Below are 129,756 nucleotides of genomic sequence, written 5' to 3' on the forward strand. Positions count from 1 at the left end.
GTTGTGACACTGATGACTCATTGGGGCGGCCGACCCAACCAAGTGGCACATCCACCCCCCAACACCACCCCACAGCCCTGTTGGAGTCCTCGATGACTCCCAAATCAATGAGTCACATAACCCTGCCTGGTCACTTATTTACTCTCTAGCTTCTCAGGTTTTTGCTAACAAAGGGGTCGCACACAGCTCCAGATAAGGTAGGACATCTTTATGAACCCCTTAACGAGCCTGTCATGTATCTCACACTACTGTACATAACTGTATCTTACCATGCTATACATGACTGTAACTAGAGATGACCTGTAACCACAAGCTTACCTTACCACCAGGGGTGCACTTGCAGGAGACACTGGATACCTGTCCCAGACAGGTATATAAGGACAGGTCTCAGGCAAGTGTGGCATTTGAGAGCTGTGTAATAAAGGTGCAGGTCCTGAGTGACCTTGACTTCAGTATGTGCCTCGTGTGAATCTGTACTGCAGGGATAGGACTTTACAGAGCCATCTCCAGACCTGTGGTCTTGATGGCTTGTCTCCTATCATTGGTAAGGAATGAGTTGTTTGTCTAAGCCTTCATGGTTTAGTTAGCATTAACTCTTTCCTTTCCTATCATTCAGTCTGAATACTGACTACATTTTGAAGACACATTTAAGGTAATTCTTCGGGTATTTCTCCTACACAATGAGTGCCTGATTTTGACACTGTAACCATGGGGATAAGTCAAATAGCAGCTTAATGGTTTCTCATAGACGGGGTAGAAAAACAGTGTGGGCAGCCACGCTTGGCCTCCTTACCTCCTGGTGGACTGAAGTGCAGCTTAAATAGAGGCCTGAGAATAGGTCACTTCTCCCGTCAACCAAGCACTAGTTTGTGTATAGCTTGGAGCAGCTAGTGGTAAGTGGCAAACCAAACAAAAATTGAAAAAGCACAGCCAAAAGAGATCTCATTCTTCCAGTAATGCCAACTCTTGCAAATGAATCGTGAGGGACATGATTTTTGATTTAAAAAATTGCCCCAACTTGCGATCTCATGAGTCAGCTGTAAATAGTCAGGTTATTCCGTTAGAATTTCTCGTACCTGCACAGTTCCAGTTTAATGACGTTATGTCATATTCAACGACTTCAGCCTCTTCCAAACTGCGCATGCGTTCTGCTAATTTGAAAGTCGGGGGTGGGACGGGGCCTTGAAACTGCCGCCAGGGGATTTAATTTAGTAATAAAAGGGCCTGATTCAATTCTGGTCTGTTTTGGATTGTTAAAGGGGCTGCTCTTTCAGCCACGACACCCCTGTCGTCTGGTACTCCTTCCCCAAATCCAACCCATCCTCAATTACTTAGCTCCCTATTTACAGATGCTCTTTTGTTCAACTGGGGGCCATCTACCATAGCTTTTCCCACTTTTTCTTTTCCAGCATCTATTGCTTAGCACCACTGGGAAAATAATTGCAGGCATCTGGGGAGATTGAGGAGAATTAGAGAGATAATGAGCTAAGGTCACAGTCACACAGGATCTTTATGAATTTGATGTCATCGGATTAATCAGTCAGCATTGATTTGTTAAGGGAAGGTCATGTCTGACTAACTTGATTGAATTTTTTTTGAGGAGGTAACATTGAGGATCGATGAGGGTAGCGCATTTGATGTAGTCCACATGGAATTTAGCAAGGCTTTTGACACGGTCCCACATTGTAGAGTGGTCAGAAAAGTAAAAGCCCATGGAATCCAATGGAAAGTGGTAAGTTGGGTCCAAAATTGGCTCTGTGGCAGGAAGCAAAGGGTAATGGTCAACAGGTGTTTTTGTGACTGGAAAGCTATTGGAAGGGCCTATTTCCCTTAGTAGAGAGGTCAATAATCAGGGGTATAGATTTAAAGTAATTGGTAGGATTAGAGGATTATTTTTTTTCACCGAGAGTGGTGGGGGTTGGGAACTCACTGTCTGAAAAGGTGGTAGAGGCAGAAACCCTCATTGCATTTAAAAAGTACTTGTATAGGCATTTGAAGTACCAGCACCAACAAGGCTGCAGACCTGGAGCTGGAGAGTGGGATTAGACTGGACAGCTATTATTTGGCTGGTACAGACATGATAGGTCAAATGGCCTCCTTCTGTGCCATAAATTTCTGATTCACTAGAAGCACCACCACAATGTAATTTGCTGCTGCTGTTATGTGCATTTTCTGCTTGATCACTTTGTTGATCCCATTTGTAGATTTTTTGTACACCATTAGTGTATTCTCTGAAATTTCCCATGTTCACCTTCTGCTCTGGACTGTTTATTTAAAGACAGGAGATTATATTGGTTCAGGATCATTCTTAGCATCCTGGTGCGACATAATTTATCCATGTTCGTTACTGGTTAATGAGTTACTACTGTTAGCATAGCTGGTCAGTGGGGTGCTGCTATTGACATGACTGGTTGATTGAGAGCTTGGAGAAAATGCAGGGGCTCCAATTGCATTAAGGATACTGTAGATCCAGTTTTGATTCTTAAAGTTCCTGATGGCATCTGTACCTTATGGTTAACCCAGAATAAAATAAGCTGTTATTATACAGCATGCTTAGCAGTGGTTGCTTTGGCTAGTTATCCTTGATGGTGAATGTCTGGTTTATATTGTAACCTGATGCAGCCCCATTTTGATTGCATTTAATGTGTTTCTCCCAATGCATTAGACACTTTTCATTGGTGGTTTCAATTGATTAGCTTAGCTTCTATTAAGTCCAGCAACACACCATCCCTACAACTCTTAAAATTGTATCAATACTGCATAAAGTTCCACATTCATGTTGTCCACTATATTCTTCTCAGATTACATTTTGTTTGCTGGGATCTCAGATCAGAATCTACATGTCCTTATTCTTATATTAGCTTTAGTGAGATGAATAGTTAATGAGATATTGCTACCGTATGGCCTACTCCTATTTCTTCTGTTCAGAGTCACTGAGGTCTGTTGTATCATTTCTTGTAGATTTTCAGCATGCATCCATCTATTGTGTTTTAAATCATCACTTTTTTTGTTATAAATACCAATCTTATGAATTTAGTGTTTTGCTCACCAATTTACAATATAATCAAAACAGCATTAACAAGTCTTTGAAAATTTGGCCCAATTATCCTTAAGTTTCCAATATAGCCAAGCAGAATTATTTGCTCTCCAACCTGGCCTAATTCCAATTCACTGACTTGACAAATCAGTGGCAAGCGTACACAGCCTTCAAAAAAATTAATACAGATTAAAGAAACAGGTTATGAAGTAAGCTAGTTTTTTTGCAGTCAGTGGCAAAATTATGGCATTCACCACTGACCTCAAAAGAATGCAGTCAACAAAGTTTTAGTGGGCTTTGTGACATTAATTTCACCTTTTCCAACATGACTTTCCATCTGGCACCAGGAACAGTGATGCAAGCTGAGCAGCCAATCATATTGAAGAATTCTCACAGTAAGCAGACCAGGAAGTAAAAAGTAAGCTTTATTAGGACATACACATGGGATTAAGGTAGAAACTAAAATAACAACCTTTAAAAATATATAATTTTTATTTTAAAAATCAAATGTTGATCATGGCAGAGAGGAAATGAGACTCCACAAAAAGTTTTTCCAGGGCCCTAGAAGTTATTCAGCAGTAATTATGACTTCGTATGCCACTAAAAACTCAGTTACACTCAACAAGGCTTTACTTCAAGGGTTTTTACAGCAAGAAGAGAGCATAAAAAGTTGAAACTCACATCAAATCTAATGATTTCTTATGGTTTCCATCTGTGAGGACTGCAACAGCACACCTGGTGGAGAAGCAGTGTATCACTGACAGCAACTTCAAGATTTTTGCATTTAACTGCACATGTGAAAACCAGAAGTTGCTGTCAGTTTTACAGAATAATAATGCTGACAGTTTTGCTGTAATTACAAATGCCAGGCCATAATGTTGGTGAATAATTACAGTAGAATTCAACTTGTAAATACTCCAGCATCATTGTCCAAAAATTGCATCCTTCACAGATCCTTAAATTTGTATCAGCAAAATGAATACCCTCTTATTTGTTCCAGTCTACTCAATTTAATTTAGATTTCTAGAAAAGGCATCTTAAAATTGGTTTCAGTCAGAGTATCGCACTTCAGCTTGGAGCTGTTTTATAAAAAATGTATTTATTGCCGACAGCACCTGCTGCTTCAGGGCAGCATTTCCCATTACTAATGATATCAGCTGGACTGCATCAGTCCAGTCCAAATGCCGGACAATATTGTGCACATCATTAGACAGCATCAGCTGTTGACTTGGTGGCAGTTCCATGATAATCTGAGGTAATGGTTTGAACTGTCCACTCGTCATCCAGGCACCCAGCAACCCTCCAAACACACCACCTAGGGAGAATATGAAAAAATACATTTGAAGATGGTTTGTATTCTACTTTGAAAATGCATTTGACTACTTTTCCTAAAGATGCTGATGCATATTCAGCTCTCTTCCTCAGAGTTCCAGCAGCCCTCAAGTCCCTTCACCAAAGAGCTATTATTCACATGGAATGCAGAATGCAAGACTTGCATTTATAAAATATCTTTCAAGACCATCAGATTTCCAAGTGACAGCCAATTTGCACACAGCAAGATCCCACAAACCGCAATGTAATATTGACCAGATTTTCATTGTTGTTGATTGAGGAATAAATATTGGACACAAGGGATAGCTCCCAAAATAGCGTCAAGGGATCTTTTACGTCCACCCGAGGAGGCAGACAGGGCCTCAGTTTAACATCTCATCTGAAAGACAGCACTTCAACAGTGCAGCACTCCCTCAGCACTGCACTGTCAGCCTAGATTTGTGCTTACATCCCTGGAGTGGGACTTGAACTCACAACCTTCTGACTCAGGAGAGAGTGCTACCAACTGAGCCACAGCTGACAGCCAGGATAATGTGTGCCAGCAGGTGATTTAACCATGAAGGGCATCACAGCCAGGCCTGATCACATCCTCACCTTGCATCCACACATGAGCACTTACCAACATTTCATAGAATCATATTGCACATGTTTGGCAAACACCCTTATTCATTTGTCTACATACAATATTTGACAAAGATAATAGATGGCAAGTTACTGTTAGCGATATCATACAAATGCTCAATGTGCTCACATTAAATTCCTCTCCACACTATTTAAAAAGGAAGGCATTCGCATTTATTTCATGGGTTAATAATGTTTGTTCGAATAATTTAATACAAACATGTTACTGTTTGTCTTTATAAACTGATCACCGTTCATTGCCATTTTCAAACTACTTTCTCTTTAAAAAGGTCAATAGCAAACACTCACCAACTGCTATTCCTGGAGGACCACCGAACAAGCCTCCTGCAAATGCCATTGCACCAGCCACAAGTGCTCCCTTCCCAGAACATCTTACTGCAACTTGCATCTTTTCCACCTTTGAAATATGGCACACCAACCGCATCACGTCATCAATGTGCACAGGCATCCTGGTGAACTAAAGGATTTGCAAATCACACGTCACTGTTTGTCAGCTATGACAATGTGTCTCATTGGAAAGGCAATTATTTATAAATATTTCTTATTCCGACTTCCAATTTAAATTGCTACTGCTTTTATTAAATGCTGAGAAAAGTACAGTGTACTATTTTGTAGGCTATTCATTAGAATTAGGCCTTTCAGATTCAAAGCTGTTATGGTTAGCAGTTTGTGCAACTGTCCTCATACACCAATGTCAGAAGACATTTTATCTACTGTGGTTATCTTAGGTTATGGGATCATAGCATGGGAACCTAGCATGGGAACCGTGGGTTCACTGTTTCTGCCTATTTTGAAATGTGCAGGAGTTACTAGGATACTGCTTGGCTTGGGGAAGCATTGAAATCTATTAATATACTGGCACAAAAGCAAGCTCAAGTTCCCATGATATAATGAAGGATTAATGCAAATCCCTTTCTCCCACATCATTCTTCGAGCCACACATTCAATTCACTGATCTGTTTGACCCTATGCCAATTTGTGCATGGCTCAGGTAGTAATCCAGTGTATTACCTTTTGATGTTCTGTATTAATTTGGACCCTAGCTCCTCAAATTCTTAGTAGGACCTTGTTCTACTGATGTTGTTGGTTCCTACGTGGACCATGACAACTAGGTCCTCCCCCATCCAACTCTATTCTTCAACTAGAGAGAAGACCCTGGCACTGGGCAGAAACAAACTTAGGAATGCCCAATTACAGCTGCAGAGTCCAGTATCTAAGCCATGTGCATCAAATGCCAAAGAAATCTGCTACAAACTCCCATAGATAACAAATTACATCTATATAGCACCTTTATATAAAATGTTACCAACCAAAATGTGACTGAGCAACATGGGGACAGGTGACCAAAAGCTTGGTCAAAGAGCTAGGATTTAAGGAATGTCTTGAGAAGGAGGTAGAGGTGGAGAGGTTTAGGGAGGGAGATGCAGAGACTAGAGCCAACGGTGGAACAATGAAAATCAGAGATGTGCAAGTGCCCAGAATTAGAGGAGCACAGCGATCTTGGGGAATTGCAAGGCTGGAGGTGGTTACAGAGGTAAGGGGGGTGGGGGGGGGGGAAGAAAGGGCATTAAGAAACTCCAGATATTTCCACAAATCTAGAGTGAAAGCAGAATTCCAGCATATTTTCTGTGACATCACTGCACAAAAAGTCAGTAGTCTGAGAAAAGAAAAAAAATCCAGATTTGCTAAATCTTTAATTTTGGGGTGGTGATTGAGGCAGAAATGTTGTTTGGGACATAGAAACAGAAAATAGCAGTAGTAGGCCATTCAATATGATCGTGGCTGATCCTCTATCAACACCATATTCCTGCTTTTTCCCCCCCATAATGTCTTTGTTGAGAAAATCTATCTATCTATCTATCTCCCTCTTAAATATATTCAGTGACTTGGCCTCCACAGCCTTCTGTGGTAGAGAACTCCATAGGTTCACCACCCTCCAAGAGAAAAAAAATTTCTCCTCACCTTGCTCCTAAATTTCCTACCCCATTTTTTAAGACTGTGACCTTGTTCTAGACTTCCCCAGCCAGGGGAAACATCCTCCCCACATCCAGTCTAACCAACCCAGTCAGAATGTTTTACATTTCAATGAGATCCCCTCATGGTTCTAAACTCTAGTGAATACAGGCCTAGTTGACCCAGCGTGGAGGCCCCGACCTGCGAGGGTTGGGGCCATAAAACGAACGGCGTGCGGAGGCCCAGGAGCAGCGTGGAGGTGTACCACTGCAAGGTACAGCGAGAGTTGGTGCAGGAGGGCGACGGCTGTGAAGTGTGACGTCAGCACGATCCAGGTCAGTGATTGGAGCATGGTCAGATACAGCAGGAGCAGCGAGGTCGGGGCGAAGGAGTGGCGAGAGACTGTGGAGGGACACAATCGGGGCCCAGGGGCAGCACAGGCCAGCCCACACTGCGATACGTGCGCGCATTAGGTCCATGCAGCAGAGCTGGTCCAGTCGTATTGGGTAATCCTTGCCACTGGACCAAGACCTAGCTCTGTCAAGCTCGTGTGGTGGCTGGTGTGCAACAGCCACCCCACGTTAAAAAAATTCATGCACAGGCATCTTCCACCCTTCAGGATGTAGTTTGGGTTCTTCATTGAAACACCTGTGAACTCGTCTCTTTTTGACGTGGAAGCAAGTCATCCTCGTTTTGAGGGACCTCTTATGATTATGTCGACTCAATCTCGCCTCATGAGTCCTGCCATCCCAGGAATCAGTCTGGTGAACTTTCACTGCACTCTATGGCAAGTATATCCTTTCTTAGGCAAGGAGACCAAAACTGCACACAATACTCCAGGTATGGTCTCACCAAGACCCTATATAACTCCAGTAAGACATCTTTGCTCCTGTACTTAAATCATCTTGCAATGAAGGCAACATACTATTTGCCTTCCTAACTGTTTGCTGTACCTGCATGTTTGCTTTCAATGACTGGTGTACAAGGACACCCAGGTCCCTCTGTACAGCAACACTTCCCAAGCCATCACCATTTAAAAAAAATACTTTGTCCTTATGTTTTTCCTACCAACAGGAAAAGCACAAATTATTTGAATAGTGCCATAGGATCTTTAAGGATCCTGTCTAAACAGCAAGGTGAGTAAACAATATTATAGGGAGCCAGGCACAAAAAGACTTAATAGCCCAATTGTCTGGTCACCATAATCAGAGGAATGATACATAAATGTCAACTTGGTTCAAGCACTGCTGGCTCAGTGCCAGATTATGGGTTCAGAAATTGTCAACACCCCACAATTGCCCTGGAGTCTCCAGGAATTAAAGATTCATCTCCCAGACACTGCAGCGAGCAACCCAGGAGATAGATCATAGTGACATTAAAATAGTGGGTTTTGTTTCCATTTTCTTTTAACACTTTCATTTCTTATATATAAAAATATTGGGGGATGGGGAGAAGAGAATGTTGGACTGGATAGGGTAATTGGAGGCGGAAGATCCTGTGATGGAACCTCCAGGAATATGGCCAACCAGAGTCAGCAGTCTTAGCTAAAGACCTACAGGGGGAATCAATGCATAAATCTGTTACAAATCAGTGTAATGCTAAGGACAATACAGTGTGTTACTGTAAGCATTGTCCTTTGGATGAAATGTTAGCTTAAAGCCCTGTGTATCTGACATTTAGATGCTTAAAGATCCTGCGGCATTAATTCAAAGAATAGGAGTTTCCTGTATAACCATGCCACTATTCAGGGATAGTATTAAAGCCAAGGAAGTGGCATACAAATTGGCCAGAAATAGCAGCGAATCCAGGGACTGGGAGAAATTTAGAACTCAGCAGAGGAGGACAAAGGGTTTGATTAGGTCAGGGAAAATGGAGTACGAGAAGAAGCTTGCAGGGAACATTAAGACGGATTGCAAAAGTTTCTATAGATATGTAAAGAGAAAAAGGTTAGTAAAGACAAACGTAGGTCCCTTGCAGTCAGAATCAGGGGAAGTCATAACGGGGAACAAAGAAATGGCGGACCAATTGAACAAGTACTTTGGTTCGGTATTCACTGAGGAGGACACAAACAACCTTCCGGATATAAAAGGGGTCAGAGGGTCTAGTAAGGAGGAGGAACTGAGGGAAATCCTTATTAGTCGGGAAATTGTGTTGGGGAAATTGATGGGATTGAAGGCCGATAAATCCCCAGGGCCTGATGGACTGCATCCCAGAGTACTTAAGGAGGTGGCCTTGGAAATAGTGGATGCATTGACAGTCATTTTCCAACATTCCATTGACTCTGGATCAGTTCCTATGGAGTGGAGGGTAGCCAATGTAACCCCACTTTTTAAAAAAGGAGGGAGAGATATAACAGGGAATTATAGACCGGTCAGCCTGACATCGGTAGTGGGTAAAATGATGGAATCAATTATTAAGGATGTCATAGCAGTGCATTTGGAAAGAGGTGATACGATAGGTCCAAGTCAGCATGGATTTGTGAAAGGGAAATCATGCTTGACAAATCTTCTAGAATTTTTTGAGGATGTTTCCAGTAGAGTGGACAAGGGAGAACCAGTTGATGTGGTATATTTGGACTTTCAGAAGGCTTTTGACAAGGTCCCACACAAGAGATTAATGTGCAAAGTTAAAGCACATGGGATTGGGGGTAGTGTGCTGACATGGATTGAGAACTGGTTGTCAGACAGGAAGCAAAGAGTAGGAGTAAATGGGGACTTTTCAGAATGGCAGGCAGTGACTAGTGGGGTACCGCAAGGTTCTGTGCTGGGGCCCCAGCTGTTTACATTGTACATTAATGATGATTTAGACGAGGGGATTAAATGTAGTATCTCCAAATTTGCAGATGACACTAAGTTGGGTGGCCGTGTGAGCTGCGAGGAGGATGCTATGAGGCTGCAGAGCAACTTGGATAGGTTAGCTGAGTGGGCAAATGCATGGCAGATGAAGTATAATGTGGATAAATGTGAGGTTATCCACTTTGGTGGTAAAAAACAGAAAGACAGACTATTATCGGAATGGTGACAGATTAGGAAAAGGGGAGGTGCAACGAGACCTGGGTGTCATGGTACATCAGTCATTGAAGGTTGGCATGCAGGTACAGCAGGCGGTTAAGCAAGCAAATGACATGTTGGTCTTCATAGTGAGGGGATTTGAGTACAGGGGCAGGGAGGTGTTGCTACAGTTGTACAGGGCCTTGGTGAGGCCACACCTGGAGTATTGTGTACAGTTTAGGTCTCCTAAACTGAGGAAGGACATTCTTGCTATTGAGGGAGTGCAGCGAAGGTTCACCAGACTGATTCCCGGGATGGCGGGACTGACATATCAAGAAAGACTGGATCAACTGGGCTTGTATTCACTGGAGTTCAGATGAATGAGAGGGGACCTCATAGAAACATTTAAAATTCTGACAGGGTTAGACAGGTTAGATGCAGGAAGAATGTTCCCAATGTTGGGGAAGTCCAGAACCAGGGGACAGAGTCTAAGGATAAGGGGTAAGCCATTTAGGACCGAGATGAGGAGGAATTTCTTCACCAGAGAGTGGTGAACCTGTGGAATTCTCTACCACAGAAAGTTGTTGAGGCCAATTCACTAAATATATTCAAACAGGAGTTAGATGGAGTCCTTACTACTAGGGGAATCAAGGGGTATGGTGAGAAAGCAGGAATGGGGTACTGAAGTTGCATGTTCAGCCATGAACTCATTGAATGGCAGTGCAGGCTAGAAGGGCCGAATGGCCTACTCCTGCACCTATTTTCTATGTTTCTATGTTTCTATTCCCATCTTAAATCAGCATCCCAAAATAACTGATCATTCATCCAACTGCTGTTTGTGGGATCTTGTGGTGTGCAAGTTAGTTGTGACATCACTTCAATTCATAGTAATTCATAGTTTGCGAAGCTCAGATATAATATACAAATTTACACCACCCGCCTCCCCACCCCCCCAAATTACCCTTTATTCAACATCTACAAGTTTCCAATACGCTCTTCTACTTTTTAAAAAAAAAGTAAAATGTCCATCTTGAACTTTGCTTAACAGGACAAGTGCTTGAACAGGGAGAGAAATATGGGGAAGTCAGAAACAATCTTCTCTTTCCTTGTGACTCACCTACCTTTCTCATCATGAGCCTTCGATTTATTCCAGCACAGACAATATATTGGTGGCTCTTTGATAGTGCTGTAACTTTAGTGGAACCACCAAAATGACTTCAGCACCCAGTTTTTCAGCATGAACCAGGTGGTAGAGACAATTTTTTTTAAAAAAGCTACTCTCTTGCCTATGCAGTTTTTGAGCAGGCATTGGTTTAGACAGTTAGAAATCCTGCCCTAAACAAGCCCCAATTTCAATATGTTGAAATTGGGGCTGTAGATCAGGAGACCAATGGTCTTCCACTGGGCAGAGCACTTACTACTATTGCTCTGCCCAATGGAACCAAACATAGTGCAGCCTAACCAGTGGGCTTTAAGGAGACAGTTGTAAACATTTGAACAGCTAATTATAATTATACTCCCATTAAAATCAATGGTGAGATCAAGTTTGCTGAATTAAAGCCACTGAGATCATTTCTGCCACTTCGATGCAGAGTGATGCTGATGGTTAAGTTTACAGCCTTTTGCTGTCCCCCTCACCGGGGGAAGGCCCCAGAGTTAACCAGTTTGAGAACCACTAAAATACACACTTTCAGACAAAAAAAGTTAGTTTAATATTGCTTACTACATGCTATTCCAAGAGGGCCACCAATCACCTCTGTTACACTAGCCACAGTTGCTGCTTTGAAACAGTTTTTATTGCAATCTGAATCTTCAACACTAAAAGATGGCTCACTAAATTGATGCATCAGATTATCAATGTGATCTAAAGGTTTCTATAAGAAATTAGTGTCATCAATTTTTATACCTTTAGCTTTATAGGGTCATATCCCACCATTCCCTCACCATAATGGCAACTTGACACAAACCTCTGCCATTGCCAAAAGGTGGCATATACTGATGCCCTGAGTAATTCTCCATCCCTGTGGAATACTTCTTGACCATCATTCAACATCACCCTAAAAAGTGATGGCAGAGATCAAAACACCTGTCTTGTCATAGGAACAGGAGTAAGCCATTTAGCCCATCAACCCTGTTCTGATATTCAATGAGATCATGTCAGATCAGTGACCCAACTCTATATCCCTTAATAACTTGTTAACAAAAATCTAGCAATCTCAGATTTGAAATGAACAATTAACCTAGCATCAATTGCCATTTACAGGAGGGTTCCAAACTTCTACCATCCTTTGCAAGTAGTGTTTCCTAACTGCACACCAGAAAGGCTTGGCTCTAATTTTTAGACTATGCCCCCTAGTCTTAGAATTCCCAACCAGCAGAAATAAATAGTTTCTCTCTATCTACCCTATTTACTAGGGGGCCTAAACACAGCTCCACATATCATTGAAGTGATTTCATCCTTAATCATTAAGGCTACTCCTCCCCCTCTGCCATTTTCAATAGCTTTCCTATAGACCTGGTATATTTAGGTCCCAGCCCTGACTGGCTTGCATCCATGTCTCAGTAATGGCTACCATGTCATACCTCCAATTCATTCAATTTGTTCCTTATATGCCAAGCATTTATACAAGGAACCTTAATTTAGGCCAAACATCTTAACCTGTCCTTGTGCTCTAATGTCTTACTCACATTTCTAATTTCTCTCTCCCAGTTTAATAACTTTACATCTTTTAGGTTTACCTTTACCTGTAATGCCCCAAGCACTAGTTCTGATTATTCCTCTACTCTCTTCTATTTCATTTGTTTTAGAACTATTATTCATACTACCATTTTCACCTGAGCCCCCATAATTATTAGTTTAAAAGTCCTTGTGACCACCTATTTATCCTTTCCACTCAAACCCTGGACACAGACTGGTTCAGGTGGAGCCTGTCCCAACAGCTTCCTGCTCCAGTACTGATGCCAGTGTTCCATGAAATGGAACTCTTTTACCCACACCACCCCTTCAGCTATGTAGTCACCTTCATAATCTGCTTGTCCCTATAACAATTTGCACATGGCTCAGGTAATAATCCAGAGATAACCCTTGCATCATGTTCTTTAATTTAGCTCATAATGCTCTCCAAACAGGACCTCTTGCCTACTCTTATGTTGTTGGTCCCAACATGGATCTCTTCCCTCTCCAATATCCTTTCAACCCAGTTTGAAATGTCTCACCATGGCACCAGGATCATCCTCCTTCCCCCCCCCCCCAATCCCCCTCCTCATCTCCCAAAGTGTCATGATCAGCACACTGGCTGTCCTTCCAACAGTCTTTGTCCTTTTCCTCACAGGTAGCAAGTATATTGTACCTGTTGGATAGGATCAGGTTCTGTGGATCCACATTCTTTCTCACCTGGGCTCCCCTTCTCACCAACCCCATTCTGAAACTGCACCACTCGACAAGGTGTGACCAAGGTCTGAAGCAAACTGCTCAGATATTTCTCCCCCTCCCTTATGTGTCAGTGTCACCAACTCACACTCCAACAATGACTTAGCCAGAAATATTTGCAACTGAGACATCTGATTGAACAGTCTCACTGTTCACAAACCCACACATCCTGCTCAGCCATATTTTAGTCTATAATATTTATCTGTTTTTTAATCTGCTGTAAAAAAAAATACATACAAAGCACTAAAACAGTGGACAAAATGTTACATACTTACTGCCTCAAGCTCACACACACCACTACAAGGATTGCAGGCACCACATTTTGAACTTTACACTCTGCTTACAACACACTCCATTTATAACAATGCAGTGTGCTAGTAGATAACTTAACTTTTATACACCCTTTCGAGCCACACCCAAGTTTCAAGTGCTCAGCTTCCTGCTCATAGTAATTCAGGCAATCATTTATTGCTGATTGATTGACTGTTAACTGTTAACTGCCACTAACTTGCAATGTCTTTTGCAGTTTTTAAAGTTCTAGGTTAAATTCAAAATGTCAAACTAAATTTCAGTTTGAGACCTACTCACCACCACTTACAAGAGAGCTCCACTCTCACCAAATTCCCAACTTTACACTCTGTTTACGATGCAATCTGTTAAGACAACTATGTCACTCCGTGCTTACAACAAAAAGGCACTTTCCATAGGCAGGCCTGTACTTCCTATGAGTTATGACTTGCAATCTTATGCATGAAGTGAATAGGTTAACATGCTGCAGGATTGAGTTTCCCTTTCATTGCTGTGTTATACACCAGAAATCACAAAAGATGCCCACTGTACACTGGACACCTGCTTTAGACTCAGTGGCAAGTTAAAGTTGACCCCATAAGATGGCCAACATCACTGGGTCTGAAAATTATTTTCTGTAATGTTCCAGACCATGACCCTCAACACTCCTGTGGGACCCGCTTATGCTGATGGACTGTGCTGAATGCTAATATCCTGCTCATGTCCAGTAGATTCTGAGCCATAGCAGGCAGGAACATCAGGAATTCTGGCCAATGACACCATCCCGGTATTTCCTTCTGCCATGACACCCCTTCTTGCAACTGCAGACAATGAGCTCCTCACAATGGCAAACGTGACCGCATTATCTGCACAAATGGAGATATTGGAGAGACAACTTTGAACTGATGGGTTTTCTTAACATACAGAGAAACAACTTTCCCTCCTCACTCCCTGCCAGTCCAAGAAGCCATTCCCCAGGCAGTATTCTGCATTTGCTCTCACCTCAGACATTTATCAAAGATGATCCTTTCGGAGTGCAGTTAACCGAGTCTCATTTAAAACACATTGGCCTAGCCAAAAATCATAATGTAGAAATATTTTCATCATAGAGTCATCATCATAGGCAGTCCCTCAAAATCGAGGAAGACTTACTTCCACTCTAAATGTGAGTTCTTAGGTGACTGAACAGTCCAATAAGGGAATTACAGTCTCTGTCACAGGTGGGACAGACAGTATTTGAAGGAAAGGGTGGGTGGTGTTATATATGTAAACCTGTATATGCCTTGTATAGTCACCATAGGGCTCATCCCCTGGAGTCCCAAGGGATCCCACAATCCCTTGGGAGCACAGGTACTTAAGGAGGCCTCACAGGCTGGGGATGCACTCTGGAGACCTGCAGTAAAAGACTAAGGTCACACTTTACTTTGAGCTCACAGTATCCAGACAGGTTCTTCATTCATAAATAACAACTGGCGACAAGATACAGATGATGAACCCAACGATGCAGAGAACAGTGGGCATCCTAGAGAAATTTTCAGAGGGAGATGATTGGGAAACCTTCATGGAGTGATTTGACCAATACTTCGTGGCCAACGAGCTGGAAGGAGAAGCGAAGGGCGATTCTCCTCACCGTCTGCGGGGCACCAACGTATGGCCTCATGAAAAATCTGCTTGCTCCAGCGAACCCTACAGAGAAACCATACGATGATTTGTGCACACTGGTCTGGGAGCATCTGAACCCAAAGGAAAGCGTTCTGATGGCAAGGTACCGGTTCTACACCAACAAAAGGTCTGAAGGCCAGGAAGTAGCGAGTTATGTTGCCGAGCTAAGATGCCTTGCAGGACATTGCGAATTTGAAGGACATTTGGAGCACATGCTCAGAGACTTTTTCGTACTTGGCATTGGCCATGAAGTGATACTTCGCAAACTTTTGACTGTAGAGACCCCAACCTTGAGTAAAGCCATAGCGATAGCCCAGGCGTTCATTGCCACCAGTGACAATACGAAGCAAATCTCTCAGCACACGAGTGCTGCTAAAAGTACTGTGAACAAAGTGATGTTGTTTAAAATTGCAACGTACAGGGCAGGCCCCACATGCCTGCAGCTGCACGTCCACAGATGTCTCAGAGTCTGCCATCAAGGATGATGAATGCAAGGCCATTAACACCTTGTTGGCGCTGCGGGGGTGATCATCATTTCCATTCATGCCGCTTCAATGTGTACATTTGCAAGAACAATGGGACATCTCCAACGTATGTGCAGGCAAGCTGCAAACCCTGTTAATCCTGTAAGCCACCATGTTGCAGAGGAGGACAGATCCACGGCGGATCACGATGAACCAGAGCCGCAGAGCAAAGAGGCAGAGGTATATGAGGTACACACATTTACCACAAAGTGTTCCCCGATAATGTTGAAGATTGAATTAAATGGACTCCCGGTGTCAATGGAGCTGGACACGGGCACGAGTCAGTCCATTATGAGCAAAAAGACTTTAGATAAATTGTGGTGCAGCAAGACCTCAAGGCCAGTCTTGACTCCAGTTCGCACGACACTGAGAACTTACACAAAAGAACTGATTCCCGTAATTGGCAGTACTACTGTAAAGATCTCCTATGATGGAGCGGTGCACAAGCTACCACTCTGTGTGGTACCGGGCGATGGTCCGACACTACTCGGCAGGAGCTGGCTGAGAAAGATACGATGGAACTGACGATGTCCGAGCGCTCTCGTCCGCTGACGACACTTCGTGTGCCCAGGTCTTAAACAAGTCCTTTCGCTGTTCGAACCAGGCATTGGGAAGTTCCAAGGAGCAAAAGTGCAGATCCACCTAATTCCGGGGGCGCGACCCATCCATCACAAGCCGAGAGCAGTATCGTACATGATGAGAGAAAGGGTAGAGATCGAGCTAGACTGCCTGCAACGAGAGTGCATCATTTCGCTGATCGAATTCAACGAGTGGGCCAGTCCAATTGTTCCAGTCCTCAAGGGAGATGGCACTGTCAGAATCTGTGGTGATTACAAAGTAACTATCAATCGTTTCTCCCTACAGGATCAGTACCCACTACCAATGGCCGCCGACGACATTTTTGCTACGCTGGTGGGAGGAAAGACTTTCACGAAGCTGGACTTGACCTCGGCCTACATGATGCAGGAGCTGGAGGAATCATCGAAAGGCCTCACCTGCATCAACACGCACAAAGGTCTCTTCATTTATAAGATGCCCGTTTGGAATTTGATCAGCCGCGGCGATATTCCAGAAAAATATGGAAAGCTTACTGAAGTACGTCCTGCGCATGGTGGTCTTCCAGGATGACATCTTGGTTACAGGTCGGGACACAGTCGAGCATCTGCAGAACCTGGAGGAGGTTCTTATTCAACTCAACCGTGTGGGGCTCAGGTTAAAATGCTCGAAGTGCATTCTCCTAGCACCTAAAGTGGAGTTCCTGGGGAGAAGAATCACGGCAGACGGTATTAGGCCCACTGCTTTGAAGATGGAGGCAATCGAGAATGCACCGAGGCCACAGAACGTAATGGAGCTGCAGTCGTTTCTAGGACTCCTGAACTACTTTGGTAACTTCTTACCGGGTCTCAGCACACTGTTAGAACCACTGCACACCTTACTGCGTAAAGGAGATAAATGGGTTTGGGGCAAAAGCCAAGAAAATGCCTTTGTAAAAGCTAGAAAATTGTTATGCTCAAACAAATTATTTGTGTTGTATGATCCATGTAAGCGTTTGGTACCAGCATGTGATGCATCGTCGTACGGCGTCAGGTGTGTATTGCAACAAGCTAATGAATCTGGGAAATTGTAATCGGTTGCTTATGCATCCAGAAGTCTGTCTAAGGCCAAAAGAGTCTACAGCATGATCGAAAAAGAAGCGTTAGCATGTGTTTATGGAGTAACGAAAATACATCAATATCTGTTTGGGCTAAGATATAAGCCACTGATATCCCTTTTTTCCGAAAGTAAGGGGATAAATACGAATGCATCGACCCGCATCCAGAGATGGTCGCTCACGTTGTCCGCGTACAAGTATGCCATCCGCCACAGGCCAGGCACAGAGAACTGTGCCGATGCTCTCAATAGATTGCCATTGCCCACCACGGGGGTGGAAATGGCACAGCCCGCAGATTTAGTCATGGTTATGCAAGCATTCGAGAGTGAGCAATCACCCGTCACAGCCCGACAGATTAGAACCTGGACGAGCCAGGACCCCTTACTGTCCCTAGTAAAAAATTGTGTGCTTCAAGGGAGCTGGTCCAGTGTCCCAGTGGAAATGCAGGAAGAGATAAAGCCGTACCAGCGGCGCAAAGGTGAAATGTCTATACAGGCAGACTGCCTTCTGTGGGACAATCGGGTAGTGGTCCCCAAGAAGGGCAGGGACACTTTCATCAGTGATCTCCACAGTACTCAACCAGGCATCGTAATGATGAAAGCGATAGCCAGATCCCATGTGTGGTGGCCCGGTATCGATGCGGACTTAGAGTCCTGCGTGTACAAATGTAACACATGCTCGCACTTAAGCAATGCACCCAGGGAGATGCCACCAAGGCGCCAGGGAGGTCTTAGCCCTCCAAACCGCCGTCCAGTGTCAATGTCGACTATGCAGGCCCGCTTTTGGGTAAAATGCTCATTGTGGATGTCGATGCGTACTCCAAATGGATTGAATGTGAGATAATGTAAGCTAGCACATCCGCTGCCACCACTGAAAGCCTGCGGGCCATGTTTGCCACGCATGGACCGCCTGATGTCCTTGTGAGCGACAACGGGCCATGTTTCACCAGTGCCGAGTTCAAAGAGTTCATGGCCCGTAATGGGATCAAACATGTTTCATCTGCTCCGTTCAAACTAGCATCCAATGGTCAGGTTGAGAGCAGTGCAAACTGCTTTGAGTGCTGTTGAGGGGGATGACTCATCAGGAGAGGGCAGCAGCAGCCAAGTTCATGGCACCGTGGCTGGCTCTGTTGCACAGGAGGGCAGGAAAAAGAGTGAAGATAGTGATAGGGGATTCAATTGTAAGGGGAATAGATAGGCGTTTCTGCGGCCGCAACCGAGACTCCAGGATGGTATGTTGCCTCCCTGGTGCAAGGGTCAAGGATGTCTCAGAGCGGGTGCAGGACATTCTAAAAAGGGAGGGAGAACAGCCAGTTGTCGTGGTGCACGTTGGTACCAACGACATAGGTAAAAAAAGGGATGAGGTCCTACGAAATGAATTTAAGGAGCTAGGAGCTAAATTAAAAAGTAGGACCTCAAAAGTAGTAATCTCGGGATTGCTACCAGTGCCACGTGCTAGTCAGAGTAGGAATCGCAGGATAGCTCAGATGAATACGTGGCTTGAGCAATGGTGCAGCAGGGAGGGATTCAAATTCCTGGGGCATTGGAACCGGTTCTGGGGGAGGTGGGACCAGTACAATCCGGACGGTCTGCACCTGGGCAGAATCGGAACCAATGTCCTCGTGGGAGTGTTTGCTAGTGCTGTTGGGGAGGAGTTAAATTAATATGGCAGGGGGATGGGAACCAATGCAGGGAGATAGAGGGAAACAAAAAGGAGGCAAAAGCAAAAGACAGAAAGGAGATGAGGAAAAGTGGAGGGCAGAGAAACCCAAGGCAAAGAACAAAAAGGGCCATTGTACAGCAAAATTCTAAAATGACAGAGGGTGTTAAAAAAACAAGCCTGAAGGCTTTGTGTCTTAATGCAAGGAGTATCCGCAATAAGGTGGATGAATTAACTGTGCAAATAGATGTTAACAAATATGATGTGATTGGGATTACGGAGACGTGGCTCCAGGATGATCAGGGCTGGGAACTCAACATCCAGGGGTATTCAACATTCAGGAAGGATAGAATAAAAGGAAAAGGAGGTGGGGTAGCATTGCTGGTTAAGGAGGAGATTAAGGCAATAGTTAGGAAGGACATTAGCTTGGATGATGTGGAATCTATATGGGTAGAGCTGCAGAACACCAAAGGGCAAAAAACGTTAGTGGGAGTTGTGTACAGACCTCCAAACAGTAGTAGTGATGTTGGGGAGGGCATCAAACATGAAATTAGGGGTGCGTGCAATAAAGGTGCAGCAGTTATAATGGGTGACTTTAATATGCACATAGATTGGGCTAACCAAATTGGAAGCAATACGGTGGAGGAGGATTTCCTGGAGTGCATAAGGGATGGTTTTTTAGACCAATATGTTGAGGAACCAACTAGGGGGGAGGCCATCTTAGACTGGGTGTTGTGTAATGAGAGAGGATTAATTAGCAATCTCGTTGTGCGAGGCCCCTTGGGGAAGAGTGACCATAATATGGTGGAATTCTGCATTGGGATGGAGAATGAAACAGTTAATTCAGAGACCATGGTCCAGAACTTAAAAAGGCTAACTTTGAAGGTATGAGGCGTGAATTAGCTGGGATGGATTGGCGAATGAAACTTAAGGGGTTGACTGTGGATGGGCAATGGCAGACATTTAGAGACCGCATGGATGAACTATAACAATTGTACATTCCTGTCTGGCATAAAAATAAAAAAGGGAAGGTGGCTCAACCGTGGCTATCTAGGGAAATCAGGGATAGTATTAAAGCCAAGGAAGTGGCATGCAAATTGGCCAGAAATAGCAGCGAACCTGGGGACTGGGAGAAATTTAGAACTCAGCAGAGGAGGACAAAGGGTTTGATTAGGGCAGGGAAAATGGAGTATGAGAAGAAGCTTGCAGGGAACATTAAGACGGATTGCAAAAGTTTCTTTAGATATGTAAAGAGAAAAAGGTTAGTAAAGACAAACGTAGGTCCCCTGCAGTCAGAATCAGGGGAAGTCATAACGGGGAACAAAGAAATGGCGGACCAATTGAACAAGTACTTTGGTTCGGTATTCACGAAGGAGGACACGAACAACCTTCCGGTTATAAAAGGGGTCGGGGGGTCTAGTAAGGAGGAGGAACTGAGGGAAATCCTTATTAGCCAGGAAATTGTGTTGGGGAAATTGATGGGATTGAAGGCCGATAAATCCCCAGGGCCTGATGGACTGCATCCCAGAGTACTTAAGGAGGTGGCCTTGGAAATAGTGGATGCATTGACAGTCATTTTCCAACATTCCATTGACTCTGGATCAGTTCCTATAGAGTGGAGGGTAGCCAATGTAACCCCACTTTTTAAAAAAGGAGGGAGAGAGAAAACAGGGAATTATAGACCGGTCAGCCTGACATTGGTAGTGGGTAAAATGATGGAATCAATTATTAAGGATGTCATAGCAGTGCATTTGGAAAGAGGTGACATGATAGGTCCAAGTCAGCATGGATTTGTGAAAGGGAAATCATGCTTGACAAATCTTCTGGAATTTTTTGAGGATGTTTCCAGTAGAGTGGACAAGGGAGAACCAGTTGATGTGGTATATTTGGACTTTCAGAAGGCGTTCGACAAGGTCCCACACAAGAGATTGATGTGCAAAGTTAGAGCACATGGGATTGGGGGTAGTGCACAGACATGGATTGAGAACTGGTTGTCAGACAGGAAGCAAAGAGTAGGAGTAAATGGGTACTTTTCAGAATGGCAGGCAGTGACTAGTGGGGTACCGCAAGGTTCTGTGCTGGGGCCCCAGCTGTTTACACTGTACATTAATGATTTAGATGAGGGGATTAAATGTAGTATCTCCAAATTTGCGGATGACACTAAGTTGGGTGGCAGTGTGAGCTGCGAGGAGGATGCTGTGAGGCTGCAAAGCGACTTGGATAGGTTAGGTGAGTGGGCAAATGCATGGCAGATGAAGTATAATGTGGATAAATGTGAGGTTATCCACTTTGGTGGTAAAAACAGAGAGACAGACTATTATCTGAATGGTGACAGATTAGGAAAAGGGGAGGTGCAAAGAGACCTGGGTGTCATGGTACATCAGTCATTGAAGGTTGGCATGCAGGTGCAGCAGGCGGTTAAGAAAGCAAATGGCATGTTGGCCTTCATAGCAAGGGGATTTGAGTACAGGGGCAGGGAGGTGTTGCTACAGTTGTACAGGGCATTGGTGAGGCCACACCTGGAGTATTGTGTACAGTTTTGGTCTCCTAACCTGAGGAAGGACATTCTTGCTATTGAGGGAGTGCAGCAAAGATTCACCAGACTGATTCCCGGGATGGCGGGACTGACCTATCAAGAAAGACTGGATCAACTGGGCTTGTATTCACTGGAGTTCAGAAGAATGAGAGGGGACCTCATAGAAACGTTTAAAATTCTGACGGGGTTAGACAGGTTAGATGCAGGAAGAATGTACCCAATGTTGGGGAAGTCCAGAACCAGGGGTCACAGTCTAAGGATAAGGGGTAAGCCATTTAGGACCGAGATGCGGAGGAACTTCTTCACCCAGAGAGTGGTGAACCTGTGGAATTCTCTACCACAGAAAGTTGTTGAGGCCAATTCACTAAATATATTCAAAAAGGAGTTAGATGATGTCCTTACTACTAGGGGGATCAAGGGGTATGGCGAGAAAGCAGGAATGGGGTACTGAAGTTGAATGTTCAGCCATGAACTCATTGAATGGCGGTGCAGGCTAGAAGGGCCGAATGGCCTACTCCTGCACCTATTTTCTATGTTTCTATGTCTATCAAGCAGGGCTTGAAGAGAGTAACTGAAGGCTCACTGCAGACTCGCCTATCCCGAGTCCTGCTTAGCTACCGCATGAGATCCCACTCGCTCAATGGGATTCCACCTGTTGAACTGCTCATGATCTACATGAACAGGTAGAGAGCAGGCGGCTTCAACAAATTACATATCATGATAGCGCAAATGTGTCACGTGAAATTGAAATCAATGATTCTGTATTTGTGTTGAATTATGGACAACGTCCCAAGTGGCTTCCCAGCACTATTGTGGACAAAGAGGGGCGCAGAGTGTTTCGGGTCAAACTTTCAAATGGACTCATTCACTGGAAACACTTGGACCAAATCAAACTCAGATTCACGGACTATCCTGAGCAATCCACTTTGGATCCTACCTTCTTTGACTCCCCAACATACACACCAATGGCAACCGACACCACAGTTGGCCATGAAGCAGAACCCACCACACGCAGCAGCCCAGCAGGACTCGCCACACCAGGCAGCCCAGCAGCCCAGTGAGGGCCCAACAAACGATTCACCAAAACCAGCATTTGCACCGAGATGATCAACCAGGGAAAGAAAGGCCCCAGATCGACTCACCTTGTAAATAGTTACACTGTTGACTTTGGAGAGGGAGTGTTGTTATATATGTAAACCTGTATATACCTTGTATAGCCACCAGAGGGCTCATCCCCTGGAGTCCCAAGGAATCCCACAATCCTTTGGGAGCACAGGTACTTGAGGAGGCCTCACAGGCTGGGAAGGCACTCTGGAGACCAGCAATAAAAGACTAAGGTCACACTTTACTTTGAGCTCACAGTATTCAGTCAGACTCTTTATTCATACATAACAGGTGGGGAGTCTGATTTGCCGCACGCTTCATCCGCTGACTGTGCTTGTTTTCTGTATGCTCTCGGCGACGAGACTCGAGGTGCTCAGCGCCCTCCCGGATGCACTTCCTCCACTTTGGACGGTCTTTAGCCAGGGACTCCCAGGTGTCAGTAGGGATGTTGCATTTTATCAAGAAGGATTTGAGGGTGTCCATGAAACGTTTCCTCTGCCCACCTTGGGCTCGCTTGCCGTGTAGGAGTTCCAAGTAGAGCGCTTGCTTTGGGTGTCTTGTGTCAGGCATGCGAACAATGTGGCCCGCCCAGCAGAGCTGGTCGAGTGTGGTCAGTGCTTCGATACTGGAGATGTTGGCCTGATCGAGGATGCGAATGTTGATGCGCCTGTCCTCCCAGGGGATTTGCAGGATCTTGCGGAGACATCGTTGGTGGTATTTCTCGAGCAATTTGAAGTGTCTGCTGTATATGGTCCACGTCTCTGAGCCGTACAGGAGGGCAGATATCACTTCAGCCCTGTCGACCCTGAGCTTGGTGGCTGATCTGAAGGCCTGATCTTCAAACACTCTTTTCCTTAGGCGGCCGAAGGCTGCGCTGACGCACTGGAGGCGATGTTGAACCTCGTCATCGATGTCTGCCCTTGCTGATAATAAGCTCCCGAAGTATGGAAAGTGGTCCACGTTGTCCAGGGTCGCGCCATTGATCTTGATGCCTGTGTGGCAGGGTCAGGTTAGGGGAGGACCTTAGTCTTACGGATGTTTAGTGTAAGGCCCATGCTTTCGTACGCCTCAGTGAAGATGCTGACTATGACTTGGAGTTCAGTCTCTGAATGTGCGCAGGTCGGAGCGTTAAATCCATCAACCTAACAGGAGAATTTTGTCAAGTTTCTCTGGAACTCACGTCTGTCTAAGGATATTTGGAATGTGTTAAAACGATCTGTTAGCATCCTGTTGTTTGAACTGAAGATCCTGTTGTGACATACCTCCTCACGGTGTTATTTACAATAAATACATTCTCAAAAAATCTTCAAATTGAACATTTATTTTCTTTTAAAAAAAGGCCATTATTAAAGCTCTTAATGCTTCCCTGGAATTGTTGCCCTACAGAAGCAATTACATTTACAAAAGTCACCGTGGTATTTTCTTTGTCAGCAAGCCCTATCAAGAAACCACAAGATTAGTTTTGTGCCAAATAGTTTCTTAATCAGTTTCACTTTTGAGTCAAATATCAGAGATGGGAATGTGAACACACCCACCATCCAATATCTACCAGGCTTCTCAGATGTTCAACCTTCACACATACAAGTAGTAGAAATAATTTCCAGCCAAAACAGTGTTACATAGAAACATAGAAACATAGAAAATAGGTGCAGGAGCAGGCCATTCAGCCCTTCTAGCCTGCACCGCCATTCAATGAGTTCATGGCTGAACATGAAACTTCAGTACCCCCTTCCTGCTTTCTCGCCATAACCCTTGATCCCCCGAGTAGTAAGTACTTCATCTAACTCCCTTTTGAATATATTTAGTGAATTGGCATCAACTACTTTCTGTGGTAGAGAATTCCACAGGTTCACCACTCTCTGGGTGAAGAAGTTTCTCCTCATCTCGGTCCTAAATGGCTTACCCCTTATCCTTAGACTGTGACCCCTGGTTCTGGACTTCCCCAACATTGGGAACATTCTTCCTGCATCTAACCTGTCTAAACCCGTCAGAATTTTAAACGTTTCCATGAGGTCCCCTCTCATTCTTCTGAACTCCAGTGAATACAAGCCCAGTTGATCCAGTCTTTCTTGATAGGTCAGTCCCACCATCCCGGGAATCAGTCTGGTGAATCTTCGCTGCACTCCCTCAATAGCAAGAATGTCCTTCCTCAAGTTAGGAGACCAAAACTGTACACAATACTCCAGGTGTAACCTCACCAAGGCCCTGTACAACTGTAGTAACACCTCCCTGCCCCTGTACTCAAATCCCCTCGCTATGAAGGCCAACATGCCATTTGCTTTCTTAACCACCTGCTGTACCTGCATGCCAACCTTCAATGACTGATGTACCATGACACCCAGGTCTCGTTGCACCTTCCCTTTTCCTAATCTGTCACCATTCAGATAATAGTCTGTCTCTCTGTTTTTACCACCAAAGTGGATAACCTCACATTTATCCACATTATACTTCACCTGCCATGCATTTGCCCACTCACCTAACCTATCCAAGTCACTCTGCAGCCTAATAGCATCCTCCTCGCAGCTCACACTGCCACCCAACTTAGTGTCATCCGCAAATTTGGAAATACTGCATTTAATCCCCTCGTCTAAATCATTAATGTATAATGTAAACAGCTGGGGCCCCAGCACAGAACCTTGCGGCACCCCACTAGTCACTGCCTGCCATTCTGAAAAGTACCCGTTTACTCCTACTCTTTGCTTCCTGTCTGACAACCAGTTCTCAATCCACATCAGCACACTACCCCCAATCCCATGTGCTTTAACTTTGCACATTAATCTCTTGTGTGGGACCTTGTCGAAAGCCTTCTGAAAGTCCAAATATACCACATCAACTGGTTCTCCTTTGTCCACTTTACTGGAAACATCCTCAAAAAATTCCAGAAGATTTGTCAAGCATGATTTCCCTTTCACAAATCCATGCTGACTTGGACCTATCATGTCACCATTTTCCAAATGCGCTGCTATGACATCCTTAATAATTGATTCCATCATTTTACCCACTACTGAGGTCAGGCTGACCGGTCTATAATTCCCTGTTTTCTCTCTCCCTCCTTTTTTAAAAAGTGGGGTTACATTGGCTACCCTCCACTCCATAGGAACTGATCCAGAGTCAATGGAATGTTGGAAAATGACTGTCAATGCATCCGCTATTTCCAAGGCCACCTCCTTAAGTACTCTGGGATGCAGTCCATCAGGCCCTGGGGATTTATCGGCCTTCAATCCCATCAATTTCCCCAACACAATTTCCCGACTAATAAAGATTTCCCTCAGTTCCCCCTCCTTACTAGACCCTCTGACCCCTTTTATATCCGGAAGGTTGTTTGTGTCCTCCTTAGTGAATACCGAACCAAAGTACTTGTTCAATTGGTCTGCCATTTCTTTGTTCCCCGTTATGACTTCCCCTGATTCTGACTGCAGGGGACCTACGTTTGTCTTTACTAACCTTTTTCTCTTTACATACCTATAGAAACTTTTGCAATCCACCTTAATGTTCCCTGCAAGCTTCTTCTCGTACTCCATTTTCCCTGCCCTAATCAAACCCTTTGTCCTCCTCTGCTAAGTTCTAAATTTCTCCCAGTCCCCGGGTTCGCTGCTATTTCTGGCCAATTTGTATGCCACTTCCTTGGCTTTAATACTATCCCTGATTTCCCTAGATAGCCACGGTTGAGCCACCTTCCCTTTTTTATTTTTACGCCAGACAGGAATGTACAATTGTTGTAATTCATCCATGCGGTCTCTAAATGTCTGCCATTGCCCATCCACAGTCAACCCCCTAAGTATCATTCGCCAATCTATCCTAGCCAATTCACGCCTCATACCTTCAAAGTTACCCTTCTTTAAGTTCTGGACCATGGTCTCTGAATTAACTGTTTCATTCTCCATCCGAATGCAGAATTCCACCATATTATGGTCATTCTTCCCCAAGGGGCCTCGCACAATGAGATTGCTAATTAATCCTCTCTCATTACACAACACCCAGTCTAAGATGCAATATATACAGTAATCATTATGGGGATTATCAGTAACTTTAGCAAACAGACAATCTTCCTGTGGGGATTCAGGATTCATAATGATTGCCTGATATTCTATAAGTCAATAACATCACCCAGCAAATTAGGCCTTGGGGTTGTTACGGATCCATATATTAAGAACAGAGTCAATAAACTGCCTTCCATATGTCTGTGAGTCAATGTGGAGCACACCAGAAAGCATATCAATTGATTCAAGAAACTCACAAACTCGTGGAATTTGAAACTAATAAGTTATATACTGTAATGCATTATCACATGATTTGTCACATGGTTTAGTATGAGCATGCTCAGTTCGCTCTGGCCTCATAAAACAAGCACGTGGACTAGCAATTCATGGTGTTTCGGTCCTTCATTTGTTCTATCCACATATATTACATTTTGGCGACGAGGATAGGATCCCAAAGCCATTTTTAAGGATCACGGAAGGACACAGTGTACAACCCTCAAAATGAAAAGTTTACGGTGAATTTGTGACATGTTAACTGAATTTTTGCGATGTTTTACTGTTAATGCTGATGCAGAATCGTCTATGCTTCGCTTTTTCGTGAATGTAAACACAGCAACAGCGGCATTGATTCACTCAGTACACAGGTAGAGTGCTAAGTCACTGTTCGACAGGATCGGGACAGTCATGTCCACATCTACGGGATTCATCAGAAGCCTCGGCATGTATGACCGAGCTCGCGAACAGTTCAGTTCTTACATTGAGTGGATGGAGATGTTTTTTAGGGCCAATAACATTATTGAGACCGCTGGTGCAAATGAGAATGTTCAAGCTCAAAATAAAGTAATTCGTGAATGGGAACAAAGCAATTTTTCTCATGGAGATCAGGCCAGATGTCTACGGAACGTTGACAAACCTACTCACGCCAGGGAAAGTGAAGGATGTGTTGTTTAAAGACACTGTCGAGAAACTCAAGCACCATTTCGACCCAAAGCCATTAGAAAAAGCAGAGAGCTATAGGTTTGGTACTAGAAACCAAAAACAAAGTAAAACCATCAATGAGTACATTGTAACTCTTAAGAGCCTGTCTTTGCATTGTAACTTTGGCACATTTTTGGGTTGAGTATTGCGAGATAAGTTTGTGTACAGACTGGTTGATGAGCGCACACTGTCCAAGTTACTGAACACTCCGAACCTAACATTTGCCATTGTATGCAAAATTGCTCTACCTATGGAGATGGTGTCTAAGAATGCTATGGAGCTCCGTCCAACTCAAGTTACTGGTGCAACTGAGGTCTACAGTCACAAAGCCACCGCCAAACCTAAAGCTGTGAGACTGGGTCAAAAGTATGTCGGTGAATTGTTATCATTGCAATGGAAATCACTCACCATAGTCCTGCCAATACAGAAATATGAAGTGTTTTCATTGCCAGAAGCAAGGCTATATTTCAACAGCTTGCAGAGCTAGATCTAAAGCAGGAAGTAAGAACTATTCTAGTGGCAACGCAAAGCAGTGACAACAAAATTAAGGAATTCACAATATTTAAGTGAACACACCTGATGTTGAAGAACTAGGCATCTACAGTATCTATGCCACCAGCGACAATGCAAGCAGTTGTGAGAAAGACTTCTGTACAAAACTTTGGATCAGCGAGCGATGTATTGATTGATATGTGTATCGACACGGCGGCGCACTGCTTTATCATGAGTAAGGACACAAATGAGAATAAGTTTAATATAATACCACTTACAAAGAGTAACACAGACTTAAAAACCTACTCTGGAGAAACCCTAGAGACATGTGGACAAATGGGGCTAGACTTTCCACTTCACATCGCCTATATATCGCCCAAAATGGACATCTATCGCCCATTTTGAGCAAAAAATGGAAACTCAGGCCTCAACATCACAGGAAAATTAAGCCCCCAATTTTTCGGCTCACTTCACCAAGCTGATCACCCGCACATCGCCAATTTGAACTTCCGGCACATCGTCGTCACATCGCCGGGTTGATCGCTCGCCGAGAACATCGCTGGATAATAGTTGCTTTTTCCGAGCTTTCCTGACCGAACTGGGCACTACGGATGCCATTTTGAATTTCAGAGAAAAGGAGGAGGCAGCTAAAAAACTCGAGCTAAGATATTTGTGAGTTATTTAAGGGTCTTTTACAGATAGATCCACTCAGATTTATACTTATATTTAATTGTACTAATAGTAGCTTCGTAGGTTAGGCATTTTTTACTGAAAAATGCATTTATAGCAAGTGAAAATAATTATTGATAGTGATGGGGCCTATGCTTTCTGTGCCATTACTCACACGCTGGTTTCTAAAAGAATCAATCAAAGAGGTGGCAGAGTAATGTGTAGACAGAGAGGAGGAGGCAGAGGAGACAGAGGAGGCGAGCGTACAGCCGATGAAGGTACAAAGAAACGCAGTCTTACCTCAACTTGTCTGAAAACTCGTGTCTTAGGAGGCTGCGCTTCCGAAAGGAGGTCATTGATGAGATTTGCAAGCTCATCAAGGGGAATCTGCAGCCTTCCAGCACCATCAGAACCGCACTGCCCGTTGAGGTGAAGGTTACTGTGGCACTATCCTTCTACGCGTCAGGATCCTTTCAGGCTTCAGCTGGCGACATCTGTGGTATAAGAGAATGTACAACAAATGCAGAACAATTGTTAAAATGTTAAATTTTAAAAATGCTTAACTTAACTATAAGAGAATGCACAACAATTGTTAAATTAAATAAAATGTTTTATTGTAAACAACGAATTTTTAAAAACATTTTATCAACACCCTCCCCCCTGGCCACAACTATGAACGCACATAAGCAGCAACAAATTAACTAAATAAATTAACATCAACATGAACTATAAAAAATTTAACATAAACATTGCAAAAACAACCCCCCCTCCCTACCTGCGGCCATGTTTCCCTCCAGGTCCTTTACCTGCACCCCCCCCCCACCCCGCCGTGTTTTAGCAACACCTGCCTGTTTTGGTCCCCGCAGACTGAGATGAAGCTGGCGTACAGTGGGCAACAACAAGACTTCCTGCCGTGGTGGAGGTGTTGGAGTGGAAGACAAAGCTGGCTGTTCATCTTCCAAGTCAAGAGGAAGTGTATCCTCTGTACTCGCTTGAGTGCTCGGGGTTGTACTCAGACCCAAGACGACACCTTGGGATGCAGCGTCATGGTCAGCCAGCAGTGCATGCCGAAGGGCACTGGTTGCGGCGGTCTGCTCTTGCATTTCTTCTAGTGTCTACTGTGCTACCTCCAGTTGCATAGCAGACACCTGTGAAAATTCAGATACGACCTGAGTGAACCCCTGGAGAAGCGCGCGACCTATCGCGACCGTCTCTGAGCACAGGGGGATCAAGCCCTCCAACTGACCGTCCGAGGGAGGCGATTGATGACCTCGCTGACCTGGCCTCCGTGGGGTCAGCGTGCGGAATATGATGCGTCTTGGCATTGCCGGCTGCACACCGCTTTGTCCCAGTGCCTCTTCTGTCTCAATTGAGATGACCGCAGGTTAACCCCCCCATCATCGATAAATGTCAGCTTCTGCTGGTGCTCCTCCTCCTCCTCCTCTTCTTCCTCGAGCTCAGTGGTTTGCATGGTGTTATCATGCAATTCCTCCTCCTCTTCACCAGGTGCTGGTGCAGGTGCTGGTTACACCTCAACCAGCGTCTCAGGATGACCTTAAAAACACATTTAACTTTATTACAGAGCTCAGTAGTGTTGTGTATGGAGAAAGAGTCAGATTGAACACTGTGAGCTCAAAGTAAAGTGTGACCTTAGTCTTTTATTTGCAGGTCTCCAGAGTGCCTCTCCAACCTGTGAAGCCTCCTTAAATATCTGTGCTCCCAAGGGATTATGGGATTCCTTGGGACTCCAGGGGATGAGTCCTCTGGTGGCTGTACAGAGTAATTACAAGTCCACATATATAACAACACTCCACCCCAAAGTCAATAGTGTAACTATTTATAATGTGAGAGAATCTGGGGCCCTTCTTGCCCTGGTTGATCTTCTCGGTGTGAAAGCTGGTGTTGTTGGATCATTTGTTGGGCCCTCGCTGGGCTGCAGTGCAGCTGGCCTTGCTCAGCTGCCTGGTGGGTTGGGCCCTGCTGTGCTGCTGCGGATGACGGGTTCTGCTTTGTGGTCAACCGTGGTGCCGGTTGCCACTGGTGTGTACGTTGGGGGATCAAAAAAAGGTAGGGTCCAAGGTGGGTTGCTCAGGATAGTCCGTGAATCTGAGTTTGATTTGGTCCAAGTGTTTCCGGTGAATGAGTCCATTTGAAAGTTTGACCCGAAACACCCTGCTCCCCTGTTTGGCCACACCAGTGCTGGGAAGCCGCTTGGGACCTTGTCCATAATTTAATACAAATACAGGATCATTGATTTCAATCTTGCGTGACACATTTGTGCTATCATGGTATGCACTTTGTTGAAGCTGCCTGCTCTCTACCTGTTCATGTAGATCAGGGTGAACTAACGAGAGCCTTGTCTTAAGTACTCTTTTCATGAGCAGTTCAGCAGGTGGGATCCCAGTGAGTGAGTGAGGTCTCGTGCAGTAGCTAAGCAGGACTCCGGATAGGCGAGTCTGCAGTGAGCCTTCAGTTACCCTCTTCAAGCCTTGTTTGATGGTTTGCAGTGCTCTCTCTGCCTGACCATTAAATGCTGGTTTGAACGGGGCAGATGTGACATGTTTGATCCCGTTACGGGTCATGAATTCTTCGAACTCAGCACTGGTAAGACATGGCCCGTTGTTGCTCACCAGGACATCGGGAAGGCCTTGTGTGGCAAACATGGCCCGCAGGCTTTCAGTAGTGGCAGTGGACGTGCTAGCCAACATTATCTCTCATTCAATCCACTTGGAGTACGCATCGACAACCACAAGGAACATTTAACCCAAGAACGGACCTGCATAGTCGACGTGTACCCTAGACCACGGTTTGGAGGGCCAAGACCATAAAATTAGCGGTGCCTCCCTGGGTACATTGCTTAACTGCGAGCATGTATTACATCTGTGAACGCAGGACTCGAAGTCCGCATCGATACCAGGCCGCCGCATGTGGCTATCGTTTTCATCATTACAATGCCTGGGTGGGTACTGTGGAGGTCATTGATGAAGGTGTCTCTGCCCTTCTTGGGGACCACTATTCGATTGCCCCACAGAAGGCAGTCTGCCTGTATAAACATTTCATCGTTGCGCCGCTGGAATGGCTTTATCTCTTCTTGCATTTCCACTTGGACACTGGACCAGCTCCCATGAAGCACACAGCTTTTGACTAGAGATAATAAGGCGTCCTGGCTTGACCAGGTTTTGGTCTGCCGGGCAGTGACAGATGATTGCTCACTCTCAAATGCTTCCATAACCATGGCTAGATCTGTGGGCTACGCCATTTCCACCCCCGTGGTGGGCAATGGCAGCCTACTAAGAGCATCGGCGCAGTTTTCTCTGCCTGGCCTGTGGCGGATGGCGTAGCTGTATGCGGACAACGTGTGCGCCGATCTCTGGATGCAGGCCGATGCATTGGTATTTATCCCTTTACTCTCGGAAAACAGGGATATAAGTGGCTTATGGTCAGTTTCCAATTCGAATTTTAGCCCAAACAGGTATTGATGCATTTTCTTTACCACATCGACACACGCTAACGCTTCTTTCTCAATCATGCTGTAGGCTCTCAGCCTTAGACGAACTCCTGGATGCATAACCTGGTTGCAGTTTCCTGAAATCATTAGCTTGTTGCAATACACACCCGCGCCATATGACGACGCATCACATGCTAGCACCAAACACTTACATGGACAACTGTTTGAGCATAACAATTTTCACGCTTTGACAAAGACATTTTCTTGGCTTTTGCCCCAAACTCATTCACCCTCTTTTCGTAGTAAGACATGTAGTGGTTCTAGCAGTGTGCTGAGACCCGGTAAGAAGTTACCAAAGTAGTTCAAGAGTTCCAGAAACGACCGCAGCTCCGTCACGTTCTGTGGCCTTGGTGCGTTCTCGATTGCCTCCGTCTTCGCATTGATGGGCCTGATGCCGTCCGCCGCAATCCCCCTTCCCAAGAACTCCACTTCCGGTGCCAGGAAAATGCACTTCGAGCGTTTTAACCTGAGCCCCATGCGGTAGAGTCGACTAAAAACCTCCTCCAGGTTCTGCAGGTGCTCGACTGTGTTCCGACCTGTGACCAAGATGTCATCCTGGAAAACCACGGTGTGCGGGACCGACTTCAGTAAACTTTCCATATTTTTCTGGAATATCGGCGCCGCTGATCAAATTCCAAACAGGCATTTGTTATAAACAAAAAGACCTTTGTGTGTGTTGAAGCAGGTGAGAGCCTTCGATGATTCCTCCAGTTCCTGCGTCATGTAGGCTGAAGTTAGATCCAGCTTCGTGAACGTTTTTCCTCCTGCCAGTGTTGCAAAGAGGTCGTCAGCCTTTGGTAGTGGGTATTGGTCCTGCAGGGAGAAACGATTGCTAGTTACTTAGTAATCGCCACAGATTCTGACGGTGCCGTCTCCTTTGAGGACTAGGACAATAGGACTGGCCCACTCGCTGAACTCGATCGGTGAAATGATGCCCTCTCGTTGCAGCTGGTCTAGCCTTTCTCTCATCATCTACAGTACTACTCTAGCCTTGTGATGGATGGGTCGCGCGCCGGAATTAGGTGGATGTGCACTTTTGCTCCTTGAAATTTCCCGATGCCTGGTTTGAACAGTGAAGGAAATTTGTTTAAGACTTGGGCACACGAAATGTCGTCAGCGGGCGATAGCGCTCGGATGTTGTCCCAGTTCCAGCGTATCTTTCCCAGCCAGCTCCTGCCGAGCAGCATGGGACCATCACTCGATACCACCCAGAGTGGTAGCTTGTGCACCACTCCATCATAGGAGACCTTTACGGTAGCACTGCCAATTACAGGAATCAGTTTTTTTGTGTAAGTTCTTAGTTTCGTATGAACTGGAGTTAAGACTGGCCTTTAGGCCTTGTTGCACCACAACCTTTTGAAAGTCTTTTTGCCCATGATAGACTGGCTCGCGCATGTGTCCAGCTCCATTGACACCGGGAGTCCATTTAGATCAACATTCAGCATGATCGGTGGACAATTTGTGGTGAATGTGTGCACCCCATGTAGCTCTGCCTCCTCTATCTGATGCTCTGGTTCATCGTGATCCTCCATGGATCTGTCCTCCTCTGCAACATGGTGGGTTGCAGGTTTAACAGGCTTAGCAGCTCGCCTGCACACTCGTTGGTGGTGTCCCATTGTGCCACAGCCCTTGCAAACGTACTCTTTGAATTGGCATGAATGGAAACGATGATCACCCCTGCAGCGCCAACAAGGTGTTAATGGCCTTGCATTCATCACCCTTGATGGTGGAATCTGAGTCATCTGCGGATTTGCAGCTGCAGGTATGTGTGACCTGCCCTGAACGATACAATTCGAAAACAACATCACTTTGTTCACAGTACCTGTAGCAGCAGTTGTGCGCTGAGAGATTTGCTGTGTATTGTCACTGGTGGCAATGAACGCCTGGGCTATTGCTATGGCCTTACACAAGGTTGGGGTCTCTACAATCAAAAAGTTACGAAGTATGGTTTCGTGGCCAATGCCAAGTATGAAAAAGTCTCTGATCATGTGCTCCAAATGTCCTTCAAATTCGCATCATCCTGCAAGAAGTTAGCTCGGCGACATAACTCACCACTTACATAGAAACATAGAAACATAGAAAATAGGTGCAGGAGTAGGCCATTCAACCCTTTGAGCCTGCACCACCATTCAATAAGATCATGGCTGATCATTCACCTCAGTACCCCTTCCTACTTTCTCTCCATACCCCTTGATCCTTTTAGCCATAAGGGCCATATCTAACTCCCTCTTGAATATATCCAATGAACTGGCATCAACAATTCTCTGTGGTAGGGAATTCCACAGGTTAACAACTCTCTGAGTGAAGACGTTTCTCCTCATCTCAGTGGTAAAACGCTTACCCCTTATCCTTAGACTATCTCCCCTGGTTCTGGACTTCCCCAACATCGGGAACATTCTTCCCTCATCTAACCTGTCCAGTCCCGTCAGAATTTTTTATGTTTCTATGAGATCCCCTCTCATCCTTCTAAACTCCAGTGAATACAGGCCCAGTCGATCCAGTCTCTCCTCACATGTCAGTCCTGCCATCCCGGGAATCAGTCTGGTGAACCTTCGCTGCACTCCCTCAATAGCAAGAGCATCCTTCCTCAGATTAGGAGACCAAAACTGAACACAATATTCCAGGTGAGGCCTCACTAAGGCCCTGTACAACTGCAGTAAGACCTCCCTGCTCCTATACGCAAATCCCCTAGCTATGAAAGCCAACATACCATTTGCCTTCTTCACCGCCTGCTGCACCTGCATGTCAACTTTCAATGACTGATGTACCATGACACCCAGGTCTCGTTGCACCTCCCCTTTTCCTAATCTGCCACCATTCAGATAATATTCTGCCTTCGTGTTTTTGCCACCAAATCGGATAACTTCACATTTATCCACATTACACGGCATCTGCCACGTGTTTGCCCACTCACCTAACCTGTCTAAGTCACCCTACAGCCTCTTAGCATTCCCCTCACAGCTCACACCGCCACCCAGCTTAGTGTCATCTACAAATTTGGAGATATTACACTCAATTCCATCATCCAAATCATTAATGTATATTGTAAAGAGCTGGGGTCCCAGCATTGAGCCCTGCGGCACTCCACTAGTCACTGCCTGCCATTCTGAAAAGGACCCGTTTATCCCGACTCTCTGCTTCCTGTCTGCCAACCAGTTCTCTATCCACGTCAGTACATTACCCCCAATACCATGTGCTTTAATTTTGTGTAGGACCTTGTCAAAAGCTTTTTGTAAGTCCAAATACATCACATTCACTGGTTCTCGCTTGTCCACTCTACCAGTTACATCCTCAAAAGATTCTAGGAGATTTGTCAAGCAGGATTTCCCTTTCATAAATCCATGCTGACTTGGACCGATACCGTTACTGCTTTCGAAATGTGCTGCTATTTTATCTTTAATTGTTTCCAACATTTTCCTCACCACTGATGTCAGGCTAACCGGTCTATAATTATCCGTTTTCTCTCTCCCTCCTTTTTAAAAAAGTGGTGTTACATTAGCTACCCTCCAGTCCATGGGAACTGATCCAGAGTTGATAGACTGTTGAAAAATGATTACCAATGCATCCACTATTTCTAGGGCTACTTCCTTAAGTACTCTGGGATGCAGACTATCAGGCCTGGGGATTTATCAGCCTTCAATCCCATCAATTTCCCTAACACAATTTCCCGCCTAATAAGTATTTCCTTCAGTTCCTCCTTCTCACAAACCCTTGGTCCCCTAGTATTTCCAGAAGGTTATTTGTGTCTTCCTTCGTGAAGACAGAACCAAAGTATTTGTTTAACTGGTCCGCCATTTCTTTGTTCCTCATTATAAATTCATCTCAATCTGACTGCAAGGAACCTACATTTGTTTTCACTAATCTTTTTCTCTTCACATATCTATAAAAGCTTTTGCAGTCAGTTTTTATGTTCCCAACAAGCTTCCTCTCATACTCTACTTTCCCCATCCTAATTAAACCCTTTGTCCTCCTCTGTCCCAGTCCTCAGGTTTGCTGGCCAATTTATATGCCTCTTCCTTGGATTTAACACTATCCTTAATTTCCCTTGTTAGCCACGGTTGAGCCACCTTCTCAGTTTTATTTTTACTCCAGACAGGGATGTACAATTGTTGAAGTTCATCCATGTGAGCTTTAAATGCTTGCCATTGTCTATCCACCGTCAACCCTTTAAGAATCACTCGCCAGTCTATTCTAGCCAATTCCTGGCGTTCAGACCTTTTGTAGGTGTAGAACCGGTACCTCGCCATCAGAACACTTTCTTTCGGGTTCAAGTGCTCTCGGACCAGTGTGCACAAATGGTCGTATGATTTCTCTGTCGGTTTCGCTGGAGTGAGCAGATTCTTCATGAGGCCATACATTAGTGCGCCAGATGGTCAGGAGGATTGCCCTTCGTTTGGCAGCGCTCTCTTCCCCATCTAGCTCACTGGCCACAAAGTATTGGTCAAGTCGCTTCACAAAAGTTTCCCAATCATCTCCCTCCAAAAATTTCTCCAGGATGCCCACTGTTCTCTGCATCTTTGGGTTCGCTATCTGTATCTCATCGCCAGTTGTTGTGTATGGAGAGAGAGTCAGACTGAACACTGTGAACTCAAAGTAAAGTGTGACCTTAGTCTTTTATTGCAGGTCTCCAGAGTGCCTCTCCAACCAGTGAAGCTCCCTTAAATACCTGTGCTCCCAAGGGATTATGGGATCCCTTGGGACTCCAGGGGATGAGCCCTCTGATGGCTGTACAGATTAAATACAAGTATACATATATAACAATAGCTATCAAAAAGAACACAGTTTCTGTCATGTATGTATGCTTGGGTTTACTAGCCACCAGGTGGCGTCACTGTCGGAGGTCACTGGCTGTGCGCACATGTGAGCGGCCCAGGTATAAAAGGCCAGCTATCTTGTAATGTAATCACTTTGGGCCCTAATAAAGTAGAGCCAGGTTTGTACCTGTTGGGAGTTTACAGTATTCAGTCTATTGAGTTATTGCATACACAACATTTGGCGACGAAGTAATAAGAACTTTCGCATGCAAAAATGAGCACAATTGGAATTCTGGAGCGATTCGTGGAGGAGGAAGATTGGGCAGATTTTGTAGCCCGCTTGAACCAGTACTTCGTGGCCAACAAAATGGAGAAAGAGGCAGACGCAGTTCGGCGCTGGGCGGTCCTCCTCACGGTTTGCGGTCCGAAAATCTATGGACTCATAAAGAATCTCCTCTCACCCTTACGTCCAACGGACAAGGACTATGAAACATTGTGTGCTCTGAACATCTCAATGTGTATGTGACCATCTCAAACCAGATGAAGGCATCATCATCTCAAGATATCGATTCTATACGCACGTTCGTTCTCAGAGCCAGGATGTATCGGAATTTGTTGCCGACCTAAGATGTCTAGCGGGACCGTGTAATTTTGAAACTGCATTGGCAGACATGCTGTGGGACTTCTTTGTAATCGGCATCAACCACGAGGTGATCCTGCGTAAGCTACTGGTGGCGGAGACGCTGGATTGCCCAATCATGCATGACGACGGACTAAAGTTTAAAGCAGAAATTGAAAATTCGGAACTCGGCAAGTACTGTAAACAAGATAGTATCATTGTTTGGCAGAGCTGCATGTGGCAGGGCCTACCCGACTGTGTACGCGAAACCTGTGACTGCTCAAAGTCCGCCAATGGGAATGAATCCGATATCACCGTGTTGGCGTTATGGGGGAAATCATCGGCATCATCAGTGTTGGTTTAAACAGTATATTTGTAAAGGCTGTTCGAGTGTGAGGCAGCTCCAGCGCATGTGTCCACAATGAGCAAGCGTGCTGCGACACACCATATGGAGAATGATGACCAGTCTAGCGCAGATCCGGATGTGCAATCTGAGATCCCAGAGGAGGAAGTGTATGGACTGTATTCATTCCTAACAAAGAGCCAACCGATAATGATTAATGTAAAACTTAATGGTGTGCAGGTATCAATGGAATTGGACACGGGTGCGAGTCAATCAATAATGAGCTAGAGGACATTCGACAAGCTGTGGGATACTAAGGTTGTGAGGCCTAAGCTGAGTCAAGTCAATGCCAAGTTGCGTACGTACACTAAAGAAATCATAACGGTGATTGGCAGTGCAGTAATCAAGGTGTCGTATGATGGTGCGGATAATGATTTACCGTTATGGATTGTTTCAGGCAATGGTCCAACGCTGGTCGGCAGGAAGTGATTAGAAAAAATCAAATGGAACTGGAACAAGATCAAAGCATTGTCGTCGGAGGAGGATACGCCATGTTTTCAGGTGCTGAGCAAGGTCTCCTCACTGTTTGAACCAGGCATCGGCAATTCATGGGAGCTAAGGTGCAGATGTACGTACACTCGGATGCAAGACCCATCCATCATAAAGCTCAGACAGTTCCGTACATGATGAGGAAGAAGGTCGAAATTGAACTGGACAGACTCCAGCGTGAAGGGATCATATCACCGGTTGAATTTAACGAATGGGCCAGCCCCATTGTTCCCATGTTGAAAAGCGATAGCACTGTCAGGATTTGTGGAGACTACAAGGTTACGATCAACCAAGTTTCGAAACAGAATCAATATCCGTTACCAAAAGATGATGACCTGTTTGCAACACTAGCCAGGGCGAAGTCGTTCACAAAACTGGATCTGACGTTGGCCTACATGACACAGGAGCTGGTCGACACGCCGAAGAAACTTATGTGCATCAACACTCGTAAAGGACTGTTTATCTACAACAGGTGCCCTTTTGGAATTCGCTCGGCTGCAGAGGAACATGGAGAGTCTACTGAAATCCGTCTCCAGAACCGTCGTGTTCCAAGATGACATACTGGTCACAGGTCGTGACTCCCCCGAATATCTGAACAACCTGGAAGAGGTTCTACATCATCTAGACAAAGTGGGACTCAGACTGAAACGCTCGAAGTGCATCTTCATGTCACCGGAAGTCGAATTCCTGGGGAGGAATATTGCTGCTGGCGGTATCAGGCCTTCAGACTCGAAAACCAAGGCCATCAAAAATGCACCCAAGCCTCAAAATGTGATGGAGCTGCGTTCATTCCTTGGTCTACTCAACTACTTCGATAATTTCTTACCTAGGTTGAGCACCTTATTGGAGCCACTGGACATGCTGCTAAGAAAAGGCGACAACTGGGTTTGGGGTGTGAATCAAGATAGAGCTTTTGAGAAAGCTACTAATCTGCTTTGTTCTAACAAGCTGCTAGTACATTATGATCCATGTAAGCATCTAGTATTGGCCTGTGATGCTTTGTCATATGGAGTTAGTTTCGTGCTCCAACAAGCTAATGAGTCGGGCAAATTACAACCTGTTGCATATGCTTCAAAAAGTTTGTCAAAGGCGGAACAAGCATCATAGAGAAAGAAGCACTAGCCTGTGTGTAAGGGGGTTAAAAAGATGCAACAGTACCTGTTTAGTCTTCGGTTTGAACTGGAAACAGATCACAAGCCACTCATTTCATTCTTTTCTGAAAACAAAGGTATCAATAGCAATGCATCGTCCCGCATCCAGATGTGGGCGCTGACATTATCTGCCTATGATTATGTCATTCGCCATAGGCCTGGCACTGAGAATTGTGCCGATGCATTGAGCCATCTGCTGTTGCCCACACCGGAGGTGGAAACGCCACACCGGCAGACCTACTGTTAGTTATGGATGCTTTTGAAAGTGAAGGAACCCCTGTCACCGCCCAATAAGTTAAGAACTGGAACAGCCAGGACCCGATATTATTGGATGAGAAATGTTGTATCCTTAGCGGTGATTGGTCTGCCATACCCAAGCAAATGTGTGAGGAGACCAAACCTCACACCCTTCGCAAAGACGAACTATCCATTCAATCAGATTGTATACTGTGGGGTAATCGTGTTGTTATGCTTCAGAAAGGCAGAGAGAAATTTGTGCATGATCTACATAGCACGCATCTCGGTATTGTCATGATGAAAGCCATTGCCAGGTCTCATGTATGGTGGCTTGGAACTGACTCTGATCTGGAATCATGTGCACATCAGTGCAACACTTGCATGCAGCTTAGTAAAGTATCAGCGGAATCACCACTGAGTCTGTGGTCGTGGCCATCTAAACCATGGTCCAGGATCCACATCGACTTTGCAGGTCCCTTCCTGGGAAAGATGATCTTAGTTGTGGTGGATGCATATTCCAAGTGGATAAAGTGTACAATCATGTCATCCAGCACATCCACAACTACCATTGAGAGCCTTCGTGTCATGTTTGCTGCGCATGGACTTCCTGACATCGTTGTAAGCGACAACGGATCTTGCTTCACCAGTATGAAGTCTCAAGAGTTACATGAAACTCAATGGTATCAAACATGTGAGGTCAGCAGCATTCAAACCCGTATCCAATGGACAAGCAGAGCGTGCAGTCCAAATCATCAAGCAGAGTATGAAACGTGTAACTCAAGGTTCACTGCAAACTTGCTTGCTTAGTTACAGGACAAGAACCCATACGCTTACCGGGGTCTCCCCTGCTGAACGATTGATGAAGAGAGGTCTCAAGACCAGGCTCTCTCTTGTCCACCCTGACTTGAATAATTGTGTCGAATACAGACGTCAAAGTCAGCAAGGGTATCATGATCGTGCTGCTGTGTCAACGCAACATTTCTATCAATGATCCTGTGTATGTACTGAATTATGGTTAAGGTCCCAAATGGATCGCCGATACTGTTACGGCCAAGGAGGGTAATAGAGTGTTAATCGTTGAGCTCAAGAATGGGCAGACATGCAAGAAACATGTGATCAGATAAAGCTATGACACACGGATGTACCGGAACAGTCTGAGGAAGGCACAAGCAGTGACCAACCAACCTACCCTCAGTCATCAGAGGACTCCGCTGTCATCAATGAATCTGGACTTTCAATCACTGACATGGTCAATGCCACTCCCATCAGATCAGCTACCCAGTCCCCAGTCATAACAGACTCAGAACGCTCGCCCAAGGCTGGAGTTGAACTGAGACGCTCAACTCGGGAGCGGAAAACCCCGGACCATCTCAATTTGTAAAAAGACCATTACTAATATCTTAAAGGGGGATATTGTCATGTATGTATGCTTGGGTTTACTAGCCACCAGGTGGCGCCACTGTCGGAGGTCATTGGGCTGTACGCACGTGTGTGCGGCCCAGGTATAAAAGGCCAGCCATCTTGTAATGTAATCACTTTGAGCCCTAATAAAGTAGAGCCAGATTTGTACCTGTTTGGAGTTTACAGTATTCAGTTTATTGAGTTATTGCATACACAACAGTTTCAAACAAAATTAATGTGTTCGTGTTCTCAGTCCCTCTGGCAAGTCAAGTTCACACAAATGGGATGTAGGAACCATAGCAGAGGTTGGTAGAACCAAGAGATATTTGGTTGAAATTGGTGACAACATCCGAAATGTTCATGTAGATCAAATGATCTCTGCTAGAGATGAACCAAAATGTGATCTTGAGCCACTTGATCATGAACTCGAACACATAGATGAGTTTGACTTAGTTCAGACTTCAGCAACTGAAATACCAGTTTCAAACAAGTCTGAGATGGAAACAGGATCATCTTTGAGTTTGGAATCAAAAGTAAACAGACCGAAAATTGGTTCAACACAAAAACTTTCTTTAAGAAGATCCAGAAGGCTCAGCAAACCTGTTATCAAACTGCATTTGTAAGCCATTTAAAAGAAAAGAAGCCAGGAGTTTTTGTTATGTGGTACGTGTAATGCTTGGGGCGGGTCTAGTGGTGCTAATGGGGTGTGATCGGCAGCACTACGCGGATGCTCCGCCTGGCACTGTCGCTGTTTAACCCCCTCTCCCTTTCGCTTAAAGAGGACCGCTGTGCACTCTGCGTGGCCTCCGATGGCCTTATACTAGGCCACCACGGCAGCATGGTGCTGAGGCCGCAGTCTGGCACCCAAAAAAGAGTGCCGGGCTGCACAATGGTGGCCCTGACTGTGATGTATGTAGCACTCAAATCACTGACTCCACGCAGTCTCGTGTTGTAGTAACAGCTGTGACCTTAGTCTTTTATTAGGTAACCCCAGAGTGCCTTCTCAGGTGTGATGGGCAGCCTTTTATATTCTGTCTTGCAGGTACTTTCAGGTCTCCCACCACAGCGCCCTCTGTGGCCCACCATTGTACTTATACGTTTAATGTACCTGGACAATACATAACATCTCACTTCCCCCCCGCCCCCCCAGTTCCAAAAGCCATTGCCGGTAACCTCGGCCTTGTTCATCCTGATTGGCTTGTGAGTGTGAATCCATGACCATCCACTTCCCTCTTCCCTCCCATGTAGAGATAATGCTTGCGATTCGGTGCAAGCATGTGGTATTTGCAGTCCTTACATGGGTGATGAAGTACACGAGCATAACCTCCAAAAGAAAGCAGGTATACATAGACAGTACATTTGTATGGTACATATGATATATGGTACAGCTGTTATGTCAAAAGGTTACAGGTGCACTGAGCAGTTATTTAACCCCGCTCCACTGGGTGAGGTACGGTGGCAGTGTACTGCCCCTTTTTACCCGAGGTGATGTTCTGTGCTGAGACAGGGTATCGCAACTCGTACATTGCCTCTGTTCTCAGTAGTTGCCTCAGCAGCATCTGCAGCCGCTGAACCATTGCATGAATCACATAATATCGGAAATCGCATTGGCGCCTTAGGCATGTTAGTCACGGACCCATTAACCCTTTTACTTGTACCTCGTGGTATTGACTCTTTTCGTAAATCATTCATCCCATCACATTTTAAACACAGTAACCATTCAGCATCAAAATATCAACTCTTATCCTAAATCACTACATCATACAAATCATATTACACATTTAGACTCGCTCTTGCCTTACAAAAGTCTTTTTGTGGGGACCGCCAACGGTGTAAAACCCTTTTAAGGCTCCCGGGTGCATTTCCCTTTGAGATTCCCACGAGGCTTCCCTTAGGCGCCGCCATTTTAGTTGTACTGCTTGCCTTTGTTGTTTGCAGCCACGAGGCTCGCCACCATCTTGAGTTCACTGGCAGTAAGATCACTTTATTTTGACTTTTCTCCATTAAATTAAAATGTATTAGATTTTAAAATTAATTCAAAGTTACGTTTTTTTTTTAAAGTTTGTTCATTATATTTCAGCATCTACCTTAACCCAGGTTACTGATTTCCAAGATGTTTGTCGAGTCAGGATTTTGCTGATTCCAAGATGTTTGTCGAGTCAGGATTCAGTGATTAGCGCCTGCCGATGAGCAGGATGATATGAAACCTTCCGTTCTCCCTGCACCCTCCCCCATGCTTCAACTACAGCTATTGATGTTTCTTATTGAAATGGCGGTTCTGAATAAGGGCGTTTGTGCCACTGATTCGGGGAAGCACACAGCATTCAATAATGGCTGGCGGTGGATATATTTTCAAGATCTTGCAGAAAATACTGATATAACTGTAGGTGCAGCTCTGTGCAGAACATACTGATAACTGCAGGGGGAAGGAAAAACAGCCAAGAACGATTCGATCAGTCATAGTCCCTGTGGCCTCCGTACTTGCCGTAACTGCTGCCATCCTCGACGCCCTGGCTCTTGTACCCACCTGCGTGGCTGTTGCGTTCTCCCGAGTTATGCCGGCCACCTCCTCTGCCGCCGTAGCCTCCTCTCCTGCCATTGCCATAGTTCCCACCACGGCCACTGCCGTCCCGGCCTCCACCATAGCCGCGACCGCCGCCCGACTTTCTCTCCGCGTGGACCCCCCCCCCCGATTTGTCGCCCTTAGGTGGATTTCCCGATCAACGCCTGCTCTTCCAGGGTCTGCTCGTCTGTGTGGGGATTTGGACTGCCAATGAACGGCTTCTTTCTCCTCCAGCTCGGTCGGCGCTGCTCTTTGGGGACCCGGGGGACAGCGGTCTGTGGAGGAATGAAGTCTTCCCAGCTCCCACGGAACTTCCCCATCCACCTCCTGTCTAGTAGCGTCGGCCCATCACTTGCAATGACCCACAAAGGTAACCCGTGCGTCTCACCCCCGTGAGATACCTGCACATCCGCTCTGCCAAGGACAGGTATCAGTTCCCTGGTGTAGGTACGCAGCTTTGCCAGGTCGGGGACCAGCTTGGGTCGTGCAGCTGGGTTGACTCACAGTTTATCAAAAGTTCTCTGACTCATCAACGACGGACCCGATCCAGTGTGTACTTCCATACTCACTGGGACTCCATTAATCTTGACCTCCATAGTCACTGGGGCTGAATCGTCGGTACACGTATAAAGTCTCAGCACCTCATCTTCTTCTGCCTGCTCCTCGCTGGATGATGGACCCTCTACCATCTCCTCAGCCACACGGTGATTCAGGTTTCTTTTGCACATATGCTGAAGGTGGCCTTTCGTGTGGCAGGTATTGCACGTATACTCCGCAAACCTGCACCGGTGAGCCCCATGGCTTCCTCCGCAGCGCCAGCATGGTGCTACTCAATTAGCCCCCCTCAGCGGACTCTGAGTTCCCAGACCCCGAGGTCCATGCTGTCTGCCCTGGGCAGAGCCACGTTCTGCAGTTTTGCCCATGGTGGGCGCTATCCTGTGGACAGTGCCCGCTGGGTTCGAGACTGTGTGTATCATCTGCTTGGTGCTGCAAGTCGAGGTCATAAATGCCCTGCTGATGGTGATGGTTTGCTTCAGGGTGAATGTAGGTTCCATGGATAGCAGCCTGTGAAGGAGACCCTCGTGGCCAATCCCCATAACAAAAATGTCCCGCAACGCCTCGTCAAGGTGTGTGCCAAAATCACACGGCGCCGCGAGTCTCCTGAGGTCCGCAGCATATTTGGTGACATCCTGGCCCTCAGGTCTACAGTGGTGGTAGAATTTGAACTGGGCCGTGAGGATGCTCTCCTTCGGTTTCAGTTGGTCACGAATGAGTGTGATCAGCTCCTCATATGACTTGTCCCTGGCGCTCTCGGGTGCCAGAAAATCCCTGACTAGACAGTAAACCTCATCGCCACAACTGGAAAGCAATATCACCTTACACTTCTCTCTCAGTGCGTCCGTGTTCTCCATCAAGTCGTTTGCTCTGAAGTAGTACTCGAGCCTTTCCGTGAAGGCCTCCCAATCGTTGCCCACCGTAAAATCCTTTAACGAGCCCAGAGTAGCCATGGTTGCATGAAGTTCGTCCGTGTCCTTGTCGCCAATGTGATGTATGTAGCACTCAAATCACTGACTCCACCCGGTCTCGTATTGTAGTAACTGCTGTGACCTTAGTCCTTTTATTAGCTAACTCCAGAGTGCCTTCTCAGGTGTGGTGGGCAGCTTTTTATACTCTGTCTTACAGGTACTTTCAGGTCTTGCACCACAGCGCCCTCTGTGGCGCACCATTGTACTATTACATTTAATGTACCTGGACAATACATAACACTGACCACGCAAGGGCCAAAGAAGTCGGGCTGAGCGGGGAATCGGCAAAACCACCAAGATGGCGGCGCGGGGCGCTCCCGACCACCCCTTTAACTTCTGCCCTACGAGCGGATGTCGGCCCAGTTCGTGACCCGTGAGGCTGGCGATAACACCGCTCGCGGCAGCCTCATGGGGTGCAGGGCAATATCCGCTGTGGGGTGAAAAGGGGTCGGAGCGCACGGTGATGACGTCATCGCCGGTTGCGCGGTGGCCCAGGGCCCTACTGGCGGGGCACAGCGTTATCTTGGCAGCACCTCCTCTAACTCCCATGCAATGTCGCGGGAGCTGGTAACGCCCCCCCGGACGAAAAGTGTTTTGTGCCCCATTAGCACCCCCTGGAAGCGTTAACCGGCATCGCAAAAAGGGGCAATTTCGACCCCTTTTTTCAAGGAGGAAAGCAATGTAATGTATTATCACATGGTTTGTCACATTGTCTAGTATTAGCATGCTCAGTTCGCTCTGGCCTAATAAAGCAAGCTACTTAACTCGGTATATAACTTTATTAGTTCCAAATTCCATCTCATGTCTTACAATCGTGTTTAGATCTTAATGCAATGGCACCTATTTTATTACAGGCTATGAGTTATTTAGACCATTTTATACTCTCAACCTGGGACCAGTTCTCTCGAAGTGCCAGCTAATTCCTTTTTCTATGCACAATCATTCTTGTTTTGACCTTTTTCAGCCGACTGTGACAAACAGTTTTCCTTTCACATGAGTGTAGAACCATAGCTACTACAAAGGCTTCATTCTCATCCAAACTTTCAAGGTGGTAGACTGAATGAATTTCTTTCTTTGTCCACCTTCTGGGGCATTCCTGGGGCATTGGAACCAGTTCTGGGGAGGTGGGACCAGTACAAACCAGACGGTCTGCACCTAGGCAGGACCGGAACCAATGTCCTAGGGGGAGTGTTTGCTAGTGCTGTTGGGGAGGAGTTAAACTAATATGGCAGGGGGATGGGAACCAATGCAGGGAGACAGAGGGAAACAAAAAGGAGGCAAAAGCAAAAGACAGAAAGGAGATGAGGAAAAGTGGAGGGCAGAGAAACCCAAGGCAAAGAACAAAAAGGGCCACTGTACAACAAAATTCTAAAAGGACAAAGGGTGTTAAAAAAAACAAGCCTGAAGGCTTTGTGTCTTAATGCAAGGAGTATCCGTAATAAGGTGGATGAATTAACTGTGCAAATAGATGTTAACAAATATGATGTGATTGGGATTACGGAGACGTGGCTCCAGGATGATCAGGGCTGGGAACTCAACATCCATGGTATTCAACATTCAGGAAGGATAGAATAAAAGGAAAAGGAGGTGGGGTAGCATTGCTGGTTAAGGAGGAGATTAATGCAATAGTTAGGAAGGACATTAGCTTGGATGATGTGGAATCTATATGGGTAGAGCTGCAGAACACGAAAGGGCAAAAAACGTTAGTGGGAGTTGTGCACAGACCTCCAAACAGTAGTAGTGATGTTGGGGAGGGCATCAAACAGGAAATTAGGGGTGCACGCAATAAAGGTGCAGCAGTTATAATGGGTGACTTTAATATACACATAGATTGGGCTAACCAAACTGGAAGCAATACGGTAGAGGAGGATTTCCTGGAGTGCATAAGGGATGGTTTTCTAGACCAATATGTCAAGGAACCAACTGGGGGGAGGGGGCCATCTTAGACTGAGTGTTGTGTAATGAGAGAGGATTAATTAGCAATCTCATTGTGCGAGGCCCCTTGGGGAAGAGTGACCATAATATGGTGGAATTCTGCATTAGGATGGAGAATGAAACAGTTAATTCAGAGACCATGGTCCAGAACTTAAAGAAGGCTAACTTTGAAGGTATGAGGCGTGAATTGGCTAGGATAGATTGGCGAATGATACTTAAGGGGTTGACTGTGGATGGGCAATGGCAGACATTTAGAGACCGCATGGATGAACTACAACAATTGTACATTCCTGTCTGGCGTAAAAATAAAAAGGGAAGGTGGCTCAACCGTGGCTATCAAGGGAAATCAGGGATAGTATTAAAGCCAAGGAAGTGACATACAAATTGGCCAGAAATAGCAGCGAACCCGGGGACTGGGAGAAATTTAGAACTCAGCAGAGGAGGACAAAAGGTTTGATTAGGGCAGGGAAAATGGAGTACGAGAAGAAGCTTGCAGGGAACATTAAGACGGATTGCAAAAGTTTCTATAGATATGTAAAGAGAAAAAGGTTCGTAAAGACAAACGTAGGTCCCCTGCAGTCAGAATCAGGGGAAGTCATAACGGGGAACAAAGAAATGGCGGACCAATTGAACAAGTACTTTGGTTCGGTATTCACTAAGGAGGACACAAACAACCTTCCGGATATAAAAGGGGTCAGAGGGTCTAGTAAGGAGGAGGAACTGAGGGAAATCCTTATTAGTCGGGAAATTGTGTTGGGGAAATTGATGGGATTGAAGGCCGATAAATCCCCAGGGCCTGATGGACTGCATCCCAGAGTACTTAAGGAGGTGGCCTTGGAAATAGCGGATGCATTGACAGTCATTTTCCAACATTCCATTGACTCTGGATCAGTTCCTATGGAGTGGAGGGTAGCTAATGTAACCCCACTTTTTAAAAAAGAGTGAGAGAGAAAACAGGGATTTATAGACCAGTCAGCCTGACATCGGTAGTGGGTAAAATGATGGAATCAATTATTAAGGATGTCATAGCAGTGCATTTGGAAAGAGGTGACATGATAGGTCCAAGTCAGCATGGATTTGTGAAAGGGAAATCATGCTTGACAAATCTTCTGGAATTTTTTGAGGATGTTTCCAGTAGAGTGGACAAGGGAGAACCAATTGATGTGGTGTATTTGGACTTTCAGAAGGCTTTCGACAAGGTCCCACACAAGAGATTAATGTGCAAAGTTAAAGCACATGGGATTGGGGGTAGTATGCTGACATGGATTGAGAACTGGTTGTAAGACAGGAAGCAAAGAGTAGGAGTAAATGGGTACTTTTCAGAATGGCAGGCAGTGACTAGTGGGGTACCGCAAGGTTCTGTGCTGGGGCCCCAGCTGTTTACACTGTACATTAATGATTTAGACGAGTGGATTAAATGTAGTCTCTCCAAATTTGCGGATGACACTAAGTTGGGTGGCAGTGTGAGCTGCGAGGAGGATGCTATGAGGCTGCAGAGCGACTTGGATAGGTTAGGTGAGTGGGCAAATGCATGGCAGATGAAGTATAATGTGGATAAATGTGAGGTTATCCACTTTGGTGGTAAAAACAGAGAAGGCAGACTATTATCTGAATGGTGACAGATTAGGAAAAGGGGAGGTGCAACGAGACCTGGGTGTCATGGTACATCAGTCATTGAAGGTTGGCATGCAGGCACAGCAGGCGGTTAAGAAAGCAAATGGCATATTGGTCTTCATAGCGAGGGGATTTGAGTACAGGGGCAGGAAGGTGTTGCTACAGTTGTACAGGGCCTTGGAGTATTGTGTACAGTTTTGGTCTCCTAACTTGAGGAAGGACATTCTTGCTATTGAGGGAGTGCAGCGAAGGTTCACCAGACTGATTCCCGGGATGGCGGGACTGACCTATCAAGAAAGACTGGATCAACTGGGCTTGTATTCACTGGAGTTCAGAAGAATGAGAGGGGACCTCATAGAAACGTTAAAAATTCTGATGGGTTTCGACAGGTTAGATGCAGGAAGAATGTTCCCAATGTTGGGGAAGTCCAGAACCAGGGGACACAGTCTAAGGATAAGGGGTAAGCCATTTAGGACCGAGATGAGGAGAAACTTCTTCACCCAGAGAGTGGTGAACCTGTGGAATTCTCTACCACAGAAAGTTGTTGAGGCCAATTCACTAAATATATTCAAAAAGGAGTTAGATGAAGTCCTTACTACTAGGGGGATCAAGGGGTATGGCGAGAAAGCAGGAATGGGGTACTAAAGTTGCATGTTCAGCCATGAACTCATTGAATGGCGGTGCAGGCTAGAAGGGCCGAATGGCCTATACCTACACCTATTTTCTATGTTTCTATGGGCCCAAGTTTCCACATGATTTGCTTCTGATTTTTAGGAGCAACTGGTGGAGAATGGAGTATCTTAGAAATCGCAATTCTCCACATTTAAGTTTTCTGCAGTTCTAGTCATTTAGAACAGTTTCACTTTTGAACAGAATTTGTTTTTCAAAAGGGGGCGTGTCCGGCCACTGACGCCTGATTTGAAAGTTTCCACAGTGAAAACGTACTCCAAACTAACTTAGAATTGAGCAAGCGAAGATTTTTGTAGGCCTGAAAAAACCTTGTCTACACATTAAAAAATCAGGCGTAGGGAACGAGGTGGGGGTGGGGGGGGAAGGGAAGTCATTAAATTCTACAATAAATCCTTAGTTATACTTATACAAATATTATACAAATAATTCCAACCTGAATAAAAATTTATAAGCAAAGAAAAGATTAAATAAACATGTTCCTACCTGTGTGAAAGTGCTTCAGGCAGGGAGAATGCTGCAGGAAGCCTCACAAGTTGAGGCAGCCGTTCCCGACGGCAGGGGGGGGAAAGGCAGGGAGGAGGCAGCCGTTCTCGTGGGGGGGGGGAAATGCAGTGAGGGCCCGACCGACCGACCGACCGACGGCAGCTGCCGTTCCCGCCGGGGGGGGGGGGGGGGGGGGGAAACGCAGTGAGGGCCCGACCGACCAACCGACCAACGGCAGCAGCCGTTCCCGCCGGCGGGGGGGGGAAGGCTGCAGGAAGCCTCAGAAGTTGAGGCAGCCATTCCCCCGTCGGTCGGGCCCGTCGGGAAACGGCTGCCTCAACTTCTGAGGCTTCCTGCAGCCTTCTCACTGCTGCAAGAAGCCTCAATGCTGATCATGGAAGAGGAATGTGGTTTTATTAAAAAATGATTAAAAAAATTAACAGCTGCAAAGAACTACAAAAATGGCCAGGTGCCAATGTTTCCTTCACACTGCGCTTGCACGAACGCTCCAACGCGCACGCGCAGGGTTGCCGGCACGAAAAAAATAATTTAAATGGTACCCGCCCCCTCCTACTTACAAAATCGGCGCGGGTGGTAGGCTCCGCCCCCTGGGCGCCGTGCCAAGCACACATCGAGCTGCAAAGCGCTTGAGAATAGCGCGTTTTTTTTCAGGCGCCGTTTTCGGCGTGAAAAACGGGCGCCCAGCTCGGAGGGGTGCCTGTTTTGCCGCGTGTGGAAACTTGGGGCCTATGTTTCTATGTCCAATATATTCTATTACCCCTTTTCTTCTCTTAACCTTGTCTTTTTGTTCTCGCTGATTTGCTCAAAAAAATGTTTTCCTGTTTTGGCTGCTTTATCAAAAACATGTTTTCTCCTTTAGCTGGTGATATGTTACATGTCAGACTATAAGACCGGCTGCATGTGCTAACGCAGACTAACATTGCTTTCCCATGATGCCTGTGTTAGCCATTTTATCATTGTTTAATGCTGAAACTTATATAAGAGCAATTATTTTCCAACATCCGATATGCTGTTTTATAACAATAGGGACATTTTCAACTAAGTGTGATGGGGAAGGTGTGACTGGGAAGGTGTGACAAGAAGTAAATGCGATACGTACAGGAAGCATGTGCTAAAAGCAAGTAATAAAATAGGTGTCATTGCAAGCAAGCATGTGCTAGCAATATATTGCTAGTCAGAGTTATGGTTCATCGGAGGAAATGGTATGTTTTTTTAGTTGTGCTTGTTGTGCTTGGTGCACCGTTAATTTATGCCACTGCCACCAGTGCCGGGAATACTGCATGCCATGTGTTACAGTGTGGCCTATTTAAAGTCATAGAAGTAGGTGTTAGCATTACAGGTTAGGTTTTACCTCAAGGGGTATTACCAATGTTGTAAAAGCATTACTAAATTGTGCCAACAGGAAAAAGGCATAAATAGGAATTCTAAAGAATGTTATACATATATTTAAATATCTATACATTTTAGTGTTGTAGTAAACAGATTGCATATGATCTATACATTTGGGAAAAGATCCCACCACCGAAAAGGAGACTGCTCACACAGATACAGAACGACATAATGTATTATAACATCATGCTGTTAGAACAGCAAGGTCAGAGGTTCAGGATCGATATTCAACAGTGTGCTTCTCTGTGGTAATGAGACAATGAGTCGAGGTGGCAACCAGGCTGGGTCCAGGTGAAGGTGGTAATATTTCTGAAACTTGCCCCGTAACTTAATAGCATTAGGCAGTGATGTATCTAGCCAGAATTTATTCAACATATTTTCTGCATGGTGCCATGAATGGTCTAGGCTGTGAAAATTACATCTAATTTAGTATTGATGACTGGCTGTTCAATCATCAGTTGTTGCAGGTTCATTATCTTCATTGTCATAGAAGACGTTATTCATGAGCTGCTTTTCACCACAACTATGCACACTGGGGAAAATATCCAGGTCATTCTGGGTTAATTTGCAATTGTTGTATCTTGCTTTGGCCTCACAATCAAAATGAAAAAAAACAAAAGTCCTTTTTTAACCATCACTACGCAAGGACAATTGCAATCTAAATAGCTCCATCAGCCTAACAAGATCCAAAAGCATCCAACACTTCACCTGCTTTGGTACTGTGCTCTCGTGTCATCATCATCATAGGCAGTGGTGTGCCGCCGCACGCTGCTCCCTCCAATGGCCCCGGCCTGCTGATGGTCTTGCTGTTGTAGGATGGCTACGAAGCCAGGTCACTAATTGCAATGCGGGCAGGCACAGCAGGAGGGGCGAAGGAGCGACATGAGCCCGTAGAGGGAAGTGACCAGGGCCCAGGAGAGGCGTGCATCTGGGGCCCATAAAAGGCGAATGCCCAGGAGCAGCATAGACCAGCCCACACTGCGATATGTGTGCGCGCCCGGTCTGTGCAGCAGAGCTGGTCTCCAGTTAGTCTTGGGTAATCCTAGCCACTGGATCATGACCTAGCTCTGTCAAGCCCATGTGGTGGCTGGAGTGCAACGGCCACCACATGTTAAAAAAATCCAAGCACAGGCATCTTCCACCCTTCACAATGCAGTTCAGAATCTGGAATATTAGGTCCTTCATTGAAACACCTATGAACTCATCCCTTTTTGGCATGGAAGCAAGTCATCCTCGCTTCGAGGGATTGCCTATGATGATGATCATCATAGGCAGTATCTCGGAATCAAGGAAGACTTGCTTCCACTATTAAAATGAGTTCTTAGATGGCTGAACAATCCAATACGAGAACCACAGTGTCACAGGTAGGGCAGATAGTCGTTGAGGGAAGGGGTGGGTGGGACTGGTTTGCCACACGCTCTTTCCGCTGCCTGCGCTTGATTTCTGCATGTTCTCGCCGATGAGACGCGAGGTGCTCAGCGCCCTCCCGGATGCACTTCCTCCACTTAGGGCGGTCTTTGGCCAGGGTCTCCCAGGTGTCAATGGGGATGTTGCACTTTATCAGGGAGGCTTTGAGGGTGTCCTTGTAATGTTTCCGCTGCCCACCTTTGGCTCGTTTGCCATGAAGGAGTTCCGAGTAGAGCACTTGCTGTGGGAATCTCGTGTCTGGCATGCGAACTATGTGGCCTGCCCAGCGAAGCTGATCAAGTGTGGTCAGTGCTTCAATGCTGGGGATGTTGGTCTGGTCGAGGACGCTAACGTTGGTGCATCTGTCCTCCCAGGGCATTTGTCGGATCTTGCGGAGACATCGCTGGTGGTATTTCTCCAGCGACTTGAGGTGTCTACTGTACATGGTCCATGTCTCTGAGCCATACAGGAGGGCAGGTATTACTACAGCCCTGTAGACCATGAGCTTGGTGGCAGTTTTGAGGGCCTGGTCTTCAAAAACTCTCTTCCTCAGGTGACCGAAGGCTGCACTGGCGCACTGGAGGCAGTGTTGGATCTCGTCGTCAATGCCTGCTCTTGTTAATAGAAGGCTGCCGAGATATGGGAAGTGGTCCACATTGTCCAGGGCCGTGCCGTGGATCTTGATGACTGGGGAGGCAGTGCTGTATGGCGAGGACAGGCTGGTGGAGGACCTTTGTCTTACTGATTTTTTTTAAAAATGTTTTATTCGTTGCCAATCTTTCCAATTCTTTGTCAGATCAACTTGTCAGATCATAAACGCCAAAGGTCACCTTGGGCCCATACAAGGATCACCCTGCGCCAATGATTTTGCTCTTAGCCAAAAGGCCTAGAGCCAAAGCTGCACCGTTCCTGGAAGTACTGCAATACCAGGTTCGTGCCATGGAGGTGGACGGGGCGTAGTTTGAGGCCTATGCTTTCATACGCCTCAGTAAATACATCGACTGTGTCCTCTCTACACTCAGTATGTGAATAACAATTGCATCAGGAAGGCCAGTACAGTGTATTGATGCTTTAAGATGTGCATTTTGATCAATGGGAGTTTCAAATAATAATCAAACTGCAAGTCTATTGTGCAGTGTTTCTGAATTTCAATTTCTATTAATACGAATAACTGTATTTGTTACTGGTGACATGGTAAAGAGCTGGAATTGCTCTACATGTGTAAGCCTTGTTCCATAGCACTAGGACAGGCAAAGGCATATGAAACACGTGCACTTAGGGAATGTACAAAGATGATTAGTTTACGTTTGGATGCAATATGGCATGATTTGATTGATAAATTTGATTTGGAATATTTATTTTGTGTTGGCTTTTATTTTTGCATTGTGGCCAAGTGGACGCTGTGATGGTCAGTGACAGAGGGGAGAGAAGGTATGAGACTATTGGTGAATGTGGAATTGGAGTTGCATTTACTGATATCGCAGTTGGATGAGTTTTTCATGGACAACCCGGCCAGAGAGGGATTGTCTCGGTTGTCTCCTCCCTTTCTCTACCTCCTCCTCCTGCTCCTCAGATGCTTGCGTATAGCTGGTGGTAAGGGCAGTGCCCTCATTTTTTTGTTGTTCAATCATGGGATGTGGGCATCACTGGCAAGGCCAGCAACTATTGCCCATCCCTGATTGTCCTTGAGAAGATGGTGGTGAGCCGCCTTCTTGATCCACTGCAATCTGTGTGGTGAAGGTACTCTCACAGTACTGTTCGGGAAGGAGTTCCAGGATTTTGACACAACAATGATAAAGGAATGGTGATATATTTCAAAATTAGGATGGTGTGTGATTTGGAGGGGAATTTGCAGGTGGTGGTGTTCCCATGCACCTGCTGCCCTTGTCCTTCGAGGTGGTAGAGGTCGTGGGTTTGGGAGGTGCTGCCAAATAAGCCTTGGCGAGTTGCTCGCATCTTGTAGATGGTACACACTGCAGCCATGGTGCACCAGTGGTGGAGGGAGTGAATGTTTAAGGTGGTGGATGGGATGCCAATCAAGCGGGCTGCTTTGTCCTGGTTGGTGTCACGCTTCGTTACTGTTTTTGGAGCTACATATATCCAGGCAAGTGGAGAGTATTTCATCACACTCCTGACTTGTGCCTTGTAGATGGTGGAAAGGCTTTGTGGAATCAAGAAGTGAGACACTCGTTACAGCATACCCAACCTCTGACCTGCTCTTGTAGCCACAGTATTTATGTGGCTGGTCCAGTTAAGTTTCTGGTCAATAGTGACCAACAGGATGTTGATGGGATTCAGCGATGGTAATTACGTTGAATGTCAAGGGCAGTGGCTAAATTCTCTCTTTTGGGGATGGTCATTGTCTGGCATTTGTGTGCAGCAATGCTACTTGCCACTTATTAGCCTAAGCCTGTATGCTGTCCAGGTTTTGCTGCATGCGAGCACGGACTACTTCATTATCTGAGGAGTTGTGAATCAAACTAAACACTGTGTAATCATCAGCGGATATCCCCACTTCTGACCTTATGATAGAGGGAAGGTCATTGATGAAGCAGCTGAAGATGGTTGGGCCTAGGACACTGCCCAGAGGAACTCCTGCAGCGATGTCCTGGGGTTCAGATGATTGGCCTTCCTTTGTGCTTGGTATCCATCTAGGTGCCCATCTTTCCCTGAACTCCATGTTTGAATCCCTTCAATCTGGTTTCCGCCCCTGCCACAATAGCGAAACGGCTCTCATCACAGTCACAAATGACATCCTTTATGACTGTGCGAAAAGGTAAACTATCCCTCCTCGTCCTCCTCGACCTGTCTGCAGCCCTTGACAAGGTTGAACACTCCATCCTCCTCCATCGCCTCTCCACCATCGTCCGTCTGGTTCAATTCTTATCTGTCTAATCGCAGCCAGAAAATCACCTGCAATGGCTTCTCTTCCCACTTTCCTGGTGGAAATAGGCGGTTTTAGTTATGCTACGGATATGTGGCCAGATCAGGGTCAAATATGATGCCTAGATTGTGAACAGTCTGGTTCAGTTTCAGACAGATGCTAGGGAGAGGGATGGAGTCAGTGGCTAGGGAACGCAGTTTGTGGCGGGGACCAAAGACAATGGCTTCGATCTTCCCAATATTTAATTGGAGAAAATTTCTGCTCATCCAGTACTGGATGTTGGATAAGGTGTCTGACAATTTAGAGACCATGGAGAGGTCGAGGGACGTGGTGGAGAGGTAGAGCTGGGTGTCGTCAGCGTACATGTGGAAACTGACTCCGTGTTTTCGGATGATATCGCCAAGGGGCAACATGTAGATGAGAAATAGGAGGGGGCCAAGGATAGATCCTTGGGGGACACCAGAGGTAACGATGAGGGAGTGGGAAGAGACATCATTGCAGATGATTAGATAGATAAGAATGGAACCAGACGTGCAGTCCCACCCAGCTGGACGATGGTGGAGGCATTGGAGGAGGATGGAGTGGACAACTGTGTCAAAGACTGCAGACAAGTCAAGAAGGATGAAGAGGGATAGTTTGCCTTTGCCACAGTCACAAAGGATGACTTTGATGAGAGCCGTTTCGGTACTGTGACAGGGACGGAAACCAGAAAGAAGGGGAGTTCCGGGAAAGATGGGCACGGATTTGGGAGGCGATAACACGTTGAAGGACTTTTGGAGAGGAAAGGAAGGTTGGAGATGGGGTGGTGGCTTGCAAGCACAGTTTTTTTGAGGAAGAGGGGTGATGACAGCAAATTTGAAGGAGAGGGGAACAGTACCTGAAGAGAAAGACCGTTAACATGGGAGCCAGAAAAGGAAGTTGGGTGGTCAGCAGTTTGGTGGGTATAGGGTCAAGGGAGCTGGAAGTGGGTCTCATGGACATGATGAGCATGGAAAGGTCAAGAGGGGCGACCAGAGAGAAACTGGAGAAAGATGCGAGTTCAGGACTAGAGCGGGGGGAACATCTGTGGGCTAGGTGAAGGAAGGGAAGTGGCAGAGGCAGCTGATCGGATTGTTTCAATGTTCGAGACAAAGAAGTCCATGAGCCCCTCGCACTTGTTGGAGGTGAGTGTGGTGGAGCCAGGGGAGTGGGGTTTAAGAAGGCGGTTAGCAGTAGAGAATAGTAGCCGGAGGTTATCTTTGCATTCCAGAATGATCCTGCAATAGTGAGCAGTTTTGGCAGACAAGATTTGCCAGGATCGCGTGCATTGACAGTGAGGATAATCTGCCTAAGTTCACAGACCAGCTGAACGTTGAGGGAGTGGTAGCCTTTTCGATTGCGAAACACCTCTCCATTGTGTGACGGGCCCCACAATGCCACATGCATACAATCAATGGCCCCCTAAACCTTGGGAAGCCTGCTATCCTGGCGAAGCCATGGGAGCGCTCATCCTGGTTCCCCCTGGACATACTGAACTTTATGTATTCCATTCGTCAGCTGTAGAGAGCATCGGTCAACTGGCGAATACAGCAATGTACTGCAAACTGCAAGATATTTCATATATCGCCCATAGGAGCCTGGAAGGAGCCAGTAGCATCGAAGTTGAGGGCAACTGTTACTTTCATTGCCGCTGACAGCGAGGTCCTGGTGCCAATGTCAGCTTCAAGATATGTCTGCAGGAGGTGGCAGAGCTCGGTGACCAACTCCTTGTGGAACCACAGCCTTCTTATGCACTGCTCCTCGGACATCTCAAGGTAAGTGTAATGTGCGCGGTAAACCCTGCGTCTGTACGGCCTCCTACCCCGAGCTCGGGTGCCTCTCCTCTGGCCTGAAGCCTTCTTTGTAGCTAATGCCTTTGAAATTAGGGGACATGGAGCTAGATTTTGCATTATTTTTGCATGCCTAACACCCACTTAACATCCATTTTAACATTGAAATGAGGTGTAACGCCCAGATACCGCCCATTTAGCCACAAAATGAAACTGACGCCCATTTTTCAGACACTTATCGCCGAGCGTTACTTTCACCATGTAATACCGCCCGTCCACTTTCTTTGGGCAGAATCAACAGAATGGGCGAACCCAACACCCATAATATCACCCAGCGTTAATTTGGGCACGTAATTAACGCCGAGGTTCAATAATACCGACCGGCCACTTTTTTTTGTCGTAAAGATCACATTTGTCGAAACTAGTGCCCAGTATATCGCCCAGCATCACTTTCAGCACCTTGCAAACATCTCACGCACAATATCGCTCGCTGAAAACACCGCTCTGAAAAAGTGGAACTGTTCTGAACTAATTACAGCGGTGTGGACGCCATTTTGTAAATCGCAGGTCGCTTCATTGAAAAGGCTGCTTCAACTTCGGGGGAGTTTGGATTTGCTCTGGAGTTCTTCTCAGGTGATTTGACCATCTGAACAGACATCTTTTCATACTGTGGATGATTGGGTTTTACTATAGATGTCTTAGTGTGGAAATTTATTGCTTGTGAACAATCGGCATTATACTTTTATTGGAATGGGGCCAGCCATTTCTCAGCCTGTATCAATTACTACGCAGATGCTGCAGAGTGCATTAGATTGGGCATTATGTGCCCAATCTAAGATGTGCCAGACTGAGGAAGAGGTCCAGACCATACACACCCCGCACTTACAGGGAGAAGCAATCTTACCTCGACTTATCGGAGACTGTGCTTCTACAAAGTGGTTATCAGTGAAATATGCCAGCTCATCAGGGCAGATCTGCAGCCTGCTAGCACCTTCAGGACATCACTGTCCGTTGGGGTCAAGGTCACCGCGGCACTGTTGTTCTACGTGTCCGGTTCCTTTCAGGCCTCCGTGGTCGACATTTCCCCTCTGTCTCAGCATGCCACACATTGCTGCTTTAGACAGATCACGGAAGCCCTGTACGTGCATAGGATGGACTTTATCAGCTTCCCCACGACCATGGAGGCTCAGACTGACAGCGTTGGAGCATTCTACCGCATTGTTAAGTTCCCCAAGGTGCAGGGAGCAATACGGTGTATGCACATCGCCATGCGGGCACCTTCTCAGGACCCAGAGCTTTTTCGCAACAGAAAAGGATTTCATTCCCTGAAGGTCCAACTCGTTGTCGACCACAACCAGATAATTATGGCAGTGAATTACCCTTACAAATCAAATTATATAAACACTTAAGGTACATGTAAATAAATGTAATACTTACTCTTGCGGATCCAACAAGGTCATTCCATCGCTTGTGGCATTGGTTGCCCTCACGCAACTCGTTGGTCGACGATGAGAGACCCATATCTTCTGGCTGGCCTTTGGGGTGGGCTTCCCACGCCCTCCCTGTGTCAAATCACTCCAGCGCGAGGTGACCTCCAAGAGTGAAGTATTTGCCTCATCCGAGAACCTCCTTGCTCTTTTACGTCTTCCAATGTGCTCCTTTCCCAGCTCGCTGCTCTCGCCAGCGTCAGTCTCCACAGCGTGCTGTGTCGCCTCCTCCACTCCCTCCATTATAGGCACCAAATTCGGGAAAATATCTGGCTGGTAACGGCTAAGTTTTTTGGCACAATTTGCTATAAAGCTCGAAACTCTCCCTCCTTCCTCCCAAAGCAGCCACACCACACCCACACACGCCTTCACTCCCTCTCAGCTCCCTCTCTCTCTGTCTCCTCTTCTGCGCATGTAATCTTGACCCTTGACCTCCTGAATCGCAGGAATTGAGCGTTGCCATGCCGTTGCTAATGACGGTGATACTTTACGGTAGAAAGTCAGAGAGATTTAACACTAACGCCCATTTCAGATCGCTCGCAGTAATGCCCAATTTTTAAAATGGAGACGAGGGGCTTTGAAAATGGGCGACAAGCCGGCGATCTGAAAACCCATTTTTACCGCCCACACCGGAAATAATGCCCATTTTTGGGCGATCTGCACAAAAGTGTAAAATTTAGCCCATGGTCTTAGAATAAGGGGCTGCCCATTTAAAACTGAGATGAGGAGAAATTTCTTCTCTCAGAGGGTTGTAAATCTATGGAATTCTCTGCCCCAGAGAGCTGTGGAGGCTGGGTCATTGAATATATTTAAGGCGGAGATAGACAGATTTTTGAGTGATAAGGAGTAAAGGGTTACGGGGAGCGGGCATGAAAGTGAGCTGAGCCCAAGATCAGATCAGCCATGATCTTATTAAATGGTGGAGCAGGCTCGAGGGGCCTTATGGCTTACTCTTGCTCCTATTTCTTATGTTCTTCGCCACAGGACGATGTGGTGGGCCATCACTGCCCCCATTGAGTTGCAGAGGGTAGCCACGATGTGCTAGTCGCAAATGGATGTGACCTGAAACCCACCAATGTTTGTGAAATGCTAGTTGTGCAGCACACCTACACCAACACCAACACCAAGTGCGGGAAGAGAACACAGCACTGACCACGACCTCTGTGGCTCGGCTGCAACCCCTTTAAGTACCGCCCCTTGTGAACGCCAACGTTTTGTAGCGTGTTCCCTGCCAGCCGGTGAGTGAGGCAGCAGAAGTGAATTTGGCAAGGCCGGCGCCAAGGAGGTGTTGCACGTGTACTGACGTCAGGATTTCCACAGCGGCAGTCGGCACTTCATTGCCCCCTTGAAAAAGCAGAATCAAATTTCCCATCAGGCAGCATCCCTACCTAACGCCAGCACCCAAATGTTTACGCCCCATTGCCGCCTCTCCCAGGCGGTATCAGCTGGTGGTAGCAACTGAATTCCGACCCCTCACTCTTATGGAAGAGGCTACCATTGGCATGATAGGAAGATGCAGTCAGCAGCAGAGATGGTGAGACTGGAGCTCATGAATGAGCCACAGCAATCTACCTCCTCCCATGATGCATCCATTGGGAGAGCACCTCGTAGAAATACTAGAGGTAGGTAAACGAACACTTCAGACAGGCACTAGGGACTCAAACCAGGTCGTTTCTGGGCCTTTGTGTCAGCCAAAAAAGCACAATATTGTTTGAAATATTTTTCTCCAGTGTTCCTATAAGTAACTGATAGTCTTGCAACGTTAGGCAAGATTTGGGCAGATGCTGTTGATTTTAGAGTGGAAGGACTGGGGCATATATTGGACCCGACCGTTTTTGCAGGGGAACACTGATTGTTCAGCTGAAGTTCTCGTTATTGAGCTACTGTCCAACAACTCTGGTTGCAGGCAACATTTGGACGCCTGCTGCTTCTTCATCATCCTCCATGTCATCAGTGTCTTCTCCCTCATCATACTGAAAGTCCACCTCCAATAGTGACTCCGTGGGGCCAAAATTGTCCCGAACTGGATTTGCAGCGCATAATTCAAATTAATGATTTGTTTTGTGCTGGCGCGGAAACCGGCAGAGCCGGCACAAATTTGCCCTCATTTAGGAAAAAAAGTGGTGGGGGCGGTAACCATGCATTCTTGTGGCACTCCCGGGGCACTCGTACGGCGCTCATGGTGCGCCACGCTACTCAGATCAGCACGTCGCTGACGTGCCATGACATGCCGCCGCATTGCAACATCCCTTCCCTTCTCTTAAAGGGGAGGGCCGCTGCGATCTGAGGAGCACATTCGGTGCCGCCCACTAGACCACAACGGTTTCAGCCAAACCAGCGGCCTCCATTGTCAGGCCGACCAAAAAGGCGGTCGACACACAAAAATGGCAGACTTGGCAGCGGCACCTTCCCTTTATGAGCAGCTGGGGCGTCACAGCCACCGCAGTTTCTTGCCCAGCATTACCCGCGGCAGCCTCATGAGGCGTTGGCCAATTTCCGTTGTGGGTTGAAAAGGGGCCGCCGCGTACGGCCATGATGTTATCATTGCCGGTGCAGCAGCTCTCGCCGCTATTGGATTCGCGCCTCCACTAACTCCCTCCCCCGCCAGGTGAAAACACATTCGTGCCCCGTTAGCACTCCCTGGAGGCACTAACATGAGGTGCATAACTGGGGAATTTTGCCCACATAGAATCATACAATGGATACACAACAGAAGTAGACCATTTGGCCCGTCGAGCCCAGCCAGCTCTCTGCAAGAGCACTTCAGCTAGTCCCACCTGCCCACCATGTCCCCGAAGCCCTGCAAAATGTTTTCCTTCAGGTACTTATCCAATCCCTTTTTGAAAGCCATGATTGAATCTGCCTCCACCACCCATTCAGGCAGTGTATTCCAGATCCTAACCACTCACTTCGTAAGAAAGTTTTTCCTGATGTCGCCTTTGGTTCTGCTGCCAATCACCTTAAATCTGTATCCTCTGGTTCTTGACCCTTCTGCCAATTGGAAGTTTCTATTTATTTTGTCTAGACCGCTCATGATTTTGAACACCTATCAAATCTCTAACCTTCTCTGCTCTAAGGAGAACAATCCCAACTTCTCCAGTATATCCATGCAGCTGAAGTCCCTCATCCCTGCAACCAATCTTGTAAATCTTTTCTGCATTCTATCTAAGGCCTTCACATCCTTCATAAGGTACGATGCCTAGAATTGGACACAATACTCCAGTTGAGGCCAAACCAGTGTTTTAAAAAGATTCATCATAACTTCCTTGCTTTTGTATTCTATGCCTCTATTAATGAAGCCTACGATCCTGTATGCTTTTTTAACCGCTTTCTCAACCTGTCCTGCCACCTTCAATGAATTCTGCACATATACTTTCAGGTCACTCTGTTCCTGCACCCCCTTTAGAATTGTACCCTTTAGTTTACCTTGCTCTTCTTACCAAAATGTATCACTTCGCACTTTTCTGTGTTAAATTTTGGAGTCCATTATTAAAGAAGCAGTAGCAGGACATTTGGAAAAGCAAAATTCGGTCAGGCAGAGTCAGCATGGATTTATGAAGGGGAAGTCATGTTCGACAAATTTGCTGGAGTTCTTTGAGGATGTAATGAGCAGGGTGGATAAAGGGGAACCAGTAGAAGTGGTGTATTTGGACTTCCAGAGGCATTTGACAAGGTGCCACAAAAAAGGTTACTGCACAAGATAAAAGTTCACGGGGTTGGGGGTAACATATTAGCATGGATCGAGGATTGGCTAACTAACATAAAACAGAGAGTCGGGATAAATGGTTCATTCTCTGGTGGCAACCAGTAATTAGAGGGGTGCCACAGGGATCAGTGCTGGGACCCCAACTATTTACAATCTATATTACTGACTTGGAAGAAGGGACTGAGTGTAATGTAGTCAAGTTTGCTGACGATACAAAGATGGGAGGAAAAGCAATGTGTGAAGAGGAAACAAAAAATCTGCAAAAGGACATAGACAGGCTAAGTGAGTGGGCAAAAATTTGGAGATGGAGTATAATGTTGGAAAGTGTGAGGTCATGCACTTTGACAGAAAACAATCAAAGAGCAAGTTATTATTTAAATGGAGAAAGATTGCAAAGTGCCGCAGTACAGCGGGACCTGGGGGTACTTGTGCATGAAACGAAAAAGGATAGTATGTAGGTACAGCAAGTGATCAGGAAGGCCAATGGAATCTTGGCCTTTATTGCAAAGGGGATGGAGTATAAAAGCAGGGAAGTCTTGCTACAGCTATATAAGGTAGTGGTGAGGCCACACCTGGAATACTGCATGCAGTTTTGGTTTCCATATTTACGAAAGGATATTTGCTTTGGAGGCAGCTCAGAGAAGGTTCACTAGGTTGATTCCAGGGATGAGGAAAGGTTGAGTAGGTTGGGCCTCTACTCATTGGAATTCAGAAGAATGAGAGGTGATCTTGTCGAAATGTATAAGATTATGAGGGGGCTTCACAAGGTGGATGCAGAGAGGATGTTTCCACTGATGAGGGAGATTAGAACTAGAGGGCATGATTTTAGAATAAGGGGCCGCCCATTTAAAACAGAGATGAGGAGAAATTTCTTCTCTCAGAGAGTTGTAAATCTGTGGAATTCACTGCCTCAGAGAGCTGTGAAAGCTGGGACAATGAATAAATTTAAGACAGAAATAGAGTTTCTTAAACAATAAGGGGATAAGGGGTTATGGGGAGTGGGCAGGGAAATGGAGCTTAGTCCATGATCTTATTGAATGGCGGAGCAGGCTCGAGGGGCCGTATGGCTTACTTCTGTTCCTATTTATTATGTTCTCCTCTCACACCTTGCACACAATGACAGCTATTCAACTATGGTAGGCACATCATCCAAATACATTGCTCCACACTCACTCTCACACTTTCCTTTCTCTTGCTTGCTAAGGTGACTCAGAACACGAGGGAGCTGGAGTGCACAGGCAGGGCCCAAGCTGACACCCAACCACTGTCTGTGCTGGAGAGTCAAGTGCTGCAGATTATTGGGCGCGAGGTGGTGGCCGCCATGGCCACCAGCAACATTGACCCCCTTAGGGACAACGCCATGTGCTTCCCTACTCCTTCTCACAGCCTACTTCCTCCTCGCCCTACAAGCGTTTCGCACTTTCCAGCTAATCAAGCTGCATGCATGCATTTCTCCCTTCCTGCTCCGCTCCCCTCACCTTAACCCAACTCTTGTGCCTTTATGCTTTCAGATAATCAGCAAGCATCTGAGCAGCCTGTCCCTGAGGGTACCACAGAGAGCGAGGCAGGAGAAGAGAACACACCACATCACTGCATGTTCCACCCACAGGCACCAGCTCAGATACTGCCAATATGTGTTCTTTAGAGGCTAGTATAGTAGAGGGATCTGCACAGGGTGAGACCCTGGGGACGAGTGGGCTGCAGCAAGGCCAAGGAGAAAGGGTAGCTCAGGCGTCAGCTCTCCGAAGGGTGAGTTAGCTTGCTTGTTATGCTGCACAGGACTCAGATGAGGATCACGATGGAGAGGCGTTTAAAAGAAAGGGGATGGCCATGCACAAGGGGATGATAGGTGCAATGGCAAGGGTTCTCGAGAGCTTCTCGGCAATGATAATGAATATGGAGGAGTCTGCCTCCAACATCGCACAAGGCTCTGCGCACACCATGGAGCCCATCATTTCCAGTCTGATGGAGGTCGGGGATAATGCCTCGACTTCAGGGATAATGCCTCGACTTCAGGGAGGCCAGCCTCCGTTGTGTTCCCCTACCCGTGTCAGCTTTTCATTCAGCTGGCACAGCAGAACACGGAGGGTGCCACGCATGTAAGGAGATGGGACATGTACGTAAAAACTGCTCCGCCTCCAAGCCTGCTAAAACACCGAAAGTAGCCGAGGCTGTGAGAATAAGGTTAAAACCCGTTCGAAGGACAGCCAGAATGCTAGCCATGGCATCTTGGAGCAGGAGGCCATCCAAAGTGAGGAGGAGGAGGAGGACAAAGGGAAGCATAATGTGGGAATTGTAGGGGATTCAATAATTAGGGGGACAGATAGCATCCTTTGTAAGCAGGATGGAGAGTCCCATGTGGTATATTGCCAGGGTGAGGGGCATCTCAAACTGGCTTGAAAGGATATTGGAGAGGGAGGTGATCCATTTTGGGACCAACAACATAGGAAAGAGTAGGCAAGAGGTCCTGTTTAGATAATACTAGAAGTTAGAGAGATATTATAATCTCTGGATTATTACCTGAGCCACATGCAGGGGGCTGTGTGTGTGTGTGAGCAGGAGGGAACCACAGCGGTCAGAAAACCTGGTAGTATAGCTTTCCCGTAGGCCCTGTCAACTTTAACGTCAGGGCCTGATTTGAATGAGAAGCCTTTGTTACCCACCCGCAGCCAGCCAGATTACGATGCGGGTAGGCCTGCAACAGCAGAGAGCGGGGTGAAAGGGATTGTGTATGGGCCAGGAGTAGCTGGAAGAGCTGGGTGTGGTTGGGGGGGGGGGGGGAAAAAAACGCTGAAAGATTGTGGGCCGGGAATAGCACAGGTGGTGACAAGATCGCGGACCGAGAAAAGGAGCGGGGGGTCTCCACAAGATCACGATCGCGGGCCAGTGGGTGGGCGGGGGGAAAATAGTGTGGGCAGACACTCTTGGCCTCCTTACCTCCTAGTGGACTGAAGAGCACATTACACAGAGAATATATCAGCTCTAAAAACACAGCCAAAAGATATCTCATTCTGTAACTTTCCAAACCTCTGTGCTGGTTATCACAAAAGCAATGAACAATTTATAAACTGTGTTTGCCAAGACTCTAACCCCCATTATTTCTCAGAATGTTTGCCTTCCCACCCCTTTGTTGTTTATTCTGCTTGAATTCTGTGTGTACTTTATATCACTTTGTTAACTTCAACTAAATATTGTTTCTAACATGGCAACTGAGCTTTTATTCTACCGTAAAAGTAGATTTCATGGCAATGTCACTTTAACTGCACTGCCTTCAGATGCAGGGGCCTTGATTTTCATCTATTGGTGCAAGTTAGATCCTGTGGCTATTTTCCATTTCTAGACTGACTCAAATGGAAGTGTGTGTTCTTTGTTGCCAATTTTCCCTGTCAATTTCATGGGCAGATACAGATGAGTGGAGATCGTACACGAGGAGGCGTATTTTAACGTTTGAGTGGCTGCCCGGCAAAGAGTGTTCCAGCCACTTACCCATGGCACGAGATAAGAGGCTGGAGCCATTTTGAGGCCTGGGCCGCCTTAAAATAGAACTGGCAAGCTACCTGCCCCAAATGGGCACCATGATGCATTTAGGTCAGTGCAATATTGGGTTCCCGGAGGCCACCTGCATAGTGAGTCCTGGGAGATTTGCAAGTGTGGGGGGATCCTGCAGCGACAGTGGCCAGTATTATTATTATTGTTTGGTCCCACACTTCATCTGAGTGAGCATGGCGCAGGCTCCGCCAAATTGTCTCCCAAAATGGCAATCGGGATCACATGTACATCATAGGACCCTGATTTTCATATTGAAGGGGCCTACCACCCGAGAGCGGCCCAGCGGTAAGCCCCTTTAGAACGCAGTGGCCAGAATGTCAGTGTTAACAGGATGGTAAATCAACCGACCTCAGCTTGAAGCCAGTAGCACCTCGTTACTGCTAATTTGACCAAGTTAAAATGGCTGATAAATCATAGGAAGGCCCGATAGAAAGTATTGCTATTTTCTTGGTGCAGATTGGATTTAAACTAAAGCTGTAGGACATCTAAGTAAGTACTTCACATGAGAGATGCGTTCCCATGTTGTTCAAATGTTAGTGACTGCACTCACCAACTGATACTGGTGCTGTGAAAATATGTGATCAATTTCCACAACTGTATCAAGTACGTCTTCACCATCAAAATCTAGATTCTTTTCTAAAATGATTAATAAAATAAGAAATCGGGTAAAACAAACGATGGACCCCAGTAAGGCTTCAAATGTAACTTTTTATTAAGTTACGTTTTTTTTTTAAACACAACACACTGCAAAGATATTCTAACAATGCTTCAGTTATATAACTTAATAGATAATACAAATCGCATAAGACCACACTAATACTGTTTAATCAATTGTCGCAGTTTTTAAATATGATTTCCTATTGTCAAAACATGTTGGATTCCAAAACTGAACATAATTAGCATCTTCATATTTTATTCAATCAATGACATTTCTTGGTGATTTTTCTAACTACAACCATTTTGAAACTTTAAAAAAGTCACCACTATATTTTACTCCTGACGTCCCATCACTTGTTTTCAAAGTGACCCCGAGCCGATAAAATTCAAACGATCTCAAGGAAGCGCTTTGTTTTTTTTTTAATATGATCACAACAATTTTGATCATCAATGAATCTTCTGACTTTCCATCATCAAAATAACTTTCTTCTAAAATGGGACAGCACAGGGGGAAAAATCCATGATGACTACCAATGACTGGTGACCATTTAGTTTTCTCATGCATGGTCTTCAACTTACAGGATAAGTGAGACAGAAGTCAGTATTATAATAGTTTCAAAGAAATTCTCACTTCTAACTTCGCTCTGGAACTCTTAGCATGGCAATCATTACCTTGTAACAAAATGTCATAAAAATCCTTCCAATGCAAGTTCACCTTTCTGTATACAGGAGCAGCAGTTTGTGTTTTCACCACACTCCCGCTGATACATTCCCAGTGCAAATTGTTTTCTTTTGCTATTTTGTCATGTTTTCATCAAGGAATCAAGAAATGCCTCACAAAATGTCAGATTCATGAAGCACAGGTGCAGTAAACTGGATTTGTATATTATTCTCATCAACTAAATCTTCAATCTAGTTTTATAATTGGGATTAAATAGGAAGATGGGCACAATTTCGATGTATTTAAGCAATAGTCAAAAGTGCTGATTTTTTCAAATTATAACAGCAGCATATATAGATAAAACAGATAAGCTTGGAACATGAAAACAGTTACATGATGGCCTAACCATCAAACAACCATCATGTGATGAAGTTGATCTGAAAATGTAACATGCACTTTTTAACAATTTCATACCTGCTTTTGTTAGCTGTTCATTGCTGATGCAATCAAACATGTGCAGTTGATCTGGTGCATTACTAAATCCCAAACAGCTTTTCCTGAATTAACTGAGGTCCTTCATATAGTTCATACAGCAGCACCTTCATACACAGTTTTAAATATTTCCTTAAATCTATCTAAATTTTTCAGTTTCATTCAAAAAATGTACATTATATACATCATTCTATTCACCTTGACTGAATCTTGACTGTATTTAGTGATATGGGATTGAAAATAGTCAGTTTTAAACAGAAAAACTATTTAAAACATAAAGTGCAACTTATTTTATGTATCATGCATATGCCACTTAGAGGAACTTGTGAAATGAATTACATGTATGATTTATACATTCATCTCAATTACATTTGGAAAGCTTTCAAAATGGATGACTTTCACTCTGTCCAACAAACAGTGATAATTATGGTGTTGTCCCATTACTGTGTAACTCCATGCTTTCAAAATTTTCCAGTGACGAGTTCTACAACTTCCCCAAACCAAAAAACCCATTAGTTGTCCAGACAATTTAAGAATATATTTTAGCAGAGATAGTGTTTTTCCTCAAGTATGTTTACCTCTAATCTTAAAAGTAACTGTTAAATCCTGTCCCCCTCAGTACAGATTCACACGAGGCACATACAGAAGTCAAGGTCTCTCAGGACCTGCACCTTTATTACTCAGCTCTCGAATGCCACACTTGCCTGAGACCTGTCCTTGTATACCTGTCTGGGACAGGTATCCAGTGTCTTCTGCAAGTGCACCCCTGGTGATAAGGTAAGCTTGTGTTTACAGTCATGTATAGCATGGTAAGATACAGTTATGTACAGTAGTGTGAGATACATGACATCACCCTCCCCCAAGGTCTTATTGTCTTTATAGGTTCAGTCTCTCAGGTGGTCTACGCTCTCGTGTGGAGCATCTTAGTTGTGGTTCACTTGTTTGCCTTGGTGCCTGTTGTACTTTTGGGGTGATTGCTGGTATCTCGCCTGGACTGTTTGTTTCGTTCAGTGTGATTGTTGGTGTCTCGTCTGGGCTGTTGGTTGGGATTACCCTTTCCTCAGGTTGTTCCCTCTGTCTGTCCACCAGGTGTGGTGTGAGTTCCATATTGTAGTCTGCCTCTGGTTCAGCAGTGTTGTTGGTGAATCTGCTTTTTACTTGGTTTACATGCCTCCGGCAGGTTTGGCCATTGTCCATTTGTACAACCAGTAGCCTGTTTCCTTCCTTGCTTGTTACTGTCCCTGCAAGCCATTTGGGACCCCTGCCATAGTTTAGCACAAACAGTTTGTCCCCTATCTCATTCCACCTCCCCCTTGCTTTCGGATAGTAGGGACGTGAGGGGATTTTGTTCGGTTTCTAACGCGAACTTGGCCCCAAAAAGGTATTAGTGCATCTTTTTGACACCGTACACGCACACGAGCGCCTCCTTCTCCACCATTCCGTACCCGCGCTCCGCCCGCGAAAGTGACCAGGAGGCAAAAGCTATGGGTTGTAATTTACCCGCACTATTGACATGTTGCAAAATGCACCCGACCCCGTACGCTGACGCATCACAGGTAAGAACTAGCTTTTTACCTGGATCAAAGAAAGCCAAAACACTGTTGGAACACAGAAGGTTGCGTGCCTTATTGAAGGCGCGTTCCTGGACGTCCCCCCAAAACCAATCGCACCCCTTTCTGAGTAGCACGTGGAAAGGCTCCAGCAGCGTGCTTAAGTTCTGCATAAAGTTCCCAAAGTAATTGAGTAGCTCGAGAAAGGCGCGCAGTTCTGAGACATTCCGGGGCCTGGGTGCCAGGCAAATTGCTTCTGTTTTGGACTCTGTTGGGCGGATTCCATCAGCGGCAATCCTTCTGCCCAAAAATTCAACCTCGGGCGCGAGAAACAGGCACTTGGATTTCTTAACTCTTAGGCCTACCCGATCCAACCGCTTTAGTACTTCCTCCAAATTGCGGAGATGGGAGTCGGTGTCCCTGCCCGTGATAAGTATGTCGTCTTGAAATACAACTGTCCCCGGGATGGACTTGAGCAGACTCTCCATGGTGCGGTGGAATATGGCGGCTGCCGACCTGATGCCGAATGGGCATCGATTGTACATGAAAAGGCCTCGATGTGTGTTGATGGTGGTGAGTATCTTGGATTCCTCGGTCAATTCTTGCGTCATATACGCCAATGTGAAATCTAGTTTTGAGAAAAGTTTTCCTCCAACCAATGTGGCAAATAAGTCCTCTGCTCTGGGCAGCGGGTATTGGTCCTGTAGGGAAACTCTGTTTATGGTAGATTTGTAGTCCCCACAGATTCGTACGGATCCATCAGGCTTCATGACTGGGATGATGGGACTTGCCCAGTCGCTAAATTCCATGGGTGAGATAATGCCTTCCCGCAGGAGCCTGTCCAGTTCATGTTCAATCTTTTCCCTCATCACATAGGGCACAGCTCTAGCCTTGTGATGGACCGGTTTAGCATCCTGTGTGATGTGGATTTTGAATTTAGCCCCTTTGAAGGTGCCCACACCTGGCTGAAAGAGATGTTCAAATCGACTTAGAACTCTTGAGCAGGAGGTCTGTTCCTCGGACGACATGGCATGATCATCATCCCATTTCCAGTTTAGTTTTGCCAACCAGCTTCTCCCCAGCAGTGCTGGGAGATCTCCGGGGACAATCCACAGGGGAAGTCGGTTTACTGTCCCTTTGGTGCTGCCGAGGACTGGGACGATTTCTTTGGTATAGGTCCTTTAGTTTGGTGTCGACCCTTGTAAGTTTGGTCTGTCTCTTGTGTGGCCACAGCTGTTCAAATTGTTGAGCGCTCATGAGAGATTGACTCGCTCCTGTATCCAGCTCCATGTTGACGGGTATCCCATTGAGTAGGACCCTCATCATTGGAGGCATCTTGTTGTAGGAGCAGTGGCCATTGATCGTGTTAACCCGCTGTACATTGATGCCCCGGTACTGTCCCCACCGTCTTCTGGTCAGCTTTCCGACCCTTCCGATTCGTATACCAGCCGAGCTGCCGTTTTTCTGCACAGGCGGGCCAGATGCCCTGTATAGTCGCAGTTTCTGCAAACAGCATGCTGAAATTGACACCCCCTTGATGAGTGCCTTCCCCCACATCTCCAGCACAGACCGCTTCCATTGTTTCCAAAGAATGAGCTGCGTCTGGCTGATCTCTCTTGAGCTTCTCTCAGTTTGTAGTTGATTGCTCGCATTGTGGGTTGATGAGGTGTGAACGGCCATTCATGTGGCCCTTGATGGCTTCTGGTGCCACTGCCTGCTGTTGAGGGCCTGCTCTCCTGCCTTTATCTGTGTGTGAGGGTAGCAGGTTGTTTCACACTGTGAACCCCTTGTTTCGATGTTTCATTAGTTGTCGTACCCACAGTATAGATCAACCTCGTTTCTTCTTCTCCTGCCAAGAATGTCTGTGCAACCAGTGCTGCTGCCTCTAGGGTCAAGTTCTTGGTTTCTATGAGCTTTCGGAATATGCCTGCGTGGCCTATTCCTTCAATAAAAAAGTCTCAGTACTTCTCTCCTTAGTTCATCGGAGAACTCACATAAGCTAGCCAACCTCCGAAGTTCCGCCATGAAGTCGGGTATGCTCTGGCCCACACAGCGTCTGTAGTTGTTGAACCTGTGTCTGGCCATGTGTAGGCTGCTCGCTGGCTTCAGGTGGTCTCTTCCCACTGTGCTCAACTCTTCAAAACGACTTGCTTGTTGGTTTCTCGAGTGCCAGCAGGTCCTTCATTAAAGCGTATGTTTTCGAGCCACAGCTGGTCAAGAGATGGGCTCTTCTCTTGTCTGCCTTGTCGTCGCCTAACCAGTCTTTGGTTACAAAGCTTTGTTGGAGCCTTTCTATAAAGTCCTCCCAATTGTCTCCAGCATTGTATTTTTCATCTGAGCCGTTGTTCGCCATTCTGTAATCCCGTAACTCGTCGCCACTGTTAAATCCTGTCCCCTCAGTACAGATTCACACGAGGCACATACTGAAGTCAAGGTCACTCAGGACCTGCACCTTTATTACACAGCTCTCGAATGCCACACTTGCCTGAGACCTGTCCTTATATACCGGTCTGGGACAGGTATCCAGTGTCTCCTGCAAGTGCACCCCTGGTGGTAAGGTAAGCTTGTGGTTACAGATCATCTCTAGTTACAGTCATGTATAGCATGGTAAGATACAGTTAAGTACAGTAGTGTGAGATACATGACAGTAACCACCCTGCTACACCATCACTATACCTTCTCTGGGTGATCTTGCCATTTCCCTCACCAATAATTTTCACTCACTGAGAATTAAACTAAAAAAACCTGCCCAGGCAAGCTTTACATTTCATCCCATCAATCTTGGCTCGATTCAAACAGAGAGTTAATAGCTCAATAAATTAACTTATGTGCCAACCAATAATTTATGCTTAGTGCTCCCAACTATGTAATTGGAAATCGGGCACAAGTTGCCCACAATTTCTATCCATAATGGCTGGAAAATTATAGGCAGTGCATGGCCGATTTTCTGCTATGTTTTTCTGGGGCACGAAGCTCTGCACTAGGAGAGTTAAAGATGATAATTTACTGCACATTATGAAAATGGTGTAAACATTATGCAGACTAATGCTAAAGCATAGGCTTTTTAATGCAGTTTAGCAATGGAAGCAGTTGGATTTTTAGTAGTTTTTCAATGTTTTGCACATAATTGCAAAGAGTACTAAACTTCAGGATTCCTTAATTTCACTTATTATCCTTAATTTCTACTCTAAAAAAATGAAGTAAAATATTCATTTGTATAAGTCAAATATTCAAATATATAAATAAAACATATAAATAAAATGTTCTTGAATAAAGGCTGTAGGCTGACATCAGACAATGGTGCATGGTGGACTCACAGACTTGTTGGATGCTAGCAATTCTCAGAGTACCGAATATTGCCTTAATGTGCGGCACTCATTAATAAATGAATTTAAGGCATTTCCATTTCTGCACATTTGTCTCAGTCCTCCTTTATTAATATGGGCACCATCCAGTTCTATTTTGATGGAGAGCAATTCTCCTCAAAAATAAGTGCGCCATCTGGCTTTACTTTGCAAAGTATAGCTCTGAAGAAGGGATGCCATTGAACACATATACCAATTCACATATTTCGATTGTTTAAGGTTAGTTTATAATTTGAATAGAAACCCCAGAACCCGCAGTGAAATGAGAACTCCAGGATCTCAAAAGTACTGTTTCTGTCAGCAAAGACCTCAACATTTGAAGTAAAGCTTTATTTCACTTAGATGAATTAATATTTTGTAAAATAAAGTTACTGTTTACCAAGAAATATTTACATAAAGATTATTGTAAGACTAATGGGCATATAAATTAATCTATGGTGGTAACACAAAATGGGTAATAGTCAATTGGCATTAGAAAGAAAATCGGGCAGAGCGTAAACGGGCTGACGATTCGTTATCACTCATTTTACCCTAACGCATAAGATGAATTTATACCCCTTGCATTGCTCCACAATATATCTACCCAATTCATTTCATCAACAGTCATGTTAAACCACAATGGTTAAAAAAAATTAAATCAATTATACTGATCATTTAATAAAGGCCAACTTTTAAAAAAATATTTCACGGACCTCATTTACAAAGGTCTTGTAAATCTTGCACATGCACTGGCAAAAGAAGCATACTGAAACCTATTTTCGGTGAATTTCTTGCACCAGCTAAGTAGTTGTTTTCTGCTTTATCAACTTAATCATAGGGCTCACTCCAGAATGTGTGGATAATTCAATCTCCAACCTAATCACTACAACTGGCTGAGGATGACGATGTTGGAAGAGAGGAGATTAAGGGGTGATTTGATAGAGGTGTTTAAATTTATGATGGTATGGGACTGAGTAGATAGAAACAGACTATTCCCAGTGATTCAGAGGCTAGAGCAAGGGGATATAGATAGAAGATTAAATGCAAGAGATTTTCAGCCTGTGAAATGAACTACCCGTGATTGAAGCAGAGACCATGCCAACATTTAGGAATAGGTTAGACAGGTGGTTGAAGAACAGGGAGATAAAGGGACATGGGAACAGCATGGGCACACATGATTAGAACTACTGCTCATGTTGAGGATAAAAACCATCACGGACTAGGTGGTTCGAACGGCCTGTTTCCATCTTGTAATTTCTATCTTCTGATTGGGACCATTGCTTGCATAGTGGCTGCTAACAGTTTATAATGGACAACAAGATTAATACAATACAAATCATTGCATGAAGTCCATAAACTCTTCGGACGTCCCCCACCTTAGGTTCTAATACAATTTCTCAATGTCCTGTTCCTTCAATCCCAAATCCTGATCATCTATATTTCCCACCTCAGCCCCATGTTCACTATCACCAACAATCTGTTTCTCCCTACCAGCATTGTTCCCCTCCAGTTAGGACCAGGACTTCCATCTGCCGGCCTGGCTCGGAGCCATTTTCCTGGGTTGGGGTCAGTTCTATCTACAGGGCAGGCTCCCAGTGAGATCTCCAGTCTACAGAGGGTGCTCATCACTGCAATGGAGGAAAATCCAGTGGTGCTGCATAGGGCACTCGCTGGAGCACCTCAAAGGAGTGTAGCAACTGTTAAACAGGCCACTGTATCAGCCACTGCACTTCTCCTGTCAGGTACTCCTTCCCCAAATCCGATTCATCCTTAGTTACCTCACTCCCTGTTTTCAGAAGCTCTTTTCTTCAATGAGGGGACCACCTGCTACAGCTTTTTCCACTTTCTCTTCTCCTTCCATCTCAGCATCTTTTGCTTAGCATCACTGTGAAAAACATTTGGAGGCATCTTTCTGTCCATTGGAAGTACCACTGAAATGTAATTTGCTGCTGCTGTTATTATTATTCATTCTATGTGCATTTTCTGCCCGATCTACTTATTGATTTGGTGATCCCATTGTTGGGTTTTTTGTACTCCATTAGTGTATACTCTGAAATGTCCCATGTTCCCCTTCTGCTCTGGACTGTTTCTTTAAGGACAGGAGATTATATTGGTTCAGGATCATTCTTAGCACTCCAGGGTGGGACAGAATTTATCCATGTTTGTTTCTGGTTAATGAGTTACTACTGTTGGCATGGCTGCTATTGACATGACCTGTTGATTGGGAGCTTGGAGAAAGTGCAGGGGCTCCAACTGCATTATGGTTACTGTAGATCCTGTTTTGATTCTTGAGGATCCTGCTGGGATCTGTACCTTATGGTTGACCCAGAATAAAATTAGAAGCTGTTATTATACATCAAGCTTAGCCAGTGTTTGCTTTGGCTAATTATCCTTGATGGTGAATGTCTGGTTCATATTGTAACCTGATGCCCCTGACGTGGTCCCATTTTGATTGCATTTGCAATGTGTTTCTCCTAATGAGTTAGGCATTTTTCATTGGTCCTTTCAATTGTTTGGCTTATTTGATGAGGTTTAGCTTCTATTAAGTCCAGCAACACACCATCCCTGCAACTCTTTAAAAAGTTTAGCGGTCGGTATTGCATGAAGTTCCACATTCACTTTGTCCAGTGTATTCTTCTCAAATTACATTTTGGTTGCTAGAATCTCCATGTCCTTGTTCTTACATCAGCTTCAGTGAGATGAAGTTAATGAGATATTGCTACCATATGGCCTACTCCTGCTCCTAATTCATATGTTCAGAGTCACTCTGAAGTCTGTTGTATCATTTCTTGTACCTTTTCAGCTTCCATCCATCGAGTTTTAAATCATCACATTTTTTTGTAAATACCAATTTTGTGATGTCTCACCAATTGCTCACCAATTTGCAATATGATTGAAACAGCATTAACAAGCCTTTGAAAATTTGGCACAACTAGCCTTAAGTTTCCTATATGTCCAAGCAGAATCATTCGTTGCTCTCGAACCTAGCTTAATTCCAATTCATTGACTACTGACAAATCAATGGCAAGAGAACACAGCCTACCAAAAATGAAAACAAATCACAGAATCCTGGTTCTGAAGTCAGCTAGATATAATATTGGTGACTATTTAGACAGTAGAGTTCATCTTATAAATTCTCTGGTGTCATTGTAGCATCATCCAAATTACATCCCTCACAGATCCTTGAATTTGTATAGACATTGTATTTATGTTCCAGTCTACTCAACTTAATTTAGATTTCTAGAAAAGGCATCTTAAATTGGTTTCAGTCAGAGTATCGCACCTCAGCATTAAGCTGGTTTATAAAAAAGCTATTTATTGCCGACAGTACCTGCTGCTTCAAGACAGCATTTCCCATTACTAATGATATCAGCTGGACTGCATCAGTCCAGTCCAAATGCCGAATAATATTGTGCACATCATTAGACAACATCAGCTGTTGATTTGGCGGCAGTTCCATGATAATCTGAGGTAATGGTTTAAACTGTCCACTCATCATCCAGGCACCCAGCAACCCTCCAAATGCACCACCTAGGGAGAATAAGAATAAAAAAGACATTTGAAGACTGTTTACTTTTTACTTTTAAAATGCATTTTTCCCTTTTTCCTGAGGATGCTGCATCATAGTCGGCTCTGTTCATCCGAGTTCCAACAGCCCTCGGGTCCCTTGACCAAAGAGCTATTATTTACATGGGAGCCGGGATAGCGAGTGTCAGCAGGCGATTTAACCATGAAGGACATCACAGCCAGGCCTGATTGCATCCACACATGAGCACTTACCAACATCATTTACAGAATCATACAGCACAGAAGGAGGCCATTCAGCCCATCGGGCCTGCACTAGCCTCTTTGAAAGTGCCATCCAATCAGTCCCACTCCCCTGCACGTTTCCTATTGCCCTGCAATAGCAATTTTTCTTCTCCCCAACTTCGGAATGCAGAGACCAATTGAAGTGTCCTACACTACCCAACTCAAATCAACTAACTCAGTAATGACTAGGGATCTTCCTGGTCCATATGGCTCAAAATCTCCTTGAACATTTTACTTACTGAACCACTAGGGGAGTTATTCACTATCGACATTATATTTGTTTCATAATGATCGGAAGCAACATGCATTTAAATACTGCAGCAAACTTATAAAAGGACAATGCCACAAATAACTGCATAATATACTCTTTGCAGCGACATCACATTTTCACCCACATTAAGCCAATTCTAACATGTTCATCCCATTTTTTCCATAAGTAGGAGAAGCAGACATTGGGCTCAAATTTCCCCATGAGTTGCACCGTTTTTTTTGGTGTAACTTGATTTTTCTGGTGTATCTTTTTAGTTGCAAATATGGCCATTTAATTTGCGCCAATGTAAGTGAGTTAGTTAGGTTTTTTGTTTGGTCAGTTTTTTTTTCCCAAAAGGGGGCGTTCCCAGCCACTTACACCATTTATGCCAATTTGGCCAGAAAAAAGTTGTACTAAACTAACTTAGGGCAGCATGTGTGTCCACTTTTGTCCGCACAGAAAGACCTTACTTACAGTTAAGGAATTGGCACAAGTAACTACATTTAAAGCACCACCAAGCACCAAACAAAGCACAAAAAGTATCAATTAATTAACAAATAAAATAGAAGGAACCCTGCACCTAAAGCACCAAGACCAAAGTAATAAGCAATCAGTAAATAAAAAATAAAAAAATAGAAGGAACCCTGCACCAAAACAACATTTCAAGCACCACCAATCACCAAACAAAGCACAAGCAGTAATAACCATTCAATAAAAACTAAAGAACTGAAGTAAATAATTAAATTAACAAATAAAGAGCTGAAGTAAATCCTACCTTCAACTAAACTCAGCACGGCTAGTTTATATGCTGGAGTCCCTTCGGCCTGGGATGGGGAGGGAGAACGTGGCTGCCGCCCCACCGACTTTCAACGCCTTTTGGATGGGAATTTTTTCCCTTTTTGCCCATTTTCCCCACTGACATCTTCAAAGAGCTTCACACATAAATTATTTGTAATACAACCTAACTGCATGTTGCTGGTTATTTATTGATACACAGGATGGGATGTAGGTTAAGCACATAGCTGTCACTGTATATGTGCTTCTTTAACATGACAAGACCGCCACCCAGCCAAACGAATGCAAAGCCAGCCCAGCATGGCAAGCGACATCGCTACACGACAAGCTATCCTCGGTCCAAACCACTCGACTGCAGCCAAAGACGACCAACCTCCCCGCCCCGTCTCGCTCGCCCCGATTAAAACTCAGTCGCACCAACCTGTTTCTTGCAGCCCTCAGCGACCAGCCTGTGCAGCAGGCCATTCGGCCTGGGATAGGGGCTCGACGCATTCTGCAGGCATCATCATCACAATCATGGGACGGGAGCTACTGCGCATGCGCGACTGCTCTACTGCGCACGCACGCAGCTGCCGGCACTGTTTTCAGCACAAAGCTGTAGCTCCGCCCCCCACCCCACGCCACAAGGAGTGGCGCGCCAGGACCCGGGACACACAACAGAGCGGCCAGAATCATGAGTAAGTTTTTCGGCGCCGTTTCCAGCACACAAAGTCAGCGCATCTCGGGAGAGTGCGCCGAAAAAAGGGGCTGGGAAAATTTGGGCCCAACGTCTCTCAGGCGTACCACATATTAGCGATTGTGAGTTTACCGTGCTCGAGAGCTCCTGGATACAAAATACAAATACAAAAGCAAAATACTGCAGATGCTGAAAATCTGAAATAAAAACAGAAAATGCTGGAACTACTCAGCAGGTCAGGCAGCATCTGTGAAGAGAGAAACAGAGTTAACGTTTCAGGTCGATGACCTTTCGTCAGAACTGGAAAAAGTTAGAGATGTAACAGGCTTTAAGCAACTACAGAGACAGGGAAAAGGGGGGGTGGTGTGTGGGGAGGAAAGAACAAAAGGGAAGGGGGAGTGTTTGCTAGTGCTGTTGGGGAGGAGTTAAACTAAAACGGCAGGGGGATGGGAGCCTATGCAGGGAGACAGAGGGAAGTAGAAGAGAAGCAAAAGATAGAAAGAAGAAAAGTAAAAACGGAGGGCAAAAAGCAAAAAGGGCCACATTACAGCAAAATTCGAAAGGGGCAAAGTGTGTTAGAAAGACAAGCCTGAAGGCTCTGTGCCTCAATGCGAGGAGTATTCGGAATAAGGTGGACGAATTAACTGCGCAGATAGTATGATGTAATTGGCATCACTGAGACATGGCTCCAGGGTGACCAAGGCTGGGAACTCAACACCCAGGGGTGTTCAGCATTTAGGAAGGATAGACAGAAAGGAAAAGGAGGTGGGGTGGCATTGCTGATTAAAGAGGAAATTAATGCAATAATAAGAAAAGGACATTAGCTTGGATGATGTGGAATTGGTATGGGTGGAGCTGCGGAATACCAAGGGGCAGAAAACGCTAGTGGGAGTTGTGTACAGACCACCAAACAGCAGTAGTAAGGTTGGGGACAGCATCAAACAAGAAATAAGGGATGCATGCAATAAAGGTACAGCAGTTATCATGGGTGACTTTAATCTACATATTGATTGGGCTAACCAAACTGGTAGCAATGCGGTGGAGGAGGATTTCCTGGAGTGTATTAGGGATAGTTTTCTAGACTAATATGTCGAGGAACCAACCAGGGAGCTGGCCATCCTAGACTGGGTGATGTATAATGAGAAAGGACTAATTAGCAATCTTGTTGTACGAGACCTCTTGGGGAAGAGTGACCATAACATGGTAGAATTCTTTATTAGGATGGAGAGTGACACAGTTAATTCAGAAACTAGGGTCCTGAACTTAAGGAAAGGTAATTTTGATGGTTTGAGGCGTGAATTGGCTAGAGTAAACAGGCAAATGATACTTAAAGGGTTGACGGTGGATAGGCAATGGCAAACATTTAAAGATCACATGGATGAACTTCAGCAATTGTACATCCCTGTCTGGAGTAAAAATAAAACGGGGAAGGTGGCTCAATCATGGCTAACAAGGGAAATTAAGGATAGTGTTAAATCCAAGGAAGGGGCATATAAACTGGTCAGAAAAAGCAGCAAACCTGAGGACTGGGAGAAATTTAGAATTCAGCAGAGGAGGACAAAGGGTTTATTTAAGAGGGGGAAAATAGAGTACAAGAAGAAGCTTGCCGGGAACATAAAAACTGACTGTAACAGCTTCTATAGAGATATGTGAAGAGAAAAAGATTAGGTGAAGACAAACATAGGTCCCTTGTAGTCGGATTCAGATGAATTTATAATGGGGAACAAAGAAATGGCAGACAAAGTGAACAAATACTTTGGTTCTGTCCTCACGAAGGAAGACACAAATAACCTTCCGAAAGTACTAGGGGACCGAGGGTCTAGTGGGAAGGAGGAACTGAAGGATATCCTTATGAGGCGGGAAATTGTGTTGGGGAAATTGATGGGATTGAAGGCCGATAATTCCCCGGGGCCTGATAGTCTGCATCCCAGAGTACTTAAGGAAGTGGCCCTAGAAATAGTGGATGCATTGGTGATTATTTTCCAACAGTCTATCGACTCGGGATCAGTTCCTATGGATTGGAGGGTAACTAATGTAACACCACTTTTTAAAAAAGGAGGGAGAGAGAAAATGGGTAATTATAGACCAGTTAGTCTGACATCAGTAGTGGGGAAAATGTTGGAATCAATTATTAAGGATGAAATAGCAGCGCATTTGGAAAGCAGTGACAGGATTGGTCCAAGTCAGCATGGATTTATGAAAGGGAAATCATGCTTGACAAATCTTCTGGAATTTTTTGAGGATGTAACTAGTAGAGTGGACAAGGGAGAACCAGTGGATGTGGTGTATTTGGACTTTCAAAAGGCTTTTGACAAGGTCCCACACAAGAGATTGGTGTGCAAAATCAAAGCACGTGATATTGGGGGTAATATACTGACGTGGATAGAGAACTGGTTGGCAGACAGGAAGCAGAGAACCGGGATAAACGGGACCTTTTCGGAATGGCAGGCAGTGACTAGTGGAGTGCCGCAGGGCTCAGTGCTGGGACACCAGCTCTTTACAATATACATCAATGATTTGGATGAAGGAATTGAGTGTAATATCTCCAAGTTTGCAAATGACACTAAACTGGGTGGCGGTGTGAGCTGTGAGGGGGACGCTAAGAGGCTGTAGGGTGACTTAGACAGGTTTGGTGAGTGGGCAAATGCATGGCAGATGCAGTATAATGTGGATAAATGTGAGGTTATCCACTTTGGGGGCAAAAACGCGAAGACAGAATATCTGAATGGTGGCAGATTAGGAAAAGGGGAGGTGCAACGAGACCTGGATGTCATGGTTCATCAGTCATTCAAAGTTGGCATACAGGTGCAGCAGGTGGCAAAGGCGGCAAATCGTGTGTTGGCCTTCATAGCTAGGGGATTTTAGTATAGGAGCAGGGAGGTCTTACTGCAGTTGTACAGGGCCTCAGTGAGGCCTCACCTGGAATAGTGTGTTCAATTTTGGTCTCCTAATCTGAGGAAGGACATTCTTGCTATTGAGGGAGTGTAGCGAAGGTTCACCAGACTGATTCCCGGGATGGCCGGACTGACATGAGGAGAGATTGGATCAACTGGGCCTTTATACATTGGAGTTTAGAAGCATGAGAGGGAATCTCATAGAAACATACAAGATTCTGATGGGACGGGACAGGTTAGATGCGGGTAGATTATTCCCGATGTTGGGGAAGTTCTGAACCAGGGGACACAATCTTAGGATAAGAGGTAGGCCATTTAGGACCGAGATGAGGAGGAACTTCTTCACTCAGAGAGTTGTTAACCTGTGGAATTCCCTGCCGCAGAGAGTTGTTGATGCCAGTTCATTGGATATATTCAAGCGGGAGTTAGATATGACCCTTACGGCTAAAGGGATCAAGGGGTATGGAGAGAAAGCGGGAAAGGGCTACTGAGGTGAATGATCAGCCATGATCTTATCGAATGGTGGTGCAGGTTCGAAGGGCCGAATGGCCTACTCCTGCACCTATTTTCTATGTTTCTATAGGGTGGAAGGAATGAGAGATTAAATGACAAAAGAGATGATGGTACAAGGCAAAAAAGAGATGGTAATGGAACAAGTAATGAAACAAAAGAAGGGTCTAGAAGAGCTGCCGTGAAAAGATTGGGGCAGGTGTTGTAATCTGAAACTGTTCAACTCAATGTCGAGTCCGGAAGGCTGTAAAGTGCCTGATTAAAGATGAAGTGATGTTCCTCGAGCTTACATTGAGCTTCATTGGAACAGCGAGAACAGAGAGGTGAAAGTGGGAGTAGAGTGGAGAATTAAAGTGACAGGCAACTGGAAGCTCTGCGTCACACTTGCGGACTGAACAGAGATGTTCTGCAAAGCGGTCACCCAATCTGCATTTGGTCTCCCCAACGTAGAGGAGATTGCATCATGCAGAAAATACAGTATACTAAATTGAAAGAAATACAAGTTTCTTCCCACAAAACTTGGTATCATTTGCAGTTTCTATTTGTAATATACTTGTCCAGGTTTCGGTCATTAACAAATACTGGCCCTGAAATTGCAGTCGGAGGTGTACCTCCAGAATATGCCTCCGACTCGCTAAATACTTCCAACTTACCTCCATGCTGCGGAGATTTCAGATCTCGGGCCTGCAGGCGTCCGCCTGCGTAAAGGCCAACGGATCCCAGGGACGCAGGTGGTTCAGAAGCAACCCTGGGATCATGTGGGCCTGGTCCGTCAATCACAAATGAGGATTCCATTGCAGTCATTTCCGAATGGAATTCTCTAATGACATGCAATGGAATCCCCAAATAATTAAACAATTTAGACAGACAATCAAAATAATTACAAATGTTCTGATATTTAAATTTAACCAAAAGTCTTTTCTTACATCAAATACAATAAAAATGTAATTTTTTGAAAAATAATTTTAAACATTTTAATCTGGGCCAATATTTACATAAACTAATTTTAAGTGTTTGTGCACCATTTGTAATTTTTAAATTTTTAATTTAAGATTTATAATAGCCCTTACGCTGATGAAAACAGGCCCGATGCCTGCTTTTACCGGACACAAGAGTTTTGTGAGCAATTGCTGGTCAGTTGTTGGGCAAACAGCCCAACTCTGTGCCAGCAAAAGTGACTTTCCAGTCGTTTGGTATGATCTGTCAAGGCATACCTTGACAGATAGCAAGTTCCGGGTTTTTGTGCATGGTGGGGCCTTTCAGAAGGATTAGGGCAGCGTACGCCATCAATGATACTGCAATTTCTGCCCCATTATGAATACCAGAGTCTCACCACTGATCCCTAAAGCATGTGTTTCGCAAAAGCTTCATTCATTTGTTCACAAACATTTTTTGCCAAAGATAATAGTCGGCAATTTACTGTCAGCGACGTTATCATACAAATGCTCAACGTGCGGATATCAAATTCCTCTCCACACTATTTAAAGGAAGGCTCTAACCCATTCGTTCCATGAATTAATGTTTCTGTTAAGAATAATTTAATACAAGCATGTTTCACAATTCATTGTCATTTTCAAACTATTTTCTCTTTAAGGTCAATAGCAAACACTCACCAACTGCTATTCCTGGAGGACCACCGACCAAGCCTCCTGCAAATGCTATTGCACCAGCCACAAGTGCCCCCTTTGCAGAACATCTTACTGCAACTTGCATCTTCTCCACCTCTGAAATATGGCACACTAACCGCATCACGTCATCAATGTGCACAGGCATCTTGGTGAACTAAAGGATTCAAAAAGCACACGTCACTGTTTGTCAACTATAACCATTTGTCTTTATAAACAGACTCTCATTGGAGAGGCAATCATTCATAAATATTTACTATTCTAACTTCCAATTTAATTGCTATTGCTGTTTTTAAGCACGATGCGAAAAGTACCATTTTGCAGGCTTTTCAGTAGAAATAGGCCTTTCAGATTCAAAGCTATTATCAGCAGTTTGTGTAACTGTCCTCGTACACCAATGTCAGAAGACATTTTATCTACTGTGATTATCTTATGTTATGGGATCATAGCATGGGAACCGTGGGTTCACTGTTTCTGCCTATTTTGAAATGTGCAGGAGTTACTAGGAGGCTGCTTGGCTTGGGGAAGCATTGAAATCTACTGATATACTGGCACAAAACCAGGCTCAAGTTCCGGTGATATAATGAGGGATGTAATGAATATAAGGCAGGCATAATGTATAGAATATTAGAACGTTCTCAGGAGCAAGACTGGACACACTCACGTATTACCACAAGCCCATTCGAGTTCGATCGCCTTGAAACCTTGTAGATATTGACATGCTGTATATCTCTTATTTTACTATGCTATAAAATAACTTTTGTATTTTAACTATTTACTTCTTGTATTAGCTTCTTTTATAACTCTAATAAACATATATACTTTGTACACTGCCCCTTCTAAATTACTCACATTCTGAAAATATTTATGAACTTTTATTGCCATTTTCAATTTCTCTTACAGGTATATTTTCCTAAACGTGGCCACTAAGGTTAGGGCTGCTACCAATCATTTTAAATCATAAAACCTATGAGCCTCTATGGGCCTAAAAGTCAATGTCAAATTCTGGTTTCAGCATAGGCATCGAGAATTTGGAATGCCACTTACACTCATTCTAAAACTCACGTTAAACTTTGGGGAATCCAGCTGATGCACAATCCAGAAAACCACATCTTTGGACTGGGAATATCAGACATGAGACAGGAACACCTTCCCAATTATAATGCTCGAGGCAACCCGCAGAAAGAAGGCCCTGTGATGGTGACCTCCTTTCACTATAGGAAATGGCAAACCCAGCTAACCCCTACTGGACCCTGAACAACTGATTCATCGATGGGGAGGGGAAAAAAGAGAAGTTGCCTAGCAGTTCACCAAGAGCTACTCTTTTCAGGTGTACCAGAACCAAAGGAGATCACACCCCTTTACCATTTGCTGTTCTGAGCAGGAATGGGATATTAGAACTTTCATACCATACTATGTCTCAACTCAATATCAGTAGGTCAGTCCAAAGGAAACAACATTTGAAAACTTGAAACAATATATTATTAAGGATGGTACTGTGGGTTAACATTGTCCTTTAGCAGTTTCCAGCTGCAATGTTAATATCAGAACTGGTTCAGAGTCTCAATAATTGTGCTCATCAGTAATGCTACTGTTCTTTTCAGTCCTGGCTTGTTCTCTTAATTTCAACAATGCTCCCAATAAATATTGATTTTCCCTGAATTTATTGTTTTTTGGGGGGGGGGGGTCATTTTTACCCTGATTTTCTCCTGTTTTGACCCAAGAAAAGAACCTGGAAAAAAAAAGGTTTTTAAATCAGCAATAAATACACATTAAATGATAGGATAGAGAAGTGTAGAGGAACAAAGGGATCTTGGAGTGCATTACCACAGATCCCTGAAGGTAGATAAGGTGGTTAAGAAGGCATACAAAATACTTGCCTTTATTAGCTGAGGCATAGAATACAAGAGCAGGGAGATTATACTTGAACTGTATAAAACACTAGTTCGGCCAAAGCTAGAGTACTGCGTGCAGTTCTGGTCACCACATCACAGGAAAGATGTGATTGCACCAGAGAGGGTACAGAGGAGATTTACAAAGATGTTGCCTGGACTGGAGAATTTTAGCTATGATGAAAGATTGGATAGGCTGGGATTGTTTTCTTTGGAACAGAGGAGGCTGAGGGGAGACTTGATTGAGGTGTATAAAATTATGAGGGGCCCAGATAGAGTGGATAGGAAGGACCTATTTCCCTTAGCTGGGGGTCAACAACCAGGGGGCATAGATTTAAAGTAATTGGTAGGAACTTTAGAGGGGATCTGAGGGGAAATGTCTTCACCCAGAGGGCGGTAAGGGTCTGGAACCCTCACCATATTTTAAAAGATACTTGGATGTGCACTTGAAGTGCCGTAACCTACAGGGCTACAGACCAAGAGCTGGAAAGTGGGATTAGGCTGGATAGCTCCTCGTCGGCCAGAACAGACATGATGGGCCAAATGGCTTCCTTTCATGCTCTAAATTTCTGGTTCTATGAATAAAAATACGATTTAATGATTAAGGACCCATCTGTTGAGATATGGATCGCTGACATGCAGTGACTTTATTTTTGACTTTTTAGAATAAATAACTAGACTTGGTTACTCTTGCATGCTGACGAAAGGAATTGTGGGGACAATACTTTAAGAACTACATCTGTTTGCAAAGAAAACTCAAATGCAAACTGGAGCCAGTGGCGTTTTACCCAGGCCTGTAACCCATGGTAAAAGTGGAGCGTCACAGTGAATCCCTGCCGTTCAGTTCAATTTGCAAATGGAAATGCTTTGTTTGCTGTTTGCAAGGGAGGCGAGTCACGTGCCACATGTAAGTGACACTGTGACATTTCAGAAAGAAATGTTGCTCTTTTCAATGCGATAATTGCCTCGTGACTTTTGGCAAAACAAAATGATTTTCATGCACAACAGAAAGCTCTGAGTGTTCATTCCAACCCCTGGTTATTAGACTGACCCTGACTCAAACCTTCCTGCAATCCCAAATTCTGATCCCCTGCCCTTACCCTCAATACCACCCACCGCCATGAGATTCACTGCATCTGCCCGGCTCGCATTCTGCGCTTTCTTTTGTTAGTGTTCCCAATGTAATGTGTAGCGGTCTGAATCCTGCTCTCCCGTCTACCTGGGACACGCAACAAGCCCTCATCCCGGAAGCAGCCCACACTACAAATACACTCAAACACCGGACGATCGCGACCGTTCGCCCACCAATAATCTCCGTGCACAGGGTACCTGCTTCAGGATCCTTGTTGTCTCCTCCCTTAATCGGGGCAAGCGGCCCTCCCCACGCCTTCTCCGCTATTGCGAAACGGGGTTGGTCGGCAGCAGTGACTATCGCGTGGTTTCTGCGGCGCCTCCCCTGTGACTGTGAGAGCGACAAAGATCATGTGAATCAGCCAGCTATCTGCTGCAAACTCACAAACAACAACAAGAAACTGCATTTATGTAGCGCATTTTAACCTAATTTGACACTGTGCTACGTAAGGAGATATTAGGATAGATAGCCAAATTCTAATCTTCAACTTTGGGGTGGTGATTGAGGTAGGAAAGTTGTTTGGAACTACAGAGGAGCCACAAATTCGTTGAATATGTTCCTTTTCAGTAGTGTCACAGCCACGGGATGTTTAAGCATCCTGTCTAACCAACAAGGTTATTTTAGTGAGCCAGGCATAAAGACTTAATAGCCCAATTGTCTGGTCACCATATTCGGAGGAACGATACATAAATGTCAGCTTGGTTCAAGCACTGCTGGCTCAGCGTCAGATTATGGGTTCAGAAATTGTCAACACCCCACAATTGCTCTGGGGTCTGCAGGAATTAAAGATTCATCTCCCAGACACTGCAGCGAGCAACCTAGGAGATAGATCATAGGGACATTAAAATAGTGGGTTTTGTTTCCATTTTCTTTTAACACTTTCATTTCTTAAATATAAAAATATTGGGGCTGGGGAGAAGAGACTGTTGGACTGGATAGGGTAATTGGAGGCGGAAGATCCTGTGATGTAACCTCCAGGAATATGGTCAACCAGAGTCGGCAGTCTTAGCTCAAGACCTACAGGGGGAATCAATGCATAAACCTGTGACAAATCAGTGTAATGCTAAGGAAGTGCAGTGTTGCTGTAAGCATTGTCCTTTGGGTGAAATGTTAGCTTAAAGCCCTGTGTATCTGACATTTAGATGCTTAAAGATCCTGCGGCATTAATTCAAAGAATAGGAGGTTCCTGTATAACCATGCCACTATTCCCATCTTAAATCAGCATCCCAAAATAACTGATCATTCATCCAACTGCTGTTTGTGGGATCTTGTGGTGTGCAAGTTAGTTGTGACATCACTTCAATTCATAGTAATTCATTGTTTTGTGAAGTTCTGAGATATATTACAAATTGCCCTCAATTACCCTTTATTCGACATCTACAAGTTTCCAATACTCTCTTCTACTTCTTTTAAGAAATTAAAATGTCCGTCTTGAACTCGGCTTAACTTGACAAGTGCTTGATCAGAAGGAAAAATGTAGGGAGGTTAGAAATTATCTCTTTCTTTGTGGCTCACCGACCTTTCTCATCATGAGCCTTCGATTTATTCCAGCACAGACAATATATTGGTGGCTTTCTTTGACGTTGCTGTAACTTTAGTGGAACCACTAAAATGACTCATTCACCACCACCCAATTTTTCAGCTTGAACCGGGTGGTAAAGAGACAATTTTTTAAGAAACTACTCTCTTGTTGCCTATGCAGTTTTTGAGCAGACATCAATTTAGGCAGTCAGCAATCCTGCCCTAAACAAGCAGTTGTATCATTAATATATTTAAATTGGGGCCCTATGACATAATTAGTAGACCATTTCTGATCTTCCACTGGGCAGAGCGCATTCTGCTTTGCTCTGCCCAATGGAATTGAACATAATGTAGCCTAACCAGTGAGCTTTAAGGAAAACGGCTGGTGGCTTCTCTAATAACCATAGCTCCTCCCCCATTAAAATCAGTGGCGAGATCAAATTTTTAAAAATTCATTCACGGGATGTGGACGTTGCAGGCAAGGCCAGCATTTATTGCACATCCCTAATTGCCCTCGAATAGGTGGTTGCCTTCTTGAATCCAACTGAGTGGCTTGCTACACTATTTCAGAGTCAACCACATTGCTGTGGGTCTGGAATCACATATAGGCCAGACTGGGTATGGACAGCAGATTTCCTTACCTAAAGGACATTAATGAACTAGATTGGTTTTTACAACAATCCAGTAGTGTCATGATAAACATTCCAGATTTATTTAATTGAATTTCTATTCCCCAGCTGGGATTTGAACTCATGTTTCTGGATTACTAATCTAGTAACATAACCACTATGTCACCATACTTCTGAGTTTATTGAATTAAAGCCACTAAGATTGTCACTGCCACTTCGATGCAGAGTGATGCTGGTGGGTGAGTCTACAGCATTTTGCTGTCCCCCTCACCGGGATCGGCCATAGAGATAACCAGTTTGAGAACCACTGGCATAAAATACACACTTTCAGACTAGAAAGTAAACTAGTTTAACGAATATTGCTTACTAGCTGCTATTCTAAGAGGGCCACCAATCAAACCACCAATAACCTCTGTTACACTAGCCACAGTTGCTGCTTAGAAACTGTTTTTACTGCAATCTGAATCTTCTCCAACTGCAAAAGATGGCAACTAAATTCATCATGTCACAAGAACATAAGAAATAGGAGGCCATTCGGCCCCTCAAGCTAGATCCGCCATTAAATAAGATCATGGCTGATCTTCTACCTCAACTCCACTATCCTCATAGCACTTGATTCCCTTAATATCCCAAAATGTATCGATCCCTGTCTTGATCAATGCTCATAAGCATCTAGGTGATCTAAAGGTTTCTGGAATAAGACATTATTGCCATCAATTGTAACAATTTTTATATATTTAACTTTGTAGGTCATATCCCATCATTCCCTCACCAAAATGGCAACCTGATACAAACCTCTCTCATTCCAAAGGGACCTTGGAGTGCTTGTCCACAGATCGCTGAAAGTAGCAGGCCAGGTGGATAAGGTGGTTAAGAAGGCATACAGAATGCTTACCTATATTGGCCGAGGCTTGGAATATAAGAGCAGGGAGGTTATGCTTAAATTGTATAATACTTTGGTTAGGCCACAGCTGGAGTGCTGCATGCAGTTCTGGTTGCCATATTATAGAAAGGACGTGATTGCACTAGATAGTGTGCAGAGGAGATTTCCTAGGATGCTGCCTGGAATGGAGAATCTTAGTTATGAAGACAAATTGGATAGGCTGTGTCTGTTCTCATTGGAACAGAGGAGGTTGAGAGGAGACCTCATTGAGGTGTACAAAATATTGAGGGACCTGGACATAGTGGATAGTAAGGGCCTATTTCCATTGGTGGAGGGGTCTATTACAAGGGGGCATAGTTTTAAGGTGGATGGTGGAAGGTTTAGAGGGGATTTGAGGGGGGGCTTCTTTACGCAGAGGGTTGTGGGGATCTGGAACTCGCTACCTGGAAAAGTGGTGGATGCAGAAACCCTGACCACTTTTAAGAGATGGTTGGATGGGGACTTTAATATCTATAGTGTATTTATATGAGGTGTTTTTTTATGTTTTATGTAGTGTTTGGATGTTTGGGTGTGTTTCTCATTCATAGTAATAGGAGTTTCTGACTTACGAAACTCCTATTACTATGAATGAGAAAATACTTTACCGTGATTGGGTGTCCAGGCCCACATGACTCCTACGGACATCCCAACGTGAACGCACTCTGTTGTGCAAGAAGAGGAGGCCTCGCGTCCAGGATCTCTGGCAGGCATTCGTCCAAAAGGTAGGTGCGTATCTTCTCTCCTATTTTTAGTCGAACGCTCGTGGGAAGAAGAAACAGGGATTTCTGGGCCAATGTTAGAACAGCAAGCTAGTAAGGTCAGAGGTTCAGGATCGATATTCAACAGTGTGCTTCTCTGTGGTAATGAGGCAGCGAATATAAGTGGCAACCAGGCTGGGTCTGGGTGAAGGTGGTAATATTTCTGAAACTTTCACCATAACTTAGCATTAGGCAGTGATATATCTGGCCAGAAGTTGTTCAGCATATTTTCTGCATGATGCCACGAATGGTCTAGGCCTTGAAGATTACATCTAATTTAGTACTGATGGCAGGTTGTTCAATCATCAGTTGTTGCAGGTTCATTGTCTTCATTGTCATAGAAGACGTTATTCATGAGCTGCTTTCCATAACAACTGTGCACACTGGGGAAATTTTCCAGGTCATTCTGCGTCAATTTGTAATTGTTGTATCTTGCTTTGGCCTCACAATCAACCTGAAAAAAACAAAAGTCCCTTTTTCAACCATCACTACGTAAGGACAATTGCGATCCAAATAGCTCCATCAGCCTAACAAAATTCAAAAGCATCAAACACTTCACCTGCATTGGTACTGTGCTCTCGTGCAATGCTACAGTCAATTTGTGAATAACAATTGCATCAGGAAGGCCAGTACAGTGTATTCTCTGCGTGCCTCACTCACTCCAACCTACCTCCCTCTGAACTTGCAGCACTCCGCTTGCTCAGATGCAACCCCAACCTTGTCATTAAACCTGCTGACAAGGGGGGGGGTGCTGTTGTTGTTTGGCATACCGACCTCTACCTTGCAGAGGCTGATCGCCAACTCCCTGACACCTCCTCCTACCTCCCTCTGGATCATGACCCCATTGCTGAACATCAAGCCATCATTTCCCAGTCACTGACCTCATCTCCTCTGGAGATCTTCCCTCCACAGCCACCAACCTCCTAGTTCCCCAACCCCGCACAGCCCATTTCTACCTCCTTCCCAAGATCCACAAACAGGTCCCGGTAGACCCACCGTTTTAGCCTGTTCTTGCCCCACAGAACTTATTTTTTCCTATCTCGACTCTATTTTTTCTCCCCTTGTCCACTCTCTTCCCACCTACATCTGCGACTCCTCCGACGCCCTCCGTCACTTTAACAGTTTCCAGTTTCCCGGCCCCAACCATCTCCTTTTCACCACGGATGTCCAATCCCTCTACACTTCCATCCCCCACCAGGATGGCCTGAGGGTGCTCCACTTCTTCTTCGAGCAGAGGCCCAAACAGTCCCCATCCACCACCACCCTCCTCCGCCTGGCTGAAGTTGTTCTCACATTGAACAACTTCTCCTTTAACTTCACTCACTTTCTCCAAATTAAAGGTGTTGCTATGGGGCCGTGCATGGGTTCTAGCTATTCCTGCCTTTTCGTGGGATATGTGGAACATTCTTTGTTCCAGTCCTACTTGGGTCCCCTCTCTCACCTCTTTTTCTGGTACATTGATGATTGTATTGGTGCCATTTCCTGCTCTTGCCCTGAACTAGAAATTTATTTTCACTTTGCATTCAATTTCCACCCCTCCCTCACCTTCACATGGTTCATCTCCGACTCTTCCCTTCCCTTCCTCGACTTCTCCGTCTCCATCTCTGGGGATGGGCTTTCAACCAGTATCCACTATAAGCTCACTGACTCCTACAGATACCTGGACTATACTTCCTCCCACCCCGCATCTTGTAAGGACTTCATTCCATTTTTCCATTTCTGTCACATCTACTCTGACGACGCCACCTTTCACACTATGCCTCTGACATGTCTTCCTTTTTCCTCAACCGAGGATTTCCCTCCGCCATGGTTAACATGTACCTCGACCATGTCCATTCTATTGCCCACACCTCTGCTCTCACACCTTCCCCTCCCTCTCAGAACCACGACTGGGTTCCCCTTGTCCTCACCTTTCACCTCACCAGTATCCATGTTCAACGGTTCATCCTCCGCCATTTCCGCCACCTCCAGCGTGATCCCAACACCAACCACATCTTCCTCTCCCCTCCCAGCATTCCGAAGGGACTGCTCCCTCAGTGACACCCTGGTCCATTCCGCAGTCACCCCCTAGCACCCCCCTCCCCTTCCCACAGCACCTTTCCATGCAAGCGCAGGAGATGCAACACCTGCCCTTTTACCTCCTCCAATCCCACTGTCCAGGCCCCAAACACTCCTTCCAGGTGAAACAGCGATTTACTTGTACTTCTTTCAATTTAGTATACTGTATTCGCTGCTCATGATGTGGTCTCCTCTACATTGGGGAGACCAAGCGTAAATTGGGTGACTGCTTTGTGGAACACCTCCGTTCAGTCTGTAAGTGTGACCCTGAGCTTCCAGTCACCTGCCACTTTAATTCTCCATTCCACTCCCACTCTGACATCTCTGTCCTCGGACTCCTCCAAGGTTCCAATGAAGCTCAACGCAAACTCGAGGAACAGCACCTCATCTTTCGATTAGGCACTTTACAGCCTTCTGGATTCAACATCGAGTTCAACAATTTCAGAGCATAACCTCTCCCATCTTTGGCTCCCTTTGTCCCCACCCCTTGATCTTATGTTTTCTTTTCTCTTTGTCTCCAATGGCAGTTGGTCATTATTCCATCATTCACACCCTATCTTGACTAACCTACTTCTAACTCTGGCCATTACCATTTTATTTCGGCCCATCATCCCTTTTGTCTCTCTAATCTCTCCTGCCTTCCACCCTATCACAGACCTTCCCTTTTGTTCCTTCTTCCCCTCCCCCTTTCAGTGCTTCTTAAGAATGTGTTCTTTTTGAACATTCGCCAGTTCTGACGAAGGGTCGTCAACCAGAAATGTTAACTCTGTTTTTCTCTCCACAGATGCTGCCTGACCCACTTGAGATGTCCAGCATTTTCTGTTTTTATTTCAGTACAATTTATTGATGTTTTAAGATGTGTACTTTGATCAGTGGAAGTTCCAAATAATAATCAAACTGAAAGTATATTGTGCAGTGTTTCTGAGTTCCAATTTCTATTAATATAAATAACTATATTTGTTACTGGTGACATGTTAAAAAGCTGGAAATGTTCTACATGCGTAAGCTTTGTTCCATTGTGAACATTAGAGGGAGATTGATTTTCCAACATTGAAATAGGCTACTTTCAGATAATATAAGCACTTTAAGGATACTTTCAAAGAAAAGAAAAACTTGCATTTGTATAGAGCCTTAACACGTCACAGAAATGTCTTAAATGATTTATCCAAATTATCTTTAAATTGTTATTTTTTAGGGAAACATGACAGCCAATGTGTGCACAAGATCCCACAAGCAACAATAAAATGAATGACATGAATCTGTTTTTGTTTGGTTGAGGGATGAATGTTGGCCAGGACACTGGGAGAACTCACTGTTCTTCTTTGAAAAGTGCCATGGAATCTCTAACATCCACTTGAATGCCTTATCCAAAGAATGGTGCCTCTAACAATGCAACACTCCCTAAGTAATGCACTATATTGTCAGTATTAGATTATGTGCCCAATCCATAGCCTGGGATTTGAACTCTCAATCTTTTGACTCATGGTTCAACATTCCTTTTTGTTACTGTTTCTTTTCCTTTAAGCTTAAAAATAGCCATTTAGATCTGTAAAATATTCAATGATCTCACCAATCTGTCATTTTTGGGATTTTATGTTGGAAATCAAAGGAGCGATGGCCAGACTAACTAGCAGAGAAAAAATTAAGCTGGATATGAGATACTCAACATATCCTGAAAATATTTCTACACATCTCATTTGGGTAGTGTAAGGGGTTTTCAGGGAGTGTTGTTGTGCCTTGGGTGTCTCTCTCTGGGCTTCTGCCCTCACAGCTTATGCCTGGCCTGTGAGGTACCCTGAGTGCTGCAAGAGCACCCCTGGAGAGACTGTGTCCACAGCTTATGAAGGGGGTTTTGAGACTCGTGCGTCCCCATAGCTTATGCCTAGCCTGTGAGGCACCTGTGAGTGTCAAACACTCCTAACCCCTTCTTCCCTAGCCTGTGACACACAGTTGAGCGTTTTCGAGGCGCTCCTAGCTTCCCTTACACTGTTCTGACATATGACTCACGATCAGGAGATGTAATACAATAGAACTGAGACAAGGTGATTCCAAGAGGAACTTAGGCTTCTAATTTATTTGACAAGGTGTATCTCAACAAACAGCAATGCACCAACAAAACAATCCCCCTAAATCCCACTAAACGGACACAATGAAAATCTTTACACAAGTTTAGCAGTACAATGCCCAACCTCCCACCTTTCCTGGCCTAACTGAGTTGGGAGTTCTGGGGACCAGAGGTTATACTCACTACTGTGCCTTCTGCAGTCTAGTGGTTTGTTTCTTCTATCTTCGGTGTCTTCAGACACTGGTTTTCCTTCAGTGTGGAGAGGCTTGCTGGTTGTTGGATGACGAGGGCAGGGAACCACCCACACTATGTCAGAAACCCCTTTTTATAGCCAGATTATCCAGTCCGCCTCTCCTGCTGAAATCGATTCTTCCTATTGGTGGGCTTTGTGATTTTGAAAAATGCAGCAGTTTTAGATTATTGCGGGTTTTTTCCACTGATGTTAACCTACTCAAGGTTTGAGTGGGTGTCGATTGCATTGGCCTCCTGTAGCCATTGTGTAGGCCCTTGGGTTGTTTTGGGTTCCCTGGTTTCTAAAGGTCTGCATAATTTTCCTTCAATTCAGTTTTTCTAACCTACTCAAGGTTTGAGTAAGTGTTAATTGGGTTGGCCTCCTGTGGCCATTGTGTAGGTCCTTGGTTTGTTTTGGGTTCTCTAGTTTTCTGAAGATCTGCATAATTTCCTTCCACAGTGTAAACATGGGGAAAACAATAGTCCGATAATGGCCGTGAGTCAGTCCCACAATTTGAGCAAGTGCTCTCCCATTGGCTTGAAAGCCCCATGCTTCGGGCTGACTCTATCTCACCATTGGCCCTCCGGTGTCCTCCCCCGTCCAATCACTGCTCTGCCACGGTCAAACTGTATCGGTTTCAATTCACAGCACAGACTGATCCCACAGCCCTTTTCCTTCTGGGTAAAATGAGGGGGTTTTCGTCCTCCCCTACATAATCCCCCATCTGACACAGTCAGACACCACTCGAGTGTGTCAAAGTTCAGGGTGGTGAGAAAACCCTAGGTCTCCCAAATTGCCCAACTTTCCCCAGTTTAACTCTAAACTGATCCCGTCGATATATATCGTAATTCCTTTTAACGCGGTACAAAACACAGAATCCAACAGGTTACAATATACGACAGCAACATACATATATGTACTTAAGGTTACAGCAGCAATTGTGCATTGAGTCTCATTTCAGTCTTAACCGTAAAACGAAGAAACCTGCCCTGCAACTCCCCAGGATCCATGTATGAAAGCGCAGTCATCCCTGGGAATAACAAAACCGCCTAAGTGTCGCGGTCAAACTTTGTTTATACGCCTTGAGTGTTTAGCAATGGCTCTCCTGTCTATGTAGTAGCCTGAGGAACTGCTTTCTTTTTCTTTTTCTCCTGAGCTTACAGCTTGTAACTAGCAGATAAGCTACAATCAGGAGTTGGCCGATCACCAAGGCATGCGATCCCACCCGGATCCACGCAGGTATGTCTGCCCGTATTCCCAAATCCCACCTTGCTGGGGGTTTAATCTGGGCAATCTCCCCTGCTAGAATTTCAGTTTTCTGCTCCATGGTGTAAAAATGTTTTTGAGACAAATCCACTGCCTGGAGGAGGGCTATAAGTTTCTCAGGTAGTGGGGCAATGGGATAGCCAAACTGGGCAACATATTGTTGTAGATGGCTGAGGTTGTTTTGTACCGTGAGGTGAATCGTGGAAGGTTCAGGGATGGGTGTGATTCTGGTGTGTGCCACTTGAACCTCTGCCCTGGGTTTAAAGCAAAAGCTGCTGTACGGTATTGGACACCACCTTCCCGGTCCGTGTTCATACCGTTGGGCACTTGTGGTGACACAATATGTCCCACCGCCTACATATGCTACCTGTGGAGGCATGTGGTTAGGGGCCATTACCTCCATTGTGCAATTGATAGGCTCTGCCCCAGCAGTGCTGAACCCGCATTGTGGCCTTGCAAAAGCGTTCAAGTGCTGGGGGCACAGGATTACCTGTGCTCCCCTGCTCCGACAACCCGAGAGGTCTGTACCTGTCACAGTGTGCTCCCACATTGTGACATAAGGTGGGACCTCTTGAAATCGAACATGCACCCCTCCACGAATGACTCCCACATTCTCCACTCGGTACAGGGGTGCTGGTCGTGGGGACGCCCCCATCACGGGCATCCTGACCACCACACCCATAGAAAGCAATGGAGACCCACTCTGAACACACGCGAGTGGATTCCCACATACACAAATAAATTCCTTGGTCGTACGCCCACCATTTCTCCCAGCACACCGTTACCCCGCCAGATGACCTCATGATGGTTCAGTAGGTATCATTATCCAGATGTTCCCAGTCCGAGTGTCGGTCTCCCACGTCCCTCTTGAGCTTTCTGAGCCACCACCACCGTCCCAGAGGTATGTCCCCTTGGCAAGTTAGGCATACCTTTCTGCCTTCTGTCACTCTCACTCTGGAAGTGGCCACAGTGATCTCCGGGCAGAGGATGGAGGCCCCACCGTAGGTAAAGTCCTTATGGTTGGAGTACTTAGTGGAGTTCGATCCCAACCACCCAGGTCATTTCCCCTCGTGGGAGTAGGTGACCCGGCTATCCGCCGCCGGAGTCCCTTCTCCTGTGGTCACTGTCGGCGCTCTGCCCCCAGAGCATCCGAAAACCAGGGAGTCCTCAGTGTCCCTTCGGTGCCTGGTGCAGATCCTTAGTGATACCAGCATCGCTAACGTCCAGTAGGGAGGTGTTGTCATCTGAAAGGCAAGCAGAACATGGCCTTGCCTTGAGAGACCTCTCCAGGCTCGGCCCACTTAACATGTTCCAAACACAAAAATGCTGTACCCAACCGTCACTGCCTTACCTAAACACATATGCACACAACACAAAGTAATTAAACAGAAAGGGAAAATATATACACCGCCACCCGTCCCCGGGTGGCCAGGCTATATCCTGTCACTGTACAGGCGTCGTCGACCACTCGGCTGACCGTACCCTGGGGACCAGGATGCCCTCCGCTGAGGGGCTCGTATAGTACCCCCTAATGGGTCTGGCGCTGCCCTCCCGAGCCCCGGATAATCGGTGGGAGACCCTTGCTAGCGCAACAGAGCACCCTCCCTGTTGTCTTTCGCCTTCGCGGTCTGGGGCGGGGAGCTAAGTAAACAGGGGACCACGGCGCCCTAGGCCGTGGCACTCTAGCACTCCTTCTTACTGTCGGTGCAGCGTCCCACGTTATGGGCTGCAATGCTATCTCCTCCATCTCTTGGGCTAGCCCCAGCTGATCCACCATGGGAGGTTCAGCTTCCCCTTGGACCTTGCTAATGGTAGAGCCTTTCTCCCTACTTCTGTTAGTGGGCTGGGAACCTCTACCCAGTGGTGGGATAGCCTTACTGGAGCAGTGAACCAGCCCTGGCTGTAGAGCTTCGGGGCCCGCTGCCTCCTCTGGAGCCTCCAAATCCACCGGGGCCTGTTCTTCCCCCAGTGACTGATTCCCTTCCCTTGCTCGTCCCCTCTGTTTTTTACCTCTTTTGGGGTCAAACAATTTACACTGATTAATGTGATACCACTTCACCCAGCGAGGCAATCGAACCGCATAGACCATAGGGCTAGCCTTGTCGACTATGCTGTATGGTCCCATATACAGTGGTTCAAATACCCCGACCCGGGAGAAGCTTCTCACCATCACCTGGTCGCCCATCTCCCAATCACGGTGACTGCGGGGTTCCAGCAGCAGCCGATTGGCACAGTGCTGTTTACCCATGTTGTTGGCCGCCTGCCAGTGAATCTGTTGAAGCTGTTCAAACAGATTCCTGACGAAGCGGTCCCGGTTCACGTCTCGAAGCTGCCCTTCGGTGAGAACCGGCGCCAACACATGCACTGGGGTTCTCATGATCCAGCCCGTCATCAGCTCGTGGGGTGAGTACCCTGTGCTCTTTGACTGACTGGCCCGGATTCCCATGAGGACCAACGGTAAGACCTCCACCCACTTGTTCGGTAAGTCTTCCGTCTCCCTGCGCAGCCTTTCCTTTAGGGTCCGGTTCAGGCGTTCTACGGGGCCTGAGGACTGAGGGTTGTAGGCGACATGCCATTTGGCTCTTATCCCCAGCACCTTTAGGGTGGCCTGCATCACCTGGCCGGTGAAGTGGCTTCCCCGGTCGGACTCCACGATTTGAGGTAGACCCCACCGAGAGAACACCTCCCTCACCAGGATTTTTGCAGTCCCCACCGTGGTAGCTGTTCGGCAAGGGAAGGCTTCCACCCACTTGGAAAACACATTCACCGGACGAGGCTGTATTTATAACCTCCCTGGGAGGCCGGTAGGGGTCCGATGTAGTCGATCTGGATCGACTGCCATGGTCCCTCTACCCGCCTGACGTGTCCCTTTTCTGAGGGTCTGGGTTATTTGCAGCACAAACCAGACAGCCCGCACAGAAGTTGCGGACGTCTTCCCGGAGGCCTGGCCACCACCCTGCCTTTTCTACCCATTCCCAGGTAGATTCCGGCCCAGGGTGTCCCACACCTGGACCCTCATGGGCCAGCTGAAGGAATTCCCTCCGGTGTTGTGGCGGCACTACCCATTTGTCCCCTTTAAACAACATGCCTTCCGGCACAGCAATATCTATAGCACTGTATGGGCCCTCCGCCTTTTCCCCCTTTTTGATAGCAGCCAAGGCAGCCTTCGGGATCGGATCCTGCATCTGGACTACTTTAAGGTCCGGGCCGCAGCCGCCCCTACGCTCCCTTATGTCCCTGGCTTGCTTCTTGCTGCTGCTATCTTGCCTGCCTCGTATGGGTCTCATGGGCGACCTGTACGAGCACCTTCCCTTGCCAGCAGGTCTGCCTGCTGGTTACCTTCCCCCCGTGGCTCAGTTTTGGTGTGGGCCTTTACCTTATGGATATATACATCCCCGGTTTCTCCCACTGCAGCCACGATCTTTTCTAGCAGGGGTTTGGTCACAAGGGGCTTCCCATCCGCAGAGGTGTATCCCCGGCGTGACCAAATCGCAAGATACTCTGTACACGAATTGCAAGTGAACATGCTGTCCGAGCAAATCGTGTATGGGGTAGGGAATTCCTCGGAGTGTGTGACCATATACCTCACCGCCGAGAGTTCCGCCTGCTGGGCGGTCAGGATGCATGGGAGTTTAAGAACCAAGGCAATCCCTGCCTTGGGATCCCAAACTCCGCAGCCCGTGAGTCTTGTACCCGCGGACACTGAACTGGAGCCATCAACGTAGATCTCGCGGCCTGTGGGGTGCATCCCTGCCCGAAATCCAAAGTTGATGTCCCATACCCCCTCCACAGAGCATCGATGCAGCTGCCCTGGATAGATTAAATTTGCTGCGAGCCTGGGCTCGCAGAGGTCCTTGACCTTTAAAGTCATTTGGGAGAGGAGGAGGGTCCAGCAAGTGATTCTAGCACTGCTCACTGTCCCGTCCTTAATCCTCCCGTCCAACAGCATCTGCGTCGGGGTATGATGGGTGAGGAGTGTAATGGGGGATATTCCGGTAAAGATCTGAGCTCTCTTTACTGCCCAGTGGGTGGCAAGCAAGTGCCTCTCACAATTGGAGTATCCCTTTTCTACCTCCGTGAGGACCCTGGAGGAGTACACCACTGGTCTCAGCTGACCGTTTCGCCCCTGGAGCAACACTGCACTTAAGCTGTCGCCACTGGCTGCCACCTCCAGGAAGAATTCCTCCCCCCCATCAATTGCCCCTAGGGCTGGTGCTACCTGCAGGTCTCTCTTAAGACGGACAAATGCTGCCTCACAGCCCTCGTCCCATTCCCACTCAACCCCCTTATGTAGGAGTCTGAGCAGAGGGGCGGCAGTGGCTGCATAGTCCTCGATGAAGTCCCTACAGTAGCCAGTGATTCCCAGGAAAGACCTTACCCCCGACACATCCCTAGGGACAGGGAGTTCCTGCACTGCCTTTCTTCTAGCCTCATCAATGGCCCTTTCTCCTGCCCTTATCGTCAGGCCCAAGAAGTTTACCTCTCCGAGACCTATCTGGGCTTTCTTGGGGTTAACTTTAAAACCCCCTTCCTTCAGTAAGACCAGCAGTTCAGCCAGCAGTGGACCGTGTTCCTCACTGCTGTCTGTGAACAACAACAGGTCGTCCACATACTGGACCAGCTGGTGTGGTTGGCTGAAGCTTTTAAGCAGTTTGCCATGCATTGGTGAAAGATGCTGGGACTATTATGAAAGCCCTGTGGGAGGCAGCTCCATGTATACTGCTGTTCCCGGAAGGTGAAGGCAAACATGTACTGGTCTTCCCTCCGTACAGGGATAGACCAGAACCCGTTGGATATGTTCAACACTGTGAACGTGGTTGCGGATGCAGGGATTTCCCCTATCAGATCCGCAACCGCCGCTACTGTGGGAGCACAAGCTGGGATGTTTTTATTGAGCACCCTATAATCCACCGTAGCCCTCCAAGAATTGTCCGGTTTCCTAACCGGCCAAAGCGGGGAGTTGACATGGGTGGCTATGGGTCTCAAAACACCCTGCTCGACAAGCGAGCTTAAAGCTGTCTCCAAGTCTGCTTCTGCCTCTCGGGGAAAGCCATACTGCTTTTGCGGGCGGGACATGGGATCCCCATCTATTCTAACCTCCACACAATCGTGTTTATGGGTGGCAAATGCTGCAAGATTTGCTTGCACATAGGCCCGGTACTCGGCCGGGGTGTTACCGACCAGAGCTTCCAGGTCGTAACCCACTTTTGGCTTCATTGTACACAGAGTCCCTTTTCCCTGTTTCTTATCTCCCTCTGCTCCCGTGCCCACTGTGCCCCATAGACAGTGATTCCTCACGTCTACTAGGATCTGGCGAGTGATGATGAAATCAGCCCCCAAGATCCCTTTTCCCACCTGCTCCCAGTTCATCAGGACGCACTTCCATTGTGTTTGGAGTGCTCCTAAACGAACTGCGAGCGGGACTGAGAAAAACCCAGCCTTCTCATTACCTGTGAACCCAACGAGTTGATACGGCACCCCGTTTGATAGAGGTGCGGTTGCGGGCTCCTCCGAATGGACTATCGTGCTGGAAGCACCAGTGTCCAAAAGATAAGTACCCAATACACCCTCAACCTCCATCTTGACCCAGGGTCATCCCCAGGGGTCATATTCTAGTGGGCACAGGTATGCAGGCTGGGTCTGGGCTAGTCACGGCCTCTGTACTGGCAGGGTTGCTGGTGCTTCCCTGCCTGTTGCCGTGGCTACCTTCCCAGTCCCCTCCAGCACTGTCCTCACTGCAGCTACTATCTCCCTCCACTTCCCCCACTCTGGGCGGCTCCTAAAGAACTTCTCCCCCCATATTTCTTTACTGGGCTCCTGCAATCCCTTTTAAAATGCCCAGCTTTCCCGCACCCGTAGCACACTCCCTCCTTATCAATCGAGCGGCCACCCTCCTGGTGCCATTCCCTTTTGGGAATCGAGTTGGGTTTTACTGCATTTACCCGACATTTGGAGGTTTTCTCCTTCTCCCCTCCTCCATTCCGTTGGACCAGTGCCAGTTGCCTGACCACTGCTTCCTCGGTGAGGTTGGGGTTCCGGGAATCGAACCACAGTTCTGCCCTGGCCTTGAGCCGGGGGCAAGCAGTTTGCCACCAGCATCCTCAGCCAGCGGCCAGTCTGTACCATGGAAAGATTCGCCCGGTCGAGGAGCTCCCCACAGCCTGCGGGGTTTCCTCTGCGAGCTGCCTTGTCCTTTCGACCCGTTCGAAAGGACTGCCGTCATCGAAGCCCATAGCCTCAAGGACGGCCCTCTGGACCTCAGCAAATGTACGCTGTCCCCTCCGGCATTCTGCCGGTAGGGCCTGGTACAATTTGCTGTCCAGAGAGAATAGCAGCAGCTTGGCTGTCTCTTCCTCGTCGCATCCATTAATTTCCCCTGCCTGCATCACCTCCATGAAGTGGATAGACGGGTCCCCGCTGCGAGTGAGTTTGGCCAAATGGGTCACCATGGCCCTGAGTGATTGAACTCCATGGGGAATAATAAAGTCGCTCTCCAGCGCTCCCCGACCTTGGCCACCTCCCTGTGGAGGACCGTACTTGCGCTGCCTGACCTGGCACATCCGCCCTGGTTCAGGATCTTTCTGCGCTGGTCCCTCTACCTCCGGCTGTCCCACCATACCCAGTGCAGCAGACAGTGCCTGGTCGCCTGATCCAGCCCTTAACTGACCCTCGGCTGGAGCCTCACATCCCTGCTGCCAAGCGGGACACATTGGTCCTGCCCCCAGCCCTGGGTATGCTACTACTTGCGCGCCCCGCTCCTCCTGGTACCCCACCGGACAAATCACCGGTGCCTCAGGAGGTGGTCGGGCGTCTCTTGCCTTTGGATTCTTCTCTACCCCCCAGTACTCTCCTTTGTCCCCTGTGGACCCTCCGGGTCCTATCAGGGCGACCATCCCCTTTGCCTGGGATAGAGCGTGGGTGAGAGTTTTAATCCTCTCCTGGCAGGGACCGTGATCTACAAACTCACTGCTACTGGCCACTTTATAGGCTGCCTGTACGTCTTTTAATTTATTCTCTAGTTCCCAAATTTTCTGGGTGTACTGAGAGTTCTGTTCCCGGAGGGACCCCTCACTACCCTTGGCCTCAGTGACCTGACACTGAAGGTAGTCCCGGCTATTTCGGAAGGTCTCCTCCAACTGCCTCTTCCCTTGCTGCTCCATAGCTAATTCAGCCAGCAGGTTGTCCCCAACCGCAGCCCGGATAGCAGAGAGCTCCTCTAATTTCTGAAGACTCTGTTCCAAGTCCTTCACCCACTGGTCGAGCTTTCGGACTTGGCAGGTGAAGCAGATAAGCCAGATGGCCTTTCCCATCCTGCAGTTGTGGTCCTTCCCTGCTGTCCACTGGGCAGCAGCATCCACTGGGCGCTCTGCCCGAGTGAGGGCTTGCACCCAAGGTTTGGTGAGGTTCACCTTGCCAAAAATGTATGAGGAAATTCTCTCCTCCATTTTAGTTTCCTCTCTTATCACCTCATCTGTTATATTAACATCTCCTGTTTGCTTATGTCCTGCCGCGGTCACCATGTTCTGTAAGGGGTTTTCAGGGAGTGTTGTTGTGCCTTGGGTGTCTCTCTCTGGGCTTCTGCCCTCACAGCTTATGCCTGGCCTGTGAAGTACCCTGAGTGCTGCAAGAGCACCCCTGGAGAGACTGTGTCCACAGCTTATGAAGGGGGTTTTGAGACTCGTGCGTCCCCACAGCTTATGCCTAGCCTGTGAGGCACCTGTGAGTGTCAAACACTCCTAACCCCTTCTTCCCTAGCCTGTGACACACAGTTGAGCGTTTTCGAGGCGCTCCTAGCTTCCCTTACACTGTTCTGACATAAGACTCACGATCAGGAGATGTAATACAATAGAACTGAGACAAAGTGATTCCAAGAGGAACTTAGGCTTCTAATTTATTTGACAAGGTGTATCTCAACAAACAGCAATGCACCAACAAAACAATCCCCCTAAATCCCACTAAACGGACACAACGAAAATCTTTACACAAGTTTAGCAGTACAATGCCCAACCTCCCACCTTTCCTGGCCTAACTAGGTTGGGAGTTCTGGGGACCAGAGGTTATACTCACTACTGTGCCTTCTGCAGTCTAGTGGTTTGTTTCTTCTATCTTCGGTGTCTTCGGACACTGGTTTTCCTTCAGTGTGGAGAGGCTTGCTGGTTGTTGGATGACGAGGGCAGGGAACCACCCACACTACGTCAGAAACCCCTTTTTCTAGCCAGATTATCCAGTCCGCCTCTCCTGCTGAAATCGATTCTTCCCATTGGTAGGCTTTGTGATTTTGAAAAATGCAGCAGTTTTAGATTATTGCGGGTTTTTTCCACTGATGTTAACCTACTCAAGGTTTGAGTGGGTGTCGATTGCGTTGGCCTCCTGTAGCCATTGTGTAGGCCCTTGGGTTGTTTTGGGTTCCCTGGTTTCTAAAGGTCTGCATAATTTTCCTTCAATTCAGTTTTTCTAACCTACTCATTGGCTTGAAAGCCCCATGCTTCGGGCTGACTCTATCTCACCATTGGCCCTCCGGTGTCCTCCCCCGTCCAATCACTGCTCTGCCACGGTCAAACTGTATCGGTTTCAATTCACAGCACAGACTGATCCCACAGCCCTTTTCCTTCTGGGTAAAATGAGTGGGTTTTCGTCCTCCCCTACAGTAGAGGCAGCTTTGTGTGTCTTGTATGCTCCAGGAATAGAAAGTAAATAATTTGTATTTATATAATGCCATATTGCATCCTCAAGATGTCTCAAAACACTTTACAAACAACCAATTATTTTAGAAGTACAGTCATAGCTGTAAATAGAGCGAGACATTAGGCTTCTGCCCTCCCAGCATGTACCAGGAGCACCTATTGTGACATTGCGGCACTCCAGTCCAAGATTTTCCATCCATTAAAATGGCTAAAACATCACAGACTGGTGGTGTGCAATGTCATGATATGCGCTTCCAGCGTGCACCAGGAGTGCAGCAGTGCCCTGCAATCTCCTCTAATGTGGCACTGTTCTCCCTGTGGCAGTGAAAGTCAAAACTGCTTTGAACTTTCACACCACAGTCTCCTTTCATGGGGTCAGTCATGGGTGATAAGTGCCAGCTCAGCCAGTATACAATGCATTTCTGCCGACAGCAAATGAAGGAGACATTGTCTGCCATGGCCAACCTGTTCATAATTTCCCCACAGGCTGGAGTGGAGTTCAAACCCCTCTCCACCACCCCACCCCCACGCTTCCACACCTCCCCCCAACACCCCACCCCAGGGTAGCTGTGGAAGTCCTGGGGCAACATAAAGATGAAGATTATGTGTTGCAGGTCCCTGCTTCCTTTCTCTGACCTCTGCATTCAGTAAAAATGAGCTCCTATGTATTTTTATATTCAATTGCCACAACTTTCTGAGTATGTGAAATCTGAAACCCAAGTCAGAATTTCAGAGAAAAACTGTTTGCAAATAGAGCAGGTAAAATATTTAATAGATTCTGTGATAAGCTAGTTATTCAAAACAAATTGCTGTTTTGACATACAGAAAAATTATAAATTAACTGTACTTTTCATGAAACATGACAAAGTATTAATAATAGACTTCGTTAAAGACCCATGGTTTCTTTGATGTGTTCTATTTTTAACACAGCAATACTGGCATGGAAATTATATAGGCAATAACATTGAAGCTTTTTTTGATGAGATTATGGCCTTTTGTACTCAAGTTTTAGATTCATGTATTCCTAAAATTCAACCCGTCATGGGTATGAATTCATTTGAAGTTGTCAAATGAAGTCGTAATCCTTCACATTGCTTTGGGTTTCTTTCCTCTTACTTTCCAAAAAAAGCCATCATTTTTCATTCTCCATACAACTTTACAGTGAACCAAAAACAAACATTAGAAACTTTCAAATCATTTCAGTTTATAAATGAAAAGCTCCATCATAATTTGTCAGGATTATTCATGTATTTGTAGATTTAGTTGCTTTAGAGGTCGTGTAACCCTAATTATTAAACATGCTTTAAAAGTACAGCAAGAAAGACATTCAACAAGCAAATTAATTGGTTTCTGTTATTTATCTAATTTATGATCTTTATATAAAATAAATCTGATTAAATTCTAGATGCTTTAATAATCTTCCTTTGGAGATGGCATGACTGATGTTTTATCATTAGCCTGTCATCCCATATCCAATTCTTATTCAGCTCAATTTACCTTCATCAGCGATGCTTTATTGTCAAAAACTTCACAACAGTAACGTTCATATTTCTTCCTTTCATTTCTTTTTGCTTCTCTCGAATTGTCTTCTAATGAAAAGCTGATGGTGGAATAATCTTTTTGCCTCTTTTTCAATTGGTAATCTGAGAGTTGTGTGGTATTACTTTAATGTCACCGAGAGCATGCAAAAACCAAGCGCAGACAGCGGAAGAAGCGTGCGGCAAACCAGACTCCCCACCCACCCTTTCCTTCAACGACTGTCTGTCCCACTTGTGACAGAGACTGTAATTCCCATATTGGACTGTACAGTCACCTGAGAACTCACTTTTAGAGTGGAAGTAAGTCATCCTCGATTTCGAGGGGATTACTTTTATCATTTCTAATCGGCAAGTGACTCATTTATGTAGCATTTCACAATCCTGTAAGAGCAGGAGAGCCAAGTGTTTCATTCTAGCTAACCTTTCTATAAGTGAACCAGTCCTACATGGACTAATCAGTAAGCTCTCGGCCTATCATTTTTGCAGCTAATGGAGCTACACAGTCACATTAGACTGAAGCTTAACTGATAAATAGTTTTTTGTAGAGCATTACTGTTTCATGGCAGTGTAAGCTTAAGGTTGCCATGAATACATGAAACACTATAATAAGCTAGTTTATCAATTAAACCTCACTGTTAAAAGTGTTTGAATGAATGTAGTTAAGTATTTCAGAACAGTCTCGCACTGCTTCTGCTGCTGTTTAGTGTAAGATCTGTTATTAAATCTCACTTCATCCTTCAGAGTTGCAGTACAAACAATGAACCCGGGGCTCTAATGCCAATGCCAAGTAAGGTTACAGATTAGGACAAGTACACCCAATAGTATAACCAGGTGACAGCATGAGTGTAGGGCTTAGAGCATACTCTTCATATAAGTAGCACAAAATAAATATTGATATTTTTATTTCTTCTTAGTATAAACACTGTTGTGTAGAGCAGTGGGTGAGGCAGATTTCCACTTTTGTGCTTGACCTTAATAATCGCTTAGAGGAAAACCAGGTGGGGAGGATTGCATGCTTGTAAGAAGCTCACCTGATTTTATGTCCATTTATTTAAATGGTCAAAAATATGCCGGGTAGGAGTGGCATGGTGTGCAAGTATGGACCATTGGGTATTGGCGGTAGTGAACATATCACCTGAGGTGTCCGTGGACCTTAAAATGTTGTCCCCTCATGAATTGGTCTTCCTCATTCAAATCATGCAATGTTTTGGAATTAGCCAAAGAGATTCCCATGTTTCCCCAACTTTATTAGCTGCAACTTGTACTGCAGCAACAATTACTAATAGTTCAGGAGACTCTTGATTAGCAGACTGAAGGCTTTAGCAAAAAGGCATAAATACACAGAGAAAAACATTTGCAAGATGTTCTATGGAGAAGTAAAAGAATGCTCATAGCCAAAAATAACTACTTTAGCACTGATACATGAGCAGCCTTGCTTTACAAATTAGGCCAAAGTGGGCCAGGTCTGGATAACTGTCATGTGTCCATTTAGGGGCATATTGGAAGGCAGAAGCTTAACAGTAGTAGTGAAATTTAGCATGGGACCTGATTTAAATAACTGTATGAATGTGGGTTTGGCTTGCCTGTGGCGTGGCCTCCATTCTTCCTCCAAAATTCTGCATCACAAAATTGGGCACAAGGTCCTGCATTATAACCAGTGTGACTGCACCACCAATAGAGCCATGTAAAATCGGCCCCATATCATTTTCTTTTGCACTAAAAGGATATATTTTGTTTATATATCAACTGTATTTTGTAAATTTTTTATATACATTTTGTTATTTTACTCATCTTTATTGTTACTGTGTTTCTTAAATGTCTGAGTGGTAGTCATTTTGAAACAAAGTGTGCTGATGCAGTGTGTTACAGACAAGGAGATAAACACCATCATCATCATCATAGGCAGTCCCTTAGAATCGAGGAAGACTTGCTTCCACTTCTGAAGTGAGTTCTTTGGTGGCTGTACAGTCCAATACGAGAGCCACAGTCTCTGTCACAGGTGGGACAGATAGTCGTTGAGGGAAAGGGTGGGTGGGACTGGTTTACCGCACGCTCTTTCCGCTGCCTACTTGATTTCTGCATGCTCTCGGTGTTGAGACTCGAGGTGCTCAGCGCCCTCCCAAATGCACTTCCTCCACTCAGGGCGATCTTGGGCCAGGGACTCCCAGGTGTCAGTGGGGATATCACACTTTATCAGGGAAGCTTTGAGGGTGTCCTTGTAACGTTTCCGCTGCCCACCTTTGGCTCGTTTGCCGTGAAGGAGCTCCAAGTAGAGCACTTGTTTTGGGAGTCTCGTGTCTGGCATGCGGACTACGTGGCCTGCCGAGCGGAGCTAGGGATGTTGGCCTGGACAAGGACGCTGATATTGGTGCGCCTGTCCTCCCAGGGGATTTGTAGGATTTTGCGGAGAAATCGTTGGTGATATTTCTCCAGCGACTTGAGGTGTCTGCTGTACATGGCCCATGGCTCTGAGCCATACAGGAAGGCAGGTATTACTACAGCCCTGTAAACCATGAGCTTGCTGGCAGTTTTAAGGGCCTGGTCTTGAAACACTCTTTTCCTCAGGCGGCCGAAGGCTGCACTGGCGCACTGGAGATGGTGTTGGATCTCGTCATCGATGCCTGCTCTTGTTGATAGGAGGCTCCTGAGATATGGGAAGTGGTCCACGGTGTCCAGGGCTGCGCCGTGGATCTTGATGACTGGCGGGCAGTGCTGTGCGGTGAGGACAGGCTGGTGGAGGACCTTTGTCTTATGGATGTTTAGCGTAAGGCCCATGCTTTCGTACGCCTCAGTAAAATGACCAAAGGCTGAGTGGTCCTAGCCTAGGCCACTCTCTCACACCCCCTTGTGGCCAATGACAGTGAAACAGAATATCTATATCTATTATACTTTTTGACATTCATTTTTAGTGGGATTTCTCCTATGTTCCTTTTTATGTTCTGAAGTGTACATACACTAGTATGTTGAAAATTAACATTCATTCAGCAATACAGAATTTTGGAGGAAGAATGGAGGCAGTGGTACAGGCAAGCCCAACCCACATTCGCACAATGATTTAAATCAGATCCAATGTTAAATTTCAGAAGCTTGTATCACCTACAATGCTAATTGCTATATTGGCAGATTTTCATCTCAGTTTTCATAGCTGTTGCTGACCACTGAGTTATATAATAAATCCCCTATGTCTCATCCTCACCTGTCAATGGTTATCATATCTAGATTGTCTTTTTCTCCTTTGCAAACTATATAACTTGCGTATTCTACTGTATCTTTGAAATGCCTGAGGCAATCATCAATATTTTTATTTTAAGATAATTGCAACAATTAATGTGTCTATTAAACCAAAATGAATCAGAAGATATATGTTATTCTAATTGGAAGTGTTTTCGATGGACTATGGAGAAACGTATTATGGGGAATGCAAAAGGGGCATGTGCCGCTTGTCTCCAGTCTCAACACTTCTGTACGATACTCTAAATATACTCTGACAAGATACAACAGCACATGGCTGGTGCTTCTGGAACACAATGTGCAAGGAGGATAATCAGAAAGAACAATGTATTCAAAATAAGAAGCAGTAACAGAGCATATTATGGTGAAAAGATTACAATAGCAAGTACAAGATTACAATAAAAATGCATTTGTGTAAGGACGATTCATTGTTATTGAATGGATCCCAAGTACGAAAAAGCAACATGAAAGGTGAAAGCAGAGATGATGCGACTGTTTATGGAAAGACATGAATTGAGCTATGACAGCAGTCAGAAAGCAAATGGAAGATCACAATGGTGAAGTATTGTGGTATCTGGTTTTTGTGAATGACTTTTCCTTTAAGGTGCTATTCTCAGTAGGACTTTCAGTAATCAGCTTCTCACTTTCTATTGCCTTCTGCTAGATGTGTTACAATTATCTATGTACACTCTCAGAGGAAGAGGGAGAATGAGTAAACATTTATTTTTCACAATTCGTCCACTTTGTAGTTGCTGCTATTTTTCTGCTGCTTATAAACAATTGTAAAAACCTAAAATCCGTCAATAAAACACAAGTCATGGTCATTTTTCAAATGTAGGTGTTAAATTAATTCTCCTCAGAATCTTGATGCTGCTATTCTTTCTGAACATTAGATTTGGATCTGAAGTTGTTTGAGGATCTGTGCTGCATGGAATATCTATCCAACACAGTTCAGGACAGCTGTCTCCGTATATGTCATTGAAAATTTGACAATCCATTTAGAATACAATCCTAATAATATAACAATACTCTGTTAAAAATGTTTTTCAGTAAGACACACAGTTATACTAAAATTGAAACGATACAGAGACGATTAGCAAACCAGGATAATATATATGTATGTCCAGCAGGAGGTGCAAGAGAACATCACAAGGCTGGACGAGTACTAATTTAACTGACGTACAAAGTTGGTAAGTGAGATTATTATTTGGAATAAATTAAACACGATTTCAATGTTTTTCACATCTTATAGTATTTAATATATTTTTATGATTTGAAGAATGGATCAGATACAATTACAGATGGTGTTTTAAGCGCAGAGCTTGGTGAGCGCTGGATCAATCTGCTAAATGGAGGGGCTTGCTAAACAGTGTCGACGGGAATTTGGTGAGAGTGGGAATTTGGTGCAGAGGGGGAAGAAGGTGCTATGTAATTTAAACCTGTGGCAACAGTAAATATATAAATAATCAGAGTAATTAATTTGATCTGAGGGGATAAAATTAAAATTAACTTAAGTAGAGGATATCAAAATGAAAGAGATCCGAATTGTATTCAATAATAATCTGTTATACATAAATAATAAATAGGAGTATTGGGATAGTACACAAAAAACACATACATATATATAAAACATAAGAAACATATAAAACATAATTAGATACACTTTTAAGCAAAATGATGGGACAGCGAAAACCCATTGCCTGAAATTCTTGTGCCATGTGGGAACTTCAGGATGCTTTGTGTGTCCTGGATAACCACATATGCAGGAAGTGCCTCCAGTTGCTCGATCTCGAGCTCAGGGTTTCTGAGCTTGAGCAGCGGCTGGAGTCACTGCAGGGCTGAAGGGAGACTGAGAATTTCCTGGAGTGCACGTTGTAGGAGGTGGTCACCCGACAGCTACAGAGAGTTCAGGAGAATTTCTTTTTCCAAAAATATACTTTATTCATATAAAATTTTCACAATACATTGGAAAATAGCTCAGTACCTTGCGTCAGCAATTCCATACAATTCGTTTGGATGCTGACAGCAGTTCCATACAATGTACTAGGTTGCATTTCATTTCAAGGTACAGTTTAGTACAATCCGTAAATCACATTACATGTAGTACTGTGCAAATGAGGGTATTACATGGAACAGATGAGAACAGGTTTACATTAGATTCCAGGATACATTTCAATATCGATCACGAATCACGTTACATGTAGCATTATGCAGATGAATGCAACCGGATGGGGATACATTTACATTTCTTTACAAGTTACTAAACAGTGCTCGGTGAAAGACGCACTTTGGTCTTCCCGAAACTTGCTGGTCTTTCAGAGCAAGGAGATATCTACGGTCGAATGTTGCAGACTGGCGCAATCCAAGGTCCAGGAGTACGTGCTGAGTGACACACTAAAGATTGGTGCAGTCGACGCAAAGGCACGATGGGGAAGAGCCACAGCTTAAGGCCCTTCCGCCACGGTAAACCCAGGGGATGGAATCAGACCCCCCTCAGGCTGTACTTGTTAATCTGCTTGTATACATAGAGCACTATGTACTGAAAAACACCTGTGTTGTGCCATGTAAAATGAAAGTCTCTGCACTGTTTAGTAACTTGTAGAGAGTTCAGGAGAATAGTAAGTGGGTGGATATCCGGCAGTGTAGGGAAAGGCAGGCAGAGTAGGAATCCTCTGAGAGTATGGCACTCTCAACCAGTTTTCAATGAGGGTGACAACACCTTGGGGAAGTGAAGTCTCGAGCACATCCATGGCACTGTGCGGCAAAGGACTGTACAGGGGAGCACAGCACAGTGTAGAACTGCAGCGGCTATAGGGGATTCAATAGTCGGGGGATAGACAGGCATGTCTGCAACTGCCGACGTGCGTTTCGCATGGTTTGTTGCTTCCCTGGTGTCAGGGTAAAAGACATCACTGAACAGGTGGAGAACATTTTTCAGGGGAGAATAGGGAACAGCCAGAAGTGGTGGACATAGGTAGGAAAAAGAGTTTCAGGAGCTAGGAAGGAAGTTAAAGAACAGGACCTCACTCTCTGAATTACTCCTAGTGCCATGTACCAGTGCGTATAGGAGCAGTGAGATAAGACAGGTTAACCTGTGGCTGGAGAAATGGTGTAGGAGGGAAAACTTCAGATATCTGGGGCATACGGACCTATACAAGATGGATGTGTTGCACCTCAACGGGACTGAGACTGAGACCAATGTCCTCGCAGGGAGGTTAACTCGTGCTGTGGGGGAAGTTTAAACTAATTTTGCAGGGGGGTGGGCACCAGAATGAAGCATCAGAGAGGAGATACAAGGTGCACAGAGAACTGGGAGAAACAAAAAACATTAGAATAAAGAGTAGTTCAGAAATAGGAGGGAGCAGATGGGAGGAAATGCAAGGCAGACTAAGATGGGTTTAAAGTGCATGTGCATAAATGCAGGTAGCATGGTAAATAAGGTTAGTGAGCTGCAGGAACAAGTAGCCACTTGGGATTATGATTATAGTGGCAATAACAGAGATCTGGCTCAAATAAGTGGAGGAATGGGCACTTAATATTCCTGGCTATAAGGTATTCAGGAAAAAGAAGGAAGGAAAAACAGGAGGGGACTGGCATTATTTATCAAAGATACCATTACAGCACTGGAGAGGGATAATGTATTGGGGCTTCAAATACAGAATCTTTTAATTAGAATTAAGGAACAATAGAGCATCTATTATGCTGCTGTGTGTATACTATAGGCCATCAAATAGTGGGAAGAAGGTGGAGGAGCTTGTTTGCAGGCAAATTGCAGTAGGATGGAAAAACTTTAGTGTAGTGATAATGGTGCAGTAGGAAGCAAGGGGCTGGATTTTTGGGTTTTAGCGATTTTGCCTGTTTTCGGGCAATAATCGCGGAGATAGGTTTTTTTTACTGTTACCGCCAGAGCTCACAACTTTCGGCAAACGATGAAGATCGTTAGCAATATCGATAACTTTGGCGTTGCACAACAGAATTTGTGCGCTTGTGCAATTTTTTTTTTCTTCTTCCTGCACTTCTGGTCAGCTGTCGATCGCAAACACTAATGCTGGCACATGCGCAGTACACCCAGGGCGAAATCAGCCACTTTAAAATTTGATTCATGATGGCAGGAGATGATGCTAGACAGAGAGCCAGAAGGCTCAGCCCCGAGACAAACGAGGCCCTTGTCAGTGGTGTGGAAAGAAGATGGGCAGAATTGAACCAGAGGGGTGCAATAGGCCTCTCCCAGCGGTTTTTAGAAAAATTTGAAGAAGCATTGCTGAGGAGGTCTTCTCTGTCGACACTATCCGAAGGACCCACACAGTGCTGCAAGAGGTTTAATGGCCATTGCAGGGTCGTTAGAGTAAGTAATATTTTTATTGATGCACTCCTTCATTACTTAAATTATAAATCTGACACACTGTTTGTTCTCATGCTGTTATAGGTAGGCTTAGTGTTGCACCTTATTTGCCATGAATGATCTTTACACATTATTGAGACGGCTTTCTGAGATCTTAAAAGATGTTTCTGCACTTCGATGTCTTCCTCATGAACTATGTGCAACTTCCAGGGCTATTAAACAGAGGACTGTATTAAATGGACACAGTATGGTATAAGTGCTTTGGTGGCTAGCTGTGTGTGCCACAAGAGCAGATGGGCCCTCTGGTAACCATTCCCATTGTCATCTTTGCAGGGAAAGATGTCCCACAACCACCGGGAGCAATGGCGGACAGGTGGTGCTGCACCCCGAAACATGTTTCTGACAGACATCGAGGAGAGAGTGGCTGGTCTGATCAGTGCCTCAGGGAGGGAAACTGCCCATGGAGGTACTGACCCACCGGTCAATAGTGAGGGTAAGCCCTGCACACTCCCCGGGCTGGGTTGGGGCAATGTGATGTAGTGTCTGTGGACTAGGGTTGGGGCAATGCCATGCAGTGTCTTTGGACTAGATATAATGGAATAGCGGCGGTCCTTCAAATGAGCCTGTGCTATGTGACCTTACTCATGTCACCCTGCCCCCTCTCCTGCTGCTAACCACTTATCTGCCACTTCAGGCCATTATGTAGGGGAGGAGGAGGACAAGGACGAGGAACTTGAAGGAGACGAGCGGACAGAGCAGCCTACTCCGGCGGGGGGGGGGGGGCAATGCATGCGACATCTCTTTTTCCACCGGCCATCACCTCGTCTGAGGATGAAATATTTCCAGGCTTTGAGCCATCTGAGGCCCCGAGTACAAGTGGTGTGCAGCAATGCAGTCCCGGGGTTCATTCCGGTCTGTTGACAGACAGGCGGATGCACAACTGGACAGGATGGGACTGTCCAGGGAGAGCGTCCAGCTCATCTGACAGCACCTAGAGGTATTGGGTAGGATTCCCGCAAGCATCATGACACTGTCTGCGAATGTGACGGAGGGAAGAAACGAGCCGCGAAACCTGCGAGGCTGTCAATGCCCACGCGCAATTGATGGCCTCCATCTTTGACACTACAGTCCCCAGTGTCACACCCAGACTCACATCACCTGTGAATGGTGAGGCCGAGAAAGAGGCTTGTCAGTCAGAAGCCAGGCCTTCCATACCCCGAGCTTCTCCAGTGGATATACACATGGCACCTCGATTGTCTCTCCCCCCAATACAGCAGGACTCAGGCCGCCGTGCTGCATGAACACGGTGCCAACTTGGGTAGGGTCATGACTCGAGGGAGGGGGGTTGGGGGGGTGGGGGAGGGGGGGAGAGCCGGTGGTAAAAGACGTTCAGTGCAGGGCTTGTTGTTTTGTTGTTGATTTGTTGTTTTGTTTTGTTATAAAAGTTTTACAAATTCTGTTCAAGTTTGTTTAAGTTTCAAAATTAAAATTGACAAAGTTTACAATGTTTATTAAATTATTTTGTTCACCTTAACCATTCCTGTGTAGCATCTCATTTGCAGAATAAGAATGGGAATAATCAACATGGTGGGATAGATTGGCCAGGCAACGCTCAAACTCTTTCACTCTTCAAGCAAAGCGTTCAGTTATGAGCTGCTGACGTAAGGCTTTTGCAGTGGCAAATTCTCCAATGATGCCTCCCCTGTGGTGGTAGTGGTGGTGGCATGGGTTCCTCGCCAGGCTCCTCTTTTTCCTCCACCCCCCCTTTTCTCCTGAGGTGGTCCTGCAATCCCCATTGGCAAATCCTGTCCCCCTCATGATGGCGAAGTTGTGTAGCATGCAGCTGTCATATATGTACATGTTGTTTGTAGCCACCAGATGGTGTTATTGTTGGAGGCCACTGAGCAGCACGCACATGGTGCTGCTCTGGTATAAAAGTCCAGCCATTTTGTGAGTCAGACACTTTGGGCCTAAATAAAGCAGAAGCAAGGTTGTACCTTGCTTAGTTAAACAGTATTCAGTTGGAACCTTTATTGCATACATAACAGCAGCACACCACAATGAACTCAGAGATCTGTTGAGGAGAGTATTGCAGGCAGTCTCCAGAGTGGTCCAGATGTCGGAAGTGCTGCTTGAGCACTTTAATTGTCTGTTCGATGATGTTGCATGTGGCTGCATGGCTCTCATTATAGTGATACTCAGCCTGTGTCTGAGGGTTCCGGAGCGGGGTCATGAGCCAGGTGGCGAGGCCGTAATCTTTGTCCCCGTGCATCCAGTTCTGGCCTTGTGGTTGACGCTGGAACATGTGTGAGACACTGCTCTCACACAAGATTAAAGCATCATGGATGCTCTTTGGATATTGAGCATTGACTGCCATGATGCGCTGAGTATGGTCGCAGACGATCTGTACGTTCATGGAGTGGAATCCCATTCAGTTTCAGTATTGGTATATGGATTCTGTAAAGGTGCTCACAGGGTGATGTGCATACAGTCAATGGCACCCATAACCTTGAGGAAGCCAGCAAATTGTCCAAAACCTACAGCCCTCTCATTCTGGGTCTCCTTAGTCATTGGGAAGTTTATGAAGTCCATCCTGCATGCGTACAGTACAGTATTCACCTGGCGAATGCTGCAATGTGTAGCGTGCTGCGAGATGGAGCATATGTCCCCTGCTGATGCCTGAAAGGAGCCAGAGGCATAAAAGGCAAGTGCCACAGTCACCTTCACCTCGACGGGCAGTGCAGTCCTGTTGCCGCTGGTAGGCTTTAGGTGTGCCTTTAGGTGCTGGCATATCTCTGTGACCAACTCTTTTCAGAAGCGCAGCCTTCTAATGCACTGTGCCTCAGAGAGCTGCAGGTGTCATGTATTCAACCAGCATTGTAACCCATGTATAATCTGACCTAAGTTGTACACTGTGAGAACAATGACCACTAGGTGGGAGACACTCCTAACCTGGACCTTCAGATATAAAAGGGGAAGCTCCACCCACCTTCATCACTTGAGTGCTAAGGAATAAAGGACAGGTCACAGACTGGCCTTCTCTCAAGCATGGACCTCGTGTGCATGTATACTGTATAGTAAGGACTTATCAATGGCAACGAGAAACTTGGATTTAAACCACGCGAGCATGGCCACCAGCAGAACAGACAAGAGGTACTGTGTTAAGGACTGGTTGGGACAGAGATTCAACATTGTTAAAGCACACAGTTCTCCAGGCAGACAAGGGCAATCGGGCATGCCCCAACATGTAGTCGAACCCAGAGGGGGAGTTCGACAGAGACAATGGCAAGTTGAATGGCGATTCACACCATTGCAAGGGACAATGTGGCCAGTAATGGGGCCATCAACAACTGTTAATGGCGCATTCAAGGACAGTCACAGGGGCAGTCAGGGACGATCGACTGGCAAGGGACCTTTTGTTTCCAACAACAGCTCATGTTGGAGGCATGGAGGCACACACTCAGCCGGAGTTTGCATAGATGAGTAAAATACCTGCAGAAATTGCAGAAATGAACGCTGGGGAAAATCGCTGGAAGCTCAAGTTCAGCGAGTTCATGTGGAGCACGTATACAGTTCATACACCAGGACGCCACCGATAATGATGAAAGTGCTCCTCAATGGCATCCCAGTATCAATGGAGCTAGACAAGGGGGCCAGCCAGTCCCTGATGGGTATCAAACAGTTCGAAAAGTTGTGGGCATCCAAGGCCAGGAGGCCAAAATTATCGCCGATTGACAGACAGCTATGGACATACACAAAGCAGATCATTCCAGTGCTAGGCAGCGCCACTGTAGTCGTGACCCACAAAGATTCGGAGAACAGGTTGCCACTCTGGATTGTCCCAGGGGATGGTCCCGCACTACTGGGAAGGAGTTGGCTTGCTGTCATGAACTGGAAATGGGGCGATGTCAATGCAATTTCCTCTGTGGAGCGAGTATCATGCTCACAGATCCTGGACAAATTTGACTCATTATTTCAACCCGGCATCGGCACTTTTATGGGGGCCAAGGTAGTGATTCACATAAACCTGGATGCCAGGCCAGTACACCACAAGGCCAGAGTGGTGCCGTACGTGATGCGGGAAAAGATAGAAGGCGAATTGGACCGCCTGCTGAGGGAAGACATCATCTCGCCAGTCGAATTCAGTGACTGGGCGAGCCCGATCATGCCGGTGCTCAAGGCGGATGGGTCGGTTAGTATATGTGGTGATTACAAGGCCACCATCAATCGGGTGTCACTCCAAGACCAGTACCCGCTACCGAGAGCGGAGGACCTCTTTGCGACGCTATCCGATGGCAAACTTTTTTCAAAATTGGACCTGACCTCAGCTTACATGACCCAGGAGCTGGCGAGTGAGTCGAAGAAGCTGACCACCATCACGACACACAAGGGGTTGTTTGAGTACAACAGATGTCCGTTCGGGATTTGCTCGGCCGCCGCGATCTTCCAACGAAATATGGAAAGCTTCCTCAAGTCGATTCCAGGGACGGTGGTTTTTCAGGACGACATCCACATCACGGGTTACGATACTGAAGAACACCTCCACAACCTGGAGGAGGTGCTACGCAGACTGGACCAGGTAGGGCTGCGACTGAAAAAGGCGAAGTGCGTCTTCCTAGCTCCAGAGGTAGAATTCCTGGGGATGAGGATAGCAGCAGATGGGATCAGCCCTACTGCATCCAAGACGGAAGCAATCCAGACAGCACCCAGACCCCGTAACACGACGGAGCTGCGTTCGTTCCTGGGGCTCCTGAACTATTTTGGTAACTTTCTTCCCAAATTGAGCACGCTGCTAGAGCCGCTACATGTGCTCCTACGCAAAGGTCGCGAATGGGTCTGGGGGGACAGCCAGGAAAGGGCTTTTAATAGAGCACGCAATTTGTTATGTTCTAACAATCTGTTAACGCTATATGACCCATGTAAGAAACTTTTTTTAACGTGCGATGCGTCGTCCTATGGTGTTGGGTGTGTGTTGCAGCATGTCAATGCCAAGGGTCAGTTACAGCCGGTAGCTTATGCCTCCAGAAGTCTGTCCCAGGCAGAAAGGGGCTACGGGATGGTAGAAAAGGAGGTGCTCACATGTGTATATGCGGTAAAGAAAATGCACCAGTACTTGTTTGGCAGGAAATTTGAGCTGGAGACAGTTCACAAACCCCTAACGTCCCTTTTGACCGACAACAAGGCCATAAATGCAAACGCATCGGCCCGCATACAGAGATGGTTACTCACGTTAGCCGCCTATGACGATACAATTCGGCACAGACCGGGCACCGAAAACTGCGCCGATGCACTCAGCAGGCTCCCACTAGCCACCACTGAAGGGGCTACCGAGCATGCTGCTGAGATGGTCATGGCTGTTGAAGCTTTCGGAAGCGAAGGCTCACCCGTGACAGCCCTTCAGATTAAAGTCTGGACAAATAGAGACCCACTATTGTCTCGAGTCAAGAAATGTGTCCTGAATGGGGACTGGGCAGCCACGTACAGGGCATGCCTTGAGGAATTTCAACAATTTCACAGGCGCAGGGATGAACTCTCGATTCAGGCCGATTGCCTACTGTGGGGAAACCGCGTAGTCATGCCCCAGATGGGCAGAGAGGTGTTCATCAGAGAACTCCACAATGAGCACCCGGGCATTGTCATGATGAAGGCAATTGCCAGGTCACACGTTTGGTGGCCAGGGATAGATGCAGACTGGAACTTTGTGTTCGCAGGTGCAACACGTGTGCCCAGCTGGGCAATGCGCCCAGGGAAGCCCCCCTTAGCCCCTGGCCATGGCCCGCCAAGCCTTGGTCACGCATCCATGTGGACTACGCAGGTCCTTTCATGGGAAAAATGTTTTTGGTTGTAGTAGATGCCTACTCCAAATGGATCGAGTGTGACATTTTAAATTCAAGCACATCCTCTGCCACGGTAGAAAGTCTACGGGCAATGTTCGCCGCCCACGGTCTACCGGACGTCTTGGTCAGCGACAATGGCCTGTGCTTCACAAGCACTGAATTCCAGGATTTCATGGCAGCCAATGGAATTAACCATGTCAGAACGGCACTGTTCAAGCCGGCCTCAAACGGCCAGGCAAAACGAGCAGTGCAGATAATCAAACAGGGGATGCTCAGAATCCAAGGGGGTTCCCTACAAAGACGCTTATCACGCCTCCTGTTGGCCTATAGATCCCGACCACACTCGCTCATAGGGGTTCCACCCGCAGAGCTGCTGGTGAAAAGGACGCTCAAAACCCGGCTATCCCTTATACACCCCACCAAGAAAGAAATTGTCGAGAGCAGGCGCCAGCCACAATATGACTACCATGACAGGAATGTGAGGGCGCGATGTATTGATGTAAATGATCCTGTTTTTGTCCTCAACTACGCTGCATGGCCCAAATGGTTCACAGGCACTGTGATTGCCAAAGAGGGAAATAGGATTCTGGTAGTTAAACTTACCAATGGACAAATCTGCCGCAAACACGTGGATCAAACAAAAAGGAGATTCAGCAACCCCATAGAAGAAGCAGAGGAAGAACACGATGTAGAGTTCACTCCACCACAGGTGACCGAACACCGGAACCAAAGGGAGGAGTGCCCAATCACTGTGGGCAGTCCGGACAGGCCTGAGGCACCACAAACAGCAGACACTCAGGCCAGCGCCCAACAATTGGAGCCCCAACTCAGGCGCTCTACAAGGGAGCGTAAACCACCAGAGAGACTCAACCTGTGATCCCAATAAGACTTTGGGGGGGAGGTGATGTCATGTATTCAACCAGCATTGTAACCCATGTATAATCTGACCTAAGTTGTACACTGTGAGAACAATGACCACTAGGTGGGAGACACTCCTAACCTGGACCTTCAGGTACAAAAGGGGAAGCTCCACCCACCTTCATCACTTGAGTGCTAAGCAATAAAGGACAGGTCACAGACTGACCTTCTCTCAAGCATGGACCTCGTGTGCATTTATACTGTCTAGGAAGGACCTATCAGCGGGTATGAGCGCTGTTCCCTGTAAACTCGTGGGGGTAAGGCCCCCTCCCCATATGCCTGTGAGCTCTTCGATTATGCTCAAAATGCTCATCAATAGGCCTTCTTGCAGTTCGACGCTACATAGAAATAGCAGCCAGGAATAATGGTTGGCATAGTATAGCCCCCATTTTTTTAAATGTCCTTAAAAATCCTTAAAAACAAACTATAAACTCACATAAAACTTCACTCTGTAAAACGCAGCCTTCTTCTCTAAATCCTTTTATGCACTGAACTTCTGCTCTGTTTTTAAAATGATGGCGTTAGTGCTGGGTGTGCCCTGGGTCCGACCTGGGTGCGATTGCTTTTTGCTGGTGGTTTCCCGGGTGGACAGTAAATCGGGCGATATCGCCAAAAGTTGCGCCCGGGGCTCTAGCGCAGTGTTGCATGGCGATTGACATCATCGAAACAGTGAAAACATCGGGCGGGCGCTAAGTTTTAGCGCCGCCACAAAACCACTGCTGAAAGGTTCACCCGGGCGCAAAATGTTGTGCGACTCATTTAGCGCCAAAAAACGTAGTTTTTGCGATTCGCCCAGGCGAAAACCCAGTCGCAAAAATCCGGCCCATCATATTCAGTGTAGTGTTAATGGTGGTCTTCAATTATCCTAATAAACTACGAAAATAATAGTGCAAAAGGACAAAGAGAGTCAGGATTTCCTGATATACAGGAGAACGTTCTCGATCAGTATGTTTCCAGCCCAACGAGAAAGGAAGTAATGCTGGATCTGGTTCTAGGGAACGAAATGGGACAAGTGGCGCACGTTTCAGTGGGAGAGCATTTGGGAAACAGTGATCACAATGTCATTCGGTTTAGAGTAGCCATGGAAAAGGACAAGAAAAAATCAAATGTGAACATACTCAACAGGAGATGGGCTAAAAAAGGATCAGGCCAAGGTGGATTGGAATCAAAGTTTGGCAGGTAAAACAGTCAATGAACAATGGGAAGCCTTCAAAGAGAAGATCGTTTGGGTACAGACTAGACACATTCCCACGAGGGGGAAAGGAAGGGCATTCAAAGCTAGAGCTCTCCAGATGACTAAAGGTATAGAGATTAAAATGAAACAGAAAAAGGAGGCATATGATAAATGTCAGGTTCAGAATTCAGTAGAGAACCAAGCTGAATACAAAAATTACAGGGGAGAACTAATACAGTAAACGACAGGGGCAAAGAGTGTGTTTGAGAATAGATTAGCAGATAACATAAAAGGGATCCCAAAAGTCTTTTATAAACATAAGTAGTAAAAGGGTAGTCAAAGAAGCTTGGGCCTATTAGGAACCAAAAAGGAAATCTTCTTGTGGAGGCAGAGGGCATCGCTGAGGTATAAATGAATATTTTGCATCGGTCTACACTAAAGAAGAAGATGCTGCCAATGTCACAGTAAAGGAGGAGGCAGCAGAGAATTAGGATTGGATAAAAATAGATAAAGAGGAGGTACTTAAAAGGTTAGCAGAATTTAAAGTAGAAAAGTCTCCCAGTCCAGATGGGATGCATCATAGGTTACTGAGGGAAGTAAGGGTGGAAATTGCAGAGATTCTGGCCACAATCTTCCAATTCTCCTTAGATATGGAAGTGGTGCCAGAGGACTAGAGGATTGAAAATGTTACACCCCTGTTCAAAAGGGGGGAGAGGGATAAACCCAGCAATTATAGGCCCAGTCAGTCTAATGTCGGTAGTACGGAAACCTTTAGAGACATTAATCCAGGACAAAATTAATTAGCACTTGAAAAAAATATGGGTTCATAAATGAAAGCCAGCATGGATTTGTTAAAGGCAAATCGTGTTCAACTAACTTGATTGAGTTCTTTGATGAAGTAACAGAGAGGGTTGATGCAGGTAGTGCGATTGATGTATATATGCACTTTCAAAAGGCATTTGAAAAAGTACCACATAATAGACATGTCAGTAAAATTGAATCCTATGCAATTAGCTGCGGGGATATGAAATTGGTTCAGGGACAGAAAGCAGAGAGTAGTGGTGAACGGTTGTTTTTCAGACTGGAGGGAAGAGTGCAACAATGTGCTCCAGGGGTCAGTGTTGGGACCACTGCTCTTTTTGGATATATATTAATGATCTGGACCTGAGTTTACAGAGCATAATTTCAAAGTTTGCACATGACACGAATCTCAGAAATCTCGTAAACAGTGAGGAGGATAGTAACAGACTTCAGGAGGACATAGACTGGTGAAATGGACAGACACATGGCAGATTAAATTTAACGCAGAGAAGTGTGTCGTGATTCGTTTTGGTAGGAAGATCGAGGAGAGGTAATATAAACTAAATGGTACAATTTTAAAGAGATGCCAGACAGAGACCTGGGGCTGTATGTACACATGTTTTTGAAGGTGGCAGAACAAATTGAGAAGGCTGTTTAAACGGCATATGGGACACTTGGCTTTATAAAAAAAGGCATAGAGTGCAAAAGCAAGGAAGTTATGCTGAGGGCTGGATTTTCATCATTTAGCCCTACCATTGGTTTTCTGGTGGTATTTCGGTGCTATTTAAAAATTGAGAGTTTTTTTTAACCACCAAAATACCACTCTCACTCAATAGACGCTATTTTCATCAAATAAAACCGGTGGTAGGACTAACTCTATTACGTTCTTATTTTTCAACGTGCAACACAAAGTAAAATGGGTAGTATTTTTGCGCATGCAGTACCCGCCCGCTTCTCCTCTCCCCGACATGGCCTTACCTTGGGTCGGTCGCTCCTCCTCTCCCCGCTGCCTCCGGTGCTCTCTCCCCCAAGTTCTCATAATCTCCCCCCACTACCTACACCAGGTGCTTATGAAGCCCACCCGCCGGGTGCGTTGCTCCCTTGCACCCTTGCTGACTCTTTGGTCAGCCGGCCCGGCCCAGCCCAGTGAAGTCCCTTATACCAAACTCAAACCTACCCAACAAAACCGTTTCAGCTGGAATCTAAATTACAGTGAAAGCAATATCACTCATCACACTGACAGATTTATCATACATGGGCTTTTACAATTATGGTACTCTCTCTCTGAAAAATACATTTATTACTTTTCTTCCACAAAACATGTTATGCCAAATGCAAAGCCCCCAATATAATGGTAATAATAAAACTGAAGCGTATATTTACCAGGGGTTTTGATCACATGCAAAGTCATTTAACACTCAGCTTCAATTTGTACCAACCCAGGCTGCTTGTGTTAATTGAATTATCTCAGTGAGCCATAGAAATTTGCATACCTTGACATCAAACAATAATTTACAGCCTCAATTCCTTCAATGATAAATGATTTTGATATATGCTGTACCACTATCCATTCGAAGAAAGCACTTTACCCTCATAGCATAGACCTTGGGAGCCTCTGGTGCTCTCTCCGAGACCGGGGTGTCGGGCTGCATCCTTAGGCCGGCCGTTCCTCTTGTCCCCGACATGGCCTTACCTTGGGCCAGCCACTCCTCTTCTTCCCACCGTCTCCGGTGCTCTCTCCGAGGCTGGGCGACATGCTGCTCCCCAGCCCTACCTCTCTGTTGCCAACACTACCCTGTCAGACTACTTCTCACAACATTGTGAATGATTGAAAACTTCAACTCAACATGTGCAAAACTGAAACTATCCTATTCAGCCAAATCACTGCAGTGGTCCTCAAATATCATTCACCTGCCTAGCCGCTTGCTTAAGTTCAACCCGACTGTGTGAGACTTCAGTGTCCTGTTTGACCCTGAGCCAAACATCAGACACAGAAAATGGTCATTCCTCTTCCATGTACTCTACATGCACCTTGTAGTAGTATGCTTCCACGCTGCTCCCTGGGCTGCACGGCGCTCCGTTTATGGCCCCGACCTGCCGCTGATGGTTTCTCGCAGGTCGGGGCCTCCACGACTAGGTACAGCGCGAGCTGGTGCAGGAGGGCAACAGCAGCGAAGAGTGACGTCAGCAAGGTCCAGGTCGGTGATTGGAGCATGGGCAGATAGAAACATAGAAACATACAAAATAGGTGCAGGAGTAGGCCATTCAGCCCTTTGAGCCTGCACCGCCATTCAATGAGTTCATGGCTGAACATGCAACTTCAGTACCCCATTTCTGCTTTCTCGCCATATCCCTTGATTCCCCTCGTAATAAGGACTAGATCTAACTCCTTTTTGAATATATTTAGTGAATTGCAGCAGGAGCGGTGAGATCGGGCGAAGGAGCTGCGAGAGACTGTGGAGGGATGTGATCGGGGCGCAGTGGAGGCGTGAGTTCAGGGCCAGGGGCCCAGGGCCAGCCCACACTGCAATATGTGTGCGCACTAGGTCCGTGCAGCAGAGCAGGTCTCCAGTTGCCTTGGGTAATTCTTGCCACTAGACCAAGACCTAACTCTGTCAAGCCCATGTGATGGCTGGGTTGCAACGGCCACCACACGTTAAAAATTCCATGCATGGGCATCTTTCACCCTTCAGGATGTAATTCGGGTTCTTCATTCGAAACACCTGTGAAATCCTTTCTTTGGTGTGGAAGCAAGTCATGTCCCCCTCCCCTTTTATAGGGGGCACTTGTAAAATATACGATTTTAATGCCCAATGGTGGTATGTTATTTAGATGACATGCTAATTTCAGCACCAAATAGGCAAATTCATAATAACATATTGAATGAAGTCCTCAAAATGGCTAGAGAAGCAGTCTGCTCGCAAGTGTGAGTTATTTCAAAACTCAGTGAACTACTTAGGGTACAGAGTAGACAAAGATGGTTTACATCCTACCAAGGGAAAGCTGGATGCAATCAGAAATGCACCCACTCCCAAAAATGTCACTGAACTACGATCATTTTGGGGGTTTTTGAACTATTATGGGAAGTCCTACCAAATTTGGCTACAGTATTCCATCCACTGAATGAACTATTGAAAAAACAGGTCGATTTGAAATGGTCATTCAAGGAGTGTAAAAGCAAATTGGTAGAGAGCACCATTTTAGTTCACTATGACATATCTAAGGAAATCAAGCTAGCATGTGATGCCTCTCCGTATGGAGTTGGGGCAGTGATCTCTCATGTACTACATAGCGGGGAGGAGAGTCCAATTGCTTTTGCACGCAGTTACTTTGATAGAGGTAGAGTAAAAGAGAGTTTAAATGGAAATCAAGGACATCCTTTGGAGGAAAACTTTCCTCAGGATCAACCTTGAATGAGTTTAAATTCAACACCATGTTTGGAAAGTTCTGTTCGAGAACGAAGGTATCCTCTTCGAAACAGAAAATAAGTGGTTAAGCTTGATTTGTAAATATGGCAAAATAAGTCCATATCTTTTGTTATAGTAACATAGAAACATAGAAATTTACAGCACAGAAGGCCATTTCGGCCCATCGTGTCCGCGCCGGCCAACAAAGAGCTGCACGGCCCTTGGCCAGCAGTCCTAAAGGTTAAATATAAACCCATGAACAATGACGGAAAGGCAAAGGGCACCCAGCCCAACCAGTCCACCTCACATAACTGCGACATCCCTTATACTGAAACATTCTGCACTCCACACCAACCGGAGCCATGTGATCTCCTGGGAGAGGCAAAAACCAGATAAAAACCCAGGCCAATTTAGGGAGAAAAAAATCTGGTAAAATTCCTCTCCGACCCATCCAGGCGATCAAAACTAGTCCAGGAGATCACGCTGGCCGTATTCTATTCCCTGCAGTACTTACCATTATATTTGCACCATCCAACAAAAGGTCATCCAGTCTAATCCCAATTACCAGCTCTAGGTCCATAACCCTGCAGGTTACTGCACTTTAAGTGCCCATCCAACCATCTCTTAAAATTGGTGAGGGTTTCTGCATCCACCACTCTTCGAGGCAACGAGTTCCAGATCTCCACAACCCTCTGTATAAAGAAGCCCCCCTTCAAATCCCCTCTAAACCTTCCACCAACCACCTTAAAACTATGCCCCCTCATTATAGACCCCTCCACCAATGGAAATAGGCCCTTACTATCCACTATGTCCAGGCCCCTCAATATTTTGTACACCTCAATGAGGTCTCCTCTCAACCTCCTCTGTTCCAGTGAGAACAGACGCAGCCTATCCAATTTGTCCTCATAACTAAGATTCTCCATTCCAGGCAACATCCTAGTAAATCTCCTCTGCACCCTCTCTAGTGCAATCACGTCCTTCCTATAATATGGCAACCAGAACTGCATGCAGTACTCCAGCTGTGGCCTAACCAAAGTATTATACAATTTAAGCATAACCTCCCTGCTCTTATATTCTATGCCTCGGCCAATAAAGGCAAGCATTCCGTATGCCTTCTTAACCACCTTATCCACCTGGCCTGCTACTTTCAGGGATCTGTGGACAAGCACTCCAAGGTCCCTTTGTTCATCTACACTCTTAAGTATTAAATATTATGTATAACCATGCAAGTTATGTATGATGATTATTTTGTTATAATTACTTCTTCATTAAAGAGGGAGAAGTGTAATATATATAGCGCCACCTGTAGACTACTGTGGCACTGCAGCCAGTGCTGTGTACAAATAAAAAGGGGACACCTGACTGGAGTTCCGGAGTGTTCTGCCATCTTAAGGCTGTGAGTGCATTTGTGAGTTGTACTGAAGATATACAGTAACCATACATTCCAAAGCTATATACCTTTAGTTCAGGATCTGGAATATTGGATTCTTCATTTAAACACCTGCGAACTCATCCATTTTTGGCGTGGAAGCAAGTGCCATCCTCGCTTCGAGGGACTGCCTATGATGGATGGATGACTTGTTCCAACTGATTTACAAGCCGGACTGTCAGAAGGAAAAATAACTTTAAAAAAAAGAATGTGAGGGAACAATATTTTTTAAAGCAGGTAATTTTGCTGCTCCTCTTCTTCCTGCTGCCTCCGGTGCTCCCTCCGAGGCCGGGTCGGCCTGCTACACACGTCTGCAAAAAAATAAAATGCAGCGTGGAGTGTGCCTGACTCACAGAGAGAAAGACACTGTGACCTCCAGCCCTCGAGGTGCAGACTGCTCCATTGTGCAACATTCCCGCGTGCTCTCTGTGTGTCTCTATGCTGCCAGCTGTCAAGTTTTTTTTTTATCTCTGCTTCTCTGTTTGGGTTTCCTTGATTGCTTGAGGTATGACTTCTGTTTTCTGTTTTCTATTTCAATAATTTTTCACTCTCGCTGTCTTTACACTCGCCCTTCGGCATCTCTGTCATGCCTCTATTTCTCTCTTGTCTCAGTAACTTCTATTTAACAACAGTGTCCCATTTTTTTATTTCTCCTTCTCCCTCAGTCTTACTGTCCTTTTCTCAGATGCGTTCTTTCCTGCTGATTCTGGTCAGGTGACAGGGTCAGGGGGCACAGAGAGAGTGGGAGATAGAGAGGAGCCCATTTTATTGAGGGAGACAAAGGAATATTCAAATCAAATATCAAATTCAATATGCAGCAATTGGCACAACATTCAGAGCAACCCCAACATTCAGAGCAACCCAACATTCGCAACAACCCCAACATTTGCAACTACCCCAATATTCACAGCAACCCCAACATTCACTGTAACCCCAACATTCAGAGCAGCCCCAGCCAGAGCTTCGACTTCGAATGATGGGCCATCATTTTTAACCAATAAGGGAATTAAGGGTTACGAGGAGAGGGCGGGTAAGTGGAGCTGAATCTACAGCCAGATCAGCCATGATCTTATTGAATGGCGGAGCAGGCTCGAGGGACTAGATGGCCTACTCCTGTTCCCAATTCTTATGTTCTTATGTTAAAGGGCTCAGAAATTTAGTCTGGACACACTGGAGGCACTGGTAGCGGAAGTCAAGGCACGGTGGGGACAATTGTCCAGGGGTGCAGGGTAAAGCCCCCACCACTTGTAATGCACAGAATTTGGTCAGCGATTGCTGAGGCTGTATCCGCAGCTGATCAGATCCATCGGGGGGAACAGTGCCGGAAACAGTGAAGTGACCTAGTTGCGTCCACAAGAGTATTATTTCTATTCATGTACTCCTTGCACATGTTTATATAGGTAGGATTAATGTTGCACCTTATTTGGCTTGAATTATTTTTTTAAGATGGCTTTCTGAGATATTAAAAAATTGTTTTTGCACTTCGATGTTTTCTTCATGAACCACGTGCAGCTCAATGGGACTGATTTTTAGATTACTGTATTAAATGCACACAGTATGTTACAAGTGCTTTGATGGCTATTGGTGTGCGCCACAACAACAAAAGAACAATTTGCTTAAGCATTGCAATTGTCATTTTTGCAGAGGAAACTATCTACAAATTGGGCCGAGCTGCGGCGCACGGGGGTGGTGACCCACCCAAATTCTTACAGTTAACCAAGGTGGAGGAACGTGCAGCAGCCGTGGTGGGTGCCCATGATAGGGCGGCTACCCACAGTGGTGCTGTTCCTGTAGTTGAAGTTAAGTGATCAAAAATCCACGGGCTGTGTTGCTGTCATATAATTTAATGTTTGTATCATGTAATAGAATGTCATGTATTGGATGTGAATTCGGCTTAGGGTAATTTTGGGTTAGGGTAATTTAATGTAATGTCTCTCGACGACATAAAATTCAGTACAAGTGGTCCTTCAAATAAGCCTGTGCTATGTGACTGTACTCATATCACCCTTCCCCGCCCCTGCTCCCACCCCCCCCCCCCCCCACTGCTGCTGACCACTCGTATGTTGTTTTCTATTTTGCAGATGAGGAGGCGCATACGCCTCAAT

At 45.8% G+C, this 129,756-nt stretch overlaps 2 protein-coding genes across 5 annotated transcripts; both read right to left on the reverse strand.

Moving 5' to 3' along the window:
- Positions 1-3,448: 3,448 nt before the first annotated feature.
- On the reverse strand, positions 3,449-76,603 carry LOC139278862 (protein C19orf12 homolog). 4 transcript variants are annotated; one of them, XM_070898066.1, is made up of 4 exons: positions 61,434-61,477; positions 29,228-29,421; positions 5,300-5,468; positions 3,449-4,352 (listed from the first exon to the last, which is right to left on the reverse strand). In XM_070898066.1, the coding sequence occupies exons 3-4, from the start codon at positions 5,457-5,459 to the stop codon at positions 4,087-4,089; spliced, it is 426 nt and encodes a 141-aa protein (XP_070754167.1). In that variant the 5' UTR covers positions 5,460-5,468; positions 29,228-29,421; positions 61,434-61,477; the 3' UTR covers positions 3,449-4,086. The 4 variants fall into 4 exon arrangements, with proteins under 4 accessions (XP_070754167.1, XP_070754166.1, XP_070754168.1 ...); XM_070898065.1 differs by lacking the exon at positions 61,434-61,477 and adding an exon at positions 59,247-59,822; XM_070898067.1 differs by lacking the exons at positions 29,228-29,421; positions 61,434-61,477 and adding an exon at positions 76,587-76,603.
- Positions 73,586-87,118, reverse strand: LOC139278861 (protein C19orf12 homolog). Its single transcript, XM_070898064.1, has 3 exons — positions 87,037-87,118; positions 83,804-83,972; positions 73,586-76,786 (listed from the first exon to the last, which is right to left on the reverse strand). The coding sequence occupies exons 2-3, from the start codon at positions 83,961-83,963 to the stop codon at positions 76,521-76,523; spliced, it is 426 nt and encodes a 141-aa protein (XP_070754165.1). The 5' UTR covers positions 83,964-83,972; positions 87,037-87,118; the 3' UTR covers positions 73,586-76,520.
- Between the last annotated feature and the right edge of the window lie 42,638 nt (positions 87,119-129,756).

The sequence above is a fragment of the Pristiophorus japonicus genome, chromosome 13, assembly GCF_044704955.1.
Source record: "Pristiophorus japonicus isolate sPriJap1 chromosome 13, sPriJap1.hap1, whole genome shotgun sequence".
NCBI classification, from domain to species: Eukaryota; Metazoa; Chordata; class Chondrichthyes; family Pristiophoridae; genus Pristiophorus; species Pristiophorus japonicus.

Coding starts and splice junctions, on each gene's coding strand:
- LOC139278862 (XM_070898067.1), bottom strand. CDS start 5,459: ATGCCTGTGCACATTGATGACGTGATGCGGTTGGTGTGCCATATTTCA. Junction 4,353..5,299: donor TCCTCCAGGAATAGCAGTTG/GTGAGTGTTTGC, acceptor TATTCTCCCTAG/GTGGTGTGTTTGGAGGGTTG.
- LOC139278861 (XM_070898064.1), bottom strand. CDS start 83,963: ATGCCTGTGCACATTGATGACGTGATGCGGTTAGTGTGCCATATTTCA. Junction 76,787..83,803: donor TCCTCCAGGAATAGCAGTTG/GTGAGTGTTTGC, acceptor TATTCTCCCTAG/GTGGTGCATTTGGAGGGTTG.